The sequence below is a fragment of the Helicoverpa zea genome, chromosome 6 (assembly GCF_022581195.2).
Source record: "Helicoverpa zea isolate HzStark_Cry1AcR chromosome 6, ilHelZeax1.1, whole genome shotgun sequence".
Taxonomy (NCBI): domain Eukaryota; kingdom Metazoa; phylum Arthropoda; class Insecta; order Lepidoptera; family Noctuidae; genus Helicoverpa; species Helicoverpa zea.
In genome coordinates this window covers 7322301-7458513 of record NC_061457.1, presented here as the reverse complement: position 1 = coordinate 7458513, position 136213 = coordinate 7322301, and the positions used below count along the sequence as shown (strand labels likewise).

General features: G+C 37.1%; 9 protein-coding genes across 14 annotated transcripts; 4 read left to right on the top strand and 5 right to left on the bottom strand.

Annotated features, from left to right (window-relative positions):
- The first annotated feature begins 15625 nt into the window (after positions 1 to 15625).
- On the top strand, positions 15626 to 16582 carry LOC124631316 (eukaryotic translation initiation factor 1A, X-chromosomal). Its single transcript, XM_047165650.1, has one exon. It carries the CDS (start codon positions 15755 to 15757, stop codon positions 16199 to 16201), a length of 447 nt encoding a protein of 148 aa, XP_047021606.1. The 5' UTR covers positions 15626 to 15754; the 3' UTR covers positions 16202 to 16582.
- Positions 16583 to 22066: 5484 nt separating this feature from the next.
- LOC124631032 (A-kinase anchor protein 1, mitochondrial) lies at positions 22067 to 30272 on the top strand. The gene is made up of 8 exons (XM_047165131.1): positions 22067 to 22240; positions 23450 to 24309; positions 24642 to 24882; positions 24961 to 25100; positions 25668 to 25839; positions 26358 to 26576; positions 26814 to 26947; positions 27887 to 30272. The coding sequence occupies exons 2-8, from the start codon at positions 23476 to 23478 to the stop codon at positions 27956 to 27958; spliced, it is 1812 nt and encodes a 603-aa protein (XP_047021087.1). The 5' UTR covers positions 22067 to 22240; positions 23450 to 23475; the 3' UTR covers positions 27959 to 30272.
- A 4867-nt stretch (positions 30273 to 35139) lies between these two features.
- Positions 35140 to 49552, bottom strand: LOC124630883 (NADPH--cytochrome P450 reductase). Of its 2 annotated transcripts, XM_047164920.1 has the most exons (12): positions 49077 to 49552; positions 41222 to 41408; positions 40971 to 41120; positions 39126 to 39250; positions 38591 to 38785; positions 38374 to 38501; positions 38055 to 38296; positions 37741 to 37938; positions 37351 to 37514; positions 36978 to 37152; positions 36685 to 36842; positions 35140 to 36577 (listed from the first exon to the last, which is right to left on the bottom strand). In XM_047164920.1, exons 1-12 carry the CDS (start codon positions 49271 to 49273, stop codon positions 36433 to 36435), a joined length of 2064 nt encoding a protein of 687 aa, XP_047020876.1. In that variant the 5' UTR covers positions 49274 to 49552; the 3' UTR covers positions 35140 to 36432. The 2 variants fall into 2 exon arrangements, with proteins under 2 accessions (XP_047020876.1, XP_047020878.1); XM_047164922.1 differs by lacking the exons at positions 40971 to 41120; positions 41222 to 41408; positions 49077 to 49552 and adding an exon at positions 39331 to 39641.
- A 19326-nt stretch (positions 49553 to 68878) lies between these two features.
- LOC124631303 (60S ribosomal protein L23a) lies at positions 68879 to 71226 on the bottom strand. The gene is made up of 5 exons (XM_047165625.1): positions 71068 to 71226; positions 70249 to 70721; positions 69494 to 69621; positions 69198 to 69374; positions 68879 to 69010 (listed from the first exon to the last, which is right to left on the bottom strand). The coding sequence occupies exons 1-5, from the start codon at positions 71096 to 71098 to the stop codon at positions 68926 to 68928; spliced, it is 894 nt and encodes a 297-aa protein (XP_047021581.1). The 5' UTR covers positions 71099 to 71226; the 3' UTR covers positions 68879 to 68925.
- Positions 71227 to 74669: 3443 nt separating this feature from the next.
- LOC124631301 (serine/threonine-protein kinase PLK4) lies at positions 74670 to 78924 on the bottom strand. Its single transcript, XM_047165623.1, has 3 exons — positions 78625 to 78924; positions 77415 to 77507; positions 74670 to 77161 (listed from the first exon to the last, which is right to left on the bottom strand). The coding sequence occupies exon 3, from the start codon at positions 77061 to 77063 to the stop codon at positions 75084 to 75086; it is 1980 nt and encodes a 659-aa protein (XP_047021579.1). The 5' UTR covers positions 77064 to 77161; positions 77415 to 77507; positions 78625 to 78924; the 3' UTR covers positions 74670 to 75083.
- Positions 78925 to 79486: 562 nt separating this feature from the next.
- On the top strand, positions 79487 to 94807 carry LOC124631096 (protein phosphatase Slingshot). Its single transcript, XM_047165267.1, is given in 9 exon segments — positions 79487 to 79805; positions 80143 to 80204; positions 90383 to 90554; positions 90841 to 91004; positions 91380 to 91445; positions 91546 to 91740; positions 92187 to 92456; positions 92541 to 94512; positions 94514 to 94807. Coding segments are annotated over 9 exon segments (2991 nt in total). The 5' UTR covers positions 79487 to 79751; the 3' UTR covers positions 94550 to 94807.
- Positions 94808 to 94915: 108 nt separating this feature from the next.
- On the bottom strand, positions 94916 to 97498 carry LOC124631097 (WD repeat-containing protein tag-125-like). Of its 2 annotated transcripts, none has more exons than XM_047165268.1 (6): positions 97217 to 97498; positions 96612 to 96835; positions 96126 to 96315; positions 95738 to 95939; positions 95398 to 95595; positions 94916 to 95257 (listed from the first exon to the last, which is right to left on the bottom strand). In XM_047165268.1, exons 1-6 carry the CDS (start codon positions 97426 to 97428, stop codon positions 95084 to 95086), a joined length of 1200 nt encoding a protein of 399 aa, XP_047021224.1. In that variant the 5' UTR covers positions 97429 to 97498; the 3' UTR covers positions 94916 to 95083. The 2 variants fall into 2 exon arrangements, with proteins under 2 accessions (XP_047021224.1, XP_047021225.1); XM_047165269.1 differs by having other exon boundaries at positions 97237 to 97322.
- A 5237-nt stretch (positions 97499 to 102735) lies between these two features.
- Positions 102736 to 107966, bottom strand: LOC124631329 (TAR DNA-binding protein 43-like). Its single transcript, XM_047165674.1, has one exon. It carries the CDS (start codon positions 107708 to 107710, stop codon positions 106475 to 106477), a length of 1236 nt encoding a protein of 411 aa, XP_047021630.1. The 5' UTR covers positions 107711 to 107966; the 3' UTR covers positions 102736 to 106474.
- Positions 107967 to 108108: 142 nt separating this feature from the next.
- On the top strand, positions 108109 to 134615 carry LOC124631327 (telomerase-binding protein EST1A). Of its 4 annotated transcripts, XM_047165673.1 has the most exons (26): positions 108109 to 108739; positions 108974 to 109975; positions 111108 to 111247; positions 111674 to 111834; positions 111922 to 112197; positions 112461 to 112587; positions 112661 to 112823; positions 113128 to 113344; positions 113429 to 113542; positions 113623 to 113732; positions 114604 to 114796; positions 114998 to 115487; positions 116472 to 116582; positions 116671 to 116853; positions 117376 to 117437; positions 118212 to 118363; positions 122556 to 122713; positions 123326 to 123399; positions 123479 to 123576; positions 124414 to 124576; positions 125131 to 125248; positions 125558 to 125731; positions 125969 to 126122; positions 126508 to 126747; positions 132798 to 132970; positions 133176 to 134615. In XM_047165673.1, the coding sequence occupies exons 2-26, from the start codon at positions 109018 to 109020 to the stop codon at positions 133221 to 133223; spliced, it is 4857 nt and encodes a 1618-aa protein (XP_047021629.1). In that variant the 5' UTR covers positions 108109 to 108739; positions 108974 to 109017; the 3' UTR covers positions 133224 to 134615. The 4 variants fall into 4 exon arrangements, with proteins under 4 accessions (XP_047021629.1, XP_047021627.1, XP_047021628.1 ...); XM_047165671.1 differs by lacking the exon at positions 108109 to 108739 and having other exon boundaries at positions 108764 to 109975; positions 112664 to 112823; XM_047165672.1 differs by lacking the exon at positions 108109 to 108739 and having other exon boundaries at positions 108764 to 109975; positions 114619 to 114796.
- The last annotated feature ends 1598 nt before the right edge of the window (positions 134616 to 136213 follow it).

Sequence of the window (136213 nt, the reverse complement as noted above, 5' to 3'; positions counted from 1 at the left end):
ATGGCTAATCTTTGTGTTAATATTATATTAATATTGTAACTAATTATTAAAATAGCAACAAATATTTTGAGATTGTGTCGAAAACATTGCAACTGCTTTTTGATCGCTGTTGATCAAGTTAACTGTAAGCTTTCTCTTAATTGGCTTAACATTAGAATCCTCTTATAGAGTAAATTTTTAAATAACAATTTATTTTCGCTTAGTATGTAATTGTGTCCATTTATTTATAAGAAGCTGCTTGCTTGTCAATTACATTTATTAATTAAGTAATGGGTAGATCCCTGAAAATTACTGACTTTCACAAGCAGCGATACCTAATAGTACTTTGCAGCTTCGGAAATGCTGCTACCCATCTCTGAGCAAAGCATTTCATATCCCACTTGGTGCAGTATGCGGTCGCCAGAGCCGCAGGAGGGTTCTAGATTGTTCTTCACAAATTATTTCATAAATGTAACTGTAACAAAAAATAACTTTAAAAGTTTACTTAACTTTACTTTGACAAAGTAGTAGACAAAAAGATTGCAATCCATTAATTTTTTATTTTGTTATCGTTCAATAACTGTGAATCGTATCCTAGTACAGGAATTTCAGCTATACCAAAAACACAGTACCTAAATGAAAATGCTAATACAAAAGTTGGTGGAATTCTAGGTTTTCCAGTTTCATTCCATACTAAACTTGCTTTGTCTAGTGACTACGATCTACAGCAATTACGTGACCTGACGATATCAACCTTGAACTTTGTAAGCACTGCCAAGGTTATCGGGACGGTTAAAAACAACAAAGGTTTAATTGTCACGCAGTTGTAATTGTAATCCATTGATGTAAACTACTATAGTAGGTGTCACTGACAAGCTATTCGCTAAATGTATTATCAGAAACTTTGTATTAAATTAATATAGTACGAATTCCAAAACTAAGCTTTGATAGCAGTATTTTATAATTGGAATTAAAGTTTAACCATAATTCTATAGCAAAGATTAATTTCAAATGTATGAGCATTGTTTACATAGGGCAACATTTCACATGTTGAACTCTGCAAACTTTTAATTTCTCAAACATGCTTTATATGTATATTATATAAAGCATGTCACATGTATGTTATTTTTCGTTATTCCCGTGCATATAAACAAAGAAAAAGAGATGACAAACAGAAAGAGTTAATTACTGTTTTCAAAAAAAAAACAGACAACCATCAATAAAATAGATTTAATCTTTAAAATGTAGTGGTAAGTAATACTTATTGCAAACACATTTCGTAAAGAAAATAAGATAAACAGTATCTATAATATAATTTGTATGTAAAATAAGAAAGAATGTGTCAGCGATCGGCCTCTATTCTTTGGCTGCAAAGCTTGCAACGTGATTTAACATTTCAGGCCGCAAGGTCATTCCTTTAATTAAACGTGCATACTTAACTTATGATCGATAATTCGATAGTATTTGAACGATTTTAAGGTCAGCTTACAACCTAACGTTTGTAATTCTCACCCCGACCATGAAGTTTGTAGATACAATAAAAAATCCACCCTAGGTGTCCCTCTTGTCCCGAAGGAACTACTTTTCACAATATTATAAAAAGTAGCCTGTATGTAATAAAAGGGGCTTCCTTACACTGATAAACAAAAACCTCAGCTTTATAATACCTGTATTAAGAATTTTGTGAAGAAAGAAAATTATCCTGAAATCCTTTGCCTAAAATTCTACTGAAAATCTTCTTAAAGTATGATTTGAGATAACAAAAGCTAAGTTCGATAAGAATATTAAGAGCTTAACATGTATATTCTGCATTGAATATTGAAGATCCCTGGAATAGTCCTTGACAGAGCGTGCTCGAGATATCAAACTTATCAATGCGATTGTTGGTGGGACTGCTTAGAAATGCTAATGTCAACAGTCAACAATGATGTCAAATTCAGTAGAATTGAAGTTAGTTCCCTGTTTCACCATTTGGCAAGATACTTTACAGAGGCGGGTAGGGGGAACGCGCGGAGGCTGCGCGGCGCGTGTCAAGGCCGCGTCCTCGACCGTGACCGCCCCCCGCCGCCCGCGCGCTTCACGCCCGCGCGAACCAATAAACTTGCTGCCGCACAAGAATTTCTAAACAATTAAATAAATATTTATTGATCCCGTATTCATAGATTGTACGCGAACTTTCCTTCTGAAATTGTACAAAATTCTTGAGGTAGGAGGCATTAGAGCTTTTAAATTACAACAGGATTGCAAGGTTCATTTGACATTTGGTACCAAAATTCAGGATTTTTATTTTTTTAATAATTGGTCTATGGGTTGACGCGGATACGTCTTCTGAAACTAAGCAAAATTTTTCAATTGGTGTCCAAGTACTCATAAGCAGACAAGTACTCATGTGTAGACAACCAACAAATTGTGTAAAGTATAAATATGTATCTATATTCAAACTGTGGTATAACCACTATTACGTAGAGGTACTCCCAAGACATATCTCAATATTTCACCCAAAGAAAAATATGTGCGTATTTATCTGACAGCCGGGTTTTATGTTACCCACACGCGAAAATAAGGTAACCTCAATGGGTGTTATGAAATTTTCAGATTTCCTTCTTAGCAAATAAAATATTACAAAAAAATATATCAACAAATTACGTAAGATATCAATAGACATAAGAACATAAAAATATAGGAGTCACATCAATCAATATCACAAGTTCTTTTATCAATAGAAAACTAGGTACATTATCTTGGGACCGCAGGAAGTAGCTTATCATCCTTATTAAATGAGAGCAACCGACAGATAAAAATCGCTTGAAACAGTTCCTACACACAAACATTTTATTACACAGCTCAAATCCTATCATAAATACAACACAAAGAACATTGTAACTGAAATTTCTTTAATTTCAGTGACGATTCAGTCAAATCACACGTGAGCCAACGTGCCCGATTACATTTGATAGTATTTAGCTAATCTTATTATCAATCAACGTTACTTATATTATGAATATATGTGTATAGGTTTGTCCATGTCCTTTAATTACGATGTCTGATAACCCGACGCGTGATTATAACAATGTATTAACACGTAATCTGTATGAGAACGTGAATTTGCGTCGTAAGTAGTATCAAAGCCAACCTTGCTTTTTTGTAGGGTAGGTATTTATTAAACGCTATCGTTATTATTTTCGAATAGAAGATTATTTTTTTTCCCTGAAAAAGGGAAAAGCAAAGAAGAGGATACCTTCAGGGTGCCTTACCCAAATGGAACATGTGACCCTATTAATCAGACTTTGCTATCCGTCTGTCTCCAGACCGTATCTCATGAACCGCGAGAGTTAGACATATCTTCTATTGAAAACTAGAATACAGTTTTAGGGTGATTTTGGCTCGGTTTCGTACCACTATTATAGATGAAAGGCATGTAAGAGCTTACGAAGCTTTTGCCATAGTTCGACTCGGACTTGGTCTATTTTTTACGATTGCCAACGCAGCTGAGGGAACCATATGATATTGTAACAACTTTCTCCTGTATTACCTTGCTATAGTTCGGCCATTCAGAGAATGCGTTCCTGACACGTCGCGATTGAACTGACGACGTAATAACATTCATTGATTATTGATATAATAATGTTGTTTTAATGCTCCTCAATTGTTAAAACGGTAAACAACCAGCAAAAATATTTTTATCGTAACTGCAACGCCATTGCAAAGTTACGTCGTCAGTTCAATCGCGACGTGTCAGGAACGCATTCTCTGAATGGCCGAACTATAGTAACAACAAAGCCATCAAATATTACGAATATATGTACATGTATACCTTCTTGTTTATTTAAAAGCTAATTAAATAGTTAATAAATGCACCATTAATGAGAAGAAAAATTGTAGTTGTAAATATGAACTTATTTTTTGTAACAGAACTTCAGCAATTTCAGCGGACGTAAGTCTGATAGTAAGTATTTACATTCCCATAGTGGCCAACTTTGGGGTAGATCAAAGTAAATCCAACAAATGGTTAGTACATTATCGAATAGTCATCGGTACACAGGCCTATAGAGTAAACGCCTACGCAAGGCAATACACGTGCCGCGCTAGGGTCATATCGCGGTGAAGGTCGCGGGTCCCGGACCAGGCCTCTGAAAATAAGCGCCTCGGCCGACGACCCCGAGGAAATCTTCCAGGGCACCTGACCTTGACCTTTACACGCGCACGCGCTGTCACCGTCACATAGTGCCCTGACCCTGTTACGCAGATCTTCTTATATACGCCCCAGCTATTTATTGTGCGTATATAATGTACTTACTGGGGTGCAAAGACACCCGGCCTTTGTTCAATACTTCCTGTTTACCACGACATTGCCATTGGTCTAATGATGTTGGTCACTTACTGGTTTACTGGTTATATCACACGTAAGCTACTTTGTATACCACTGTGACATAGGTATCTGCTTTCATTTCGATATAAGATCATTTACAGTAACTTGATGACACGTGTAATGAAATGTAAAAATAGTTTAGCTTTTAATGATTACTGTTTCAGCTGTCTACACGAAACCATTCATTGTTTTTGTTGTGGCACGCTAAGTTGAAAGTTGTCATTTCATCTGCCTTGAACTATTATAAACCATTTGGTGCCACTGAGCTCTAGATTGACCTCGTTTCGCTAAACGGCATAATTATTTACTTTATCATCTTCTTCTTTATCGTTTTATTTTTGATAGGGACTTCATGTGCTTTTCCAGTTTTTTTTTCAGTTTGCTGCTTCAGTAATGATTAAAGTTGATCTGAAACGAAGCCCAAACACATTTGTGATAATATGAGCTTCCACCAGCGGTTAAAAAGTAGCCTCTATCCTTCCTCGATAAATGTAACCAACATTGAAAGTTTTTTATTAATCGGTCCCTTCATCATCATTTCCCGAGCCTTTTCCCAACTATGTTGAGGTCGGCTTCCAGTCTAAGCAAATGCAGCTGAGTACCAGTGTTTTACAAGAAGCAACTGCTTTAAATCGGTTCCGTAGCTCCAGCTCCAAGCAAACATTCAAACAAACAAACTCTTCAGATTTATTATTAGCATAGATAAATAATTCTGTGTTGATGCCGAAAGTAAGGGCTCTACTATTGAATGAAGTAAATAAAGTTATTATTAGGTACTTAAATATACATTTTATTTATTGTAGCACTAAGTGAATGATTCTACCTAAAAAGCTTTGAGTCATCTTGAAAAGTTCATCGAACTTTTTGAACTGTTTAGACAAGGGCCATAAATAGGAGACGGTTTGGAACATAGCCCGAAACATCAGCTGATGCCTCTCTTTAGAACAATTGTTTGCTTGGGCATTCGGGCTAAATGACACCAACTCGTATAAGCCTAGAAATCATTTTAGTCATTCAATATTTTACGTAAGGTACGACGTAAAGTGCGGACAGAGGCAGATCTATTTTGAAACTAGCTGTTCCCCACGATTCCACCTGCGTCCCGAGGGAAGAGAAGTCTATGTCCTTTCTTAAACTTTAGACTATCTGTACTCTGTACTTATATAACTTTTTATACAAACCGATTTAGCAGTTTTTTTGTGAAAGAATTGCAGATGGACAAACTGGTAATTTCTTATTCCTTGCAAATTTTTATCAAATACACATACATAAATTACTAGATCCTCTCGCATCCGGATAAAATAAATACAAATCGGTTCAGTAGTATCGGAAGAAATTCAATACAAACAAAAATATTTGTGTCTTTATAATTCTGGTTAGTTTCTTGTAAAGTTTCAAAAAATGTAAGTTGAAGTAGAACTTAAAACGAAAATGTAAGAAAACACTTAATATTCGTAACTTTTTTAAACTAAAATATGTAGTTTAATTCAATATTAATATTTTATAAAACCGTTTTTTTTTAATATATTCGCAAAATCTTCGACAAAACCAAGCCACTAACTTCACATTCAATAGACGCTATGTTTTTTTTTTACCCGATTGCTTTAAAAAGTTGAAAAGATTGTATATTACACGCTAATCTCAGGAACCACTAGCCTCATTATTATTTCTGCCATGTAAAACTCTGTAAAAGCAGAAAAACGGAAATACTCTGAATATGAATGTGTATATGAAAATATAATAGTAGGTAGCGACATCTCTTTACTGTTGCTCAATATTTGTCGATATCTTCAGAACTCTTACTAATGGCCCTATTGGATTTAGTTCATAGATGGCGCTCGTGTCACGAACTGCTAATTGGCGTGGTGTAAAGTTTGCAATAAATACTGAATCCAAAAAGGGTATTTTTTGTTTTTTAAACGGTTTTATTTAGCTCACCCTGTTTGTTTTTTTTTATTATTATTTATTATTTATTCTTGGGTCAAATTTAGTAATTCAAATTTAAGTACATACCTGTTGTCAGATTGATCTGAAATTTGGTACACACCTTCAATTCCGATGACAATACAATATAGTAATATCAATAAAATTGTAAATCCAATATGGCCGCCGGTACAAAATGGAGGATTACATATTTTTTCCACAACCCCTACAATATCAAATGAAAGGGCTACTCAAGTAGAATACTGTCAGCAACCCCAGGGAGGCCCAACAGGGCCAAGGCCTGCCTGGGCTGCGGGATTGTTCGAAAGAGTTACCGTGGTCCTGGTACATAAAAGGCCTACGACGAATCACAATTAACGGTTTTTAGTCAGTAAGAGTCTGGCACTCCCTCACCGCTGCTGACCCATATATGTATAGAATGAGGAAAATTCGGTTGGCATTGGCATTTTCATTAAATACTAAAAACTAGAAAATAAAAAATCGGTAAAAAAACTTTTAAGTTAAACGGTTTTATGTTATGTGCACTGAAAACTAGAAAATAAAAAAAAACTGTTAATTACCTATAAACCTACGTAGGTGGTCCCGGTCATATTAGACTAAAATAAAAACGTGGGGCCCTCTGAAATCCTACCTATGGCAAAGCATATCTTTATACTTTGGTAGATCGTGAGCTCGGCGTTCGCTGGTGCAGCCGCTATTGATTATTGATTGTCCAAATCTCCAGTTACGATTATAGTAAGTCGATGCAATCCACACCTATTTTACCTATAGAAGAAAGTATTATAATAATAATAATAAGCCCCGCAGGGCATCTGAGGCGGATGACGGGAGTAGCGACCCCGCGGGGCTATATATCCGAGTGCTCCAGGGAGAGTATACTGTCCCCCATCTCCGGCTTACCGGAGTGAAGCATGAAGGGAGATAGGTCTCCCGCCTCTTGGCTTGCCTTCATCGGCCGGTCAGAGTGGAGTCGCTAGAGCAGGGTTAGCAGCCCGCTCGGAGGGTAAGTGCCTCGTGGTAAGTGGCGAGTGGGCCGGTGATGCTGGACCCACAGGGAGCGCGTGATCTGCGTTTAAAGTCCGCCGAGGTATCCTCACCCTTCAGCCGCTCATGTACCTGTTGCCCCCTTGTTGCGATTTAGCGACTGATTCCCGGGGGCCCAGTAAGTGATTTGGCGAGTCTCCACCTGCCATTTTTACGTGTATTTATTACATTGTTATCGGCAGGTGCCATAGTTCCCGTAGTTTCCCCATTCCTAGTCCATTAGCATCCCATCACAATAGCCCAAGTAGTTTTCCTCCATAGTTAGCAATAGTTTAGCACAGAATCGGGGATTGTCCTTGGGTACATTTCTATAGTGTATACAGGGATAATCGTCGGTTTTGTGTCACCATTTCATTAAAGTTGTCTCAAAAGGGCTTCCGCGTGTTGGCTTCGGCCCCACGTTCGCCTCCCAAAAATCCGGGACTCTATAGTCCCGAGGTCTGGAAGAGACATACATTTATAATAATAATAAAGTTTTATTGATCCACAGTTACATTAATGAGTCACTTTTTAAAAAAATAAAGTAAATTATTACAAATGTTCGCTGTAACTTCTCTATGGGAGACATTTTCATGGGTTCTGTGGTCCCCAAACTAGGCGCTGCCTGTATCTTGGGGACCTACGTTGTGATGACATGAGGGTTTAAATACATTGAGTTTTTCTCTAGATCCGGTAATGTTTACTTTGTAATGTAAGAAGTGGACAATTAGAAGCTTATAAAACTATATTAACGAATATAAAGTGAGATCAAAAACTTAAACATAAAAATAGTTGTCTTTCTCTGAACAATTAAAATTAAATTAAATGAGATCAAAAACTAAAAACATAAATTGCTTTTTCGTGCAAACAAATTGTGTCTCTCTGGACAATTAAGTACAGGATAGATAGATTACAGCAATAGTTAGGTAATGGGCCCCACGTTTTTATTTTAGTCTAATATGACCGGGACCACCTACGTAGGTTTATAGGTAAGTAACATTTTTTTTTTTTTCTAGTTTTCAGTGCACATAAGATAAAACCGTTTAACTTAAAAGTTTTTTTACCGATTTTTTATTTTTCTTTGTCATTTTTTACTGTCATAAACCTAACCAAACCTTCATACCATCTGCCTTTTATTCCCTACTCAGTAGAAAAACCATTAATTCACAATATCGACACAAGTTAACACTGAACGATAAAATAAACAGACAAAAATGAAAATACGAGGCGACTAAACACTAAGATTACCTACTATTCATATTATCAGAGTGAAAAGGCTCACCATAAATTCATCATATCATACACATCATGGTTTTCAGCGCTGTGGTTTCGCATGGCAATGCGAACCTGAAATCTAAGAGATGGGTAACTACACTGATAGAAGCAAAACTCATTAGGCACCTACAGGGATTCTGGAGATGCTCTGTTAAGCTACATTCGCGTGGTTAAACGCAGCATGAAAAATGTAGTTAACCCTGAAGTTCCAAGTGGTTTGAAAAGGTACATATATTTCAAATATATTAACCATTTTCAAGTACTGGTACCTACCGCGGTTCCATCCGCATCCCGAGTTAACAGCTATTACTGTCTTTTTTCAGGCTATAGTTTTTACTATCTGAAACATATACGGTTAAGTAGTTTTGGCTTAAAAGATCGATAGACAGACGGATAGGGACAAGCAGGGAGGTTAACTCTCACATATAACTTAGGTAAGGCCTAAATTCAAACGTGCAATTAATTTTTTTATTACTTACATCAACGTCTGCTAAGTTGCCAGTTCAGTATACCTACGTCATTGTTATTTTTCTAGTAAAGCCAGTACTATGTGCATAGTTAGGTATCACTGGCACAGACCGTGGGCGGCGAACGCAGCCGGTGCTGCAGGGGAAGCGAACGTTAACCCTTTCTGCAGTTCATTCGCCGTCTGGCCTCACCCCTACAGTCCGCCCACCCTCCCTAGCCGCCGACCCGACTGCACGCTTGCCATACTGCAAGCCAACAGTTTTTACCTACTACCTATCGCTAAATGTATGAAAATTAAACCTGGTCCCGATATTATAATACTGCGCAATATTATTCGCAACGGAGTGAGCCGCACTAAGCACATCGAATTGCCTAAAAAATTACAGCATCTTTGCTTACCTACTGTTTTTTTATTATTCACGAACAATTACACTATTTAGGGACTCACGGCTAAAAAGATAACAGGCGCTTGGCGCGATCGGTCCGTGAAAGGGTGACCACCTTCTTATGTTGAGTTTTTCCTTGTTCCGGAAGGCATTTTAAATTGGATGAATGATAGAAACAAACAAGGACTCCAGAAGGTCGGAAGCCAGAAATTCTAACAACTAGCCTTACAAAGGGGTATTAGTGGTTATATAGTTACTAATTAACTAGGTTGAGGAGGACAGATAGGTACGCTTTCACTTCATGCACAACATTGGTAGGTACTGAGTTGCATCTCATTGGACTGGAAACTGACCCCAACATAGGGAAAAGATAAATTGCATAATAGGTATGTACCTACTTATACCTTAAGTGAAAGCACCTCATAACAGCAAAAAACACATTAGAAGTTAGACCCAGATAACATAATATTTTAAATTAATGGTAGTACATATAAGCATAAGTGCATTTAAAAGTAAATATTTTGTATGTTAAAGGATTACATATAAGCGAATACATAGGAGTCGTACATAATTATGTAGGTACCTAGCGAGCCACGAAAATTTCACTTAAGGATAAAGTTAAAGATGCAAAAAGGACTGACTGATTCAAGAATGCACTAAAGATGCAAAAACGGGGGTTGATGAAAGGCATTTCATTTTACAATTTCAGATCAGAAAGAATCAGTCAGGAACGACATCACATGTTTCCAAGAATACCAAAAAGAAGCCAAATAGCTTTTCAAAATAAAAACATAGCTGTAACCGATGAGAAATAGGTTACACCTAACTTTGGCCACGCACGGGTGTGCGGCTGCACTTTAGTTGAAGCCGCTATGGAGAAGGTTGCACATACTTCTTAACGAAGATACAACTATCCATGCAGGCAAGTTTTTTTTAAGAATATTTAACCGACTTCAAAAACAGGACGTTCTCAGTTTTACCCGTGTACCTATATAATTTATTCATGAATGTTTTGCGCTATTAACTCACGTTTGGCTCAACCGATTTTGATGCAAATCAATTATGGTTCCAGCTTTCATCATATAATCTAAGCTTGAATAAATATATAGCTATAGACTATAGAACTACCGAGCCCGCCATACTCTTGGAAAAAATAGAAACTAAAGTTAAAGATCTAGGGCCTTTATCACACTCGAGGTTTGGGGTTGCAAGGTGGAGCGAGCGCGTAGCAGAAGGGTCGCCAACACGCCGCGCCGCCGTTGTACAGTGAAAACGTTGTGGGCGCGTGGTAGTTAAACTCGCAACATATACGCCGCGTCTTTGTAGCAAGTTTAATGACTAGTGACGTACAATACACTCGGAAACAAAATGGATTTCGAATTTCGACGAAACTCTGCTGTGGGCTTCGCTACTTTGAAGTCTCTCCAGACGAAAACGTAAGCATTGACCAATTTGGGAAGTTGCCCTTGCCAATCAATGGAATGGAACAAACTACTTTTTACTTTTATTTTGCAAACGAGTAAAAAATACACATGTACCGGTATAAAATACAGCCTATGTTATTCGGGATGAGTGAAAAGCTACACTTCGACACCAAGAACCGACAGAAGAAATTGTCCAAATTGATTCAGTAGTTTTGGAGCCTTTAAGGCAGTGGGTCTTAACCGGTAGTCCGCGGACCACTGGTGGTCCCTGGAGGCATTCCAAATGGTCCGCGAAGCCTTGCTTCGCGACGTTGCTATCCGTCTTACGTATATATCCATCTTACAGTTATCGGCACGGATATCGGGCCATGACCTTCACCTGCGCAGAAGCGATTTACTGCCTTATTGCCTTATGCGTACGGGTGCGCAAAGCGATCCCCACTCTTCCGCCGAGAGCCCAATATCCGTGCCGGTATCTGTACTTGTCCAACAGAAAAAAATTATGTTTGGGCTACATTTTACGTAATTTTGGTATTGAGTCTTTAAAAATAATTAAAATTTCCCGCTCATAGACAGATCAGAAACTATTTGCCCTCGTTTTTATTTGTGAACAAACAAAAAGAGTACGTTTGGGTTTTTAACCCCCGACGCAAAAACGACGGGGTGTTATAAGTTTGACGTGTCTGTGTGTGTGTGTGTGTGTGTGTGTGTGTATGTGGCATCGTAGCTCCCAAACGGATGATCCGATTGTAATGCGGTTTTTTTTGTTTAAAAGGTATGTCAGTCGGGAGTGTTCTTAGCTATGTTTGGTGGAAATCGGTTCAGGTCTTCAAGGTCATCAGCTCGTTTGCTAGATGTGATAGGAATGTTACACGCTCAGTTTACTTGCAAGTATATGTGGGATCTGAAATTTGAAACACTAATGTCTTTTGGAACCACTGAGCTGGTCTGCTGTTAGGGCACGAAGGTAGGAGACGTAACCCTGAACTGCCTTTTAGTAAACCCATCGAGTTTGGGCTCGTTGAATTTGTCTTGACGAGTTCTCTTCATGTTTCTGATTGACGAGAACCTGATGCTGGAAATGGGATGTGGCGGATGAAACCCTGAAATGCCGGAATGAAACGGATAAACCGATTTATATTTTTGCTGAAAATCTAGAATGTCCAAAGGTTAATCTTTATTGTTTCTCAATCTGTGCAATTCTCCCAGAGCCAGTTTGTCATGAGGATAGTTAAACAGCTTCCTTTGGCCGAGATCGCATATAGCGACCCCATCTTAAGATAAAATAAATTAAAGGAAAAATTAAGGAGCTCCTTTAAAAAGCATGAAATAAAATTAAATTATAAATTTAAAAAAACCCCCGACCCAAAAAAAGTACGCAATAATTATGACAAAAGGTTAAAAACGCTAAAACCTATAAAAAGCAAAAAATAACTTTTAACACTACGTAAACTAAATTTTGACGTGTCGGGGGACCGCTTTTTACCTTCATAAATACTTACATAAATCAAATGATACCTACCTAATTACAACATTCGTTTAAAAAAAAAACACGTATCTAAAGTAATGAATTAGAGCGGTCCCCCGACACGACAAAATTTAGTTTACGTAGGTAGTGTTAAAAGTTATTTTTTGCTTTTTATAGGTTTTAGCGTTTTTAACCTTTTGTCATAATTATTGCGTACTTTTTTTGGGTCGGGGGTTTTTATAAAGTTTGCTTGTATTCTTTATCAAAGAACCCTCAATTTAGGCAAACCAATCTGGTGGTCCCCGGCAAGACAAACTTTTGGTAAAATGGTCCCTTATGACTAAAAGGTTAAGAACCACTGCTTTAAGGTATCTATAGATAAACAAACAAACAAAATAATTATGTTTCCTCTTTATGTTATTTGTAAATATTACAATTTAAAACAGGCCAAGAGCATGTTGAGCCGCGGCCAGCCCTAGGATTCCATAGTATCCCGCCTGGTTTAAAAAATTAAAAAATTAAACCAACAATTTACAATCTACTCATAACATAATGAGGGTTTTCGATACTTTTTCTGCCGCCAGGCGGCGCTTCGTATGCGTCAGGTCCAAACAGCTGTCAAATAGTATGGAATTGTAGGGTCCGAACTTATTGTTTATTGAAATTCTGTTATATTGGAAGTGTTATTGATTTTATTATGGACTACGGTCAGAATAAGGTTTCCGAACTAAAAATTGAGCTAAGAGAGAGGGTGCAAAAGTCACTGGTACTAAGGAAAAGCTTGTTGAAAAATTTGTTAACACTCAACCTCAATAGTAAAACAATAATGCAGTGCTTTAATTATAAAATAAAAAAAAACACTAAAATCGTTCACTATTCATAGTAAAGATAAGCACTTTGACAGTTACCTGGACCTGACGACTCGGTGCTGCCACCTGGTGGACGCCATTTTAGAAAACCCTCATTGCCTAACCTTTTCCCCGCCATGTTGGGGTCGACTTCCATTCTAACCAAATGTAGCTGAACACCAGTGTTTTACATGGAGCGATTTCCTATTTGACATCTGCCCTCCTAAACGCAATTTCCCGGGCAACTCGATACCCCTTGGCAAGACTGCTTGTCAGACTTTCTTTCCTCTAACTACTCCCGCCATGTGTTACTCTTATCGAGCGATCCTCGTGGTTTTGACTTAGCTACGAGCTATTCTAAATTTCTTTGATAATAACTCCCAATTGACTGTCGTGACGTATTATGTTGGGCCTTAATAAAAAAATGGCATTATTAAACTAAATAGTAAATAGCGCACAACCGTGATCGTGTATTACCCATAGACACAATACAGTAAACAGGACTGCGCACCTAAACCCAAAAAACGAGCCGAGTGAAACAGTTAGTACGGAGGCCGTCTGTCCCTTTCTAATAGGGTGACCATAAGATTAAGCTATGTAAGACAAATCCGAATTTGCTTAGATTATTTAACACAGATGGGTATTAAAGTTTTAACATACGCGGTTTGTTACCTTAAGATACTAATAAAGACTTAATAATCAGCGGGAATTAGCAGTATAAAAGCAGGAAGATTCGAAATGAAGACTGTTTTTTTTTGTATTTTTACTTCACATATACACTGCTGAGCCATTTATGTCGCCTTTCTTCATTTTTGGGAAGCTATAACAATAGTACAACAGTTTAGATTCCATCACCCATATTTTGACTCATTACAAGAATTCATGGGCACCCTAGTTGTTTGAATTACGAAAATGTTATTTTTAGCTCATCTGTGGAACAATGTATTGCAACCACCATAGGATTCACTTTTACAAGTATAAACGCAACACTTTTTCACCATTTTAATAGTTTAAATTGATTTAATACGAAAAATATAAACAAAATTTTAAATGCTGAATACGCGCCAAGAATGTTCAGGGTTACCGCTAGAAAATAAAAAAAGCAAAGTAAAAATTGATGTTGTTTCCGCCTTACCACAAAAACCTTTAAACGTCAGTTTATGCCTTGTCTAAAAAAATGTCAAATTATGACGTTGACATATGGTTCATTTTGCAGCCAAAATTTTATTAGACAAGTGTAAAACAGGGTTTAAAGTTTTTGTAGTAAGGCCATTTATGTTTTAAGTTGATCACAACATTTTTTTATGCTGGCAAGGTGTTAGAAAGGGACAAACGGCCTCCGTTCTAACTATCCCTCTCGGCTCGGATTTGCCTCTATGTATTATGCAACCAATTTAGTACCTTATTGCGTTGGAATAGAGTTCATTTTCGTAAATATATATTTTGAACGTGCGCAATCTTGTTTAGTATATTACATCTATGGTCTATGGAGAGTGCGCAATCTTGTTTATATAGTATGTTACATCTGTGGTATAGTGCAGTACACCCAGTACCTACTAGTTATATGTCAATGAGTACAACACGCAGTACAGGTTAAAAACCGGCCAATATGAGGCCGCCTTTATTTTCCAAAATATATATCTTTCTGCGCCATGACCCAAGTCCGACATAAAATTGTAAAACTACTTGTAATAGCACAGACACCAGCACCACATCTTTAATAGTACTTGAGCAAAAAAAATATTACAAACACTTGAGCAAAGAAATTATATCGAAAACCCCTGAAATGCCCTAAAGAAGATGGATCAAAATTGGCCCACGTCCTATAACAATGTGACGTATCTCAAAAAAAAAGATAAAAATGTTTAAAAAAATATGGCATACTCTTTAATTCATTTTTTTTACACCTTCATACGAAAAAAATGCTTTAAAAATTGTTCAGGCGCTGTTATGAAAACATCGTTCATAGGACTATTTATGGACTATTTTATTAAATTATTTTTCTTTTTTGATAGGGTCAGGTTTCTCAGGGTTTCCAACATCAGATCCTGACCTGATGATTATGGGACCACCTGTGAGGTATACCCTATCAAAACAAAAAATAATTCAATAAAATAGTCCATAAATAGTCCTATGAACGATGTTTTCATAACAGCGCCTGAACAATTTTTAAAGCATTTTTTTCGTATGAAGGTGTAAAAAAAATGAATTAGAGAGTATGCCATATTTTTTTAAACATTTTTATCTTTTTTTGAGATACGTCACATTGTTATAGGACGTGGGGCAATTTTGTATGAATTGTGATCCGTCTTCTTTAATATTATACTTTTGGACTTGAATCGTTCGGACTCTATGGTTCGGTTCGACTAACTATAGTATCATCCGCATAGGGCCAAGTCTTTTAGTCCAGGACCAAAAATCGTTTTATTTTATCTGTGCTTTGCAACGCCAGCAGTCAGCGCGGAATGAAACAGGTTAAAAAATAATCTGTCAAACGAACCTGTCTAGAGCAAATTTATGAGATTTTCGTAGTCTTACTGTATATGTTTGTACTCAAAATTATATAAATTATGCCGAAGAATAAAGGAAAAGGAGGTAAAAACAGGAGGAGAGGAAAGAATGAGAACGAAACTGAAAAACGTGAGCTGGTCTTCAAAGAAGATGGACAGGAGTACGCCCAAGTCACAAAGATGCTCGGTAATGGCCGCTTGGAGGCCATGTGCTTTGATGGCATAAAACGTCTTTGTCATATTCGAGGGAAACTACGAAAAAAAGTTTGGATAAACCAAGGTGACATTATATTAATAGGATTGCGAGATTACCAAGATGCGAAGGCTGATGTTATCTTGAAATATACTCCCGACGAGGCCAGGAATCTGAAGACGTATGGAGAATTCCCAGAGACAGTACGAATCAATGAGACAGTGGTCTATTCTGTGGATGGTCTGGATGAAGATATCGAATTCGGAGATGAAGTTAGTTCAGAAGATGAAGCTGATGCAGTAGATGCTATATAAATTTAGCACTAATTATGTCTACAGTAAGTCTATGTAAATTTGTTTTGCTGTTATGAATAAACATGACTTTGTGATTTTATACATTTAGTTATCAAAATTATTTCATAAATAAGCCTATTTATACCATGTAAGAATATGTCTACATTTGATAGACATGCAGTATTTCTCCATAATTTCAATTGTCAGATAATAACACTAGCATTAAACATGAGTCCATTTCAATAATTCAGTTTTTCTAGTTACAGTAACCAACAGTTATATAAAATTATAGTTAAATTATTGTGCAACATTCCTTGAATTAATCCCATTTGTCTCAGGAGAGAAATGATAAAAATAAGGAATGTACATATTACTACCTATTAAATAATTATATCAACAAGATTGAACTTCTATTATTTTTCCATTCTCCTAGTCAGGTTAAGCATCAGTGACATCATCGCTACTGTAACAGTACAGTGTACTAATACTGCTAATACATATGTCATAATTTGACTTTAGACACTTTATATGTACATCTATAAGAATAAACATCTATAGTTCGGCCATTCAGAGAATGCGTTCCTGACACGTCGCGATTGAACTGACGACGTAACTTTGCAATGGCGTTGCAGTTACGATAAAAATATTTTTGCTGGTTGTTTACCGTTTTAACAATTGAGGAGCATTAAAACAACATTATTATATCAATAATCAATGAATGTAGTTACGTCGTCAGTTCAATCGCGACGTGTCAGGAACGCATTCTCTGAATGGCCGAACTATAACATTTTGGCACAGAATACATGCCACATCACTGGTATGGATAGACAAATAAAATAGAATGTCGTCCTTAAAACAGTCACCTATATAAAAATATAGAGCAATGCTTTGTAATAACATCATAACATTAGGTTTAATATTTCGTCTTTTCAATAATATCCATGCTTAAAACCTTAGTTCATTAATAAGTACCTAATTATACATTTCTATTTGTTAATAATTTACTTATACTTTTAATTGACATGTACAGTCTAATTCATGCCTGGCTAAAAAACAACACATGTAAAACTTTGAAACATGGTGAAATTGTCTTATCATCTAAAAACTTTCAATCAGTACTTTGCAATCAATAAACTTTATGTTACTATCTTTAATATTTCTCATTTATTCAGATTATAAGGAATAGAAAAGAAAAATTACAAACAAATACTTGTGTATATAATAATAAAATTCTATTTATACAACATTTGGATTCGAGAGTCACACTATCCAGAAGTGTGTAGGACAAATCTCCAAACACGTGCCGCCTGACCCAGTGTCATAGCCATGGACAATCCCAGGTAAGGTAAAGATGCAAAGCTTTTTTAAGCTGTTCAGATCTAAAAATCAAAGTTAGAGCCCGAAGCCAGTACCTAGTGAAAATCTAGGTACATCTATTGCAGTAGCACATTCACCTGTTGGTCCTGCACAGGGCTGCCATTTCGAATTTCGAAAAACCCGGACAAACATTAAAAAAAACCCAGACATTTGCTGTAAATCGCATTTTTTCCCCGGACGAGTCCGATTTTTTTTAAACAAAACAAGACCTAATTTTCAATATTACCATATACTTAAATTCAATGAGGTGCTTCCTTACATGAAAAGTCAGGGCCGTCTCTAGCTCATGTAGTACCTAGTATTAAAAGATTGTGACTTAATGTATTTCGAAGGTCATAAATAAGAAAGCTCATATGGAAACTGGGAGTTACCTTCTTGTTAGTAATAGGACTTTAAAACGGCGCTACATTTTTGATAGGCTAGACAAAAAAAATGTTGAAAAATAGAAATAACTGCAAAGTGAAGTTGCCGCGCGCGTAGCGAGCGCGAAAATTTTTGAGGTTTGGGTCACTAAATATAATAAAAAAAATCCGCAAAGTGAAGAAGCCGCAAGCGAAGCGAGCGCAAAATTTTTTGAGTTTTGGGTCACTAAATATAATAAAAAAAATCCGCGAAGTGAAGAAGCCGCAAGCGAAGCGAGCACAAAATTTTTTGAATCTTAAAAAAAAATTGTGCCAAGAAAAGAAAATTTTTGAGTTTTAGGACACTTCGACTTCTGCAGCAAATGCTTGTCTATTTGTAATTTTACAAGGTTAAACTTCCATACAAGGCAAGCAATCTCATGTATATTATGTTTTCCACTCGTAGTTAATGAAGGCGGGGCAGGCTAGGAATTGGCTTGGTTGGTGGATTTAACGATTGTTATTGAAAAACCTGTACCTATGACTTCTTATCCTCTCAAATCGAGTGACCGTCCTCTGAAATCTGCTAGCTCTAGGCCTGTATGGCGTTGGCGTGGGCGCTCTGCGGCGCCCGGGTTATTCGCCTACCCTGCACCATAGATAGGTTAAGACGACCCTGTGAAAAATGTCCGGGTTTTCCCCGGACACTTCTTGAAACCCCGCCCGGACGGCCTCCAAACGAGGACAAATCCGGGGAACCCGGACGGATGGCAGCCCTAGTCCTGCATAGATTTGAATTATTGAACAGATAACAGGTAATTATCTAGGTAACCTGCGATTTTTTATTAATGAGAAGTTGGATAATGCCTAACTGAATTCTGAAAATCTGGGTCTCCTAGTGTTATGTAGGAGGCAATAAGGGCTACATTACCTGTGCATATCATTATAATAACGTGTTATATCTAGACATTCGACTTTTAGCGTATATTGGGTTACTTTTTGGTATTCAACCTGCCCATTGTAGGTGTTGTTAAGGCCAATCAAATGAACATGAACTTTCTCCATCCTTAAATCACTACCTAGCGCTTTTTCCCAACTATGTTGTAGTTGGCATCCAGTCTACCCGGATGCAGCTTGGTAGGTAAGTACCAGAGTTTTACAAGGAGCAACTGCCTATTTGAATCTCTACCACTCACGTATAGTGCTAAATTCTATGCTAATACAAGGTGTTGATTTGCATTTGTGCCATACGTCAGGAGGAGGACATGAAATACGTAAATAATCGATTGGAATTACAGTAGACGGGAAATAGCTAATACGCACGGCTTTTTTTGTCATTGTAATGTCGTAGCATTTCAGAAGTATTCCAATTTTATGAATGAAATTTATGAATGATCGTTACGTATGCTTTCTGTTTGTGTTTGTGTGAGGGCGCAGCACGGTTTTAAGGCCAGTAACACACGCGCCAAGTTTAAATACGGCTAGATAACATTGACGGATTTCCGAAAAAAAATAAAATCAAAAATTTTCCTGCCGATTTTTTTGTTGATTTGGGTTGAGAATCATTAGTATAATTAAGTCCTTGACTATGGCACGGATGCAAATCAACAGCTTGTATTATAAAGAGGAATTTATTTGTTTGTTTTAATGGACGAACTCAAAAACTACTGAACCGATTTTAAAAATTCTTGCGCTATTGGAAAGCTAAAGTCTTTTCGAGGAAGGAACAAAGGCTATATTTTGTCCTGGTACGGGCAGTGGTTCCCACAGGATGCGGGTAAAACCGCGAGAAAACGGCTGGTTCAAAAAAATAGATGCGGTTTTATATTATTAACTATTAAATTATGGTAAAGAAAATCATGTTTCAGTAAAATATAGTCATTGCATTATTTTGCCCTGCCTTAAAAATTCGATCGTAATTAGCCACTTCTAAATACTGTTGGTCTAAACCAGAAGCAGCGGCTCAATTCTGCCAATTTAATAATGTGTCAATTAGATATCAATTGAATCTCAATAGCAGTTTCAACCTTTGCGGGCATTTTGCTACTAGTATAGATAAGATTCCATTGGTTTGCCATTAGTCTTCTATTGGGTAGTCGGTTCTACAATCGTAAATCAGTTAGGTACAGACTCTATGATTAATTATTGAATCACACAATAAATTAAACGTTTATTTATAATTGGATTCCGTCAGAGTGTACTACTACTTCCCGATTCAAATCCATTTTATGATATATGTTTTAAGCTACGGTAATTCGATCTTCCCTATAGATATTTGATTAGGCCTGTTAGTTAGAAAAAACTCTACTGTGGATATAAAATGGTATAGAACTTGAGTAAGAAAACTTGCATATAAATTAAAGTGGGTTTAATTAGGGGAAAGTAGTATCAGTTTTTTACATAGAGGTACCGCCTACCTGACCTATTCAGCCCAGTTAGTCAGGCAACACTAAAGGTGTAAGAATAAGCCTGTGACAGACTTTCTGGATCTTCTTTCTCACTACTCGTAACGACTGCCAATGATGTTCAAATGAGAACCGGGACTCAAGTTTATCGTGCCTTCCGCATGCTAACACATAAGATCCGGAGCTTGGTTCTGCTTATTTTACTTTATCAACATACGATTGATATCCAACCGAGGTTCAATTACTTACGACTCAATTACAATTGAAGCATATGGGGCATTCCGGAAATATGAATTGTTATAAATAAACGTTTTTATCCTTTTCTATAATTTCTGTCAGCATTAGCATTCCGCTATTTTTTCTTTGAAATAAACGTTTTTATCCTTTTCTGTCATTCAATAATGAATCATTTTGTCTGCAAATGATTGACGATTGCAAAATGATTGTACAGCAAACTACCGTATAGACCAAAGTTACCAAAATAGCAGACCAATCGAACACCAATCAAAGGTCAATCGAATACGAATGGTCTTTTATTAGTAGCAGAATGCCGATATGGTTAAAACTGCTATTGCGATCATATTGCGATTCGATTTCTATTCGATTTTGACATTATTAACTTAGGAGAATTGTGCCCCAGGCAGTCTAAACGATAAATATTCACTTCTTCAAGCACGTAGACTTTGTCAAGTTGACTTGATCGTCTCCGGGACCCATTACGTATTTGCAAAGTTGACTATATAGAGTTAAAGATTTGGGTGAGTATAGACTACAACATTTACTTGTAACAGAACAACGAGCCGCTCTATGAGATGTTCTATAATAGTGTATCATCCTTTTACGAACTAAACGTCGAGCACGCTCGCTTGTTTGTTACAAACCGACGAGCATATTGGTGTAACATTTCGTCGAGCGTATTGGTGTAACATTTCGTCGAGCCAAGTACGGGCGATGCGCGGTTGCGGGGTGACGCGGAAGGAGAGGGACGAAAGACTCGCTCGCTGTGAGAATTTACCCGTAACATAACGCCGAGCATTCGCACGAACGTTACATTACATGGAAATGCTTTGGAGACTGAGCTTTTGCCTGTATTGTACCATTCGCTAGAATGTTACATTACACAGAAATTCTCGAGAAAATGTTGTAGTCTATACTCACCCTAATGATTCTTAGCGACAAAAAAATATTGCACTAAGTATATTTAAATTTTGAGATTGCACAATTTTATTGTAGGTTTGGAGGTCGCCTAGGAAGATCGGGACTATAATTATTTCAAACGCTTTTTTTCTCACCCCTAGTCATGATGTGTACTAAAGGACTACTAATGTACTAACTGATTATACCTAAAGGATGATTACCGCTAACCTACGCACGGTGGACGAGTCCCGACCGGGGCACGGTTCGGTTGCGACACAGTGTAGGTAGCGTGAATCATCCTTTAGACAGCCACAACCTTCATATTTTTCAGAATTGTAAAAATTAAGCTTGATCTTTAAGAATGATACTGACATGCGTTCGGGATTGAGAGTCCGGAAAAAAATCAGAACGCTCTTGTTGCCTATATTTCTAGTCATCACACACACCAGATTTTCTCAGTTGACCTGTGCTGTGTGTTAAAAAATATGGAGATATTGGTATTAGGAGAAATAGTCTGTTTGTTCTCTACTCTATGCTTGATACTACCTATCTGTATGTTCTATGTACTTCCATAGAGTATAGCATATCCAATCACAACCCAAACCATAGAGATTTTTTATGTTGCCTATCTACACTTCATCAGCCATATTGAATTTTGTTGTGCTTCGAAAACATTGTGAGCACGTGGATTGTTGGATAAAATTTAGTGAAATTCGGTAGTAATATCAGTAAACTTATCTTTTAGGCCTGTTTTCATTATATCATTGAAAAAGTGGGGACATTCTTTCTTGAATATTCAAGTAAGTAACTTTTAACTCTTGTAGCCGGCGGCGGCATGATTCCACATTTGGATCACGGGGATTGTACATATGCAAGCTCATAGGTTGAGATAAAACATACAGATCCTTGCTGATTAAAATCGGTTCAATAAACATAAGAATAGTTATCAGCGTTTTAGTATTTTTTAACGTGTTGACACGATTATAATTGCGTAACCTTTCATTTACGGTTCTACATTTGCTTACGTGTTGCTTGTGAAGGTTTCTACATATTGCTCGTGACCCTCACCGAACAACATTTATAACTTGTGTTTCGAAAAAGATCAGTGGCACATGTGTGTACGAGTATAATTAGCATTGCCCTGAGATAGTCAAAACTGAATTTTCGTAGGTAGCGGTGTTATCGTGATCTCTTGTATGTACAGAAGTAAATTCACCATGCTTTTCACCAATTCATAAATCGGTCGGTCTTATTTATTTAGTTAGAAATTGTGGTATTTCAACAGTTGTGTTATTTATACATTGTATTCGAGGGTAATTGCGCTATTAATAGTAACGGCATCCACTCTAGATAATAAATAAACACGCGGGACAATAACCTATTTACCGAAACTAAAAAAATGTTTATCAGTTTTATAAGATAACAAGTATCAATGATTAAAATATTTAGAATTATTATGTAGGTCCATTGAATAAAAACATATTTTTAAAAGAAGGTATGTCATGCATGCAGGACATGACTATGTATCTTAAACAAAGCCCCATCAGTGTTAGTGTGTTCTAAATACCGAATTGATTATATATTCGGATTTTCTAGGTCACAACTTTTGCAATATCATAAATTATAAAAAAAAAAAACGTAAATTAAAATTTCTATTTATGTTTACACATATGACTAACAAGGTTTATTATGTAAATAAAAATGTCATACAAAAACATAAATGAAATAAATCAGAACTTCAAAGTTTAGTTAGAGTTAGTAAAGATTAACTAAATTAATATTATTGAATAAATCTTGTTACATTACATTTACATGAAGGCTATTGACCCACTTTTATTGAATGTTGTTTTTTAATTTCAAAGTCCAAGGAAATGTTCTGATTGCTGATATATTTGAGCTAATTATATGTTAAAGTTATACTGTAAAATATGTGTATTAATTATGTGCATGCTTTAACTACTTTTCATTATTAATTGGATTCTTATCAGTAACAACTCTCTTTGTTTTAGATTGTTTATAAAAGTGGCTCTTTACAATGGCCCCTTGTCGTCAATTACTTATGTGGTCAGTCCCATCCATAGCTGTTTTATTGGGAATATTTTGGTTCAGAAAAAAGAGGGAATATGCAAAATCTGACCCGGGTGGAAGAGAAAGGATAAAAAGTTTGAAAGAAGAGCTTGCAGAGGCATTGAATGCTCAGGCTGAAGCTCAACGAACATCTCCTTTGGGCAAAGCAGAGCGTTCCATTATTAAGTCGGCTCCCATTGACATTATTCCAAATGGAAGTAATTCCCAAAGGTCTTCCCCATTAGAATTGACAGATGAAGAAGTTGATATAGAAATAGAAAAAATTATTAGGAAAAAATCTATTGAAAAGGAAAAACAAATGTCAGCTGGTTTTGACAAGTTTAACTCTGTGAGCCTATGCTCTAAAGAACCATCATTCAAAGTTAAACAGAAGTCATCTAACATGTGCTCTACACTCCCATCTGTAGTCACTTGCTGTAAAAATAATATTGATCATTCCCCAGTAATAATTAGGGCAGGCGATACAAATATTGTACATTCACAGGAAATGCCTGGAAAATCAGAAGATATATTTCTACAGCAAGATAGTACAAAATTGGAAACAATTGCATCCGAAGTTAATACAACTGAAGATAGCACTGTGGGTGACACTGAAGATACAAATATTAATAATAATATAAATGTAGTTGATGAACCTAGTAATAGTAATAATGGCAGTGATAACAGATTTTCCACAGCACAAAATAGACACATCTCAGAAAGAGATTCTGCTAATCATAGTCCTGTGGACCCAATGCTAGCTAGTCCATCAATGTGTCACTTCTCTGACAATCACAGCGAGGTAAGAACTATATCATCTTAGCTTAAGGACTGCACAGCACAATATCTTTTATGCCTTTCTAAATAATAATTATCCTTTCCCATCTTCATACATCTTTTGCCTCATAATACCAATTTTAGTTTCTGGATCACAATGCATCTTATATCTATAAAGCCCATCCCTGTTGCTACTGTAGTGTAATTAAAAGCGAAGCAGTAAAGCTTTTTAATTGTTTATACTTTTTATAACCTGGTGGTTTTTATAAATTTGGTTTTGTCATTTTGCAACTAAAATTAGAAGTGTGCAGTGTTTGGAATATTTTGTTTCAATAACAATTTTATGCACTTTTTCAGGGTTCAAGTGACAGTGGTAAGGGCTGTTCTGAAGCAGCCAGCCCTCCTCCTGCTAATTTAAATATGGTCCCTTCTGAAACTGCACTTAGAATACATCAATTTGTTATACCTCAGAGCCTAGTTGGGCTCCTAATAGGAAAACATGGTTCATTTGTAACCCAAATTAAAGCTAAAACAGGTGCAAGTGTGTATGTAAGAAGACATCCTGATTCTGTTAAACAGAAAATATGTGCTGTTGAAGGTAATTAAACAATCATGGATCTTATAGATTAAACTTTATTGTATCTGGAAGTTATATTTATTTATGAACTTTTTTTAGGAACACAGAGTGAAATAGAAGCAGCTATAGAAATGATCAAGGAAAAGTTTCCTGAAAAGAAATTCCCGAACTTTTCCTTACAAGAAATTAGTGCAGAACTCTATCAAAGATTGGTGCCACTTGTACCTGAGTTTCTGCAAGTAAGTATTGTTGAAAGGCTTAACAAAACATTTTATTATATTCAACAAGCATTCTTAATCTTTTGAAAGAAAGTCAAGTTAGTTACATTATTTGTACTCAATGAGGGTGACTGAATCGATTTGGGTGAACACTGGTAAGGAGGTGGTTGTAGCTTAGACCCACGACACGGACATACGATAATACCCTGTCCTGGTACGAGAAGATCCCTCGTTACGCGTTCGAAACAGCGGAGGCTAGTAAAATGAAAGTATCTTTATGACATCTCTTGGGGAGAACTCATAGCTGTTGGCGAAAGCTGCCCTGCGGCGGGTTACTGTTTAGCGGACAGATAGAATACAAGCCCCATACTAGTAATGTCAAATTCCTACCTCTGTAACCAAATCAACAGACAGAAAGATAGATATTGGGAACAGCCATTAGTCAGTCAGTCACAGGGCGGATAGTGCTTACTAAACAAAAAGCCGACAGCCATTAGCCATCACAGGATACATTGAACATAAAGCAACTTAATTAGGGATAAAATCAGCAGCAGGATCTCTATATTGGATGCAATTATTTTTTTTCAGCTTGTGGAGTCTGTGAACAATGACACCATAATGACGTGTCTGGTGAGTGCAGGACACTTCTTCCTACAACAACCTCTTCATCCAACTTTCCCGTCTTTGCACGCACTACATCGTCTCATGGCAGCAACATATCAGAACCCAGAGGTTCCATCTTTACCTCGTCCTGTCAAAGGTAAGCATTATTTGTGTTGTGTAGATAAGTTGACATGATTTTGATTTTTCTTTCATCAATCAGGTACATTTAATAAAATGCAAGTCAACGTTCAAGACGGCATCTCCACTACCGAATTCTATAACCAATCTGTGATTTATTACGACAAATTGGTTATAGAAATCCGCCATTAAAGTCTTTGTAGCCATATCGTCTTTCACATACTCCATCAATTGTTTCATGTAGCTCTCTTCCGCTATTTACCTAGTACCCCTTGGTTAGACTGGTGTCAGACTTCCTGGCTTCTGACAACCCGTAACAACTGTCATTCCCTCGTTTTGTGGTCTAATAATCGGATCTTTACAGGGTAGCAGGTCTGACTAAGGTCTTATAGAACTTCCTCTTAAATCAACATAACAGCTATATAAAAAAATACTTACATAATCCACCTACTTGAAATTTACCCATTTTTTGCTAACTTTCCAAAAAGGAGGAAGTTCTTAATTCAGATGTTTATATACATTTTTATTTTATTTTAGAGGGTTCAATATGCGCTGCACCAACAGAAAATAACTGGTATCGTGCACAAGTTATTTCAACATCAGAGGAGAATGACACATCAGTTGTGAAACTGGTGGACTTTGGCGGTTACCTGACAGTGGACAATGATCAGCTCAAACAGATTCGATCAGATTTTATGACATTACCTTTCCAGGCAACAGAAGCCATTCTTGCTTTTGTGAAACCAGCTAACAATGGTGAGTCTTTTTGTTTATATCTGAACTTTTGTTTTAAATCAGGGAATGAAAAATCTTCACGGGGAATTAAAGAATTTTACTACTACTACTTTAAGTTATTTAATTACTGTTATAGATCATTCGCCATAATATTAATTTGCAGTCATATTTTTAAGTCTGCCAGGGTGCTAATTTTAAACACACAACTCACATAGGATACATAAAACTATTAAAGTTTCTAAAAAAATATTTTATTAGAACCTGAGTGGAGTGGCGAGGCTCTCCGCATCATGGCCGGTCTGACAGCGGGACAGCTGTTACATGCCCAAGTAGCCGGCTACGACGAAGCCGGCCTCCCACTTGTACATCTCTACCTCACTCTACACCCACAGGTGACTTATCATTTTCATACATCAAGTCATGAAGTAACAGCGCTTTCAAACTAGCCTTACCGCGCAACACTAGCGAGCCACAATAACCAATAAGTACTCGTTCAAACTCGAACAAAGGAGATTGGGCAAGAATGTATGAAGTTTGGTCCAAATGTCCACCTCGAACGAGACCATTAAATAGTCCACTTAATTTTGAGTAACTTTTACTAAGAAAGTAAAAAAAAAAAAACAATGCCAAAAAAAAGTTGTAGCTAAAAATGTATTCTTAATTTTCGGTAGTTTTTGTATGTTATCATTATTATTTTTTATTTTATTCCACTTCCATTTCCGCACTTTATCTAAAACTAAGATGAGTAAGACACATTTGCATATAAACAGCCCGATTTTTTTGCCCGATGGATGTACGAATCACTAACCAATTAAGGCGCCAGAAGTGCTTGAACAAACTCAGCAGTGACTGGATCTAAGAAAGTTCGATGAAACTGGTGGTGTCTTCTCTCTAATAATTAACAATTCTATTTTGTCAGAAGTTACAGAAAGTACGAAAATCGAACATCACGAAAAGTAATAGAAAAAATGAAATTGAAAAAATCTATAAAATGTTTTATTTGATTTTGCTATAACTTTTTTCTGGCATTATATTTTTTTTTACTTTCATAACAAAAATGTTCTATATTTAACAGGCTATCTAGCCATATAGATCTCGTTCGTGGTGGACATTTGGACCGGAATCACCCATTGTCCTTTACTTACTGGCGCGCGTTATACGCGAGTGTGCACGACATATTTTTGCTTGAGATTTATCGCGCGTAGGCTAAACTGACCGACAAGGCTCAAAAAAAATCGCTTGTGTGAAAGCGCTGTTAGAACTGATGGAATATTACGTGTTTACTATAGAAAATTTGGCTTGTGTTCAACATGTATATTTTTTATTTCCAGCAAGTAATATTTTTGAATAGAGAGTTGGTGGACCGCGGTCTAGCGGAATGGGACGTTCCCCCGGACTCGTGAGCGCGGCCGGCAGTGCTCGCCGCGCCAGCCGGCTTCACTACTTACGTGTTAAATACTGTAATGACGCTGATTAGTTTTATGGTATTGCATTTTGTTTGACACAATGTACATATTTTTTACATTAGAGACTCAATAACCTTGCTGGCTACTTTAGAGAAGGAAGCTAGGTCTCTCATTGTGAGTTGTTTACTTTAGTCTCACATATTATTTATATGACTTGTGACGCGTAGCTTATAAATTAATAAATGTTTCCCTTTTACTACTTATTTCAGTTGTTAGTTTTGTATAAGTTTTAATACTACAAGCGATATTGACGCCTGCAAGTTAATTTCGTATTTAAACTCCATTTGTCTTTACTTCCATGTCAAGAATTTTAAACATACAATAATACGCTTATAAAAAAAACTATAAATCGTAGACTATATGCTACAAATGTTACGTAGATGTAGACACGTAAGAACATTCTTATTGGAATATAAATAAACCTTTAGGAGGATAAAACTGATCCTGTTTTTAAATATATAATAGCAAACTTGTCAATGAAAAGTTCAGGATGCTCATTATAACTGAAGATCTATTACTGTACTTTGTTCAGTAATCAATAGCAGCAGCAAGCTTGATATAAACTAAATCAATGATGATTCGGCTACATGCCAAATAAGATGTGCCTTTGGAAATTACACTTTTGCAGCTAAATCACCTAACATGTGATGTATGTACTTACATGAAATATTATTTGTCACAAGTATATTGATTCAATGATTCAGTTTATACATTTAAGTAGAAATTGGTTGTGACAAAATAGTATTTTATGGATAATTCATTAAATGGTGAATCCAACTCCCAATTGTTTACTATTTGCGGAAGACTGAAAATGTATAGTTATGTACAGTTAATGCTATGTATAAAATATGTGTAAAAAAGTACAATATTGTGTGCCCGAATACTGGTATGATGGATTTGAGTTTACATGTTTTTTGTTATATTATTTGACAAGATGACTAGAATTGTGCAGTGGAAATACAAAAGGTAGCCTAACTTACCTTGCTGACTGATAGATAATACTTTCAGTTGCAGAATTAAAACTGCACTTTTCTAAACAACTTGTTGATAAGAAGCATTTTTTTGCAGTCAGTATGTGTATTTCTTTTCTTTCAGATGGCACTAAGAATCGGCATTAGCATTCATGTTAAACCGAGGACTATACCTAATGAAGCTTTGTGGTAATTCTATAAAATTGTTGACTTATAATGAGCACGTTGATCATCCTGACAAAAACATATAGATTTATTAGTGTACATAATAGATTTAGTGTGATAAAAGCGATTTGATATTTCATTGTTGTAGTAAATCCAGTATTTTAATACATATTATGTTGAAAAATAGTGTTGGTTTTAGTGGTAATGTGTCTTGTATGAGTATGCTAATTATTGTGTAGTAAAATTATATATAGAGCCCGACTAAAACAAGTCGAAACTTCATAGCTTATCTCTATAATGACTCGACATACATTAATGACCATTTCTAATACAATCTCCATTCAACCAAAATGTTCCAGTTTATCATAATATACTCGTATATTTTCACATGCTTAGCTAGTGGCTAAGTCAGAGCCGCGTGGGTCGATCAATCGTAAGGCTAAGCAACGCTTGGCACACTCGTGGATGAGCGCCAATCTTGTCATCACGAGTTATTCCATGTTTCGGAAGGCACGATAAATTGGTAGGTCCCGGCAATCATTTGAACATCTTTGGCATTCTTATGCTGGACTGCCCAGTGAGAAAGTATGACAGCCAGTTTTAGCGAGGGATACCAGGTTGCCCGGCTTTAGGAGATCATATAGGCAATTGCTCCATGTAAAACAGTAGTACTAAACTGTATCCGGTTGCACTGGAAGCAGACTCCAACATAATTGGGAAAAGGCACATGATTTTAGGAGCTTGAAAATTTAATAGTGGTCGTTTATCAAACTTCTTGTCGAGTTGCTTATTTCTGATGAAGGTAAACAGCATACCAATAGACTTTCGTCAGGCTCTATTTAATTTTAAGTTTTTTTTTTCTGGGAAGTTTTAGTATGTTAATTCTGTCTCCATTTTACAGCTGCAAGTCTGCTGATTTTAGATTTATTTATGGGACACCAAGCCGATTGCGGTAACTGGATACATCTTGTTCTTCCATCTATACCTTAGTTTTGATGATATTAATCAGTTGGTGTACTTACTGATTATACAAACGGATGGTTTGCATTTTGTTTACTTCACTGTGTATATAACTAATATAATGCAGTTAATTTAATACATTGTTTTAAAAATAATACTTTGTTTTTGTTATTTCCTGTTTCCTATGGCCAGAGATGTGCATTTTACCACTGACATTGTCTAGATAATTTTGAGGGGTAAGGCGCAATACACGGACCACTTGAAGCAGTCAGAGGCGACAGCTTCAAACTGTCGGCCGTCCGAATTAATTGCAACTGGGGCCCGATTCTGCTAATAATGTCAAAATTTAATAGAAATCGAATCGCAATAGCAGTTTTAACCTTAGCGGGTGAATTTTCATCGTGCGGTCAAGCAGTCGCCAGCCATACACTGACTGCTCGAGCGCAGTCTCTGCCCCGAACGATGACACGTCGAATTATAAGTAACCTGCTGAAGTATAAATTAACGTGTAGGAAGAAATATAAATGGGTTTGGTATTTACATCGATATATTTACATAATATTTACAAGATAAATTGAGACAATAAAAATATACATTTTCTTCCTACCAAAGAGAAAAAACCGACTGCCGACTGGTTTGACAAGTCTTCATTTTTACGAACGTAGCTGCCAAACCAGCCGGCCAGTACCAATAAGTGGCGAAAGAGGTAGGTCACCACATCACCCCCCCCCAGAGACCTTCAAGGGCGATAATAAGCTGGGAAGTGGACGCGACGTCCTGACCGCGTCGTTCTGATGACGCCATCGTCAGCCGAAGGTAAGCCTCGGTTATCCGCGTCAGGTGAGTAGTGATGAGTGTTATTGTCGAGTGGTGACTGTGGTGAGTTATGTGCGATAGTGTTGTGTGGTGAGTGTGCTGTGGTGTCAGGGTCACGCAGTATGAAGGCCGGCTTGATGCGGTCTATCGATACTGTGACCTGTTTACCGTTCACCAGTAGTTTGAACACCTTGTCACCTCGTTCGAGCACCTTGTGAGGTCCAGAGTATGCCGGTTTCAGACCACCACCAGCAGTGCAGTCCCTAAGGAACACGTGCGTGGCTGTAGCCAGCTCCTTGAAGACAAATGTCTTGAAGCGGCTGTTGTGTCTGACTGCTGGTGCTGGCTGCAAACTCCGGACAATACTCCGAAGCCTAGAAAGGTAATCGGTCATGTCGACCGTTTCCTCGACCCGCGGGTCGAAGAACTCGCCTGGAAGGCGCAGTGGCTGGCCGAACACTAACTCGGCAGCGGAAGCCTGTACGTCTTCCTTGAAGGCACTGCGCACTCCTAACAGCACAAGTGGAAGAGATTCCACCCAACTGCTGCCTGCGTGGCAGGTGATTGCAGCCTTCAGTTGACGGTGGAATCGCTCCACCAGTCCGTTGCAGGCTGGATGGTAGGCAGTGGTCCTACGATGCTGAAAGCCAGCAATGCCGGATAGGCACTTAAAGAGGGCCGATTCGAACTGCCTACCTCTATCGGTAACGATATCCGATGGGCAGCCGAATCGGGCAATCCATCCACCCAGTAAGGCCTTTGCCACGGTTTCTGCAGTGATGTCTGCCAGGGGTATTGCCTCAGGCCATCGCGTAAAGCGATCGACGGCGGTGAGACAATACCGGAAACCTTGACACAGCGGCAAAGGTCCTATGAGGTCAATGTGGATGAAGGCAAATCTCGCCTGGGGCAACTTAAAGGTCTGCAGTGGTGCAGAGACGTGCCGTGTGGTTTTAGAGCGCTGGCAAGCCAGACAACTCTGAGCCCAGTTACGACAGTCCTTCCTAACCCCAGGCCACACATAGCGGGCTGCAATCAGCCTGGCAGACGCCTTAGTACCAGGGTGACTCAAGGAGTGCAGGCTGAGAAAAATTGACCTGCGCAGCTCCTTGGGTACAAAAGGTCTAGGCGTGCCGCTGCTGAGGTCGCAGTACAGCTGCTGTTGTGAACCTGGGACGCTAACCAACTGCAGACGCAGTGAGTTGTCCCCGGCGAGCAGCTGCTGCAGCTCCTGGTCATCTTCTTGTGCTGCAGCGATCCTCTCGACGGGCACAGGTTGAGTAATCTCCTCAACCCGCGAAAGGGTATCCGCCACGACATTATCCTTCCCGGAGATGTGCCTGATGTCAGTAGTGAACTGAGCAATCAGGTCCAGGTGACGGAACTGTCGTGGGGAACAGTTTTCTTTACGAGAGGTGAAGGCGAATGTGAGAGGTTTGTGGTCCGTGTAGATCACGAAGTCACGAGCCTCCAGCATATGCCTGAAGTACTTCACGCTCTCGTAAATAGCGAGCAGTTCACGGTCGTAAGGAGAGTACTTAACCTGCGCGTCGCTCAGCTTCCTGGAAAAGAATGCCAGAGGCTCCCATGCTCCTCCGGTACGCTGCTGTAGAACTGCACCTATAGCCTTGTCAGACGCATCCGTGACCAGCGCCATCTTGGCGGTGCAGTCAGGATGCGCCAACAGTGCTGCTCGACACAGACTGTCCTTGCAGCCCTGGAACGCCTCACGTTGGTCCGCTGTGAAATTGACAGGGTGCGAACCCTTCACGGAGTCGGAGAGCAGGCTGTTGAGAGGTGCTTGACAGGCTGCGGCATTCGGGATGAACCTGCGGTAGAAATTTAGCATCCCGAGGAATCTGCGCAGCTCCCTGACCGTTTTTGGCTCAGGAAAATTCTGGACAGCCTCAACTTTGGCAGGCAACGGTCTCGTCCCTTTGGAAGAGATGTGATACCCTAAAAAATTAACCTCCGACGCACCAAAGACGCACTTAGCACTGTTGATGACCATACCATACTCTCGCAGTCTGGTGAACAGCTGACGCAGGTGCAGCTCGTGCGTCTTTTGGTCTTTCGAGAACACCAAAAAATCGTCAAGATATGCGTATGTAAAGTCCAAACCCCTGAGCATCTCATCCACGAAGCGCTGAAACGTCTGTGCGGCATTTCGAAGCCCGAACGTCATGAACGGAAATTCGAAAAGCCCGAACGGAGTCGTGATCGCAGTCTTCGGGATGTCATCCGGATGCACTGGAATCTGGTTATAAGCCTTAACTAGGTCAATCTGCGAGAAGATGGTACAGCCAGACAAGCTGTGCGCGAAGTCCTGGATGTGCCGGATAGGGTATTGATCCGGGACAGTGCGTGCGTTCAGCATCCTGTAGTCGCCACAAGGGCGCCATCTATTGCCCTTTTTAGGAACGAGGTGAAGAGGCGACGACCACGGTGACTCGGATAAACGGCAGATACCGGACCGCAACATGTCATCAAACTCAGCCTTCGCAATTTTTAATTTGTCCGGTGCTAATCTGCGTGGGGATGAAGATACTGGTGGCCCTGGCGTAGTACGAATGTGGTGTACTGTATTGTGTTTGGATGTGTCGTGTATGCCGCGAGGTCGAGTGATGTCGGGATATTCCCGCAGTATGTGTGTAAACGCGGAATCACCGAGACTCACCCTCACCGAAGACACATCATCAGAGCGGCGGACAGGCGACGCCGGGGTGGAGAGCGTAGTATGGTTGTCGATGAGGCGTTGGTTCCTGCAATCGACAACCAAATTATAATAAGACAAAAAATCCACACCTATTATCGCCCTTGTAACGTCTGCAACAATAAATCGCCAGGCGAAGTCGCGGCGCAACCCTAGGTTTAATGTTAAGCTCACAAAACCGTAAGTGTTTATCACAGTGCCGTTTGCTGCACGCAGTTCATACTCTGTTTTTCCTAATCGTCGCGGAATCGCCGACCGGGGGTATACACTGAGGTCGCTGCCGGTGTCAACCAAAAACTGTATCTTCAACCTTTGGTCGGTGACGAAGAGGCGACCAGCGCTCGGACAATCATCGGCCGCCATCACAGATTGCCCCGCGCATTTCCCGACGTTGTGTAGTCGCACGGTTTAATACACTTCTTAGCGTTATCACCGAACCGCTGGTGGTACCAGCACTGCGATCTTCTGGAGCTGGACCGGTGACGTGAGCGACTACGGGAACGGCTTCTGTTGCGGGATAACCTCTCGAGCTTGAGCGCCATCTTCTGCATCTGCCGGTTTAGCGCGGCGATCTCGGCGTGCAGACCGCTGGTGGACGACGACGGTGCAGTGGCGACGGCAGCTGTTGATGCCACCTGCGCGGGACCGGTGATGACGTGGATACGGTCCGCTAACTCGGCCAGCTCGGCCAAGTCCAGCTTGGATTGCGACGCCACTATGGTCTGCGTACCTGCTGGCAGACGGCTCGTCCACATCGTCCGCAGAAACTCCTCGGGAACACCTGGACCGGCGAGGTTGAGGAGGTGCCGGTAAAACTGCGACGGCTTCCGGTCGCCGAGCTCCTCGTGCATGAGAAGCTGCTTCACCTTCTCCTCGCGTGAAGCTGACTGCCTCTTGATGAGCTCGGCCTTGAGCTTTTCATACTTATCGCTGGCGGGCGGGTTGGCGATTATGTCTTCGACGACGTCGGCGTATTTCGGGTCGAGGTGACCCGTGACGTAGAAGTATTTCGTCTCGTCGGTTTTGATGTTCGCCAGCGCGAATTGCGCGTCCATCTGCGCGAACCAAAGCGCCGGCTTCTCAGGGTAAAACGGTGGAACTCGCACGCCCACGCGGCATGCCTCCGCAGCGTCGATGCCGACTTTGCTAGTCTCAGCACCGTCAACGTCGGCTTTGCTGATCGACATTGTTGTCGTGCTCAGACGGGGTCACCAAATGTAGGAAGAAATATAAATGGGTTTGGTATTTACATCGATATATTTACATAATATTTACAAGATAAATTGAGACAATAAAAATATACATTTTCTTCCTACCAAAGAGAAAAAACCGACTGCCGACTGGTTTGACAAGTCTTCATTTTTACGAACGTAGCTGCCAAACCAGCCGGCCAGTACCAATAAGTGGCGAAAGAGGTAGGTCACCACAAACGTATCTATACAAAAAAAAACAATAGGAAGGAATTTCAGTGACACTGAGTAATAAACAATTCGTATAAAACTGCGATTTATTACAAGATGTAATATAAAAATTAATTTATTTACTTATATCTATTTGCCCATTCCACATATTATATAAACTTCAACAATTCATTTATCAGAAAATACACAACAGCTGACATAAATGATAACATTACAGTACATTAGTTGTTATAAAACAGAATGCATATCCCAATTTAAAAGCTATGATAACACGATTATTAAATATTTTAAATAATAATACGTAGGTACCTAGTAATATGTATAATTTTTGCCATGCCTGATTATAACAAAAGAAAACACTGTCCGCGATAATCAAGAGAAATCAATATTATAACAACAAAAAAAAAATGATCAATCAATGAAATTATGTACTGTTACTATTAGGTGTTACAGCATAGACGGTAAATCGTAAATGAGGTTTTTGAGTACACGTCTAAATTTAACTGTTTTTAGAACTGAGATATCAACATAGAAAAATATTATAAAATCTCTTAAAAGTTGGGAACCTACTATATCCCCGAGTGTCATAGGCCATATTTGGTCCAAGAAAGGGAAGAGCTTCCCACGGGACGAGGATGAAACCGCGGAAAACGGCTAGTTCAATACAGAAAACAGCGTTAATCAATACATACATATGGATAGATGTCTAAAACGAGAGAAGAGAGGTCTAGGCATCACTAGGCACTAGGGTAGCTTTAGTTACAAATAAATAGAATAAATATGTTTGTTTCAAAAGAAAAATGCTAACCTACTAAATAATTTGACATCTTGGTTAGAAACATAACACTAGAAACATACGTGGTCAACGATGTTTAAAACCAAAAATGAATATTAGATTCTAGGGTACCTACCTGATGACATGTACATAGTTTGTACTACTTATCATTATTATATCATATTACTATGGTTCTATATCTGATAGTATAAATTCTCTCTTTATTTCTTTAACCATTTCTTTTATTTTCCCTGTACTAAAAGAGAAGACTTAGTTTAGGAATAAAATGAAAGAAGAATCTTTAAACTTGAAATGAAAAACTAAAAAGAGAAAACTTAGCATTTAAAATTGTCTCTCACTAAACACGGATCATGTCAAGGCAGAAGTAGACACCAAACCATCTCAATGTCGCGCTATATAATATTCTTCTCATACTGCAATCTTAATTAATAATAACAACCTGCCAAACGGCAATTGATTCAACTTATCATTTGTGTCATTTATTACGTAACATAATATAATCACCTTTACACATAACTGAAAATTGTCTACAGTTCCACAAATTCGCCTATAATGATTTATTATATCTTTTAACTCCATACATCTGCTGAATATTTCTTCATAGACTCCAGCTTCTTAATAAATTGCACTGCCTCAGACTCTGTGCGCCCGCCCTTTTCTTGGATAGCTTTTAGAACTATGTTCCTTACGTCAACAGCCATATTCTTCGCATCACTGAAAATAAACCACGTGTCCAAATTAATTTCATTTAGGATTAAAAAAATTAAATTATTATTCGAAAGGGATTTTCACAAGAACAATCGGTAGTATATAATAATTACCCGCAGATGTAGAAGTGACCGTTGCGATTACCAATGACGTCCCATAAAAGGTCCATATCCTTTTCCAACAAATGTGTCACGTAAACTTTCTCTTTTTGGTCACGAGAGAATGCAAGGTTTAATTTAACATCACCATTTTGCTCATACTTTTCAAGTTCCTGAAATAATTAAAACGTTTTAATATTTGTATACCAATCTTGCAATAAGTTATATTTAATATAAAAATTTCACACTTTAAAAAATAATTTTATGTGCATTCAATGAATGATAAAAGAAAAATAGGTAATACACACATCTTGGTAAATGTAGTCCTGATCACGATGCCTGCATCCAAAGTAAAGAACACTTTCTCCAACTTCCTTCCCATTAGCACGAGCGAATGCACGTTCTTGTAAGAAACCACGGAAAGGTGCCAGACCAGTACCTGGGCCGACCATTATTATCGGAGTTTGGGTCTGCAATGGTAACCTAAAAAAGGTAGGAACATTTCATTTAACAAAATTTCATTAAAATTATGAAGTTTATTGTAAATCTGGATTTTGGAATGACTGCACATATTAACTTTAAGTTGACACACATTGGAGCCACTTTGCGTAATTTATTTAGTTAAAACGTTATTGAAATTGGAATATTATAGTTCATTTAGGTCAATATTATCTAATTTACCTGAACTGCGATTTCCTGATGTACACGGGTACACGAGGGAGTGGTTTTCCAGGTTCCGGTTTGTTTTCGGCCAGCCATGTGGTAGTTACGCCCTTGTTAACGCGACCAGTTGGTGTCTTATACTTAACAATCACAGCAGTAATATGCACAGTCTCTGGATACATCTAAAATAATAAAATACATTTAATAGGGGTGCCAGGTCGCCCAGATATCTGGGTTGAGGAGGCAGGCAGTTGCACCATTAAAAACCATGTTAAAAACGCCAACTCTAACATAACAATTTTGGAAAATTTGATTGTTGGAAATTGTTGGAAAAAAGCTGGGCTAATGGTGACTTCAAGATATTTTTTGTACCTTCAGGTGAACAAAAAAGCTACGAATTTTGGTTACCTTAGGACTGGATGAAATTGAATAATATCTTGGTTGCAGACGCGGCAGCAGTTCACAAAGATGATCCAGGGGTGGCTTACATGATGGTATGTCTTCTAAAATGTGTACAATATTTCTACAAGCATCCACAATGAATGACTGATACAGAGCCTTGCCCTCTTGAGAGTTAGTTGCCATCAACATCAACTTCTTTTTATCCTGAAATAAAAAATATATATTTGTAAAAAAAAAATTGATTTGAGTAAGTATATTATTATTTAGTATTTTTTATATGTATTGGATAAAACCACAGTTTTATAAAAGAGTCTGCTTACCTCCTCATCAGAGCAATATTCAACAAGCTCACGTAATATGTGAGTACGGGGTAATGCAGTGATTTCCACGTAGTGGGATAGAGCAGTGCGATAGGATGTTGGACAGGGGAAGGGATGTTTCTTGCTGCTTTCTTGATCAGTATTGATGAGCGAGAAAATTTCGTCAAGATTTGCTCCTGTTAACTGACCCAGTCGTTCAACAAGATTGGTATCATTTATTGGGTATACAGCCACATGGTCACCTGTTAAGTGTAAGTGTAGTTTAATGATTTAACTTATTTTTCAAATATAGATAATATTCCATTGAAGTTTGACTTACCTGCTTCATATCGCATCTTTGAGTCTGAAATATCAAGTTCCACATGAATGCAGGACCTGTCGCCGCCTTTGTGTAGCTCTCTGTTTACTGTAATTTGGGCTAAGAAAGGATTCTTAGCATCATAGGGCCTGAAAATTTAAACAATTTTGGTAAATCCTATGAAATTATGATGTTTTTTTTTTTAAATATGATCTGATATATAGTGAATGTCACTTACGGTCTTTGAACTTGTAGGGAGTGCAGCCTGGCAATTTCACCAGTGAACACATTGTTTGGTTGGATATCCCCTGGGGCGTGTGTCACAAGTCTGAATTGACGAATCAATTCTTCTTCACCAGTGCTCTCAATATTGAATTTCTCACAAACTGCTGGCCAAAATTTGTCTTTCCATGTAATGAAGTCATCTTCAATGCTGAAATTAATTATATTATTTACTAAAATTGTAAACAAAGTTTTTATTTTATATTATTTAAAAAAATTACTCTTTTTTAATTTACGAAAATGATTATTTATGAAAAGAATTTACTAGAGTTACTCACGTATGTCTTACCCAATTTGCAAACCCACATCAGTCTTATTTTAACTTTGTTATTAAAATAATGAAAATGACAATCCATGAACAAATTGACAAAAATTCATACAAATGGTGCAGAATTAAGATTGTCTATGCTTAATTGAATGTGTATATTCAAAAGAGTAACCAACATTTTTGAGAATTTTTTACATTAGAAGCATTTAAAAAATATACATACTTTGCATCATCATCCCCAAGACCAAGTTCATACACTCGAGTAGCGCCAAGTTCTTCAAGACGCTTGTCTAGATAAATAGCAACAGCATTGTAATGTTCATATGTTTTGTTGCCAAGGCCAAACACCTGAAAATTTATTAATACTTTACATCGTGATATATTATGTCGTACATACCGCACATTGTATCGTATCGTATATAGCATACCACGCATCGTAACTTCCGTATTGTTGAACCTAATAACCTTCTACGTCCGAAAAACCGCGGTAAATGTATAAAGACATTCATATTTTGTTAATATTTTAAACTCAACATGGATTTTATTTGTACTATTTAACCATCACAGTATGAGCAAATTGATAAATTAATAATATCAATAACAAAGTTGGTTTTAATTCAATGGAAACATTTTCACTTATATGAGTTATAAGTTATCATTTACATATAACATCTTTATAAGTTTGCATAGTTGTATGGTTTTGCATAATATAAGACTGCGCTTGTATTCCATTTTATGTAACAAATTAAACAGCAATTAATAACATTGCTTTATAGGTTATCTTTTACGTATAATACAGATTTTTCGAAAACCTCTAACCACAGAAGTTAAACGAACAAAGTAACAAAAGTAAAATTTCCTTTTTACAACTGTATCGTCTAAAATCATTTATATTATAAACAACTATGCTAGTGGGATCTAAAGTACACTGTACGGCACAGATGATCTTATCTTTTGACTTTGACAAGTGACAGACAAACAAGCAATGTTATCAACTCTCAAAAATATTTACCCCTAAAATTACCAATTTGTTGAAAATCCCCATAAAAATGTTAAACTATTTGAGAAGTTATATTGTTATTTCTATGTTAATTTAAGCTCTCTTTCCATAGGAACAAAGTCTGAAAACCATTATAAAGAAGCGGTTGAGGAGGGCAGACAGGCAATTGCTCAATGTAAAACACTAGTACTGGGCTGTGGCCAGTTAGACTGGAAGCCTATTCCTTCATTGTCGGGATTAGGCTAGGCGGATGATTACATATTTACTCCCTATTGGGACAAAAAATTCAAAGTTGGTAACACTGATGGTATATGAATATGTCAAACTGACAATTGACAGTCAACTGACATTCACATGTCATACAAATGTCGTGATTGAATCCGGGTATGTATCTTTTGGGCTAATGAGTTGCTGCAGTACAAAAAATAATTATGGTTTTGTATGAAATAATCTCTATTGATATTATACCTGGTATTTATACTTATACTGGTATAGATAGATGCATTACGACAATTATGTTCTGTTATTGTCTCACGATTATCATGAATTTTGCAGAGCGCAAGTAATAACACAAAAATTGTCTATACTTATATAGGTACTGATATAATAAAGATGATCAATTTTTGTGTGTAGGTATATTAAAGACTCCGAAACTACTGAACTGTTTTGAAAAATTCATTCACTGGTGGGAAGCTAGGCTATCCCCTTCGGATACGGAAAAAAGTTCAATCTGGACGCGGATGAAACCTCGGGAAAACAGCTACTTAGTTTTTAACTATTTGAAAGACACTTGGGTAGGACCTACTTATTAGATGATGTTTTCAATAAGCTGTGCCACATATGTGTGTGCGGTCTACTTATTTTTAAAGTAATAAGCGGATACAGTGGGGTCAAATTACCAACGCGGAAATATCAGTATTACGATGCAATAGGTAGCTGTACGTACTGGATGTAAAGACTATTTTTATGAAGTTGATTAGTAAATTACCTATTATTTGATCTTCGAGATGTAACTATTTAATTTTGCAATAACTAAAATATAAAGAGTAGGTAACAGTAGGTACTCACGGCATAATTCAAACCAGTCAAATCGGGTTCGCCGTTCTTCAACCATTCATAAAACTCCATGGAGTTATCTGTGGGATCTCCCTCGCCATATGTTGCCATACAGAACACAGCTAAAGAATTCGGAATGTCTTGGAGTTTCATGAGTTCTTCCTAAAATCAACAATAAACATATTAAATACAATGAAATAAGGGATAGATTATTTTTTTGCGGACAACTATCCACTTGAAAAGGTGTCCTAATTTCAACATACCATATCACATTCTTCAGGATCAGCAACCATGCCTTTCATCTTGTATCGTATGCCTTCTTTGGCAAGACGACCGGCAAACTCCTCACCAGTACCAGTTTGGGATCCATAGAATACAACTAAACTTCTTCCGGACGACTTTAATTTGTTTATGAAAGAATTTTCTGTAACTTGGATGGATCCCGCAGCCCTACGGAGATAAAAAAGGTCGATAAGACAATAAGTAAAGATGATAAACTGTAGAGGATAATTTGTTTAAAACAATTGTACCTAACGTACTTTGAAAACTCTCGGTTAAAGACAAGTTCTTTTTGTAAATTTTACCATCCTAGCTTAAAACAGCTATATCCTATAGCTTAATATAGCTTAGGTAGTACTTCAAAATTAATGTAGGAATTAAATGATACAGGGAGGAACTCTAAGAATATTATTGTACATGGTATACTTAGGTACATATCTACCGTCTGTTTTTGATAGCAAGTACGACGCATTTAGGTTACAGTCTTATCATAATGATCCGGTTATAGTTACATAAGTAGTATGACGAATTATCATTTGGTTAATTATCTAAATGATTATAATAATATCAGCTTTGTATCAATGCGATTAGATACTCAATTACTTAGTATGATGACATTGAGATAGATAAGAATGTATCCATTTGTATAAGTATCTAAATAAAAATAAAAATGTCCATTCTAAATACAGAATGAAGATCTAAAGATGGCAGTAGTATCCCGGATGTTGATGGTTTGACCATCAAACTTTAATGTCTAGAAACGATAAATTCGTAATTTAACTACCTACGTAATTTAAATAATGATTTAGTACTTATGTGTACTCGTTTCGTTTATAAGTGAGACCTGAATTATGTTTTAACTACTTTCAGGGTCATTATTTTCAATATCTGGTATCTAGACTATATTTGGTATTTAGCTGGGAAAAGTACAACATTATTTTACAAACGACATCCGATGACTGATTTATGCAGTACCTACCTAAGTAATTACTTGAAGAAGGTATCCGAATTTTGTTTGCGACAGCCACCTTTAGACAGAGGTACTGTTTGTTGTTGGCCATAGGCCGTCTTAAGTAGGAACTTTACCATAATAAAAAAAACGGAATATAAAAATAAGATTATTACTTTGACAATGATGTAGGACCTGGGCAACAATGTCGATAAGAATCACATTTTGTTAGGGTCAAGCACTGATAACCAGACAATCACTCAAAACGGATGTACCTAAGTACATACGTAGGTACGAATGGTGAAGAAAGTAATAAAACAATGTTCGTTGATAAAAAGACTCAGAACACGCACAAATAAGTATAGTAATTATCTACTAAGGACAAATATTTATTTTTGACATTGAACTACGTCATTTATAAGGAAATGCTTGCCATTGGTTGAATTATAAAATATACGGAAGAAGCAAATCAAGTTAGATAAAAAAGAAATTGTATACGCAGCATTAAAAATTCTAATTATGATAAGATGATTATGGAACTAATAGAGGAACTCGTGGCTAAAAGTAACAGTCAAGATGGCGCCACCATCAATCATAGGAATAGCTGTCTAGCTGACCAATAACCATCTTGTCATGACGAATATATCCAGAAGGTACTTAAAATTGGTGGTTTCCGACTGTTATTTCATCACCTTTAGCAGTTATTTATATAGTTTGATTGTATGTACAAAAGGCGCAATTATGAACTCGCATGATTTTAAAGTCGCCACACTTTTTTATAAATGAATGGACTTGAGTACTTGACTAGAATGGTTACAACAAAGACTTTAGTTCTAGAATGTGCATGAACGTTTGCTTTGTAATTTCTTAATTAATTAATCGTTTTTTTTTTAATCTGTTGGACATCAGACCCATTTTCCTGTAAATACGAGTAAATACACTTGGCTGATAAGATATCGTTCAACTCTTTGTGATAATGCCAAAGACTACATACTTTATGCATAATACCAAAAGAATGTGTCTGAATAGTAGAAGCACTCGGCGGCAAACAAATCAGATATTTTTGTTGCCTTTTCTGCCTAGGTTGAACAAAGCTTAGGTAAAACGATACCTTGGTTTTAGTAAGGAACCGGGCATTAAACATAAGTAGTATTTACCCTAGTAGTATTTACTTATTCTTAATAACTTTCCCTGTCGGAGTTTTAACTATTGTTATTTGAAGTATTGTAAAACATTTTCAGTAAGGCTAAGTTATCAAATAAAATACAGTTTAAATTGTTTACCAATTTACTATTTCTTTGTGCTATGTCATTCTACGTGACAATTTTTGTGAGATTAGCGAATATCATTAAACTACGTAACTTACACTCATTATTACATATTCTTTTGTATGCAAACCAAATTAAAAAATAATTCATTCATTCAACCTTTACATAAACACCGGTATTTCGTAAATGCTTGGTAGGTATTATGTAGGTACATAGTGGGTATGTTTATTTATCATTTACATTATCATCATGTATCTATGAGTGCCTACGTGCTATGGATCAAACATTATATTTTCCTTCTGTACTGCTGCTACTTAATGTATGATTTGATTCTGGAATCTCTTTCCTGAAGCTTAATACATAAGGTCTTATTTTTATAATGTCATTAAGTACTAGGTCTGTGCGTGAACACCTAACACTAGTAGGCATTATGGCAATATCGAATTTTATCGCATGATGTACCGATTAAGCCGGTTTTCATAAAAACTACAGAGACTTTGAACTATTACATCACCATTCGTTTTTTATTGTGGGTTCTATTTTGCAATGTGCTCATCGGCCCGTGTAGAATCATAGCCATCTCTTTTAGAAACTGTTTTGGGTCCATTCCGTAGGTCGAGGTCCATACAGAAATTCTTAGATGTTTCTTATCGTGACTATGCAATTTACCCATTTGTTTTTTTATAGTGTGACTAATTCTATCCCGGGTAAATTACAAGAATTTTCCTTAATATTTTGTTTGAATAAATATGGCTCTAGCCAATTCTTCTTCTTCTTCTTTCGACTTTCAAATCACACAGATAATAACTGCCTATTCCCTTTCGTATTATATGCTTGTGTGGTCGTAAGGATAACGTGGGTCTTATTGTCAGGTTATTCCAGCTCACATTTTACAAATGGCACCTCGAGTGTATGAATTGAAAAGACTCCTATTCAAATAACTTAAAACATAGCTTTTAAATAATTTTTGAACATAAGATTTACAATATAACCGAGGATAAGAACATACGAAAACACTCACTAAATCGGTGTAGGTTCCTACCTATGAGGTGTGTTCAGAGAAGAGAAAATAACAAGTAGGTACCTATTTTCTAAAAAAGAATTGAAAAAATTGTAATTTGTGTTACCAACGAGTGAGTAAAGTGGTTGTTGTTGTTGCGAGTGAAAAATTGCAGAAACCCTCGACTTGCTCAGAATTCTTCTTTAGAATCATTCGCTACGCTCGTGATTCAATCAGAATCCTTCGGCTGCTCGGAATTTAAAGCACGAGATGCAAGATGCATAAAGCTTTTCATTTCAGTAGGTAGCTCAAATATGAAGGCTTTGCTGCTTAAAACAGTGAGTAAAATCGACCTTTACTTACGAACAAAAATGTATATCTAATTTTACAGTTGAGGTATTATCCCACTTAGGAATCATCTTAAGTACCTACCATTTATTTTGTGATTTCATCATCGTTACATTGTCTAAAAAAAAAACACAAAACATCAGAACTTCATTGTGAATTTCGTAATAAACTATGAAAATTATACAACCAAGATATTAATGTCATGAAAAAAAAAACGAAATTACTAAAACCCTATTTTGTTCTGAGTAGTTAATTTGGACTCTGTAACTCAGTATTAAATGACACTGGAATTATTATTAGGTATAAGTTATGCTCATAGCTTACAAAACACTCGATATTAAAACATTTGTATAGAAGTTAAACCAATAACAATACACATAGGTTAAAGTACCTATGTTTGAGAATTTATCAGTTGGTTTGACTCATAATTGACTTCATTACGAAGATAATTATTACCTACCTATACCTACATTATATATTCTACAGATAATGAAAATGCTCCTTAGTTACATTTGTTCTAAGATAAGGACGTCTATTTATAACCTTCAGAATAGTGTTTTTGCAGCTACAATTGTTTCCTTAAATGGGAAGGTTCTACTATTGTTACGTTAACTGTCAATCAACTATTTTAAATCTGAAGTTTTAATAATTATTACGTATCATATGTTGCTAAAAGCAGCATGACTAAATTGATGTCGATGCCTAACCTGTGATTGATTTAGATAGCAATGTTGATATTGTTGTTGTTGAATACCTATAACTTTAATGGACACACTCAGAGACATTTAATAGTTACTTAAGCCATTCCTTAGTGCAGAATTTCTATGAGAATCTGACACTAAGGAGTAATCATTAAATGTCTCTGAGTGCGGGGGTAAGCAATGTAACGCAGGACTTAACTAACGTCCAGTGAAATTATTAAGTAGGTAGTCGTTTTGCAATTCTGGACTAGACTACACTTTTTTTGTTTGTGATAAACAAAACTGATTTGGGTCTGGGGGTATATACTTAGGTAAGTAATTAATTTCCCTTACACTTTCATATTTTAAAGAAAGTTCGCGCTCTTATCGCTCGCGCGTGTTATAAGTACCTAGTATTCAGCAACAGACTCAACAAGACCAAAACAGTTAGGCTATCTAGGACGAAGAGCCGATAAATAATACCCTAATGTCGGTACACCCCTTAAACCTGTGCCCTAAACAATTTCGAAAAGGTGTTTTACAGATAACAATAGTCAGTCAACACCGTCGTATCGTTAGAAATTGGACGCAGGTACCTACCTACTGATTTAATGACACTGACTGACCCTGACCGCTAGATAGCCGAATCGACTTGGAATTTTAATCAATTTAATAGTGCTCAGTTAAAGACTCTATATATGACAGGCCGCACACATTGCTAAATCATGAATAATTATGTTTGGCCTGAAAGGTGAAAAGACATAAAAATAACAATCACTATGTCGTACGTGCGTAAGGTCAATTGTTACAGTTGCCATGATCGACGATCGTGCTTTAAATTTTGTGCAGGAACCAACGAATAGATGCTTGCAACAATCTATTATTGTATTTTGGTTCTTAAATTGATTACCGACTCTCAGAACTCACAGTGTTTCTAATATCAGCTCGTGGACTAACGCAAGCCACTATCTTGAAATTACATTTTCCCTTCTACTGAAGGGAACATTTTCCCTTCTACTGAAGGGAACATTTTCCCTTCTACTGAAGGGAAAATGTAATTTGTGCTACTGCTCAAAGATGTAGGTTCTGCTGCTTAAAATCCGAGTTTTACTCACTAGTGAGACAAAATGTGGCTGTACTGATTAATCTCATGTCCATCCTGATTAATCAGCATGGCCTTTTACATTTTCCCTTCTACTGAAGGGAAAATGTAATTTGAGCTACTGCTCAAAGATGTAGGTTCTGCTGCTTAAAATCCGAGTTTTACTCACTAGTGAGACAAAATGTGGCTATACTGATTAATCTCATGTCCATCCTGATTAATCAGCATGGCCTTGGCTAGCTTTATCTTAGTGTGTCAGCAGAAAGACGTCCACTGTTGGACAAAGGCCTGACTCATCGCCACGGCAAGATCGTACGTCCATCTAATAGGAGGCCTGCTCAAGCTGCGTCTTTCGGGTCGTGGTCGCCACTCGAGAACTTTTCTGCCCCATCGATCGAATAAGAAATGAGGGGATCCACAGAAAAACCAATGTCACCGACATAGCCCGAAGGCGTCGTCCTAATTGGCAGCGATCGCGCGATGGTGCGATGCGTTTTTCATCTAAGACGTCGTCCCAATTGACAGCGATCGCACGATGACACGATGCGTTCTCGTCAGAGCGATGAGTTCAAACATACAGATTTCATCAGAGTGTCCTATTTGAACCTCGGAACCTCGCAAGTGAGATCGTGAGATGAAAAACGCATCGCGCCATCGCGCGATCGCTGCCAATTAGGACGACGCCGAAGATTTGCAAAGCTGAAGTGGCAATGAGCAGGGTGCAAAGCTCGCAGAAAGACGTTCCTCGGGCATAAACTTTATTTCTCCTTGCTGAAGTGAACAGTTATGTCACAGGAGCTGTTTTTTGCATCTTATTCCTTTAAATCCCTTGAATCAGTCATAATACTTTTCTAGAATCACTCGCTGTGCTCGTGATTTACCCAAACAGAATCAATCACCTGCTCGGAATTTGAAATCTGCACTCACAACAAGCAACAACTTTGCTCACTTGTAACACAAAAATTTCACTTCAGTAGCTCCAACATGTAGGTTTAAAAGCAGCAAAACATAGCCATACTGATTATTGTACTTAGCTTTGTCTCAATACTAGAACCGAAAAAAAGACGTAGACGTTAATTTGTTACACGAGAGTAAAGTTTTGTAACTCTTGATTCGCTTAGGATTCTTTTCTAGAATCACTCTCTACGCTCGTGATTCAAACAGATTCCTTGGCTTGCTCGGGATTTAAAATCTGCACTCGCACCGAAGAACAACTTATAACACAAATAACTATTCTATTTTGATAGGACGAAAATAATTATGATGACTGGTGGAGGTGAACAAAACTTACGTTGCAGTGGTACTGAGATAATTGTAAGCTAACATATTTTATGATATTGTTGCAGATAATATGCAATCTCATTCCTTTCTTCTTTAATTTTCGACGAGAGATGTACCTATCTAGTTTTCTATCAACGGATTTTTAAAGTGAGTAGGTATATACATACTACATTTAGGTAGGTATATTATAATATGCAGATAAAAGAAATAAGTTTGGATAGGCATTATACCTAATTGGCTTAGCAAGGCAAACGGCGCAATACAAGGGCTATGAGAAAATAAAAAGTTTATTCCATTTGAGGAGGCACTGCAGTTAACTAAAAGCAAACCATCTTGACTTGACTTTTTATTCAAATAAGCGTGTCAAAAATCAATTTAAAAATTACATGTAGCTAAAAATGAATCTAGGCAAGAACTTAAAAATAATAATAACAATTAGATACTTAATCAATGTAACATTAATCTAACCGCTTTTTTTTAATATGTAGGTACCCATGTATACATTTGTGAAAAAGTCCTAAAAGTAAAGATACGCATCTAAAAGTAAACAATCTTTACTTTTAGATACGTATCTTTACTTTTTAGATACGTAGTGTCACTGAAATGGAGTAAGTATGGCATCCATCATTCCCCTTCCTAAAGGACCTATTATCCTGTTAAAAAAATAAAAACTAAACGAGACTTGTCTTTTCCAATGGCGTGCATGACGTCAATAAACATGGCTGGTCTGGCTGGCTATATCACATCGCGAATTCATACCTAACGAAGGAAGATACTGGTTTTATTTTAACTCCACAAATTATTTGTACCAAGCTTAATTGTGGGGGCATTAAGTATTTACTAGTCCACTTTGTAGGTAACATAAATATATTTTCAATTGAGTAGGTACCTGCCTAAATTATATCAGTGGCACTCGTTTATTTATATGCTTTGTATTAAATTAAATAATATAAGTACCTGACTACTAAGGAACGTTCCTACTTACCTATACTTGCATATGTTCATTTGCAGACAATGATAATGGAAATAGCAAGCAAGGGTAATTGCAATACAAATTAATTGCCGTTGTTATGAAGTAGGTGCCTACATACCTGCTAAGTTACCTAACGCACGGTCATTATTTAAGTCCTATAACTATCTTGGTTGAAATAGATTATATTGATATAAGTAATTAAGTATGACATAAACACGTTTACAAACAAAACACTTACTGAATTGAATATTTACTAAGAAGGATTTCATCTTTTTTATTTTCCTTTTTAGAGTTATACAGCCACCAAATGGTGCCGCCCAATAAGATGACCAGCACAATGATATCAAACGTGCTGAAAAGCGATCCCCCAGCGGCAGCAGCAGCTGCAGCGCCGGTCGCCGCATCCTTTAGAACGTCCTGTGCGCTGTCTGACATTTTTAGGTTATGTATCTTTGCGCAATAAATTACGTAGTAACAGTCACTTAGTTGAATACGTTACAAGGTCACTTGTCAGACTTATTTTTTGAAAGGACTTTTTGATCAGCACATTCGGCGACAGCACACCTCACGACACTATGTACACTGCACTGACACTAAAGTGACGTGATGGTAAGTTTCTAGTTGTTAATGTGACGGAACTTCAAGAGTGAACGAGAACACCAGTTATACGATACAACTGGCGACACGACAGCTGAAACGAATATAGCCGAATGATAGCCGAAGGTTGCGTCGGTCGTCGCGTCGTACGTGAGCTCCGATACCGGCTAATGGCGATATGCTTAATAAGTGAGCGAGCGAGACTAGTTGAGTCCGGACCCGCTTCGCTTCACATTCACATGCGTCTCGTCTGTGTTTACTTTGCTCACGGTTCTGTACCAACTTATACGCCGTAATCTATGAACAAGCAACAAGTTAACAACGTACGTAAAGAAGAAACGTATATAGTCGGCAATACTATAATTACAAACTAGGTAGTATCACTAGTATCACAAGGTAGGTATGTAATCTGTTAGGATGACGTGGACACAAGTAATACCTCGTGTACTACAAATCGACACGACGATACATCTATACCTATAGATATTATTTATACCTACTTACCTACTTATTAACTATATTCTTCCGACGACACTAAAGTGTGGAACGACCGAGTTAGCGGTTTTCCTTGTTTAGCTATTCAAATTAACTCAATGTTATCCCCAAAAAAAGCAGGTAATGATGCTTATTTGTTTGTTCTATGGGATTGTGATTCTATGATACATGGAAGAAAGTCATTCAGCCTTATGAACGCTGTTGTATTGCAACAACGTAAAGGTAAAGCTTGAAGTGGTAGGTTTGTACAATAGGTATAGGTAGGTAAATGAATTCATCAGGATTGTGTAACCAAAGGCAACTTAAGATACCTACTGATTGTAATTGGTTTACTTGAAGGCAAATCAGTACCATTAGTAAATTGCGAGTCTTATCCGCATTTTATATCCATAGATGTCATTTGAGATTAAGTACTGTGGCTGTATGCAGAATTGTTACTCCCTCTGTCATCTATTGCATTTTCTTGTGAGCTGAGTAGTTTTCACGACACAGTGAAGAGTGTCTTGACGATGTCTCCATCACCCAAATGCTCGAATAGTCTTAAATAAATGAATAACCAAAACTGTACTTTGACCTCTTAACCCATCTCGATGTGAAATTCTCGTCAATTCGAATAAGCTTAAACACGAGGTAGCTGAAACCGGATAGGAGTAGAGAGAGGATAACAACTAGGTAGGTTCTTAAAATTTAATTTATTTAAGTCATATGTCCGAGGGCAAAACGAAGCATGGACCAGGGGTGGGGTGGTGTTGTTCTTCAAAAAAGGTGACAACAGCCTATTGAAGAACTACAGACCCATCACACTTCTAAGCCATGTTTATAAGCTCTTTTCAAGGGTTGTCACGAACCGTCTCGAACACAGGCTTCATGACTTCCAGCCTCCCGAACAAGCCGGTTTCCGAAGATGCTATAGTACCATAGACCACATCCATACGCTGCGACATTATACAGAAGACCGAGGAGTATAACTTGCCATTATGCTTAGCGTTTATGGACTAGGTATATGAGAAAGCCTTCGATTCGGTGGAAACATGGGCGTTACTGAGTCACTCCAACGATGCCATATTGACTATCGGTACATCGAGGTGTTGAAGTGTTAGTATAATAACGCGATGCCGTTCCGACTACAGGAGCATAGCACGAAGCCGATTCCATTGAGAAAAGGCGTAAGACAAGGGGACGTATCTCCCCGAAACTGTTTACCGCCGCAATAGAAGACGCCTTCAAGCTCCTGGAATGGAAAAGGATTTGGCATCGACATCAACGGCGAATACATCACTCAACTTCGGTTTGCCGATGACATCGTAGTCATGCCAAAGTCGATGGAGGAACTCAGTATGATGCTCGATAGCCTCGACCGAGTTTCACAACGGGTGGGCCTGAAAATGAACATGGACAAGACGAAAATTATGTCAAATGCCCATGTTGAGCCCACCCCAGTCTCTGTTGGAAGCTCGGTACTCGAAGTTGTTGACTCATATATCTACCTAGGACAATTAATCCAATAAGGCAGGTCCAACTTCGAGAAAGGGGTCAACCGCCGAATCCAACTCGGCTGGGCAGCGTTCGGGAAACTACGCAATATATTTTCGTCCGACATGCCTCAGTAGACAAAAGTCTTCAACCAATGTGTGTTACCAGTGATGACTTACGGCACCGAAACGTGGTCTCTCACTATCGGCCTCATCTCAAAGCTCAAAGTCGCTCAACGAGCTATGGAGAGGGCTATGCTCGGTGTTTCTATACGTGATCGAATGCGAAACGAGGAGATCCGGAGACGAACAAAAGTCACCAATATAGCCCACCGGATTAGCAAGTTGAAGTGGCAATCGGTAGGCCATATTGCTCGCAGAGCAGACGGCCGCTGGGGCCGAAAAGTGCTGGAGTGGAGACCACGGACTAGCAAGCGCAGCGTAGGACGTCCACCAACAAGGTGGACAGACGACCTTATAAAGGTCGCCGGAAGACGCTGGATGCAGGTCGCCTCCAACAGGTATCTGTGGAGATCTAAGGGGGAGGCCTACGTTCAGCAGTGGACGTCCTATGGCTGAGATGATGATGAAGTCATATGGAGGACTATCAGCTAAAAAACAAGACAGGGAACACTAAGTTAATCTGAGAGCCAATAACAAGTCCTCACTTATAGTGTACATTACAATATTAAATTATATGGACACTTAAGTACAGAGAAAGGAATACTTGCTAAATACCTTAATAAAGGAGTTCCCTTTAATCCCTGTCGTCTGCATTATTGGATTAAAGCACAAAGCGCCATGCTTAGATAGTTTCTGAAGTTCTTTGAAATGTATTATCTTGTAGTAGTGCCATATGAATAATCAATAGAATAATAGATAGATTGGCAATGGAGTGATTCTTTAAAATATCGCGGGTTTTATTATAAGCATTTTCACTTGTCACATACAGGGCATTGATGATACATACAGGGCCCCTGCTAATCTATCAAACGGTTATTTGATCTGAAATCGATTTGTAGTGTTTTGACAGTGCAATGATATTTCGTAGGAAGGTAGAGGTCAAAATCTCTTAAAAATAGATAAATCTTTACGTAAAATAAATTATACAGTTGCCGGACAAACCTTCAGATGCCTATGACAATACTACCTGCATTTAAGGTCATGATTTTTAAGGCATAAAAAATACTTTTTGAAATTCTTACATTACCTCAACTTTTTATACATTTACATTATTTACGCTTTTTCCATGGTTTTTTTGCAGTATACGTACATATATTCTTATATAATATAATCGTCCTAGATATGTGGCTGGGTAATTTTATGATAGCGCTCGTGAGAATGCATTGTTAGCGTGGGTTTCACAATTTGTTATATTTGACAAATTCATTATTCATAATTAAATTATGATATAATAAAAGACTTTGAATGCCATATGTCACCAAGTATTGTTTATCGGAGACTTGCCGTCCATGCTGACGAGACCCCAGGCCAGTCTTGGTGGACCTTATACCACAGATTACTTATACTAATTAATATGGACTATTCACGTGACTCAGAAATGTTTAATTTTAATCATGATCTTTATTACTCAAGAAACATAGGTGAATATAAGACTTTTTTAAATTAGAGTAAAAGTAAAGTCACCTAAAGGCGACTTTTTTATAATTCGCTGGCATCACTACGCAACGCTATTAACACTAGAAAGACCGAAATTTTGAACTACCTACAAAGACCAAGTGGGGTCAAATGACTCATTCATGGCTTGTAATGTTTTATTCGTGTATTATGGTTTTATTTTTTATTGATTAACGTCTAATAAGAACTTAATAGTAATTAAACATCCATTACGTGATATAAAAATAAAAAAATTAGGCACATTTTTGATGTTTTAGCTCCTTGTTTACATTACAAGAACCACACAAAGGCTTTTTACAATTAATACAAGATTTGTTGGTTTTGCATGCATTTTTGCACGTAACAATGACGTGAAACCGTTTTCTCTTTTCGCTACGTTTTTCTTCAGGGTCTGGGGTATGCTATTATCGGGCTGTGAAGTACCTGGACGGCGTCATCAGGGAGTGGGTATCTCGGGCGATAAACTCCCTTGCCAAGTCAAGAATGGCCTTTTTTCTCTGATTTTTGTATAAAATCCAAGAATTGATTGCTGCCAAATTCATAATATCATGAAACACTTGTAAGGGCCAACGAGCAGAAGGTGCTTTGACACTATATTTCTTGGTCATTTTATCAATAACGTCCAGGTACTCCAAATTTCGTAGCATTGTAAAACTTCACCGCGTTCGGCTTCTTTTTTGCTTCTTCTGGATCAACAAATACATAAGAGTGAAGTGAACTAAGAATCTTAACTGATTTTATAGCTTTTCCTTGATAAACTGTAAGTGCGCAGGTTTCAGAGTTGTGAATATGTATTTCATATAAAATGAGGGTTGCATTTTTTTATAGTAGCTAGAATATCTCTTCGTGTTTTGTTTACCGTACCAAATATTGATGTATGTTTTTCAAAATATCAGTTGTTATATTTCGACCACTATTCAAGTATGAGTCCATTAGTCGCAATACAACGCACTCGCCTAAACTTTGATTTTGTGGATGACCTTCATCTCTTCCTAACCACCACTAATATGTTTCCTAATATGGGAAACCATTACACAAGCACTTTGAATCAACATCAATACAAATATTTTAATTTAACTACCCACAATACAAGTATATTCAACGAATATACAAAGCACGCACGTAGTGGTGTCAACCCAGGCAGCACACAAGTCAGATAACTGGCCAAGAATTTAACTCTATGCAGGGTTAAGCTTTATTATATATGAATATAAGCTGAGTGTATTACCAAATTATGTATTAAAGTTATTTCTTGCTATAATAATGCTATCAGCTGAATTAGTTTAGTAATTTGCGGATTTTATTTCTTCAAACTGAATAATCATCATAAAAAGACCTGCTACTCAAGAGTTCGTGTAATCTTTTGTATAACATTGGTATAAAATTCCATTATCAAGCATGATACTGGATAAGCTGTATTCTGTTTTCTTTTAGTTGTATTACACACTACACCTTGACCGTTATTCAGCTGCTGTATAAAATAGGCGTTGTTTCTGTTATGAAGCATATAGTAACTTAACAGAAATAAAGATAGCTGTTGTAACTACTTTATGACGCTTTGAGTACGAAATTACCGTCATGTGCAGCTACTGTAGTTAAAGCAATATTAACAGATTCTGATGCAGAAGTTTGCTGCGTATTCATGAGAAGTACTTAGACATTTTTAAGCTAGAAGAGCTGTTCTGGAAAGTTAGTCAGAATTTAACCGGCTGACAGTTTTGTAGGGTTACTACGTGAAAATCGCACGTTTGTAGTAGGTATATAGTACCTACTATGCTTATTTATTTGTATCGTACTATTTATGAATTCTGTACTACAATGATTAGTTATAATTAAGTATGTAATTTTTCGTATCGTAATATTTTTTAACCGACTTCTAAAAGAATGAGGTTCTCAATTCATCGGAATCTTCTATAATTATCTGAATTTGATAAGAACTAAAAATAAAAAATAATATAGCTTTCCTATAATGTGGGTTTTTATTATTATATGACTGAATCCTAATTGTTTGATTTACAGTACGAATGTGTGTTATTATAGAACAGTTGTCGAAAAATGTTTAATGCAGTCCACTTTTAACCAGAGCACAACTTAATAAGTGGACACTTATGGTCTGTTATGCATACATTAGACGGTAAGCCACTGTGCAATCAGATTTTATTCAGAATGTGCGTCGCCATTATCGAACAACATAACCTAATTATATTGATGTGGAATTTTATACTCAAATACTCAAGTTTAATAACGAAATAAATATAATATTCTTAAAAAAGCTTTACATGGTTATTTTTGAACCCTTACATTGAAATAAACTAAAAAAATATTTTACACGTAAAAAACATAACTAGAAAAAATGTTGTTTATTTCTTCAAAACCCGGCTTATCAGGAAGCGCGTGAAAAATTTACACGAAATATATATATATATACACGGTAAAGTTGCATGCGCACCTACAATTTCTTTCATCAAGCCTAAATAAGGGTAAAATTTACGATAGGTAAAATATTATACTACGCATATGTATAACTCTGTTCGGATTTGTCAATATTTAATTTGATCAACTACTTGCTAAAATATACCTGAAATAAGCTAAACGCTGTGTATGATCTGAATATCTGAGCTTTGAAGGACTCGGTCAATTATAATATGTTCATTCATCATTCACTCATCATCTGGCTAAAAGAGCTGTAATACTTGTGTTAAAGAACAAAATCTTTTTATGTAGAAGATATTCAGCTTGTCGTACAATTATTCAAAAATTAATCATCTTTTACGTTGCTATTACACAGCTAATAGCAGTATATTTTGTGCCCAAATTGCTTGAATAACGTCTGAGTAAGCGCCATATCAGCTATTTACAGTACTTTTTTTCTGCAATTAGCTTCTATGACTGCTGTTAAACAAAAATTACTCAAAAGGTTTGTGCTGGCTGGGAAATGACCACTGCGGTCTTTCTAGGTAGATGATCATTTTTAATTCGTATTTATCTTGATATCGGTATCGACACATCAGAATAATGTAAAGAATGACGAAATATTAAAAGTCATAAAACCACAGTGATTTCAATTCTTTGGTTTTGAAAATATGATTGATCAAAAACTTCATTGGGGTCATTTGACCACTCTGGTCTTTCTAGTGTTAACGTATCAACAAAAAACTCTTTATCTATAAATATTATTTAAAAATAAAATGGGCCTAAAAATTAGTATAGATTATAAATTATAATTGCCTGCCTACTTTATTTCTTTATATATTTGTGTAAAGTCCTTTCAAAATTGTTTACCCTTTGGTACCTACTTCCTCCATTTGAGTAGGTACATGACTTAAAACAAACAACTTGATAGGCAAATTACAAGTAGGTACTTACGTCTTTTTATTTAAAAAACACTCCTCTAAAATCAATGTTAACACAATAATAACAATTATTTAATCAAATGAATAATAAAACAGCAGTAGTGTATAAATTTGCTTTATAGGTAAGATGTATTTGTGTAAAAAGAGATGTTTATTACCTACAATCTCAAATGGGGTATAGGTACCTAGGTACTCAAATGCAGTAGGTATAATATTTTATGAAGATTATTATTTTTTTGGTCAGGAACTTAATTATCTGAAAAAATCTGATTCATTACCTCACCTTTATTATCCTTTTGGGTCAGAAAAGGGTAATCTTCCTTTACATAATGAAGTTACTTATACCTAGGGACTAGATACTTACATACGGTCAACAAGTATAAAAAAATAATGGAGGTAGGTAGGAACCTGTCTTAAAATTATGAAACCTGTGACGATAATATCAAACCTGTTGAGATGAACCTAATCAACATGTACCTAAGTAAATATGTAGTAGGTGTCACTGGAGTTTTGATACTTACAAATTATTAACGTAAATTCTGCATATCGTAAATACAAGGTCACCTACGACATTGTGTCTAACTAAGCCAAATTATAGGTCGTGTCGTGTACCTACCTGTCTTTGTGTGAAACTGTTTACAGAATTTCAAGCATATTATTTGCACTTCAGTTAGCTTCTTACTTATAGGAGCTAACTATTTACTAGCTAACAAAGCGGTTTCACACTAATTGATCTGTCGTTCGGTTTTTCTGTGCGTAGCAAAACCAATACAACACACTGCGGACATGAGTCCCAGAATGATCCGGGAAGCATCAAAGCTAGACTTCGTGAAGCATGTGCCATATTCATAATTTTATTTATTACATCGTATATTTCATAACCACATATTCTGTTGATGGGTATTTTTGTAGCCGTATCCATACTTTGCGACGTGGAACCGAGAGCATTTGTCGCTTGGAAAAATCAGGCGGAAAATTAGATAGTTGCTACAGGCCAGGATTTGAGGCAAATAGCGTTTTAAGTATTAAATTTTATAAAAGTTTTATACTAGTAATAATGACTAGACAAAATAGGTAGTGATAAACAAAATAATATTGTCATGATGTGTAAGCGTCTATGTCAATAGGTAAACATATTTGTGTTACTTAATTACAGTGGCGATAGGCGGCATAACTGTGACTCTTCGAAATACAATGTTTATCATATCTATACATATAATAAATCTGTAAAAAAACTGTGTCTGTACATTGAATATATTAAAAAAATAATAATTGGGTGGGATTTAGAAACACTAATGGAGCACAAATCCAAAAAAAAAATTCTGTCTGTTTGTTTGTACACGCTAATCTTCCGAACTACTGAACGGATTTCAATGATTTTTTCTTTGTTGTATCAGTCTTAAGCCTGGTCAACATATAGGCTATAATGTATCTTCGAAACTTGAAGATCTGATGCAGAACACCAACAGACCAAAAAAACTATAAGAGATACAAAAATGATACCATGGCAAAAATTGTTTCATGTGATGAGCATTTTCAGCTGAGATAATAAATTTTAATATCTGGAACACCTGATGTGGAACCCCAAGAGCCTAGCTTCTCTGTACCATATACAGGTATGACGTTTTAGCAAAAGTTGTTCAATTTGCTAAGCACTTTTTATTGACTTATACAAATTGAAGATCTAAAACACCTGATGTGGAACTCCAGGGGCCCAGCTAGACTATAGCATATAGAGGTATGACGTTTTAGCAAACGTTATTCAATCTGATAAGCACTCTCTGTTGACTTATAAAAATTGAAGATGTAAAGCACCTGATGTGGAACTCCAGGAGCCCAGCTAGACTAAAGCATATGAAGATATCACGTTTTAGCAAAAGTGGTTCAATCTGATAAGCACTCTCTATTGACGTATAAACATCGAAGATCTGGAACGCCTGATGTGGAACTTCAAGAGCAATACTACACTTGAAATGTATAGAAATGAATGTTATGAAATAGGTATGGTGAATCAAAAAAAGTAATTAGTCCGTCTTTTAGGTAACCCTAAAATAATGGACATGTATTTTTCTTTTCTCTCTCTCACAAACAAATAATAACGAAGATACAACAACGCTTGATTTTCGTGTTAAGTCACTGCTTAGTACAAATTTTACATACCTAGACGCGGCGTCACGAGCCCCCACTCTCCGAGTTTGTTGCGTTATATCTCATTATTATTTTCTATGTCTCTTCCAGACCTCGGGACTACAGAGTTCCGAATTTTTGGGAGGCAAACGTGGGGCCGAAGCCAACACGCTGAAGACCCTTTTGAGACAACTTTAATGAACCACACACACAACCGACGATTATCCCTTTATAAACTATAGAAATGAACCCAAGGACAATCCCTGGTGGACGTCGTTAAAAAAAAGACAACCCCCGGTTCTGTGCTAAACTATTGCTAACTATGGAGGAAAACTACTTGGGCTATTGTGATGGGATGTTAGTGAATGACAATGTATTAGGTACATGTAAAAATGGCAGGTGGAGACTCGCCACCTTACTTACTGGGCCCCCGGGAACCAGTCACTAAATAGCAACAAGAGGGCAACAGGGACATGAGCGGCTGAAGGGTGAGGATACCTCGACGGACTTTAAACGCAGATTACGCGCTCCCTGTGCTTACCATGAGGCACCTACCCTCCGAGCAGGGCTACTAATCCTGCTCTAGCGACTCCACTCTGGACGGCCAAGCCAAGCTAGAGGCGTGAGACCTACCCCCGTCATGGTTCACTCCGACCGGCTGGAGATGGGGGACAGTATACTCTCCCTGGAGAACTCAGTATATATAGCCCCGCGGGGTCGTTACTCCCCGTCATCAGCCTCAGATGTCCTGCGGTGCCTATATCTCATTATTATTGTCGTTATTATCTCAAGAGCCTTTGTCCCAATTATGTTAAGGTCGACTTCCAGTCACGATGCAACTGAGTACCAGTGTTTTACAAGGAGCGACTGCCTATCAGGGGCCCGATTCTCCTAAGTTAATAATGTCAAAATCGAATAGTAATCGAATCGCAATACGATCGTAATAGCAGTTTTAACCATATCGGGCATTCTGCTACTAATAAAAGACCAATCGTATTCGATTGACATTTGATTGGTGTGCGATTGGTATGCTATTTTGGTAATTTTGGTCTATAAGGTAGTTTGCCGTGCAATCATTTTGCAATCGTAAAACATTTGCAGACAAAATGATTCATTATTGAATGACAGAAAAGAATAAAAACGTTTATTTCAAAGAAAAAATAGCGGAATGCCACATACGCTTCAATAGTTATCGAGTCGGGATTGGATCTCAGTCGAATCGAGTCGAACGTCAATCGAAGGTCGCTTAAGTAAAATTAGGAGAATCGGGCCCCTGACCTCCACAACCCGGTTAACCGCTCAACCCCACCCCTTGGTAAGACTTACTGGCTTCTGACTACCCATAACGACTGCCAAGAATGTTCAATGACAGCCGGAACCTACAGTTTAACATCCCCTCCAAATAACGGTCATTGGTATCCAAAACATACGTAGAAAGTACATACGAACTTAGAAAAGTTGCATTGGCAGGCACTTGCCAGACCTGGAATCAAAGACGCACGCTCATACTTGAGAGATTGGTTCTCTACCCGCTAAACCACCACGACTTCCACTAAGTCACCACGACTTTGTCTTCTATTTAATGTTTTTTTTACGTAATAATACGTGTAATATTTTTGCCACGCTCAACTTAAATGCGGACTAATTAGAATCACTACTTTTATCCCTATGGTCACGTCTATTGCGGTTCAGTTCTCAGCGTTTTGTTTAGTCTGCTGTGCTTTTGCCGTTAAAGTACAAAAATTAAATATATGGAACGTTTCTAATGGTTATGCGTATTCCGTTGTTTTCAAGTCAACGGGCCCTTAAAATTCAATATCAGACTATTCAGATCTTTGATTTTGCTGACCCAGTAGTCGCTCGCATAAGGGACAGGATCCGCGCACGAAGTCGCGGGCAGAAGCTAGTTGATAATATGAATGATAAGGTGTAGTGCGATCTTAATTTGTGCTGATTTATATAACAATATATTAACAATCTGACTGGTAATTAAGTAGTGATACGTACCTACTTGAGAACACGTGATGCTACTCATTATTACAAACAACTTTCTCAAAGAAACTTTATTGCTTACTTTAATCACAATAGATAGGTAAATTTAGACTATTGAGGAAAAGTTTATTTGTTTTTTTTTTGAATAATCATGTGTTACTACGCGCTTTAATTATTGTATGCCCAAACGGGCTGATTGTTGTCCTGTAACTATATACCTAACACCTGTAACCAACACAATCAATGCAATAAAGATTACTTTACTTTCAGGGGACCGATTCTCCTAATTTTACTTAAGCAATATACGATTCACGTTCGACTCGATTCGACTGATATCCAATCCCGACTCGATTACGATTGAAACGTATGTGGCATTCCGCTATTTTTTCTTTGAAATAAACGTTTTTATCCTTTTCTGTCATTCAATAATGAATCATTTTGTCTGCAAACGATTTACGATTGCAAAATGATTGTACAGCAAACTACCGTATTGACCAAAATCACCAAAATAGCAAACCAATCGCACACCAATCAAATGTCAATCGAATACGATTGGTCTTTTATTAGTAGCAGAATGCCCGATATGGTTAAAACTGCTATTGCGATCATATTGCGATTCGATTTTGACATTATTAACTTAGGAGAATCGGGCCCCAGGTATGGGTCACTAATTACCAGTTACCCTATCTTTAGTAGGTACGTACTATACATATAATTATAAAGAAGAAAACTTTGTTTGTAATGAATAATAAAAACAATAGACCGATTTTAAAAAATCTGTCACCATTAGAAAATACATTATCTGCGAGTGGCTATATTTTATCCCGGTATACGGGCAGTAATTCCCATGGGACGCGAGTGAAATCGCGGTAAAACGGCTAGTGCATAATATTTCACGGCCTTCAATGGAATGTTGAAGGTATCAATCGCAGTTGGGGCTTCCTAGGTCGCCTCTTAGCTGGAAGTGTTCAATGAAACAGTTCCCTAACTGTGATTGGTCAACTTGTTTCTGCCTCTCAAGATTGTTATTTGAGTTATTTCATGCAGGCGGCTTTTCAGTATTCGTGGGTATGATGCATGCATGAATAAATTATTGTACGAGGTACATACAGGGTTACTGGTAAGTAGACCGCATCCTTTCATGAGGTGATAGTATAGGTCAATATGGACAAATTTGACCATGGGATATACTGGGCAAAAGTTAACCCGTTTCAAGATAATTTAATTTCAAGATCTTTCCTTAACTCTGCGGGTTGTTCGAAAGAGACCGCGGCCCGGTACATAAAAGGCCTATGACGGAACACGACGGTTTTTAGTCAGTAAGAGTCTGACACTCCCTCACCGCTGCTAACCCACAGCGGGAGGGGTCATTTGATGATTTGATTTTTAACGTCGGAAAAAAAAAAAAAGATCTTTCCTTAACAAGTCGTCTAGTCTAGTATAAATTTTTATTATTAGTTAAAAGTCTCGTTTCATTCATTCTGCACAAAAAAATGAAGAGTAGTATTTTTGAGAAAATGGCTACTAAAAAAGTACTTGCTGTTCGCTACAATTTCCTCTGTGATTTGTACAGTTTTATGGTTTGTTATTATGAAGTGATTCATCTTCTATCCAAAAACATACAAAAATCCACAAAAACGAGACTTTTGACTAATAATAAAAATTTATACGTGTACCTAGACGACTGATCTTGAAATTCGATTATCTTGAAACGGGTTAACTTTTGCCCAGTATATCCCATGGTCAAATTTGTCCGTATTGAACTATACTATCACCTCATGAAAGGATGCGGTCTACTTACAAGTAACCCTGTATATAAATTTCCATCATTTTTAACTAAACGCGCGGTAGTATGGCGGTAGTGGTCAAAACCATTGTTCGACTAAAAACGATCATTCCTTGCTTCTAGATTTAAAATACATGATGTTGCGGAAAAAACACGTCGCCCTCCATTTTAATATGTATGATTGTGTGACGCAATAACAGGTCAGAAACTCAAGGTGACGGCCAGTCAGGCTGCCTCGGCGTGCTACCGCTACGCCTGCAATACATAAGAATATAAATAGCATTACGCGTTTAATTTTTTTGACCCTAGCAGGTAGCAGGCAAGGTTTATTGGTCTTTCTCAAGTCAACCTACAAGATTATGATAAGTGTATAACTGTGTTGCACGATATTAACCACGTACCTGCCTAAATATTTGTTGGCCATCTGGGGCGCGATTCTCCTAAGTTAATAATGTCAAAATCGAGTAGAAATCGAGTCGCAATATGATCGCAATAGCAGTTTTAACCATATCGGGCATTCTGCTACTAATAAAAGACCAATCGCATTCGATTGACATTTGATTGGTGTGCGATTGGTCTGCTATTTTGGTGATTTTGGTCTATACGGTAGTTTGCTGTACAATCATTTTGCAATCGTAAATCATTTGCAGACAAAATGATTCATTATTGAATGACAGAAAAGGATAAAAACGTTTATTTCAAAGAAAAAATAGCGGAATGCCACATACGTTTCAATCGTAATCGAGTAGGGATTGGATATCAGTCGAATCGAGTCGAACGTGAATCGTATGTTGCTTAAGTAAAATTAGGAGAATCGGGCCCCTGAACTGAATCACAGATAAAATCTTTATTTCTCCTCTCCCCTTCGATATTCTTGCTCGAAGTTTCTACCCTTTTCAGTGTTTCTTAAAGTGGCTTTAGATTTACCTACCTATCCAAAGGGAAAAACGGGACCCTACTAAGAACCAAGTTCACCGACAACATAAACGTCCGTTTTAAAACAGATATTAACTGTAAATCTTGAACGTAAAAATTCAGTAGGTACCAATTAAGATTGACGTTTATTATCGTTGAGCTTGGTCCTAAGAAAATCGTGAATTTAATCCAAGTTTATAGCCGGAATGATACCGGCTAAATACCTGATCTTTGTAATATACGTTTTCCCATTCATCTTTATACTTATTTATGAGCCTAAACAAACTATCGGCCAACTAAAAGTTGGTTCCTAGTGTGCTCTTAGGATGTTTAGAAAGAAGATGGATCAAAATTGCCCCACGTCCTATAACAATGTGACGTATCTCAAAAAAAAGATAAAAATGTTTAAAAAAATATGGCATCATTTCTAATTTATTTTTTTTACACCTTCATACGAAAAAAATGCTTTAAAAATTGTTCAGGCGCTGTTATGAAAACATCGTTCATAGGACTATTTATGGACTATTTTATTAAATTATTTTTTTGTTTGATAGGGTATACCTCACAGGTGGTCCCATAATCATCAGTTCAGGATCTGATGATGGAAACCCTGAGAAATCCAGGGCAACTTTTGAAAGTTGTAAGCATGCGCAGAATAAAAACTTGATTATAAGGTGTATGTCTTATAACAATATGCAACAGTGAAGATTTGGAGCTGACCTGATGATGGAGACGAAAGAAGGTCGAAGGAACTCGACAATCGAATATGTAAACTATCTCGTGTTTGGGCTTATATTATTTGTATTGAATAGACCTTTGCAACAGTGACATTCTGCAATCAAGCCCCTGATACGTGCTGTTTACCGACGACATTGTTTTCGTTGGTGAAAATGTAACAACGATCCACAGCAGAGACTGGAGTAGGTAGGTGTCTGCTTAAAAATCAGCAGAACCAAGACCGAATATATCTGTCACCGGAAAATACAAGATCCATATCCGTATTTCGTAGGATTCTTAGAGATAATTGTATTATTTAACCCCCGTTTAAATAACGAGATTCGTAATCTCGCTATTTTTCGGTGACATCTATTCTGCGGTCTCTCCATGCCTGAAGCCATAGCGCTTGACAGCGCAGCTCTACAGAATTAACGCAGGGTGGATGGCAGCTAGCGGAAACAACTTGCGACCCTCACATTCCCCATCAATTTAGGGGAATGATTGGTGTGCGTTCGCGCAGCGGAATGTTGTTGAATTTAAAGATTTTAACTATGCAGATAATTAGTGTAAGACGTTCTATAATTGTGTATGGTAAATAAAAATTTGTGTATGCAGCCATTGTGGAGGAATTCACCAAAAACTGATTCCGCTGGGCGAACGTTTTTTTATAGCTATCCGAACTTGGTCTGATTATGTAAGTTTTCGATGCTTCGTCAGTATTATAATTGTCTTTCTTTAATTACTGAATGTAATGACATGAAACTTTGCAAGTGAATAGTTGAATGATTAAACTAATTATTGGCATACATTTTACCATGCAATTCGAAAGATTGACAAGGCTGTGATCCGCAGACATGCTACCCTGTACGGATCATACGGCCTACAAGAGCGACGAATGAAAGAACTGCACGCGGAAGAGATGAGAATGTTCAGATAAATGTGTGCTGTTAAGAGAAATAAAGTGGGGAATGAGTGAATTAGACCTATATCAAAGGAAGTTTGAAAACAGCACCGGTAACAGAAAAGCTGCGTGGAATCCGGCTGTCATGGTATGTGGACGTGGTAGGTTTTGGACCTGGACGATTAAGGATATCATTCATTATCATTAGAAAGAATGTTACTTGTGAAAACTTGCCGCGCCAACCTCAAATAAAATTGGGATAAGGAGGGGATGATGGTGATAATGACCTTTGGTATAACTTTCGCTCCACTTATTAATTTGCGATGATCCACGTTAGTCGAGTATTAGGCTAAGAACTCACGGAGTGATTTTTAACCGTGCCCGCCGCGGTGGCGGAACTGCGTTTTTATTTCCAAACTCACGAGACCGTTTATTTGCGCGGTTACACAGCCGTCGCGGTTGAGATTATCGCCCGCAAACGTGGCGGGCGATGATCGCAAGACGCAAGACGGGCAGTTAACGATCAGTTGAAGTCCAGACCGCCATGGACACACATCAGAAACGAGTTGTTGCGTTATACTTACTTCACAGAAGAATGAAAAATAAACCGGCCAAGTGCGAGTCGGACTCGCGCACTGAGGGTTCCGTACAAATCCTGTATAGATAAAAAGTGAGTCTCGCGCCAACCGTTCAGTTTAGAACAATCATAGTTATGGTAATTACGTGAGAGTCAAAATGGTTAATATTTTTTATTTTATAATATAACTAAAATAGTAGGCCAGTACCTTGTAAAAGTTATTTTATTAAAGTTATTTATATACAACATTTTATAGTCAGAATTATCATTCAGAAATTTGATTGAAAATAACTAATTATGTCTTAAAGGTCATTGGGCATATCTGACCCGCTTTGTAAAAAGTGGCGGACATGAATCAAAGTAGTTTTAAATCGTGGAGAATGGTATGACGTTTCTTTGAATATAATATTTTATTAAAATTCCATGGAGACGAATGTCCAGGATCGTTTGAAAAATATAAAAGACAAGCAGTTTCAGAGGATTGTACAGGTTGCAATGCTAGTTTTTATTGTTAAAGAATTTTCATAAAGAAGGAAGATGCCAATTCGGATGGCCAGGATTTGATGAGGATCTGGAAACCCTTAGAAATCGAGGGCAACTCTTGAATATTGTAGGCACGCATCGAGTCATAACCAGACATGTGAGTGTATTTTTGAGGGTACTGGTAAACAGTGAAGGTTTGGAGCTGATTTGATTATGGAGACTACAGAGAGTCGAGGGAACTCCTGAACGGCTTATTTTATTCGTATTGGCGAAGACTTTCCACATAGATAGGTTTGACTGCCATTGTGGGATCGATAGCAAAGATCAGGGGCCCGATTCTCCTAAGTTAATAATGTCAAAATCGAATAGAAATCGAATCGCAATATGATCGCAATAGCAGTTTTAACCATATCGGGCATTCTGCTACTAATAAAAGACCAATCGTATTCGATTGACATTTGATTGGTGTGCGATTGGTCTGCTATTTTGGTAATTTTGGTCTATACGGTAGTTTGCTGTACAATCATTTTGCAATCGTAAATCATTTGCAGACAAAATGATTCATTATTGAATGACAGAAAAGGATAAAAACGTTTATTTCAAAGAAAAAGTAGCGGAATGCCACATACGCTTCAATCGTAATCGAGTCGGGATCGGATCTCAGTCGAATCGAGTCGAACGTCAATCGAATGTTGCTTATGTAAAATTAGGAGAATCGGGCCCCAGATATAGTTATGGGAACTCCTTTACAATTTATAACGTAACCTTGTGTTGGAGCTTATTTTATTTTAGGTGATGAGAATTCACTACTAATGGGATCTTTTATTTTTGAGGGATTAATCACCTAACGAGCCCCAGTTTCAGGTTTTTTTCGAAACTGCCTGACGACTTGTAACTGTCGAATTGTAACAACGACTGCTAGAGAGTAGGTTTCGGGGCTGCTGGCTTTACGTTTCTAGAGCCTTGACAAAAGTGTAATTCTGCCCCTTTCTTTGTTTTATAAAGTCGGCTTTATTTTATTTTGTAGCATTTTACAAACAAATCTTAAAAAGCAACAAGAAAACAAAAGCAAGAAAGAAATTAAAAAGATGTTAGGTGCATCGGTCTAGAAGTCGGTGTCTAGAGGATGCATCTATATTTATTTAACCACCGAGATCTAGACCGATAAACAGTTTTCTTGTTGTTTTTAGAAGTTGTATTTTATTTGCAAAAAGTTTTTATTTTTAACTTTTGTGAAAAGTTCTCGTCAATACGAATAATATAAGCCCAAACACGACGTAACTAAAACACACCGTTGAGGAGTTCTCTCGACTTTCTCACGTCTCCATCATCAGGTAAGCTCTAAACCTTCAGTTTGATAGTATCACCAGACATACATCTGAGAATCAAGTTTTAATCCTATGTATGCCTACAATTTCTGATAGTTGCCCTCGATTTCTCAGGATTTCCATCATCAGATCCTGACCTGATGACAATGGAAATAAACGGCGAGTATACTCTTTCACTACAAAGAAATGATTTCTCAAGTCCGTCAAACTTGGTCGTTTAAATTCCCCATTGAAATGAGGAAAATATTTGATGTTTACACCTGATTTTCTCTTGATTCCCATGGTTCACATTGATGCGACTAATGCCATAGTAAATCAGAGCCTTTATCATTATACTGCGCTATATTTCGTTCATATCCGCCGTGGGTATGGTTTCCATACTAAGGTGCCCAATGACCTTTGAATGATTTAAAAATTTTCACAGTTTAGAGGCAATTATATTTAAGAAGTGTTTGATATGAATTTCAACTTTAATATCTCTACGCGTTCATGTGAAAAAGGGTAGGTAGTAAGTTTATAATTATTTAAAAAATATTTTATGTCATGTAAGCAAAAATAATATTTTAATATTTTATGTAACTTCAAACTTATTATTTTCGCAATTTTTCCTTTATCTGTACTATATAACGTTGCTTCGTGCCGAATTTCAAGATTCTGAGTTCACGGGAAGTAGGTACCTTGTAGGTTTTGATTCCCTAGCGTGTGACGGAAATTCGTCTAAGGTGTCGGTATAACTGCTGTATCTTTTGATCATGTTAACTTAGAAGTTTGATTGTTTCACTGCCTAAAGGGACAATAGACCTAGGTATTTGGTATAAATTTCAATTTGATACCTTTATTCGTTCGTGAGAAATAAGGTAGTAAGTTTCATTTTATTAAAATATTTTTTTTATAATTTATAACTAAAAAAATGTGGTTTTCGAAATTTTTCCTATATTTGCATTATATGACAATGCTTCGTGCCAAATTTCAAGACTCTGAGTTTACGGGAAGTATCCTGTAGGTTTTGATTCCTTTGAGTGTCGAAAATTTGTTGAAAATATCGACATAATCGGCTGTATCTTTTGATTGGCTTGGCTTAGAAGTTTGATATTTTCCCAGCTTAAAGGGACAATAGACCTGAGTATTTCTTGTGAATTTCAGCTTGATACGTCCACGCGTTTTTGAGATAAAGGGTCTTGACAGACTGACAGACAGACAGACAGACAGACGGACAACAAAGTGATCCTATAAGGGTTCCGTTTTTTCCTTTTGAGGTACGGAACCCTAAAAAAGACCCAAAAGGTTCTGGGTGCATCCACTGATTTCTGTACCCCCGCCCCGTCGCCCGCCGCCTCTGCGCCAATGCGATCGCCGGCCAATCGACCGCAGAGCGCGCGGGCGCAACCCGCCGAGGCTGCGGGTGACCGCGGCCCGCGCGATTCTACTAGTTGCCCGCCGGTGCAGCGGGACCCGCAAACAAACGCGCAGACTGCGGGCGTAAATCGCGTCGTGAAATGTGCTTTAATTTTTTACATGTATATCTGCATTCTACAGAAGCTACGGGCCCGCAGCCGCGGCGGGCACGGTTAAAAATCGCTCCGTGAGTTCTTAGCCTTACTATGGCTCTTCTGCGGCGCCATCTGCTATGATTCGGTTTTAACGGCAATAATTTACACGTTTTTACTTTAAGTTTTTATTCTTATAAAATAAAGTACAGCATTAGTTTATATGATGCCGATTTTGTTGGCAACATCTAATGCGTCATAGTCCCTGGCAAGTCGTACGTACGCCTTCTTCTTGCCATCGGGCCTGCAACAATAGGTATACATTAGTATTTCATACTAAACAATATAAAAGCCATGTTTACTTTACAGTGCATCAGAAGTGTGTATTTTTTTATATCATTCTCTATCAATGAGATTCCCACAAAAATATCATCATTAAAAATCATCAAAATTTATGCATCAGGCTAAGCATGTATTGCTTGTGTATTTACCTGATGAGGGTGTTAACTTTCGCAACATTGATGTCATACAGCTTCTTGACGGCAGCCTTGATGTGGTGCTTGTTGGAGCTAGTGTGAACAATGAATACCAATGTATTGTTGTCCTCAATCTTCTTCATTGCTGCTTCAGATGTCAACGGATACTTTATGATATTGTAAGCATCCATACTGAAAAAAAAAAACAATATTAAATGATTATATTTTAATTAAAAATTGCGAGGGTAATAAAAAATATAAATAAACAAAAGCAGATTTATGTAAATGAATATAGTATATTGCGAACTTACCGATTCCTCTTGGGAAGCGATTTCCTGGGATACTTCGGATTCCTTGGAGGTTCAAAAGTCTTAGGCCTGCGGAAGTGCACAGATGTGCGAATCTTACGTACACGCTTGCCATGTTCACCTTTGACTACCTGAAAATATAATACATTTACACCTCAACAACAAATTTTACACACAGTTGGGTTAAACAGAAGCAAAGTTATTTATAGCTTGTCATGTGGGCGGTGGTAACAGTATCTGGTGCTTTTACTTTGTATAAAATTATTGGTATGGATGAAGTGAGCTGCTGACTGCAACTGCATGGAATTGGTCAGTATCTGAGGTGACTGCACATGCTGCTGCTACTTCAATCCAAAACGATTATATGTAAAAATATACACAACAGCATTGCAATTGCAGCACAAGTAGTTGGCAGTTACTGCGCCTCCAAAGAATACTCTAGCAAATATGCTCATCACAATACTACCAGACCACTAGAAATCGAATTCACGACCTCTATTATACTTATGTACAAATAACAGAAATAATAAAAAAATCTAATAATTGAAAATATCAAGTTACTCGCAATTGATTTGGTAAAATTTTTATTAAATTCAGCAGATACATATCTACATGGCTTCTACTTGATCTCATGTCTAAACGTAGAATATTAAAGAATTACTCTAAGGTTGTGAAATGTTATTGATTCTATCAAAAACTAATAGACCCCAATTCAATAATCATTATACTAATGGATGAAAAGACTAAAATATTTTTACCTTTCTTTGTGCTTTGAGAGCTTTGGCAACTGGTTTAACCACTTGCTTCTTTTGCCCCTTGATGCCGGTCTTCTTAGGCTTGGGTGCAATTTTCAACTTAGCCGCTGCTGGTTTAGGCTTAGGTTTGGAAGCAGCTGCAGCTTTCTTCACTGAAGGTTTAGCACTAGACTTCGCTTTCAGGGCAGCAGCCTTAGCAGAGCCAGGTTTGGCAGTAGGTACCGATGCTGGCTTCTTCTCTGCAGGCTTGGAAGCAGCTGCTGCAGGCTTAGCCGCCGGGGCGGATGCTGGCTTGGCAGCAGCGGGCTTCGCCGCCGGCGCTGCTTTGGGTGCAGCCGCCTTGGGAGCGGGTGCTGGAGTCTTGGCTGTCGCTGGCTTAGGTGCAGCAGCAGAGCTAGTAGATGCAGCCTTGGGTGCGGCTGCTGGAGTTTTGGCCGTAGCAGGCTTCTTCTCAGCTGGTTTGGATCCGGAGGACCCTAAAATTAATTATAACATGAAGTACACATAACCTCTTTATCGTCCCGACAATCTTTTTACATATGGTAATTAGAGCTACAAAATAATTATGCGGTACATAACAATTAAGAGATCTTCCCTACGTAATGTGTAGAATTGAGAAATAACTAACTAAATAACACTTAAGTTCATGCTTCATAACAATTACCGCGTGGCTTATCCAAGGAAATGTCACCAGTTCAATTTGACTATTTAACGTTCTAGCACTGAATTTAAGGATAACAAACAAATTGAACTACGCACATACAATTAATGGACAAATAATTCACAAATCACCGCGTTTTTCAATAAAATAGAAATACATACCGGATTTCTCAGGTTGCTTCTTAGGAGGCATCGTGACAAAAAAGATGGAGGATCACTAGTTTTGTTGCCAGTTAATAAATGGTTTATAATGTTTTTTATGTTAATTTTGCAGACTGGCAATTTTTTATTAGATAATTTGGAAAATCATCCAACACAAAAGCAGAAAAATTAAAGTAATGATCGAATATTTTATGAAGTGAGCAAATCTACGATATATATACATACAAGTCATAAATATAAGTCTATGCCATGACTTTAATCCGTGGCGTAGACGCTGATTTAATAAAAAAATATATTAGAATAAGAACATGAATATAGTCCGGGTATGTTACGAGATTTAACTAAAAAAATCTGATTAATTTGATTGATTGCCCCGAAAATCACCACAGTTAGTTGACGAGCTGTTTCTCGCATTATCACCTGCGTCTGGGGGAATTTAATATATATTTATATATTTAATCAGTTACTAAAAAAATATATACAGTCTATACCACCCGATGGTGATGTTGCTTTTTATAGCAAAGGATTTTAAATTCATTTTGGTAGATTTAAATTGTTCACATTAAGAGACGCAAGCCGGAACCACATGCATGCGTCTATAAACCTGGAACCTCATTATTAAGACGTGTCGACACCCCACGTGCACTGAGTACATTACTAACACGCGTGTTGAAGTTATTTGTCAACTGACTGACGTGCTGACCAATGAAAAGGGCTAAACTGAGACCCTGACCAATGACTCTTGATTATAAGCGATTTATTACTTTGTATTAAATGCATATTATATTTATAAAGCTGGGTACTTTTTTACGAGTCTTATTAGATGTTTATTTGCAATATAGGCCTTATTATTAACTTACATCAAATTATATATATTCACCACAAAAAAGGATCCCGAGGTGTCCCATTACCGCTTCTTCATTGGCAATGGCCAATACGTGATGATACTTAGCTTAGTAACAGGGGCCCGATTCTCCTAATTTTACTTAAGCAACGTACGATTCACGTTCGACTGCGATCCAATCCCGACTCGATTACGATTGAAACAGATTATATCAGTAGCAGAATGCCCGATATGGCTAAGACTGCTATTGCGATCATATTGCGATTCGATTTCTATTCGATTTTGACATTATTAACTTAGGAGAATCGGGCCCCAGGTAGAGCTACCAGCTGTTCCCGCGGTTTCACCTGCGTCCCGAGGAATTTCTTCCCGTACCTGATTAAAATATACCTAGCCTATGTTACTCGGGAATGGTGTAGCTTTCCAACTAGAACTAGTGAAAGAATTTTTCAAATCGGTTCAGTAGTTTCAGACCATTTACAAACAAACAAATGTTTCGCCTTTATTATATAGAACGGTGGTTCTTAACCGGTGGTCCGCGGACCATTGGTGGTCCCTGGGGCCCGATTCTCCTAATTTTACTTAAGCGACCTTCGATTGACGTTCGACTCGATTCGACTGAGATCCAATCCCGACTCGATTACTATTGAAGCGTATGTGGCATTCCGCTATTTTTTCTTTGAAGTAAACGTTTTTATTCTTTTCTGTCATTCAATAATGAATCATTTTGTCTGCAAATGTTTTACGATTGCAAAATGATTGCACGGCAAACTACCGTATAGACCAAAATTACCAAAATAGCATACCAATCGCACACCAATCAAATGTCAATCGAATACGATTGGTCTTTTATTAGTAGCAGAATGCTCGATATGGTTAAAACTGCTATTACGATCGTATTGCGATTCGATTACTATTCGATTTTGACATTATTAACTTAGGAGAATCGGGCCCCTGGAGGCATTCGAAGTGGTCCGCGAAGCTTTGCTTCGCGACGTTGCTATCCATCTTACTTGTCCAACAGAAAAAAATTAAGGTTTGAAATGTAGCCCTTTTACGTAATTTTGGTTCTGAGTCTTAAAAAATAATTAATATTCCCTCGTTTTTGCATTTGTCAACAAACAAAAAGTTAAGTACGTTTGGGCCACATTGTACGTAATTTTGGTTCTGAGTCTTAAAAAATAATTAATATTTCCCGCTCGCTTCGCTCGCGTATTCAGCAACTATATGCCCTCGTTTTTGCATTTGTCAACAAACAAACAGTTAAGTACGTTTGGGATACATTTTACGTCGTAACGAGTCCGAAAAAAATTTCGCGATCGCTTCGCTCGCGCATTTGTAACGACATAGGCATGTTTATGTCTTTCTTTACATTTACTTACTTACCAAAGAACTTGCGTTTTGTTCTTTGCCGGTGGTCCCCGGCAAGACAAACTTTTGGTAAAGTGGTCCCTCATGACAAAAAGGTTAAGAACCACTGATATAGAATATGAATGAAAGGCCCCTCGTATCTCCCACCCTAGCATATCTTCTTAGAAAGAAAGAAAGAAAGAAGAAAGAAAACTTCTTACGCATATTAGTCGCATTTGCGCTACTACGGAGTAGGGAGTTTTTTGAATGGTTTTACATGATGACCGCGCCCGAATCGCGTTAGCATCGCAACTGAATCAGGTCCCGTGGGCGAGAGCACACAGCTAGCGACCGCTTCGTGTCTGATCGAACAACCCGCAGCGAGGGGCCTTAGACGTGATATCTATATGACTCGGAAATCAACTTAATATTAACTGTAATATTTTTATTTAATGCTGTTCTTATAAAAGATAGCCTGCCTCGTATTGTTTGTGATCTCTTAATTTTCTCCTAATTTTACTTAAGCGACATACAATTCACATTCGACTGCGATCCAATCACGACTCAATTACGATTGAAGCGTATGTGGCATTCCGCTATTTTTTTCTTTGAAATAAAAGTTTTTATCCTTTTTTGTCATTCAATAATGAATCATATGAATATGATTGTAGAGCAAACTACCGTTTAGTTAGACCAAAATCACCAAAATAACCAATCGAATGTCGTTGGAATACGATTGGTCTTATATTAGTAGCAGAATGCCCGATACGGTTAAAACTGCTATTGCGATCATATTGCTATTCGATTTCCATTCAATTTTGACATTATTAACTTCGAGAAGAATCTGGCCCCAGATAGTTAACCGGACTATGATACCACACCAATATAAAAAATTTCTTCAGTTTTCCCGCGTCCCGTGAGAACCCGTGCCGGGATAAAATATAGCCTATATGTAGATATATGTTACTCGCAGATAATGTAGCTTTTTTAAATCGGTCCAGTACCTACCTAGTTTATGAGTTTATCCATTAAGTACAAACAAAAATACAAATGTTTCACCGAGATCCACCACGCAGAGTTAAGAAAGTAGTATAAAATAAAACAAGTGATATATACGAAGCTATGTCGCTTTATATGTATTTACATACATAAATATATTTTTTATTAAAATTAAGCACAAAAATGCCATAATACTAACATTATAGGTAGGGCTGCCATCTCGAATTTCGTCAAACCCGGACAAACATTAAAAAAACCCGGACTTTTGGCGTAAATCGCATTTTTTCCCCGAACGAGTACGTTTTTTTTTAAACAAAATAATACCTAATTTGTAATCCATTTACTTTTAACATATACTTAAATTCAATGAGGTGCTTCCTTACATGAAAAGTGTCCGGGTTTTCCCCGGACACTTCTTGAAACCCCGCCCGGACGGCCCCCGGACGGCCTCCAAACGAGGACAAATCCGGGGAAACCCGGACGGATGGCAGCCCTAATTATAGGTAATACAAAGAAAGTGCAAATAATACGAATATAGCTACAAGGTAATAGAATTGGCTCATTCGGCATGCTGAAATGGCACCTACAAGGACTTGACCTAGGTTTCGAATTAACAATACGGTTAGTTATTTCGTAGTTACAGCATGGACTGCCAGCGTAGGGACACCATCATAAGCACTCGATTTTAACCTATTCCTATACTTTTCGCTAGTTTGCTTATTTACTGTAGATAAAATTTTATTTTCATGAATACCTAGCAATCTAGTGGAGTTTGTCAAGTTATATCTATGTGAAATTTACGGAATTCCAAATTCCATGTCTGTTAATTATACTCGCTTGGGGCTTGACTAGAGCTAGCAGCAGTGCGATGAAACGATCCTATGTTCAATAGGGGCGTATTATAATTTGCGACTGAACCTTGAAGAGGCGATTGTAAACTAGTCACAGGTTGAACTGGTCTTTTTCCAATTATTAAAGGGAAGCATTCATCTGATATTCCAGATAGTGCAGTCTGTACACGCTTCATCCTACTGGAACACTCCTCAAAGTGATCTGTTATATATTTCAGTTCAGGTGCTGCTGTCAGATTATAATGTGTTTTTAAATTCTTATCAATTATTTTTAAGCCTTCTGAACTGGTGTACGTAACTTTTTCTCCTGAATAAAAGAATATATCAATATCAGTAGAATTTTCCATTAGTTGACACTTTGCTAAAGATGTGTAAAGTGTTATCTTAGGTGTTTTGGCTTTCACAAGTTCAACAAATCTTGAAGCATATAAATACTTTTTCCAATGTTTCTGTGGTAAATTATGGTACGTAAATACTTCATCAGAATTAGGTTCATGGTCAATGTTCTGAGTTCTAGTTTTATTGTCTACAGTATATATTATGATTTTCATACCATCCTTAGATATTTTACATATTTCTGTTATTTGTTCTTCTCTATCTTTGCCTTTTTTCTTGATAAACTCTACAATGACTCCAGAAGATTCTATTTTCAAAATGGCATTGCGTGTCCTGTGGGAAATTGTGGGCAATCTTTCAGCACATAGAGGGGGTACACTCAGCACATTTGTATTAATGTTGCAATTCTTTGTAATGTTCTCTTTGTTTTCTTCAGAAATTATGTTTATTTGCGCCATTTTCCCATTTATGTCATTTTTTTTCATATTTTCAAACAATGAAAGATTGCTGTTACATGGACTATTGGTTCTTTTAAATGTGTTTGGAAGATTTTTTAGTTCAAGTAATTCTGCTGACCCTTTATCAAGGGCTGTACATAAATTATAATTTCGATTATTAGAATGATGTGCATTTGTGCTCCCCTCTGGAGTAAATAAATTGTATGGCATATGCCTAGCATCTCTTTTTTCAGCACTATATTCTTTGAGAGGAAATTCATGACCAGTTTTATCATCATTTCTAAACTTATTGCTGTGCTGAGTGCTGTGAAGTGTTGTGAGAAAACCGGAATCTCTTGATATATCTTGCTTACAAGTGCTTTGTCCATTGTACAAGAAGGGATGTTCTAAAATACCCTTTAAAGTTATTCTCTTTAGGGGATCCTTACACAACAGTTTTTGCAGTAAATCCTGGGCTTGCAAGGAAAGTTCCATAGGTATTTTATAATCAGCATTTATGACTTTGTTAAGTGTGGTTTTCACATGCTGAGTGTGGAAAGGTGGGCTGCCTACTAATAAAGTGTATAGCATGCATCCCAAACCCCACACATCTGCTGGTAATCCATGAAATTCTCTGGAAGCTACCTCTGGAGATATGTAGTTTGGTGTACCACACATAGTAACATGTTTCTCATCTGGACCATTCAACTGTGTCGCTAAACCAAAATCAGCAATTTTAACATTTAAATCCTTAGTTAGCAATAAGTTGTTTAAAGATAAATCTCTATGAATGATGTTATGTGTATGTAGATAAAGCACTCCACTGAGCACTTGTCTAAATATATCAGCAGCTGCTTTCTCAGAAAGCCCACGAGTCCCTAATTTAAAGTGCTTTGCCAGCTCACCATTGTGTGCTAGTTCCAAAACTAAATAAACATAATGTGCATCTTCAAAAAAGGTATATAATTCTAAAATTGCAGGATGTTTAAGACGTGAATGAATTGTGACTTCTTGCCTAACTCTACCTATCATTCCAGCACTTGCCATAAGTGCTTTGTCTATCATTTTGATAGCAACAAATAGTCCTGTTTGCCGACATCTTGCTCTATAAACATGTGCAAATCCTCCTTTACCAAGGTGTTCCAATATTTCATAATCTTCTATTTTTTCACCAAACATCTTTGATAATCACAATATTCTCGTATCATGAATGAAATTATTTTTTCTGTTTGATACATTAATACATTTCTTCATAGCATCCATTATTTATTAGTGTACTGAAAACAAAAAAAAACATTGCATTTACATTTGAAAACTCATATGGAAATTAAGCTTCCATGAAAACTAAAAGTTATTGAAAAGTATTCCAGTTCATATTTCCAACTGGTAAAAACATCACATCATTATTTTTTCGATCTCAGTGGCGTGCACTTGGAGAGGCCTATGTCCAGCAGTGGACTGCGATAGGCTGATGATGATGATTATTGTTTCATTGAATTAACTAATAAATGAGAATAACAAGCTCTTTACCTTATTCACAATCCATTTGGCATCTTCAAGACTTTTTGAGATTATTTCATTCACTCTTGCTGGGTCCGGTTCAAACTTATGTTGTTTGTAGCTCTTTTGAAAAAAAAAAAAGGTTTGTATATTTACATTTAAGTCTCACAAATTCAAATACTATGTGTAATATTGAATGTAAATAAAATCAGCCATCAGATTGAACAATAAATATGAACAGTTGAATGAATTACAAACAATCAAATATTTTTCTATTTAAGGCGAGGAAGTGGTCAACAATAATTCCATAACCGGCACGCACATCTAAGGCGCCAAAAGGGGTCGGAGCGTCTGAGCGGGGCGAGGATAACAATACGCGCGCTAGCTTATAACTAAAAGTCGTAAGCGACAAAATGGTTTTGTAATTTTAATATTTAGAAATGATAATTTAATAAAAATTCCTACTACCATTTTAAAGAGTATGTATATACTCAACTACTAAAAAAGTTAAGAGGCTTAAATCGGTCCCGTTTGCCCATAATATGTGAATCTCTTTTTAAAAAGAGGTATGTTTGATATATTTTTCTCTGTTATAAAAGTTACCTAATCATGTTTCTACAACTAACAAAATAAGGCTTATATCATGAACTTTCAGGTAACCAAGTTGTATTTTGATCCGTTTTGTATTTACTGAGAAAAATTGACATCCTTGGCGCCAAAAATTCCAATTCGTCCTCTTAAATTCTGCTTCTTCATTATAAGTAGAAACTCATAGTTATGTAAAAGGGGCACAGACAATCCTCAACAGGAAATCCAACTTGATACACGGATGGCTGATAATATATCACTGTGTTGCAAAAGTATTCAAAAATGTATTTAAAAATTATTGAAGGCAAAAACCTCACAACACCAGTGTACTACTTGTACAGTGTAGTACTTAATATATCATAATATCTCTGGTATTACATTATGTTCAATGAACTGACTACTGGAAACTGGGTAAAGGAAATCAAACAGATAGTCGCTCAATGTGAAATGTTGGTCCTCTGCTGCATCCGTAAGACTAGAAGGCCACACCAACAAAATGGACCTCATAATAGGATCAGTGGGTCGTCTTAGGGGTAGGTAGACTTATGACATATAGGTACAGTATACAGTTTTTCTTTGCAGAATTTAACATAATTATCTAAAGTGATATAAAATATATGCATACATTATACATACAAATTACGGAACTAACCTGTTTGACAGCGAATTTATAATGTTTACAGGCGTCGGGAGGAAGTTTTTCGCACTGTCTCAATAAATGTTTATATAATTGCAATGGTGTCATAACAATTTTCGAATCATTAAAGAAACTTCTTCTGATTGTGAACATTAATTATAAAGTTGTACGGATACGTGAAAATGTTCAGCACTTTAAGTTACACGATCAGATAATAAATAGATGAAGTTCCTCGATAGATATAGAAAAATGTAGTCAAACAAGAAGTACCTAGCCAACTTCGGCCAAGCCAAGCCAGGGTTCATTCATTTGAATTTGTCATCAATGTCTTTTCATCATAATTTTGACAATGACACATGCAATGCGTGACAGTCTGACGTCTGAGTCATAGTGATGTGCATGATCAGTGCTACCAATAATAATTTATCGATTCCCCGCGACCCTATTGTTAATTCCCCACTTTTTTAAGCTTCCGTATTTTTCACTTTTTTATTCCCCTTGTGTTTGTTAATTAATACTTTTCATTTAATTTGAAATGTAAGTAAGCATCATTTTGACTTGACAATGCGTGACAATTTTGTTCAATGCGTGGGGTCTAGGTGATCTCAATGTTCATGGTACCCATTACTGTGGATCCGTCATTGTAATAAATAGGATACACGTCTGGTTCTATATAGTCGCTATGATAAAGGCTACTCTTAAGGCTATCCTTAAGGCGCAAATTATTATCCTAAATGATCATTTAAGTTGCGCAATATTATTGTAGGTCTGGAAGCCACCTTATACATTTTGGGTGAGGTCCAGTCATGAATAAAACTTAAAGTTCTGTGGTGCGCTGCACTAAGCTGGCTCATGAAATATTAATCTGTGGCACACACTCACTCACTCATCCATCCATCATCTTTTCTTTGAATGAGAATAGAATTTAATAAAATAAAAAATGGGCGAATTTGTGATAGATTGTACTTGTTGCAACCAACTATGAGTGTATTTAAAGAATCTAGTGATATATGCTTCTAAGTTTTACCTTACATAGATTGAATCATATAAGGATTAGTGTTATGATAAGTCAATAGGTATTCCTCTTTATGTTTGTGATTGTATTACATACCTTGATAATGATTTGTTAACGCTAATGTGGTATGGCACTTGTTACAATTCGACGTTCTCCGAGTGTGCAAACACCTAGGAAAACGGTAAGTACTGGTTTCAGTATATATTTTATGAGTGTTCTGTTGTGTCAGATGTGAGACAAATACTTCGCTACGTTCATTGCCTGAACTTTTCGGGGAGTATTGCGACAACTTATTGCCTACATTCATTTAACACTCGCACCAACCAATTTCATTGATAATAACTCTTTGTCTTGATAGTTCATTGTGATACCATAACAGTTGATGAACCTATCATGTTTCCAAAGCACTCAGTGTAGTGACAAATATGTGCAGCATAAGCTGCTGTTAGTATTAAACTTCTTGAAATATAGGATTTAGAATTTAGTGTACATAGTAAAATTATTATTGTTTGTTTAAGGATGAGACAGAAAAATCAAGTGATAATATTGAAGACGATGTTGGAAACCGTATCAGCAAGAGGTAGGTAATGTTATGTTATCATAATTTTCTTATATGACAACAATAACAATGTGCTCTTAACAATAATAATCATCAAACATTTGAGAAATAGAAAACCTAAACTTTGAATGGAAAATTGTTATATTGACTAACCTATTCCACACTACTAGTATCATGCTTTTTATAAACAAATGATTGTTGGGGACTCTTGCAATTAGGAGTATTTTTTCTATTGGTGAGCATTTGGGAAAAAAGATATTTTGCATATTACTGTATCAGAATGGTATTGTTTAAGCCACTCAATTATTCAGTTTCAAGTTGTCAAACATCATGAGTAACTATCAAAAATAAATGGAATATGCTCAAAATTCTTAAGCAGTACCCACAGTAATAAACAGTATTTTTTTTTGTGTTAGTAAGGATGGTAATCCATATAACATAACTCTTTACAGCTGGCAATGGCATAGATTCTTTACAGCTGGCTTGTATTAATGAGTAATTTTGTGTAAAATGTTTTTGTATTTGACAAAACTTTATAGAACTGATTGCTTAGAGTTTAGGTTTACAGCTTTTATAAATATTTATTTCAAATCATGCAATTTAACAATTTGATAAAATTATAGCTTCCATCCAGCTTATATAAATACTAATACACTATGCCCTCTGGTCCCTAATCATCATCTGCCCGGTGTCAATTATTGACCCTGTGAAATGACAGGAAGGTTGCTGAAACTTGTTTTTTTTAGATATCTCTGTCCCTGTTTCTGGAAAATTGCATGCACTAATTTTGTTATTAGTGACAAGTAATTTCATGTAAATTTCAAGATGCACAGCATAAGGCCCATTTCCATTATGAAAGTTTTCCTTTAAAGTAATAGTCATATTTTCTTAACCAAATATCTTTTTGATCGTATTTCTAAACATAAAAATGTAATATTTCACCGAAAATATAAGCATATTCCTTTTCTTAGATTGTTTTTTTGCACTCTCGTTATGCCAGCAGCTGGTGTTTGTTGCGGTTTTTGTATCGTCCTAGTATGAACAACGTCAAACATCTAACGTAGTATAATATTGAGTATCTAATGTCGTTTTCCGGATGTACTCAGGCCTTGTGTTAGTTAAGAATAACGTATTTTTAGGGTTCCGTAGCCAAAATGGCAAAAACGGAACCCTTATAGTTTCGTCATGTCCGTCTGTCCGTCTGTCCGTCTGTCCGTCTGTCACAGCCGATTTACTCGGAAACTATAAGTACTACAGTGATGAAAGAAGATGGATCAAAATTGCCCCACGTCCTATAACAATGTGACGTATCACAAAAAAAAGATAAAAATGTTTAAAAAAATATGGCATACTCTCTGATTTATTTTTTTTACACCTTCATACGAAAAAAATGTTTTAAACATTGTTCAGGCGCTGTTAAGAAAACATCGTTCATAGGACTATTTATGGACAATTTTATTAAATTATTTTGTTGTTCGATAGGGTATACCTCACAGGTGGTCCCATAATCATCAGGTCAGGATCTGATGATGGAAACCCTGAGAAATCCATGGCAACTTTTGAAAGTTGTAGGTATGCGCAGGATAAAAACTTGACTATAAGGTGTATGTCTTATAACAATATGCAACAGTGAAGGTTTGGAGCTGACCTGATGATGGAGACGAAAGAAGGTCGAGGGAACTCGACAACCGAATATGTAAACTACCTCGTGTTTGGGCTTATATTATTTGTATTGAATTGACCCTTGCAACAGTGAAGATTTGAAGCTGACTTGATGATGGAGACCAGAGAAGGACGAGGGAACTCGACAACTGAATATGTGAACTACCTCGTGTTTGGGCTTATATTATTCGTATTGATGAGAACTTTCCACTTATGCGGATAGTGACAACTGTGCTTGTCACTGAAAATAAAAAAAAAAACAATGAAGTCGGTGGGGAAATAAACTTACTTACAAATAAACTTAACTTAGGTACATCCATTAGACACCGACTGCTGAGGTAGTTTACATATTTTGTTGTCGAGTTCCCTCGACCTTCTCTGGTCTCTATCTTCGGGTCAGCTCCAAACCTTCACTGTTGCAAAAGTCTATTCAATACAAATAATATAAGCCCAAACACGAGGTAGTTTACATATTCAGTTGTCGAGTTCCCTCGACCTTCTTTCGTCTCCATCATCAGGTCAGCTCCAAACCTTCACTGTTGCATATTGTTATAAGACATACACCTTATAGTCAAGCTTTTATCCTGCGCATGCCTACAACTTTCAAAAGTCGCCATGGATTTCTTAGGGTTTCCATCATCAGATCCTGACCTGATGATTATGGGACCACCTGTGAGGTATACCCTATCGAACAAAAAATAATTTAATAAAATAGTCCATAAATAGTCCTATGAACGATGTTTTCTTAACAGCGCCTGAACAATTTTTAAAGCATTTTTTTCGTATGAAGGTGTAAAAAAAATAAATTAAAGAGTATGCCATATTTTTTTAAACATTTTTATCTTTTTTTTGAGATACGTCACATTGTTATAGGACGTAGGGCAATTTTGTATGGATTGTGATCCATCTTCTTTGATGGGAATATGTGTTGTATGAACCGCTACAAAAATATGACACTAAATAGTAAAAAAAAGAATTGGGGGTGGGGCCCCCCATACATGTAACTGAGGGATGAAATTTTTTTTTTCGATGTACATACCCGTGTGGGGTATCAATGGAAAGGTCTTTTAAAATGATATAAAGTTTTCTAAAAAACATTTTTCTTAAAGTGAACGGTTTTTGAGATATCAGCTCTCAAAGTCGTAAAATGTATGTCCCCCCCCCTCTATTTTTATAACTACGGGGTATAAAATTCTAAAAAAAATAGAGGTGATGCATGCTAATTAACTCTTTCAACGATTTTTGGTTTGATCAAAGTATCTCTTATAGTTTTTGAGATAGGTTGATTTAACTGTAATTTACGGAACCCTTCGTGCACGAGTCCGACTCGCACTTGGCCGGTTTTTTTTATATTAAAAATATCTATAATATAATATAAGTTGCGTATTTTTTTTGTCTGCCGAATTGTGAATTCATTCTAGATCGTTTCTGTTTATCGGAGGTTCGTAAAGGTTAGGCATAGGGAGAGAGAAGGGATCCGAGTTGCGATTTTCGAGTACTAGAACTCACCTTTACATAATTAAATATCAAGGACAATAATCTGAAAGCAGATCTGAGTTTGACCTTATTAAAACTGTTGTATATTTGTAACTAAATGTGATTAGTTCTCTGTTGGTTCCTATATTAATGTTGTGGTTGTAACTCGTATTGTGGTTTGCAAAGGGGTAGTATTTAAACGCAAATCAAAAAATATCCTTTTTCTATGCAGTAAAATTCCGAATTCCCATCAAAATTACTGATTGCACAGCAAAATATTTAACTCAAAATATCACTAAACACACTACAATTTATTTTCGCAGCGTACAGCGATTTTTCCTAAAGCAAAAGCTTTTTCATCAATGCACAGCTAACAATCTTAATGCACATTATACATGTTAACTTTTTTCCTTTTAAATATAGCTTCTATTTTTATATTATTTACAGCAGTTTTTCTGAATAAAACAGCATTTTATTAGTCACAGTCATCTTATTATTTATTAATTACCACATAATGAGATCAGCAAAAAAATATAGAATTAAATGCAAAATTGTAATTTATTAAAATCTTAATAAGAGTCCACGCTTCCTTTTTTGCCCAATAGGCTCATTTTTAGCTTCTGCAGTTGGCGCCACGTACTTGAGTCGGATCGCAAGTCCGATGATATGCTTGCACATTCTTAAAAAAAATGGGGCGGGTACATTTTTAGTCATTGTCAGTACTTCCTTTTGGCATACATTTCATATAAGTATATAGTCATTAAAAGGCAGAACTATCATATTTCAGAATGTTTATAGTCAGAATCATATTTTGGCATATTTTTGGAATTTTTATTTTCCTGTAAGAAGCATGCAAACAAGCCTGAAGCATGCAAGCAGGCATGCAGCATGTAAGCAGGCAATGCAACATGGAAGTAAGCATGCAACAAGCATGGCTTCTGTCACGGCTCCGGCGCTTCGTGGCTCCGGCGGTCCCATGCGAGCTTATCGTCGCAGATGGTTTTCACGCTCACCACCGCAGCTTCGGCTTACTGGCCGGCATAGCCGGCCCGCCTCAACCACGTCGGCGAGCGTTAAAACTACCTGCGCCTCAGCTCGCAGGCCGCCTCGCCCCTCCGCGCCTACGCGGTTTTGAATTGCACTCTAGGGGTAGGGCAAATAAGACTACGTGGAGTCGGTTTTGCAGCGATTCGTTTTCGTTGCTAGCTTCAATTTTTAAAACAATGTTTTTTAATTGAAGGTTATAAATGGCAATGTGCTAAATAAATTGAATCTAAATAAAATTCTACCATCTTCATAGTACGCTGCATGAGATTTCAGTTAATTTGTTCTGCTTTTAGAAATAATGCAATGTGACAGGATTTGTTTGTTATAATAATCATTAAAGGACAATGCTCATGAAGTATGAGAATAAAACCCAGGCCCGGCGCAAAAGAAATCTAACTCAAAATATAGGTAAAAATAAGTTATTAAATATTACATAGGGGGCATCATCGAAATCAGTGGCTATATGTGTGAAATTGCTATTCGAATATTAACATATGCGCCACATTGCTACTCGAGATTTTAGAGGTAACATAATGTATTAGTAAAAGAAACAGTAAATAGATACAGTTGTGGTTTAAAAGTGTACATAATGACATGTTTATCGCAACTTCTCCACTATTCTACCTACTTTTACAAGATAATAAGATGATAGAACTAAAACACGTTATGAATGTACTTTTCATTTTAATAATTAGATACGCTTAAAAGTCATCGATTCTCTATTCCTAACACGACATGATCCAAAAATGTTGCGGGATGCGCGAACTGTTCCACATGCTTAGCCTACCCTAAGTTGGGACAAGCTTGAGTCGCATCCCAAAGTCCCGAGCTGTACATCGGTGTTGATTTATCTTTTTGGAGAAGCTTATTACATGCCATATTATTTGTTTGTTGTTTCAGATAGCACTTTAATTAAACTATAAGTCCCAGCTGCTCATGTTACCCCTGTAAAATCAAATAACAATTTCACACATATAGCCATTAATTTCGATGATGCCTACTATGCAGTATATTATTACTTATTATTACCTATAATTTGAGTTACTTTTCTTTTGCGCCGGGCTTGGGTTTTTTTTGAGCATTGTCCTTTGCCAAGCATGGCTTCTTGAAAATTAAGACTAATATGATGAACAGGTTTTGTTGTACTTACTGGTTAATATGCGACTGGGATAGTTATTTTGCTATGAAATATGGAAAATTTGCTGTGCAGTCAGTATTTAATGCTTGTATGTAGTATTTTTGTACAAGAATAAATTTAACTGTATTGCATTATAAGGAAAAAAGTAATGTCATATTGATGTATAATTTCGAATTATCTGCAGTTTGAGTTTTGTTAAACATTTAGTTTATTTGTAGTGGAGTAAGTTATTTGATGTAAAAAAGAATATAAATGATGAGTATTTATTGATAGGCGATTATTTATTTGCTATGCAATTTATAATATCCCTTTGCAAAGTCACTAGCTTTGCCCGCGGCTTCGCTTGCGTAAAATTCGGGGACTCTGTTCACCTTCTCTGCTTTAAAACACAGAGGAGAGCTCGGAACAGAATATTATTTGAATAGGCTTTATTGTAGACGATATACCCTATTTTAGGTGCTGGGGAAAGATTGAAAAAAATATAGCTTTCTATCTTAATTAATAAATCTTAATTACTTTTAATATTAGTATGGATACGATAGATACGAAATACTTCAAGTAAAAGAATAATAAGCTAGAAGCTTATACTGTATGGTCATTTTAGCTTCAAAAATGGGCTGAAATAAATAATTATTATTCGTTACTGTATGCAACCCTATGGCGCGCGTATATCGTTTAAAGCGCTGCGTGTTCCTTGGGCGATCGCGTCGTGTTCCTGATCTGCGTCGTTTCTATATTTAAGCTGTAGTTGTGCTCAGTTCAGAAGGAAGCTATGAGTGTTGTGACGTCGTTTGTCGAGTGGGCTCGCTGCTGCGTCGCGCACGCACTTTATTGTCGTACGGGATGAGTTGTTTAGTGCACCGCGTACTGGGATCCAGGCCATGGTTGGCTAAACTAAATAAAAAAAATTGTATACAAAAGACTATTGAAATGTAGTAAAAATACTAGTGATCATTTGAGTGGTATAAAATTGTGCTTCGAATGTTTGTTTCAATATTTGGATTTCATTATGGTTGCATGCAGGTAACTAGCAAATAACTATCAAATCATACTTTACATGTAAGTGCTGTAAAAATGATCATCTCCTTCGAAAAAATATCCTTAGCAGAAATTAAATCGTGCACGGGGTATCCACAAGTGGACAATGCTCTGCCTAATGATAATGAAGTGCTATTACTGTGCTTAATTTACCTAATTGTAAAATATTAATCACCTTTATCCGTAAACAGGAAAACATCAGTGCACCGTTTATAGTACAACAGTTACAAAGCTGTTTGGACCACGCTATTCTCTGAACGAGGAACAAAATAATAAGCTTTGCTTAATATTATGAGCTAGTTTTTTTTTTATCATTTCACGTTCTAGGTAGGCAGAAGCCATGTCATCTTTCATGGCTAAGTTACCACAACAAGGCTTACATAGGTACATTATTTTCAGATGAATAAGATTATGTTTGGATAATAGCCCCCCAAAAGTGTATAACCGATGAGACTAAAAACTTGTATCGTAATCTTATAATTAGTTTTTTAACATTGGTTATGTGCCTGCCTGCTGGTTGGCGCCACTGGCAAGCTTTTATGTTGTTACTGAGCGCGAATTGTTGTGAATCAACAAAGAACATCAGAGCTGACAACATTATTGATACCACCCCTTTTTATACAACCATCGAGCCAGCTGGGCGGTTGGTCGAAATATAAACTACCTACCTAATGTAAAAATTGGTATGCCTAATAAGAATATATCCACTTTGATATGTATGATCGCTGGGTCTTGATATTCATATCTATGACTTGAGGTAAATCCGCCAACCAAACCTGCTGAATCTTCATAACTTCTCTTCCTAGTTAATCCGATAAAATACAACAAACATCGGTCTACGTTTCTACTAACTAACGTAAGGTACTACGGAACCTGCAAGTAAAAAAGCACATAAACAAAGACAAATGTTGAATGTATCTGTTTTATCTGTCTCAGTAAATTGGTACAATACACACATATCTGTTCGCTAAGATTCGATATCTTTGGGGAGTGAACATAAAAAAAGTGATCAACATTTTAATAAAGAATAGCATTGCATTTCAAAATAATCTATTTATTACATTTTTAGTCCACCTTAAAGACCTAATCAGCAGATAAAACTATGTAGTGTGATTGTAGACATGTAGGTAATATGTATTACATTCACGTGGTTTTATTGCACATTGTATAGCTGCATAGTGTATTCTATTTAGTCTTCTTTGACATGTGAGTTTACTTAGGTAAGTTGTATTTACAACATTTTATGGAAGAGATGGATCATCAACATAAACGCATTAAAAAAAGAATCAGAGAAAAAGAACCTACAGACTTCAAAATGTGTCGAGGGATTATACTTAGGGCTTTATCGAGTCTGTAGAGATTAATTTAGTACCGATAGCCAAACCTTTACTTTCTTTCGGCAGAAGGTGATAACTATGCCTATGTGAACAAGTGACTAAAATCATTACACTCCGTACTTGGTAAAACACAAACTAAGTCATAAGAAGCGCAGTGTTTACGTGTCAAGCTCCATAGTTGTGTTCATGAAGTTCCCAACAAAAGACGCGGCTAGAGCTCGTCGTGCTCCGAATTAGGTGTGGTTGTCGGAGCGCACTGGGCGGCCGCAGCGTTCACGCTCATGTCTACGTATAGTATGGGCGGGCAACGCAACGTTTTGGCAACAGTCCGACATAGCTATTTTTATTGAACCTTGAGAGAAACCGCCCTTGCCGCACAAATGTAAGATGACAACATTCAATTTTGTTACTTATCCATCGTTATTTTCACCCCATTATTGGATTTACAAAATCCACCCCCTCGGTTCCATATTAGCATAGAAATATAGACGTTTCCCTAGCACTATTTTCGGATGACCTCAACATAACATTTTACGCTTGGTGAAACGTTTACCTTTTTCTGAAAGGCACTCGACCCATAAGAAGGTAAATGTCAATGTTGTAATTGCTTACGTTAGACTGCCCAATTGGTGTTGTAGCCGCAAAGCGTGAAAGCTGTGCACAGTCTCGGGTTCAATTCCCTGATCGGGTTGAATCTCTTAGTAAGTAAAATTGTGGATAAATGATAAGACTATTCGATTCGCCTTAATATCCTTATGTAGAATGTCAGAAGTTAACGGTAACACATGTAATTAATTAGTTTTGGTTTGTTTATTACATGTTAATTAACTTATCCTCATTCGCAATTTAAACATCGTGTAATAAATAAATACATTGTGCCGTGTCGGGATGTCATGTCAAACCAGAAGCGCAACAATTCCTCAAAAAGCGAAGCATTGTGTTATTAGAAACTAACTGATTCCCGCGGTTTCACCTTCGGCCCTTCCCGGGCGTCCCTACCTGCTTAGAGACTACATCCACCAGCTTTTATTACTTGTGGTTCAAGTAGTTCCTAATTACGGTATACCTAAATATTTAGATTAAAAACTATACCTAATGTTTGTATGTACTTATTAGGAAACACTCTTATTTTTTTCGTTTAAAGGAGATTGGGCAAGAATGTATAAAGTTTGGTTCAAATGTCCACCACGAACGAGATCTATATAATTAAATAATCCACTTAATTTAGAGTAACTTTTACTATGAAAGTAAATAAAAACAATGCCATAAAAAAGTTATAGCCAAAAATGTATTCTTAATTTTCAGTAGTTTTTGTATGTTATCATTATTATTTTTTATTTTATTCCACTTCCATTTCCGCACTTTATCTAAAACTAAGACGAGTAAGACACATTTGTATATAAACAGCCCATATTTTTTTGCCCGATGGATGTACGAATCACGAACCAATTGAGGTGCCAGAAGTGCTTGAATATACTCAGCGGTTACTATCTAAGAAAGTTCGATGTAACTGGTGGTGTCTTCTCTCTATTAATGAACAATTCTATTTTGTCAGAAGTTACAGAATATATAGATATAGATAGTAAGAAAATCGAACATCACGAAAAATAATTGAAAAAATATATAAAATGTTTTATTTGATTTAGCTACTTATAACTTTTTTCTGGCATTATTTTTTTTTACTTTCATAACAAAAAATGTTCTATATTTAACGGTCTAGCCATATAGGTCTCGTTCGTGGTGGACATTTGGACCGGAATCGCCCATTGTCCTTTACTACACATATTTATACATGTAAATTAACTAATGAATAGATTTGCCAAAATGCGTACTATGAATCAACATGATCATTACGTATATATTCCTATTTATATTACTTTTCGACATTATTTTTGCGTTGATCGTAATTATTTACGTTACGAGATAAGGCTAACTGTTGTGTTAAATGAACAATGAGTAATAAGTAGTGATAGCTCAGGCGTCGAGGCAAGCTCGCCAGACGGCCAGCGTATAGATGGTAGCGCCTGAGACGCGCGGAGCTGCCTGCGCCCGCGCCGGTGAAAGGGAGGTTAAATGCGCGGCCCGCAAAACGAATTGCAACAACTTTACTAAAAATGGCGTCATTGATACATTTCACGGTTGCATTATGTATAAAAAGTAATTATCATCAAGGTACACGGTTTTATTACACGGGAAACTAACGTTTCAATTAATTGAAAACTATGCTAAGTATGCTGATTCATTATCAGTTTAAATTATGTGCTTGGCTTTGCTTGGTAAATCGTCCAAGGACTTGGTTGAAAATTAATAAGATTGACCATTAATGAAGTTTATTACATGTTTATATTCATTTTCCTAAAACACAAGTTAGTTTGGACCACTAAACAAACTTCAATATTAAGTAACTGATCCTTTACTTCTTACGACAGTGGATATCACTGTGCCCATTATGTTGGACGTATGTCAATTTATTGTTACAAGTGTTACTGATGCTGTTTCAGTCTCAATGAGTGCTACTTCGCAAATAAGGGTGCAGCAGTGGTGCTGGGCAGTGCAGAGCGCGGCTGTACGAACCCGTGGCGATCGCCGGCGCGTGCCTTTCCCCAGCCCGACATACAACATCACCTGCAGTCCATGTTCTACTTGCTGCGTCCCGAGGAAACGCTCAAAATGGTACTATATTTTATTTACAGATGATTTGATAAGCTGTCTGTGCCCGTAAGCTCATGTTCAGTCTAGGATCACCAAGTATGTGTAGGTATAGTATAATACATACTGATATTCACTAGATTATACTTTTTATATGAAGTGTACAAAATACTGCTCAATATTACTCTATAAATACTGTGTAATATTCTTCTCAAAGCTAAATATACTTATTTCTAAAAAAAAAACCTTACATCAGGGCGTGCAGTGATGGAATTACCAGTACGATATTGATTTTTGTGTTTGTTGCAAGGCGGTGAAATTGGAGAGCGCTCATGCAGGCCGCACCAGGTACCTGGTAGTGGTGTGTCGCAGCAACGAGGCGGCGTTGCTCGGCATCGACTGCAATGAGCGCACTTCTGTTGGACTCGTCCTGCGGGTTCTCGCTGACACCTCGATCAAGTTGGATGGCGATGGGTAAGTTGCTCCTTTAATATCGCTGAAAATATTCTGCTGAGGAACGTTGTTCCAGCCACATCGCCTACCCTTACCATAAATAACAGTAGTTTGATATCTATCTATTCTAAAAATATTTTTTCCAATTTCTTCCGGAACTATTACTGTAATGAGATACAATACACAATGTCGTGGACGACCAACAAACTGCATATTCATCTTTCTAAAATAAATATAATTATCTTGCGAAATGTGTCAACAATCATAGCGTAGTTTCGACGTTTGTGAGTACCATAATGTAATTTCTTAAACGGATCGATGACACAAAGCAGAGCTCCTCGCTGGATACTTTCACTTACCCCAGAACAATAACTAATTAGGATTCATTGTCCACAGAGGATTCAGTGTATGTGTGTGTAACCAACAACACATATTCAAGCCTGTCTCCGTGCAGGCCATGTGGTGAGTACGGCCTGAGTTACACTTGCTTTTCAGTATCGCACGATTCATAGCATGATGGTGTTTTTTGAACCATTATCGACATTCCATAAAATGTTTGCAGGTCGGCATTACAAACCCTGCACCGAGCGAGTGCTCAAGCGCGGGAGATGAACCACTTCGCGGGCGGCACGTCGCACTCGTGGTGCTCCTACTACGAGAGCCACGTGGACTCGGACCGCTCTTGTCTCAACGAGTGGCATGCCATGGACTGCATCGAGTCCCGCCGCCCGCCCTCGCCCGATTCACTGAGACTCAAGTGATTATCATACTTAACACTTACCCGCCTCAGCTTTATTAATCTCATCTTGCATAGGCCATGTTTAAATGAGGTTTTAATAAACTGAAACCACTACCCAAATAAGTTTTGAGAGTGCGTAACATAATAATAATCATGCGTGTTTTGCCTAGACCTAGTTTCTTGGCCTAGAAAAGGATCGAACGCACGCCAATGCGTTAATTAAAACTCGCTACTAGCATGCAAAGATAAACCGTTATTAGCCTACTAAATAGGTATCTTCCTATTTAATTTTATTTAGAACTTCAAGTTTTATAAACGTGAGTAGTAGAAAAGAAGTAACCATACTATTGATCACCAAAACCCAAGTCGAATTAAATATATAATAATAAAAAAAAGTATTAACTTGTTAAACATGTTCTTTATATTCTCAAAGTTACACTTATAGGAGATGAATATTGTTGCAGGCCTCGAGAGAGGGACGAGACTGAACGCGTTATTCGCTGCACGCTGAAGGAGATCATGATGAGCGTGGATCTGGACGAGGTGACCAGCAAGTTCATCCGCGGCCGCCTCGAGGAAGAGCTCGACATGGACCTGGCCGAGTACAAGTCCTTCATCGACCAAGAAATGCTCACTATACTCGGCCAGATGGACGCACCCACTGAGATTTTCGACCATGTTTATCTCGGCTCCGAATGGAATGCTAGCAATCTTGAAGAATTGCAACGCAATGGGTATGCTCTTAATGATCATGTGTATTCAATTTTGTCAAGTTACAAAAATGGAATAAAGGAGAGTAATCGTTTTCTTGTTTTCAGGGTCAGGCACATATTGAACGTGACGAGAGAGATCGACAATTTCTTTCCTGGTATGTTTGACTACCTTAACATTAGAGTTTATGACGACGAGAAGACTGACTTGTTAAAGCACTGGGATAACACATACAAATATATAAATAAAGCAAGAAACGCAGGGTCGAAAGTTCTCGTTCATTGCAAAATGGGTATTAGTAGATCGGCTTCAGTGGTGATCGCGTATGCCATGAAAGCATTCAACTGGAATTTTGAGAAAGCACTTAAACACGTTAAAGCAAAACGGAGTTGTATTAAACCGAATACGAATTTCTTGAATCAACTCGAAACATACCAAGGTATACTGGATGCAATGAAAAACAAGGAAAAGTTACAACGATCTAAATCAGAAACTAACCTGAAATCACCAAAAAATACATCAAAAACTGAAAATAAAGTAATGGAGCCGACGCCACTGGTGCTGGCGCTGACAGGCTCGTACCCGGGGCGGCCGCGCTCGTGGTCGCCCGACTCGCGCCTGGCGGGCGAGCTGCTGCCGCCGCCCACCTCCGTGTCGCTGGAGAACCTGCCCTTCGAGACGCGCCACATGCTCATGCCCTGCGCCAACGGCTCCTACAGCGTCTCGCCCAACCAGATCATGCGCCTCAAGGAGGAGGGCGCCCCCTCCGTCAAGCACATCGTCAACGAGATCGAGAATGCCGCCTCCACCGATCGGAAAGATTTTACTAAAAGGAATCAAAGGTTAAACTTTGGAAATCAGAACGAATCCCAAAATAGCAAAGCATTGGAGGCGCCGGCTAGTTCGGTCAATCAAGCCTCTCCATCAAGAAATCTAAGTCACAAATGTCCCCAGTCAAATTTTGAAATCGATAAAATACATACCTGGGACCCGGGGGAGCCCTCGTGGCCGAAAAACGACGAGAACAGGACTGTTAGTAATAGTGATAATATAGTGAAAAGTGACAGTGGAATAATAGACGTAAAGACCAATAAAGTGACAACTAGTGACACTCTCGCTAATTCCGTAGAACGTTCGAATTTAGATAGCGACGAAAGAAGAGCAGTGGACGACGACGCGCCGCCGCCGAGCAGACAGAGCTCGTGGAGCTCATTCGACAGCGCGGTCGTGCTCGACCTGTCGCGGCATTCCTCCTGGGGCTCCTACGACACCAGGACACCCAAGACGCAACCGACGCCGCGGGACGAGCCCAAGCGGGCCAAGGATCGCAACGATGAGCGTCTCCGCAAGGAAGATGCTGACAAAACCGTCGAGCCAGGCCTCGCACCGCAGAAACCGACGTCCGACCTCGGCATCATCAGCGAACACACCGAGACGCGCGCGGGGGGCCGCAGGGCCGATAACGAGCGGAAATTTAACGAAACGTGTGCCATACTGGAGCTAGCGGACGCAGCCGCCCGCATGGAGCGCGCGCGGGACCGCGGCGCCTCCACGTGGAGCGGCCGCCTGTCCGCCTCCGCGCCCGACACGTGGCTGCGGGCCGGCCTGCGCCGCCGCCGCGCCGCCTGCGCCTCGCACGGCGACCTGCCGCGCGCCGCGCCCGCCGCCACGCCCTCCGCCGCCGGCCTCGTCAGCAACCTCAAGAAGGAGTTTGAAGCTCGCTCCGAGTCCGACTCGGTCCGGCGCGCGGATTCGCGCCGCTCGGCGCCGAGCGAGGGTCGCGAGCGGCCGCCGGCCTCGCCGCCGTCGGGCGAGGACCTGTCCGTGAAGGTGCTGGTGGACCGGTACGACCGGCCAGGGCGCGCGCGCTGCGAGTCGTCGTGCGAGCCGCGCCGCGGCCGCGACTCGCTGAGCAAGAAGTCCCGGCTGGCGGCGGAGGGCGAGGCTCGCGCACGCAACTCGTTCTGCGGCGCGGTGCGCGGGGCGGGGGAGCGGCCGCCGCCCGCGCCCACGGTTGTGTCTCTGGCTCCCCTTGACTACAGCGAAGTCGTATCAACTGTGATGTCGAAAGCTCAAACTAAAAAACAATTGCAACATGGGAAGACCCATCCGTTGACGAGGCTCAACTTGAATCGGTCGAATAATAGATGTTCAAATCCTGTATATAATACTATGTAGAAGTATTTATGTTTTTTATTTATTATGAATTCTTGCCAAACTCAATATTTTATCTTTCTAGAGTTTTATATACTATATTTACAAAATGAAATCACAGTGTATTTGTCTATCACCTAAAATTGTATAAACGGCTGTTTGTGAGTAGAGAAATGTTAAAAGGGAGAATAAATTCAATACAACTGATGTACAACTTTTACGTAAGCGTTTCATATACAAGACCTTACCCGACTGATAGTCGAAACCAAAGTCTAACTGTAGATAAGTACACAATACTCAGGGCTAGGACAATAAAATTACTTCAACAGACATTTACTATTTTACATATATTTATGCTCAAAAATGATTATATTATTCTTGATCACCAAAGCTTATGTCGAAAAAAATTACACTATATAATGACTGTTTGACTCTTTTCTTTCTTTTCTAGGTTATCTTGAAAACTTTGGGTGCTAGCATATCTGACACTAGCCAATCAACCGAAGTCTACTGTTTGAAGTCTTTTTCCGGTTACAAATGAAACTCTTGGCACATTCGGTATTTCAGAAATCTTTTTGTAAGAGTCTGTTGCTTTTTTTGGTTTCCGTCTTATAGTGCCAAAATCGAATGCATATATGCCGCCTTGATTATTACGTATACTACATTCTGTCTGAAAAAACAATTTAAAACGTTATAATTTGATAATTTTATGGATATGCAAAACAATATCGGACCATGGATGTCTTTTCTACCAATTTAATTTAAGCTAACCGGAAATAGGTGAACTTACTGAATATAAGTTTAACTTACTACTTTCATGTTTGTATCTACGACTCTTAAAATATTTGAGTCTGATCCACCACATACAATCAAGTTAGTATGCGGCACCATTTTCCCGCAATACAGTTTTGACTGAAAGCTGTCCGGGACGATAGTTTCGATTAATTTGCATGATCCATAATCCCATAACTGGATGCTATCTTTCTCTTGCCAAGAACATGTTAGTATCTGAGAAAAACCGAAACACATTGGTGTCAATATAGTATGCTTGGTATGCATAACTCATGGGCTTGGAACATGTTGCGAGTCGTTGGCCAGATACCTATCCTACCTTTTTCTTTCTAATTAGGATAAAATAATCTATCCTTACCTGTCGTCCGGGCTTATCAAAGTCAAGTCCTTCGCCGCACATATGCACACCGACAAAATAACGTGTTGCGTATGGCTGGCGGTCGTCCCAGCACATTACTGTATTGTCCCATCCACCCGATATCATCTCATGTTGTGATCTCGGATTGAAGGCACACGCAAATATTCTTGACGTGTGACCGTCCAATTTATTTTTCTGATTACTGTGAAGTAATATACTTTGACAAGAATTGAATGTCTACAATCACTAGGCATAGTCATTTAACAAGAGATCTAAACAAAAAATATTAATACTTTAAACTATGGCTTATTAAGTTACTTTAGGCGATGGCTGAGATAAGTATCAATTTCTTTTTAATTGAAATAAAAGATAATATTGTTGAACTCACCTGGAATAAAAAGCTCGTTCCTGAGTTTGCGCCTCTTCGTCGTACATGTTCAGCTTAGCATCATCACCGTAAGTAACAAATTTACTGTAACGTGGATGATAATTTAATCCCAAGGTTTGCCGTTTCTCACGAATCGTGTACAAACACTGGTCATATTTATATTTCCAGCATTTGATACACCCGTTTACATCTAAGGATATTTGCATTAGTAGGTATTAATATGCTATTAGTTTTTGATTAATGTTGGGTGGTATGGGAGGAGCTACTATAACGCGCCTCTTGCGAATAATGCGTAAATCATTAAGAATATTCTTGCACCATGTCCCAGTGGTCAGCGACACGCCACGCTACAGACACGTCATTGGAGATTTAATATGGGCAGCGCACACGTAACAGTATCAGCCTCGGCCAAGGAATCCAATTCCAGCCAAAAAGTGGCCTTTTAAATTCATAATACGTAAGTTATCGGGAAAAGTGCATACTAACAAGACGATAACAGCATATTCGTAATAGGATTCGCTTTGCTGACTGGCCGGTGTTTGATAGCAGTAACAGGTCCGGGGTACGCTCGACATTCTTCATCGACCAGGGTGTGGATACAATTACCCGTATTGCAACTAAACACTCTCATTGATCCGTCAGTGAAACCAGCGGCTATCTCGTTGACATCTTCCGTGTATTTACAGCACATTATATCCTTATTCGTATCACTGAAATAATTATAGATAATAATAATGCCCCCGCAGGACACCACCAGGCCTGTGTAGCGATGGAGGGGTCGGGTAGGTGGGGGTTGGCGAAAGGCATCAGCAATTACAATTAGGTACTGAAATGTTTCCACGAGACAATCTTTTTTAATCGGTTTAGGGATCTTAGAATAAGGAAATGGTGCGGCGCGGATACCGATAGCAATGAAATGAGAATATCCTTGTATAGATGCATTTTGGAAAGTCGGTTAACAACAATCTCAAGGCCCTAATCTCTACTGTCTTATCTCACGTAGTTTGTCTTCTTTACTAAGCAGCATCTGATGATCTGACTGATCTCTAAAGTAAACGATCACTGCATAACTAATATAAATTTACTCTTACATAATAGAAAGAATATTTACGTCTCCTTGATAAATCTGATTCTGTTCTAGATGGAAAGCCCGACTTTCTACAGCAGGTGTGCTGGTATGTACACTGACTATTTCCTTCTTATTACTCCTGATATATGTATTTGTGATTGCGAAACTCTTTCGAGCTGTCTTCATACTAGTAGGCGCCATGGGACCAGCTACTGTTTTCCGCTGAGGGTCCATGGTAAGATACAAGGTCAGAAATTATTTGTACTGTAAAACTGAAAATTTAGAATTATAACATATAATTTTGATGTCAATCCAAAGTTTAGAGTAATATCGTTCAATCTGTCATTAGTCTAAAACTTCAGTTCTGACATAATGAAGACAGTCTATATGCCCGTTTTACATTATTCCAGATTCTAGTCCAGGCGATATCGTCTATGAGCTATTTTTCTATCAGCTTGGATTGGTTGTTTGTGCCTGATTCCAGTAACGCTGAAATGGCCTTGCTCGATTCAGGGTAGACCGCTAATCCTGTTCCAGAGAGTTATCTAGGGCTATAGGTATTGTATACCAATAATGTAGACGGGACATTATATTGTTTATGTAGAGTATGCAACGGTTAATTTCTCTCCATTTAACTGGCACTTAAGTAAAGAAAAACCCACCCGACCACGCAAAAATTCTTCAGCTTCAGATAAACCATCTTGTTAGGTCTTTTGTCACAAATTCATATGAAACAAATAAACTACGGCTTAATATAATGATTCAATCGATTAAAGTGATCGTTATAATTGCATTTAAATTGATTTCTAACTCTTAACTGAGCTATTAAGTAAAAAGTCACATCAATAGGTACTGTTTATATTTGGCTCTAGGTACCTAGATAGTCAATATAATTGCGGAATATTACGATAATAATATTGAAGGTACCTACCTACCTACCTAAAATCAAAATTTTGTTCACTAAAAATCGTAGCTCAATCTTCAAATTAATCCTAAACGTGAATTTTGCGTGTAACATTGCGCTATTAAAAATGTCTCGGGAGCGCTATATTTGCCTAGTCATAATAATATGGAACTTCACGTATAGGTGTCTTTGCCTCTCGTTGCATGCTAAGATATACCAGAAATGGATGCAATGTCTGCTACGAAACGATTTGAGGAATTATAGATCCATGTCACGAATTACTTAGTAAAAATCGCTTATAATAAGCTAAGAGCGTGTCGAGCCACGCTCAGCATAGGGTTCCGTAGCTGAGCATTCATCTGGACCTCCTCAGCCCAATTAGGTACCCGGTACTCCTTGACAAGACTAGTTGTCAAGCTCAATCTTCAAATTAATCCTAAACGTGAATTTTGCGTGTAACATTGCGCTATTAAAAATGTCTCGGGAGCGCTATATTTGCCTAGTCATAATAATATGGAACTTCACGTATAGGTGTCTTTGCCTCTCGTTGCATGCTAAGATATACCAGAAATGGATGCAATGTCTGCTACGAAACGATTTGAGGAATTATAGATCCATGTCACGAATTACTTAGTAAAAATCGCTTATAATAAGCTAAGAGCGTGTCGAGCCACGCTCAGCATAGGGTTCCGTAGCTGAGCATTCATCTGGACCTCCTCAGCCCAATTAGGTACCCGGTACTCCTTGACAAGACTAGTTGTCAAACTTTCTGGCTTATTAGGTAGTGGTACGGAACCCAGACGACCCCACTTTTATAGGTAGGTAACAGTAATAAAACAAAATTGCAACGCTAAATAAATTTTTATTTCATGTCAATAGGTTTTTCACACTCAAATTATAATGTACAGCTTATACATAATAACATCAAATCTGTCTAGCATTAATAGAATTTTAATATCACGGAGCAGCAAATAACAAGGATGTGCATCTTCATAAGTAAATTACATGTGCTTCAGTTGTGTCTGATAACAAATTTTCTTAACTGTTCTAGATTTACATTATAAATGATCAGCCCGGTAAATATTATAGCTGAAGCTATTACAAAAATAACATTTTGTAGCCCACATAGCTGTTTTTTACAAGAACGGTATACCTACATATTTGAACTTTGGCCCTAGTGGTTGGTCTATTAATACTCCACACCTATTTACAACTTAGTCGGACAACGCATTTTTTTTAGAAAAGCAAAGCAATCCGGTCAATCCACCAAACTCAGACTGATCTAAAACTTCGCATTTGATTGGGTCCAATAGTCCGTAATGCTCTAGTTATTGGTTACAGCGCTGTCTGCTTTATTTAGCGTTAAGGTTGAATAAAGTTTAATGTTAGATATCTCTCTGAAGGATGTTGACTGATACAAAGTAGTAAGAAATTACCTGTATATTTTTAAAACAAGCTTTTTATGCTCTAGATTAGTTTTTTAACACTAGGACTGAATAGCTCTGAAAAGGATCATATCTATGGTCTTATTCGTCGAGGACGTCTCTGAATGAGAAGACACTCGTGACTGCAGTATTAGGATAGGTAATAAAACCTACTGGCTACTTCTATATAAAGTTGTCATCGGAACTGAATATGGATGCCTAATTTCAGTCCTAACTCTGTGGAAATGGTTAAATTAAAACTTACAAAAGTTCTTACTAACAATCGTAGCAAATAAAAGCTCATAAGTACTAAAAACAAATAAAAAATGTCCAATAGTTATTACTAACCCAAAAGACATTTTTTGGCAACATCGCTATAGCATGTTCGTACATATACCGACAGTTGTTGTTAAATAGTGTTAAGAAAAGGGCCATTATTCTAAGAATATTTGTAGAATCATAGTTCATGATTGCAAAAAGTAGGATAAATATAATAAATATTTTTCATTTATTAACTCATATTTATTACTTAAGAAAATCATGTTTTTGTCTTCATCATGTATATTTATAATATAGCAATAAAGATGAATTCTTTGATAAAGTTTAAGTTATGCTTACTTAGTGCACATCAATCATATTAAGGGCAGGTTAAACCTTGTAAATCACATAGGACGCCAAAGAAACCACGCAAACGACGTCGTCACACAACGATACTATATATTAGTCATTAGATTACTCATAATGTCTTGCACACCAAAACATTCATAATAAATAGACAATTACTCTACAAGAAATGTAGTTGCAATCAATTCGCATACAGGACTTATATCTTAAATCTCGCCCATGAGCCTTTTAAGAGCCATGACGCGAGGCACCTCAAAATATGTACTAAAGGTTAGTATCTTGCAAGCTATTGTTTGTTAAATTACGTTGATTCTAGCGATTTATAGATAGGTATTATTATTTCACGAAATCAGTGCAGGGTTTATAATATGTTGACATGTTAATAAATAGGTACCTATCTATGTATGTATATATTAATATATTTTTCAGGTTTCTCTTTACCTTTTTTACCCAACTGTTTTATATTATTGGTTTTATTTTTATATAGGTAGTAGGCAATTTATAATTTTACAGTTATATAAATTACTTCAATGCTTGAAAACTTTTACGACATGCTTTTAATGACATACAAAACTGAGCTGACTGTTTTAAAATTCATCTTAAACAAATAAAACACGTAATTGAATAAATATAAATTTAAGTACCCAAAAGTATTGCACAGAATGCTTCTAATTTTCAAGACTTCCCAAAAAGGAGTAGGTTCTCACTTTACATAAAGGGTAAGCCTAAACGATTATTTACAGGCCATCTAATTTAATGAAAATCATACCAGCACTGATCTCACTCATTGGATTTTCACGTATAAAGGTAATAAGTCCATCTTTTAAGAAAGACAAGATATGAATCCAGAGACAGAGACCCCGCGGTCATTATAATTTATTAAATGGAGGGCCGCAAAAATTACACTTAAATTTTATTTCATCAAACGAAATATTTAATTTCGATATTTAAAAAAATCGATGTTCATGAGTCATGCATGCATAACAAAGTTCCTATTAAGAAAAAGACGAGAATAATGTACAGCTTGGCAAAAAAGAGTGTGGAATAAATGAGGTCAGCACTATCGCACCTGTGGCAACCCGGAATACTACGACTCACAGATTTTGATATTTGTTATTTTTGGAGATATTCAATCCTAAGTAGGCGATGTCCCTGGGACACTTCAATGTCCAGTATTAACGATGTTAACAAATTTTATTTGATTTTGATTTTTAGTTCTAACTGTCACCGCGTCAGACTCTTTTTTGCCAAGCTGTAACAACGAGCGCGATTTTTTGCAGCAATTTGACTAATGTAGGTACTCAAATCAAGAAAAATATATTTCTGTAAGTTTCGTTATATTATACAATATCAAATTATTATATAACCTAAGATATTGATTATAAATAACTATTGGAAAATATTAGAAACTTGTTCGTGATCTACGCCTGATTTTTTTTTTCAATATTTTTTTGGTAGTAGAAGGATACGATTTATTAACTAGGTACATATTTTACTTTTAAACTCATCAATTTTTATTAAATTATCATTTCTAAATAATAAATACAAAACCATTTTGTCGCTTACGACTTTTAGTTATAAGCCAGCGTGCGTATTGTAATCCTCGCCCCGCTCAGACGCTCCATCCCCTCTTGGCGCCTTAGATGCGCGTGCCGATTATGGAATTATTGTTGACCAATTCGTGGCCTTAATATTCACGTTTTACCATATTATACGCATCACGGTGTCGCGAAAATTGCACTGAGGTTCACGAGTTTTTCTTCATTGCGTAGTAGAAAAGAAAAATCATGTTAAATTTTTTTGCTAACAAAAGACAGACTTATTAATTCTTTGTATGTCTGAAAGTGGAGTGTCATATTGAGCAATCAGGCAATTCTAATGTTTGAATTATTATATTTTCACGTTCAAACAAAGTCAACGGTTGTTTTGAGGATAACGGACGTTTATATTGTAGGTAATTTTGGGCATTATTATATTGAAATAAGATATGTAGTTAAAATGAATTTAAATTTAGTTGCAGTAGGCACAGAAATACAGAGATATTATATTTTTTAATTTTCCTCTCCATACACATTATTTCGTAATAGGTAGGTACTCGTAGGGTTTTCATATTTCTAGTATATTACATTTAGTAGGTAGGTATTGTAATATTAGAATTCTGTTAGAGTTTGTCTAATATTTTTATGCAGGTACCTATTTAACCCGTCTGCTAGATTCCCAGATTGCTAGCAATCTGATTAACATTTTATTTTATGTAAACAGTTTGAATAGAAAATATAGTTTAGCTTACTGATTAGTTCAAGTAATTGACCTTTAGAAAACCGAGCTTTACGTATGCCTATGAAAGATACACCTGTTTGCGTTTTAACCTAAACAATGATTTAAGTAAATTTATGCGCACACAAATCTGAACGTAAGTAGGGTTTACTTTTCTTTTGATTAATATTGGTCAATTGAGACTGCAATAGTACGCAGACACATTATTCCTTATATTGCACGTAAAACTTTATAGAGAAAAAAACAAGCAGTGGTGCAGATTGTGCAAAATGTGAAAATCTGAGACTGAGATGCTGCATTAAAACTATCGAATTGAATATATATGTTCTATTTATAATATTATTAAAACAAATTACACATTAATTATATGTCCTCTTTGTCTTCATTTAAGAAAATAATTAAAATCGTGTTTATATTACATATAACAATGCCACACATATATATAAATTGACTTTTTATGGGATAAATAAGTATGTCGTGTCTCCGAAAAATACCCATTAATTGTGATATTGTTAGATTAGACATAACACACGTTAACAATGCTTATTCTACACCGATAATCGACATGCATTTATATTAAAACCAAACAACAAATGGCCAAACCAAATAAGTTAATAAAATAAACAAAGTCAAGCAAAAACATACACAAGAAAAACAATACCAATACCTATATTTACCTATCGACAATATTTTCGGAATATTATGTACGTAATTAATTATACAATGAATGGATAAGCATAATCATGGCTTGAAAAGATATTGAAATATTCAATGCATCAGTAGAACAGTATTTTGCGATGGTTGTATATCTACTTACATATTGGTTATTGAGAAATATATCATTATAATACTTAGTCGAACGTTTGTTTTACCGTTTCGGTTAGATACGGAGACGATAAGGCATTTGCCACGGGTATTTTTATCGTAGAGCTTTCTTTTAAAGTTTTTATAGTCTCTAAGAACATACAATATACCTACTTAAGTGTAGTTACCATATTGCAACTATTCTTAGCATTGTGTAAAAAAATGTATGCAAAATTATTTAATTTTGTTATAACTAAGTATATTATTGATTTAAATTAAAGAGTCAATCCAATCTGGAGGTCTAGTCTAGGTAGTTATATATAAATGGGGGGTAGTGGTATCATATAGGGGCTCGCTACCCAAATTAAAGGCCTCAGGAAATAAGATTCGCGTACAAAATGAAATGGGACATAATTCACAAATATGCCTTAAGTTTTGATTAGAAAAGTACAAATTCGAAGGCTCACCAGGAATTTAATCATTTTAAGAAGGCAATGGAATCTTATCATAAAGTAGGTATATTATAATCCTTCGTAGAGACACGATTAATCGTTATAGAATGGTGTCTTATTATCATCTCGTTTATGTATGTATATATACAGTCTTGCAATTTGTACAAACATCCTTTCGGTTTCTCCTAAAATTTATTTACAGAAGCTATTGGATCAGTGCTCTACAGCTAAGTCTATATATACCCATTCAGTAAACAATCCCACATTGCTTAGTAACAAAAATATTCTAACTATGTATTTATTTCGTCAAAAATAGACATCTGTCTACAATTTTCATACCCACATCCACCTGAGGAAACATACACAATAAATTTATAATAATCAACATTATTTGTTAAACAATGTAACAATCAATAGATTTCTATTTTTTTACTATACAATGTATGAACTCTCAACAGTCTGCTGTTAAATCATAATCATTACCTATTAATGTACAAAAGCACAGTACACTTATTTCTATTACACACATATTAGCACTGAAGTTGCGTAAGATCCAATCGTAAGGTGGTCCAATTAATTGCGATGTAAGTAATAGTAATTAGTACGCAAAATATAATTTCTCATTCATTTTTAACCACATTCCTGGCAACATTATTTATATACCTCTAGACAGATTAATAAAATTGGATAAAATTTATGTGAATTAAGATTAGAAAAAAAGAATAGCTCTTATTTTGGTAAATATATATACTATGCAAATATATACTAACAGTGATGTTTATATTATCAATTCAATAATTCTTTAAAACATAATGTTTATTAGGTGATTTTATTTAATGCTCTAATCAAGCTTTTGTCAGATGTAAATAAAAATCTTAACCATGACAGCTTGAATTCTTGGTATGTATTGATAAAATGGTAACTTGATTTTCAAAGGCCCTCTCAACAAGGTCCTTTATTGAAATAGATATACATAGAAAACTACAGTAAAAACTTATTAATGCAGTGAAACAGAACTTTTTAACTTTATTATTTTTTTTTTTAATCCAGATTAAGGAACATGTAGGGTTAGTGTAAGCATTTAGATACAATTAGATGTTGCAACAGTAATTTGTGCAGTGTTGCACTATTTTGTTGTATTAATTGAAATATTACTGTTTACTGCTACTGTTGTTGCTCTTCTATAGTATGCTATACTTATTTAATTGCCATTCAATAATTTTTATGGTTCCATACCCAAGGGGTGCACATATTTTCGCAGAATGAAATAAATATTCAAGTTGGATGAATATCAAAAACAAATAAAATAAGAATTCCTTTCATTAATTTTATGATTTTTGACATTTTATCTAGCATTAACGTGTTATTTTTTGCTGTTTATTGCACAAATCATGCAATTATGTTTATAAATGATAAAAAAAAGGGTAATTAATAACACCTTTATAGTCAGAATTTAAAAAAATGAGAGTGAGCCTTTGCCAAATGAAATAAAAAACATTGCACCAAGCCCTTTGAGCCAAGACCCAAGAAATTCAGATTTCTGGACAAATTGTTCTCAAAATATTTGGATAGTAATTTGACTGAGTTCTTTTCTCCTTTTATTCCTTATTTTCATTTTTTTAAATTATTGATGATAAAAACGTTTCGTTATATGACCTGAAAATTATATGACTTTGATATGACGTTAAGTTTCCTGCATGCAAGTACCTAGGTCAGGGCCATCATCATCAGCTAGGAAAAGAATTAAAAAAATAAAAAAAAGATCCCTCATTGCAAAATGTTTAGCAAAACAATAACCGTCTTACCACAAAAACTTTTTAACGTCAGTTTAAGACTTGTCTAAAAAAATGACAAATTATGACGTTGACATATGGTTCATTTTGGAGCCACATTTTTTTTAGACAAGTGTAAAACAGTGGTTAAAGTTTTTGTAGTAAGGCCATAAATAATTAATCTTAGGCTCCCCTAAAAACAATAAATAATTTTAGGTTTACAAAAAATATGTTGATAAAATTATTGGCATGATCTGTACTGAAATTTTTCGACAGATTCAAAATTAACATCATATAACTTTATAGTTGATACTAACCAAATGTGTTTCATAATCTGGATTTTATATATTTTTTATACTATAGAAGCCTGCTGAAAAATCATAACTTGCTGCTACATTGTATGTTGTTACAATTATTTATAATAACTAGGTAAGCTGCACCATTATGATTGTCTTGAATTTGTATGACTATTAATTTTTGACTACACAAATAATTATAACAATGTGTAATAATGAATACATTTAGTTAAGTAATTATAATTATATAGTATACAGACAATGAACTCTTCAGGCTTCTACAGTAATATACATATTCAATTGAAATATGTTTTGCACTTTTTGGGCCAAAACAAATACATGATACCTTTTTCATGCTAAATTGCTGAAAGTTCATGATTTCAATTGACAAATTATTAGGAAGAAGCGCAACAAGACCAATATTTATTTAATATTATATATAAGTATGTAACTAAAATATAATAATTCATCTAGTGTGCAATGTTTGTATGATCCATGATACCGTAATCTAATCCATTTGTAATATAATTATATAAGTTTGAATAAAATCAACATAACACAAGCAACTCCACAATAAATAAATAACATCAGTAGCAAACTATTTATGTAAACCACTCTCTTTACCATAAGAACAATGATTTTTTATTATGTAGATACACATGATAATAATTATCTAATTGTTGCTACAATCACAGAAATTATTGTGAGCTTTCAACCAGATGATAGATCAAACAGAGTGGCCTTGGGACTGGTGACGCTGTCCCCACTGACTAGAAGGTCCCTGAGCAGAATTACCTTGTTGCATCCAGGAGAGAAAGTTGGGTGGAGCTGGTGGTGCAGATGAAGCTGGTCCAGCAAAGGCGCCTTGCTCGGACCCACCGGACGGTATGTTGTTAATAAGGCCCCAACCAGCAGCTTGATTTAGTGCAGCTGCCACTAGAGCCTGGTTTACTGGAAGTCCTCCCATTCCCAGAGGCATGCTGCCACCTTGGGCTTGGCCTCCCCCTCCAGCAACAGCAGTTTGACCATGTTGTCCTGATAAGCTCAAAGCTTGCATGTTAACCATGTCCATGTTGCGGCTGCTCCATGAGTTATTGTTTGAAGCATTGTGTGGGTGGCCATCATCATAATTTCTACCAGGCATATTACGTAGATTGGAACCACTTTTGTTTTGTTTTGGAGAGGCATTAGAAACATTCACTGACACACCTTTAATTATGTGATCCTGACCACAGAGGCTTTGTGCAACCTCAGGATCCAAAAATGTAATAAAGCTAAAAGCTCTAAATGGTTTGGGGATAAACACATCTGTCACTTCCCCAAACTGTGAGAAATATTCTCTCAAATCATTGGCTGTTAATTCTTCTGTACAGCGACCAACAAACACTTTACAGGGCATAGATGCAACTGAACCTTCTTTTGAGTTGGGTATCCGAACATCACACCATCTCCCATCAATCATGTGCCTCTGTGCCAGCACTCTCATCTGAGAGGTATAAGAAGCAAACCTAATGAAGGCAAAACCTTTAGACATACCAGTTTTGGGATCTCTCTTTAATTGCGCCATTAAAACTTCTCCAAATTTCTCGAAATACTCTCGTACAGTTTGCTCTGTGGCTTTCCAAGGCAATCCCAACACTATCAAATCTGAGCATAAGTTATCATTACGCTTATTTTTTGCCGCAGCTGATTCGGAGTTTTCACCCGGTTTGCGTTTAGATTCTTTAGGAAAGCTACATATGTATAAATGATTACCCCAACCTTCTGGGGGTGGGTACAATCTGCCATCTCTTAATCTGATACCCCTGATGTTTTTTGTTTCAGGGTGACGATATTTTAGGCCACAACAGCCTGGAAACTGCGCCGATACGGTAGTTAACATCAACGTACCATCATCTTCGATTGGTAATTCTATGGGTTCTTCATTTTCATCTTCAGCCACGGGCAAGTACTCGAAGGACATTATTTCTTATTCATGAACAATATTCATAAAAATTGATAAAAATAAACACAGATATTATACTTAACACTATACAAATGTACAATTTTTATGTCATATAAATAAATAAAATTAATTAACGTCACCTACGGGTTATGAACCCATTGCAATTTGCAGGTTGAAAACATAGTTCGACATACAAATTTTGATCTATTGTAGAGGTGGAATCAAAGGGAATTTGTAGAGTTACAAGTGTCAAATAATGGTGATCATGCTATAGTAATAGACAACTTTCTAAAATTGACGTTTTACATCACCGGCAATGTTGCTGCTAGAGAAAATTAGAAGACATCGTCATAAACATAAATATATAGAAGGGGTATTTTATAGTCTAGACAAACAATAAATGTTCGTAAAAAAAAGCATATTATTGTGTTGTGTTGTAAATGAAGGCATTAGGAGTTTCACAAGAATGGTGTGACCTAGTAATAGTCTGTAATGACCTTATGCTATTTCACTCATTCGTTGAAAACGAAAGAAAAGGGGCCTCGGTGATGTGGCCTCGTCCACTTTCAGTTTATCCACGCTAAGGTACTATCAATCCGTAAATTGTAGTTTTAAGTTGTGTGCATCCATGATGAGTTGATAGTAATAACGACATTGCTTTCTAGCTGCCGTCATTCATGGAACAAAAAGTTGGTTTGGGGGGCTGCGTTTGTCTCATCAAGCAGTCATTTGAGTTAAGACGCTGCGGACACTTTGAGACTCAATTAATGAGGGCCTTGCATCCGACGTCTGGTACGATAGGGCTGCTGAGTCTCTTAAGTCTTGGACCCGGGTTTTAAAAGAATTCAGTAACACAAAAAATGTTGAGATAAAAACAGATAAATATTTTTTTAGCCTATGGTAGAAAAACCACAGTGTTGACAGTTTGAAAATTGAATTAACAGAAAATACATAGAAGCAGAAATTCGTCAGAAAAATAGTGAATGAATTGATGTGCTCTCTTCATTTATCTTACAAAATTTGGTATTGTTATAAATATAATATAAGGTGAATCTTTTTTTCAGTAATTGAAATACATAGTATTCATTTTATTAACAAAGTGTTAATTCTAACATAACCTAAATGTGTTAACAGCAAATGATTATTTGATATGTTATAATTTAAAATCCTTATTATAATGTTATTATCATAAATGTTTTATGTATTAAAATAAGATTGATATGGATGATGACTCTAAAGAATATAGAAGAAATAAACCGCAGCAAAAGTTTTATAAACCAGGTAGCGGACCATTAAGACGATCAAGTTATGGTTTGGATGGAAAAATGGATACAAATGACTTAGATGGAGGTTCTAAAAGCCGAAACGAAAACTACTATGGATCTCAAAGTTCTATTGCTGACGATTTAAGTGACACTTACAAAGGGATGAGTATGCGCCAAAAGAAGCCTGAACAACAGCTTTACGTGCCTAGATCAGGAGATTCTAGTTCTGATAATGGTAGACAATCTAAAGCACCCATGAGGTGTGATAATTCTAGTCAGTATGTCAATAGAAGAATGTCTGATAATCCAGACAGACAGGGTTCAGGGTCTTATACTAGAGGTGCCTCAAAAAGAGATAAATCTTACCAATCAGCAGATTACCATCATAAAGATGGTACAAACAATGATATTAATTATAATAGACAATATAGGCAAGCATCAGAAACCAGATCCATTTCACCTGCACATATACAGGATCAATCTTCTATAGATAGAAATAGAGATAGTAGAAGTATGGAAACATCAGCAGGAAGACATGTGTCATCTTCTGGTGGTAAGCCACCTTCAGGTCGGCGCAACTCTTCTGGTTATACATCTGATTCCTCAAGACCCAAATACATGGTAAATTTAGATAATATACCTCCAAGATTTAGAAAAAAGTTTTTAGAGCAATCAGGCCATCACAGTTTTGATAGTCCTGATCAAACTCGCAGAGACAAATATTCTTCAAATCATTCTGTCCAGCCAACGTACAACCAGGACACCTATTACAACATTTCAAACTGGTCTCAAACATTACCATCAAGAGGTAGAGGTAGATTAAGAGATAATGAAGGATTTGACAGAGAAAAATTTATAAGTACATACCTGAAAAACTATGAAGTTCAAAATTCTAGAAAATCTACTCCTAGCAGTTCATATTTGAATTTGTATGATACAAATTCATCAGAAAACAAACATGTAAATGAAAAAAATAATACCGGACCAAGCAGTACTGAGAGTCAGGAGTTTCATGATGGTAAGCATAAGCATTATACTGAATAAAAGTAGTTTTAATGTAAATAACAATAATTAAATGTTGGTTGTGTTTTCACTGCATTAGAGATTGTGATTTATAAAGTTCACGAAGGTTTGGAAGGTGTAATGTATGGTTTCCTTATTCCTGATGTACATGAAAATACCGTGCCTCTTGTAAGTATGTCTTACATTCAAGGATTTCCATCAGAGAGGGTATAAGTGAGATAACTTTTTGCATGTCTATGTTATACCATATTAAGTGAATATTGTTGTAATTTAAGTCTAATTAAGGAAATATTCAGAATTTTGATTACAAGTAAAAAAATTGTTGGTCAGCAAAATCTAAAAAAAAAAAACTGAAAAAATGCTTTTTAATTAAAAACTTACTAATATTAGCGTTCATAATATTTTTTTATCTCAACATATGTGTGGATCCAGATGTCCATAAACAATTGCCCATACTATATTTGAACATTACATTTAATGACCTGACAAGTTGTTGTTTAGTCACACAAATAATTTTCAATGCCTGCATGGCTGTTTTTTAAGTTACTGAAATGACTGGATCTATTGATGGGAATTTCACTAGCCAATTGCTGCTGTAACAAGGCTAGTCACTTTACTGTTATCCAGGTGTACATTTTTCATTGAAGGCTTTTTAAATCATTTTGATCTTTTATAGTCTTTGATGTTTAAAGGTACAAGTTGGCAGCCGACCGCAGGCGACAACTGCAGACGACATGTCGTCACTTCATTCAACTACAGAGGGAATTTCATAGAAATACATAGAATCCAGTAGTGTCGATGCGACACGTCGTCTGCAGTTGTCGCCTGCGGTCGGCTGCGAACTCGTACCTTTAAATGTATTTATAGAGTAGGTATAACTTAGAAAAGTTATTAGTTTTCATCCTCAAACAAGGGACAAAAATATGAATACCACATCCATTACGCCACATCTCAGGGTACCCTATGTACTGCTGTTATTCATTTATTTTGTGATTATTCTTTACTATACATAAATATATATTTTTTATTGCAGTAACAGTATAGGTATCGGTAATCTGGCCTGATTTAATCACATTCCAGTACTCATTAGCTTAGTTGTATAATGAATTATAATGATTAATTTTTAGCATCCCAGAATGGTACAAGTAGTATGGCCAACACTATTTCAAGCAGCCAGTTGGAGCAACAGAAACAAGAAACAGACAATGAACATGACAGTGAGACTACATCACAGATCTCTGCAACCTTACTGGATATCTCTAATTTGGTAAATATAATATAAGTTTTAATAATTGTACATATTGTGGTGGGTCTTCTCATTTAAAATCTAAAGATATGTATTGAGTTTTTGTTGATATTAAGTTTTAACTAAAAATCAATATACATAAACAATAATGACTGTTACTTTATCAATTGAATCAGTATTTCAAGCAGTTATTTATTTGTTTATTATGTATTGGAGTAAAAAGTTCTATCAAGATTGTTTACCTTTAGTTAAGTGCCAACTCAAAAGGAGTACAGTGTAATATGTTTGAATAACAAAAAATAAAAGAACTGTTTGAACGTTGTTATTTTCATTTTGTTAACAATAACACTGACAATTTGTTACTGTTTGCGAGACCACAAGAAACACTTGTGTGCTACACAGGGCCACCAGTTCCTGCACATAACTTTTGATCAACAATGTTTTCAGGATTGGACCGAGGAAGTAGAGAGAAATATAAAACTAGATGATATGTGCGATTCATCTACAAGCTTTTCACAACCATTGAAATCATCAGTGCAGGATAATATTAAGCCTGTTGAACCTCGTGAGTCAAAGCGGTCCGGAAGACCTCGACGTAAAGACCGGAGGTAAAACTAACAATATGTCTGACAAAATAATAGAATGTGTAGTTTTTAAAATGATACAGTTATCTAAGTTTTCAATTACAATTACAGAAGTTCGAGTAGAGGTCTTCGAAATTCGGAAAAGAAATCTGAACGAAACAGAAAAGATAGTACAGCAAGCGTTCAGTATGAACCTGCAGAGAGACCTAGAAAGGACAGCAATGTTAGTATACAGCACGAAATTATACACTCGGGACTGAAGCAAAGGGAACGGGAGAGGCGAGACAGTCACAGGAGTAATCGATCTTCTACCATCGGAAACAGCAGAGATGATTTAGATCGCTGGAGGTCATTGCGTTCTTATAGTAGAGAACAGAGCACTGAAGGGTTAGTGTCATTATTTCTTTTATTTGCAGTGTTCATATCATATATGAGAATTTTAAGCTGGTTGGCTATTTCATCCATATACAATCGCAACTTGAAGGATGGAAATCCATTTTTATTTATTTTATATCATTTCATCTTACAAGCTAACAGATGATACATCAAAAAGAGTACATTGACTTGACAACATTCCCAAATTTTTACTGACTGCATTCCTGCCACATTGGTATGCCTACCACAGTAAAATGAAATACTTGTAATTTCAGGAGAATAGTTTCGCAATGTAACAGCCGAGACACGTCAACGAATCGTGCAACTAGTCCGAGAGATACAGATGGTTTTCGAATCCCATCGTCCATGTCCAAATCTGCCGCATGGTTATCAACAAATCAGGTAAAACAGTTGTCATTTGATAGTTATTTGTTTATTTATTGCGAGACAAAGTATACTATGGTGTTTATTCTAGAAGAAAAACAACGGGTCATGGGCGAACGGTCGCACGTCGAGTGTCGAACGCGGGCGAGTGTCCCCCGCGCCCAGCCACGCCAGCCTCAGCACCGCGCCCGCCGAGGGCGGCTCGGCCCGGCGTCCGCGCAAGCGGGCCGGCCGCCGCACTACTGAGAATAGAGGTCAGTTCATTAACATCAATTTATTGTAACTAAATACTCATGGCAAAGAGGCAGGGAGAGAGCCTCATGGCGGGCTCCACTAAAAGGTATAAACATTAATGGAGAACTAACTACTAGTCTACGATAATTCAACTTGTCTTACGACAAAGGCCTCCTCTAGAGTTTTCCATTCTGTTCTATTTTTAGCTGTTCGTCTCCAGAAGAATAGCGGGCCCTACCCGCTATTCTTCTGAGGTCATCTTCCCATCTTTTAGTCTGTCTACCTCTTAAAATGAAATGTAATTTGTTTTAATTATTTTCACAGAGCGTCGCCGTGGCCGAAACGCCGAAGTGCAACAAGCGCAACAAACGCAGCCTTCACAAAATCAGCACCAGCAACATTCTCAGCATCAGCAACACGCGCAAGGCTCGCAGCAGGCGGCGGCGGCGCCCGCGGCCTCGCACTCGCACGCGCCTGCCTCCGGACTCCTCAACTGGAGAGAAGAAATTCTCGAGTCCAAGAAGTTCAACACTCACGATAAGTAAGCGATTTTACGACCTACATAATGTGAAATTCGTTTCGTGGTGCATTCGACGTTTATTCATGTACTGTCTTTCTGTTTTAGACATAGCGAGAATTCTAGCTCGCGCAACAAGCCGGCTTCAGATTCGTGTGGGCAACAGCCTGGGCTAATTATGTTGCCACAGTCTTCGATAACACACATGCAGAAAGATTCGGGGTAAGTTTTGCTACTTATTGAAACTGGACTACTAGATTGTGGGGGAGAGAACGATATTTAACATTTGGGATTGTTTTCAGACGAGGAGGTTCAGTGGAAACTCAGAAAACCTTATTTGATCATCATAATCCATCCAAACCAATAATTGTACAAACTAGTCCAAGTAAAATAGACATTAGAATGGAAAGAGGTAAGCATATTATTCACATTATTCAATAACCCACATTTAAGGCACAAGTAGTTGAAGATATCATTCACTACCAGAATTCCCCCGCTATTGTGACCTGCAATATAAATGATTATTTTGGTTCTAAATACCTTCAGCTCTAACAGGAAGCGAGTCTTTTTCTAAGAGCGAAATAAATTACAAGCTGCCAATCATTAATCCGGAAAGATTTCGGGTCAAAACTGCCGTATAGATAATAGCAAGCCGTATGAATTGCGCAGTATGGCAGACAATACATAAACAAAAGGGCTATGTTTATCGGTTATCTTTGATTCTTGGTAAAGTGGTAAACCGATGACTAGATTGCTTTGAATGATCGAATGTGAATCAGTATAAACAAATATAAATCATAAACAAATATGATATTTGAGTAAATAAATAAATTCATTAAGAAATCAGAATGCCCCAGTCAACCTATAATAAAGCTAAGGATATTTATGAAATACCGGGGATCTTTTTTGAACACCGTCCACAAAGGTCTCTGCACACAGTGGGCGCGGCGCGACGGGGCGCGGCGTGGCGGGGCGGCGACGCGGCGCTGGCGCGACGGGATCGGTCCCACTGCGGGCGCGATCACGTCCCGCCCCTCCTGTATTCGTGTGCGTTGTATACGTGACTTGTATTCCCGCTCGGCGCGGTGGCGGCGTGGCGCGACAGTTACCGTCGCGTCGAGCGGGACGGCTCTGTGTGATGTCGTCCGTAATATCTAGTACATTACAACTGCTCAGTGTCACGTCGCCGTCCCGTCCCGCCGCGCCGCGCCCGCTGTGTGCAGAGACCTTAAAGGCTTATCATTGAACTTGTTAACTTAGATCTTACTTTTTTGGTACATAAGAAGTACATTCGGCAGGCATGAAGGAGAGTTCGTCGCGCGGGAACGTGGGGTACGAGGCTAACGACGCGGCTCGCGCGGCCCGACATCGCTCGCTGCTGCAGGAGGTGGACCGCGCTGACGTCATATTACAGACGCACATACTGCGCGGCCCCCTCGGCCTCGCGGAACACTGGCCTGATGTTACTGACACTAGGTAACTTGTCTTATCTGTGGTAGCTATGTAACCTCCTTTTGAGATCCAAAGACTCATGTGTATTTTTATAAAATTTGTTGTTGGGTTGTCAGCAGGTTTAAAAGATATAACTTTGCTGTAAAGAATATCTTGAATATGAATAAAAATTCCAATTAACAAAATGCATGATGAGTATATAACAGTTTCATAAATTGTTTTCAGGGCTTTTTTACAAAACGCACTACAGAGGCTCCTCATGTCAGATCTAAAGTACTGTCAAGCTGATAATATTGAGCATCATTTTTGGAAAATTTTGTACTACAACTTCATAGAACCTTTAAGAAAAAGTTTTTCTCAGATGACGCCAGAAGATAAACCGAAAATAGTGAAATTGATAAATGTTATTATTGAAGAGGGAAATGCATTTTTTGAGAATCTAGTGCAAATGTTGGAGAAGACTTATAAGTTTAATGTTGACGATTACATAAATGATAATCACGTGTTGCCTCCAAAAGGTCTAGGATATGTGGGGTTGGCTTTAATATCAGTACAGAAGATATTTGTCTTTTTGGGAGATTTAGCAAGATATAAGGAACAAGTGAACGAGACAAATAATTATGCTAAGAGTAAATTTTGGTACACTAAAGCTCAACAAATCAATCCAAAAAATGGCAGACCTTACAACCAGCTTGCTATACTAGCGATATATGCAGTAAGTAATATGCAAAGGATTTTGTTCCTATGCTTTGTTGCAATAGTACCTAGTCGTGTGTAATTGCTAGTGACATAACCATATCTCGACGGCTCCTAAGTATACTGAGTCAACTAACAAATTTTGCGAATTGCACTTTTTTGTGTATTTACAATATTGTTATTGTTATTTGTGTTAATACACAAAAAAGTGCAATTCGCAAAAGGACAATGGGCAGATTGGTATACCCCACCAATAGCAATGTCATATATATCATTGGATAGGCCTTTTTATGTAGAACAATATTTACTATGACAGCTTTGCTGAAATGTTTGTCCGTTCTGAGATATAGATCAAAAACTGTGCAAAAGTTAGAACTAAGTAATCTATTGATAACTCAAGTTTTTAAAGGAAAATCTAAGAACTACTAAGTGTAAGTCTTGTATGAAAGAAAATCAGATTACAGTATTGATTAGCATCAGTTTTAAGATTGTTTGTAATCTATATCTCAGAACGGACAAACAATAGAACAAAGCTGTCATAGTAAATGTTGTTCCAGTTAAAAAGACCTATCCAATGATATGTATGACTTTCCTATTGGTGCGGTTTCTCACTACGCCCAACATCCAGTTGGTACAATAAAAGGTTGAAATGCTACATAATAGTAACAATTATGGATCCTAACGGGCACAGTAGTACTTACAAGACTTAAAGTTATTAGTACTTAGATTTTCCTTTAAAAACTTGAGGTATCAATAGATTACTTAGTTCTAACTTTAGCACAGTTTTTGATCTATATCTCAGAACGGACAAACATTTCAGCAAAGCTGTTATAGTAAATCTTGTCCTACATAAAAAGGCCTATCCAATGATATATATGACATTCCTATTGGTGGGGTATACCAGGTCCCATATATTTGTGCCCATTGTCCTTTGTTAGTTGACTCAGTATACTTAGGAGCCGTCGATCTGTGCTGTTTCTTAACGATTATTTTTTATTTTCAGAGAAGAAAATTAGATGCAGTCTACTATTACATGAGAAGTTTAATGTCGTCCAATCCATTTCATTCAGCACGAGAAAGTTTACTATCACTATTCGACGAAAATAGGAAAAAGGTTTGATTATTAAATTACCTTTTATATATTTTTTAATAGTACTGCATTGTCGATGGTTATTATTATTACAATGTTTTTTGATATTTAGTACGAGGCAGCGGAACGTAAGCGTCGGGCTGCTCTAGAAAGTTCGAAGACTGAAGGCACTACCACTACTGAGAATACGGCGGGCATGAAGAGAGAAGTGTGGGTGCGGCCGAGCGGACACAGGACTACCACCTTCCGGCCCGCTTCCAGGGACGAACAACTAGCTTCCATGACGTCGGTTGAGGTACACTCGCGATATACCGTTAATGACTTAAACGGCCGCCGAGGTCTTGTATATCCTGTAACCTTATGAGCCAGCGTCGAATAAAATAATAGCTTCCAGTACGGAAACAAAGATGAAATTTCATATTTTTTTATCTGAAGTTCATAACTGCGACTGTTTGGTTTGCAACATTCAAGTTACCGTTTTTTCTGCTTTTAAGCCAACAATAATTATCACCGGCTTTAACAAAAATTAGTATATTATCATCATCAGCGTTTTATCGTTCAGGCCTCTTCAAACACAAATAATGTTTGAGCGTTAATCACCACGTTTGCTCAATGTGGGTTGGTGATTTCAGACTTTATAGTCCAGGTTTATTCGAGATGTCTCCTTAGTCTTTTAATCAGTCGTTGGTGTCAAAGATATACTTAGAATGATCATACAAACATGGACAATTTAGACATTCAATTTCAGAACATGCCTCTTGAAAACACATACTGGATTTATGTATTTTAATGAAAATCTGTGTTCTGTTTGTTTCAGTTGAATAAAAATTTCATTACAAGTTATCTACATGTACATGGGAAGCTCATCACCAAAATAGGGTAAGCAGTACAGTATCATTATGTCAATTATATTGTGCTATTTAATATTTATGTATTATAAACGTTATGAATAACTATTTACTATTATTATAAACGTTATAAAATAATATGTGTATTAACATTATAAAAATACTACTCTAATTGATTCGACGCTCATGTCCTAATAGCGATAACCTTTCGGCTCGTAAATGGTCTGGAAAATTTAAGTAAGTATATTATATTGATATATCCTAATAACAACATAAAATGTGAATGCCCTAAAGATGTAAATATTTTAAAATGTATGTCCTGTCCTTTACAATAATCCGAAACCCCTATTTAAATCAATTAAGACTGTCAATTAAAAAGTAATGACCCCAAACTCTAATTAAATGAGCAAATAAAAATCTTTTAACTTCAGATGGATTAAGTTTATAGCTATTGATGATTTTATGATATTTTGCTTTCGCAACTTTATTTACAACAATAATATAATATGTATCATGATTGTATTTGATCCTAATTCACCAAACACCTTGTTCACGGTCACATTTTGGACACTTTCGATGACTAGTATTAATAAGTTTATTCTAGAAGATTAGTTAATAATATTGGCTAAATGCTGTGCGTCATAAAAAACTTGAAGCGAGTGAAGAGAAGCAGTGCTGACTATGATTATGATCCTGATGTATTATATTTTAGATATTAGCTATACTATTAATCAGAATATTATTTCAAGTTTAAGGTTTACAGCTATAAAATAGTATGTGTCTTCATATTATCGTTCGTCTACAGAATGGAGACGTTTTACGAGAGTGCCAGTTTGATGTTGCGGCAGTTTCGCGCGCTTCTGCATCGCCAGCCACTGCCGACCCCTGCCGCAAGGCTTTTACAACTCACTGCGCTTAACATGTTCGCCGTTGAGACGACTGCCGCCTCATTGAAAGGTAATACTCATTTTTCTAATACTCACTTTAAAATATTCATATATTTTTTGACTGTTTGTATTCTAGATTCATACTACTTATAGCTAGCGTGACCACCAAATGCAGGTGTTCAGTGGACGAAGAATGTTAGTGGCTACGCCCTCATTTTCCTTCTTTGGAACCCGCCCATTTTTTGTAAAACTAAGAATATTCGACAGATATGTCAAATAATTCGAACACCTACTACTAGGTGGCGACTTCCTCGTATTAGAGTTTGGTACCAGTCTTTAGAATTCTATGAATCTGCATTTTTTTACAAAGCTTAGTGCTTTGCTGATACAATATTCGTATAAACGTTGAGTAATTAATATTACGTGGAAACGAAACCGTGAATTTTTTAGTTTACATTTGATGCTATATAAAGCTACTAGCCGTTTTCCCGTGGTTTCACCCGCGTCCCGTGGGAGCTATTGCCCGTACCGGGATGAAATATAGCCTATGTTACTCGCAGATAATGTAGCTTTCTAATGGTGAAAGAATATTTAAAATTGTTCCAGTCGTTTTTGAGTTTATCCATTACAACCAAACAAACAAAGTTTTCCTCTTTATAATATTAGTATAGATTAGTATAGACAAAAATGATTTACATATATGTTTATGTATATTTTCGAATAGACACGCAGAAGTCAATTTGCCTGGGATTGAGATTTGTGCCTGGGAGTCCGCCCTGAGTAATCCGCTTCCTGCCGGTTTAATTGGTATTTTACTAGATCGTTGCTCCGCTAAGATAGATCTGAGCGATGAATACCTAGGCTTCGCGAGTTTTATCTATCGTGTTACGTACAAAACGAATGCAAAACATTATTATAAATACAAAATGTAAACCAAAGTAAAGTCATATTAAAGTACTTATTAAAGCGAACAGAAAAAACATAACAAGTTTACACAAACAAACATGGAAATGAAATGTATAAAAAATTAATAAAAAAAACTTACTTTCGATTTTTTTCGCATTCGTTTTGAGATTATGTGAAGAAAGCAAGCGTACCTAAATAAAAGTTTTTGTATTAACTACTAAATCTTGATCTCCTTTCTTTCTTTGATTTGTTTCAAAATTATCGTATATCAATTTGATCCTCTTCTATTATCATATTTGGGGAATGAGATATACAATTGGGTCCCTGCCCTTTTTGTCACGGAAACTTGACTCATTATTTTTTGAGAACATATTTTTTGTTTCAGTTTTTGATACTGCAGTGTCAATTAATACCTAATCCATACCGAATGATTCATGCCAAATATCGGATGAGGCAAATAATATAGCGTAATAAGTTATTTTAATAATTCTTATTAAAAGGAGTACTTCATCAACTAAAAATTCTATGTTTTCTTTAATATAACTAGTAGGACTAATCAGTTCAAGTAATATCTGCGCTAAATAAGAGTAAAACGCGATATAACGGCATCTAACACGATGGCGTCGTTAATTGCTCTGAATAGGAGTAAAAGTCACGCGTCCGATAAGAAATGGATACAGGTATTTTATGCGGTCAAAACATTTTAGTATTCGCTTGAGTGACATGTTTACTATCCATGGTACTGATACTGAGGCATGGATGTTTCACGTTTGTCTCATCGTCGTAAAACAAGCATTCCGTATAATAAAGTATCTGCTTTACTGTGTTTACATGCCCCATTCCCTCTAAAGAAACGGCTCCAAAAATATTGGCAAAATCTAAAAAATATGAACATTATAAAGATGTACTAGAACGATTAAAAAACGAAGTCGGTGTTATATAGCCCCTTTATTGTTGGAGGGTATATGCTTCTTTCTTTTTATTCGGGTGCGCGGTGTAGTTCTACGGGACGCGGGTGAATTCGCTGTTGGAAGCTAGTGTATGTCAAAGGCTTCTCGCTATCACTATAGATCCCTTTACATACCAAAAGGACATTAAATTGAATCGTTGCACGATAGTTACTGTTAAATAAAATAGACATTAATTTTATTTCATTCTGATACAAGCATGCCCATAAAATTGCTTAATTTACAGAAGGGACTGCAATAAAAAGTTCTAGATAAATGGTTATTCAAAGAAAATAAGAATATAAAGTGCTATAAAAGATAATTGAGGACTCGGTTCGCTCCGGACGTCGGTTTTGTTTTCTAATAAAAAAGAAAATGTTATATGGTGAAGTTAATTGAACAAAACATTCAGACTATATGCAATGACAGATCAGATGAATTTGAATAGAAAAAAACTATTCATGTTGAAGCTGTTTTCTTAGGAGTTTTTATTTTTCATTTATAATGTTCATATGCGACATGTCTCTTTCATCTACCTATAATATAAGTAACTTAGAAAATATGAAAATTGGACAAGTTGCCTTCATATTTTTTTTAGTAATAAAATTAACACATACTACTACCACTACACCGCTTTTGACTAAGTGCAGCGTGTGAATGTAGTGTCTGAAGCTTAACCGATTTTAGTGGGACTTTTACAGGCAAATAGTTGACGTAACAAAGAGTTAAGTTAAAGAGCTTAAGCTACTGTTATCTGGGTGTAGAAGTAGTTTTGGACGTGAGTAAAATCGTGGGGAACAGCTAGTACATAATAAAAACGCGATGGTATACACGTATTCGATTTTCGAAATTAATATATAACGTGAGCTGTAAACGTGGCTATTTCCTGCGGCTCCGTCCGGGCGCAGTAAAGGTTTGTAATTACAAATTACAAGTTATTGGAGGTTGATGCACTGCACTCCGTCGCCGCCGCTCCGCCTGCGCCCGCGCACCGCACAAATGCACACATTTGATGGCGACAGGTTCAACAAACTGACTCGGCGTCGGCACGGTGACGACCACTCTTTTACGCCATTACTCGTAATGATGTTTTGAATTATTATAGAAAAATTATGGCGTTCGAGACCCTTAATTACGACGTTCGGCAAGGCGATGCCCTTTGGCAGCGCTTGTGACGAAAAAAGTTCCTGGAAAGATGTATGAGATAACGTTTTTTACATTCAAAAACACATAAATCAGTTGGAACATAGATTTTTGATAATGAATAATATAATATCGTATAAATATCGATAGTTGTGAATGCTTAATCCGCTTATGTGGCCAGGTACGCGTTAGAATATTTATAAACTCTATTGTGAAAATGTGGGATGTATTAAAATAGTTTGATATACAGAAAAGCTACTTTTATCTGCACCCTTGTGCTATATGTATATTGTTACGCATTTTATTATGACCCACGTAACAAATGTTGCTTGCGAGATATTTCTGTGCGCCTGTTTATCCAGGTATTTGTTAAGCAGTATAGTAGGTGTTTTGCGTTTGCAGGTGCAATCCGTGCTGTGTATTTTTAGACGACTATTTATATCGGACCGGCTCGACTCGACCGATGAGCTGTCGGTGGATGATCCAATGACGACATGTTTCTGTCACTATGCATGCACGTCTCGCTATGTTCGTACATCACTATAATATGAAAAAAAAAATTGTGTGCACTTGGCTATTCATAAAGGGGATCTATAAAATCCATCCGGTTTCAAGTCTTAACACATTTTCAATTATCGTGGATTAATCGTGGATCCCACTATAATAGGTGTTGTGGTTAAGTAATCTAATTGATGTTCAATTCGTGGATATATGCTTTACTGATTCTGAGGAAAAATATAATTAAGTAAAAAAAATGTTGGGTCACGTTCGTTTTATTTCGACGTACATCAATATTGTTTACGGAGAATCCGATGATTCAACAAGTAGCTGGTTCCGTTTGGGTCCTGATCGTTTACTGATTAATGCAAACTGCTTTGCGTGAGGTGGATGAGAGGCACGATTGTATGCACATACGTAATAACACGTATTTACAACTAGGTGCGTATAGACAGCGCTACCGATTATTCTGAGCAAATATTGATATGTATATGGGTCTGGATGGAATTGTGTACGGTTTTACTTACCTATGCCAATAGGAAACACTTTTTTTACTGAATCGCAGGATATCATTATTAAGGAGCTGGGATTCCTTTGGTGTTTGTAAAACTAAATTAAAACCTGTAATACGTCTTTTACTATTAAATGACGATCTTTTTATTCATGGGAAGATATTTTATATTACGCAAGTTTCTCTATTGTTAAATCTAACCTATATGATACTTTTTATTAGAGTTAGAACACTAATATTTTTCAATGTTGGTCAAGAGGGCAACAGTGGAGAACGTTCGGCGTGGCTGGAGTGCGCACTGGGCGTGTCTCTGCTAATGTTCGGCGCGATGCTGGAGCGATGCTGCGCGTTGCTGCCCGAGGCGCCGCAGTCGCAGCATCACACCGACGCACTGCTCTTACTGCCTGCCATCAAGGTACTCACACACACACACACAAGCTCTATGCACCACTATCCGTCGTACCACAAAAACATTTAAACACTTGTTAAAAAAATGACAGATAATGATGTTAAAATAAGGTCCGTTTTGCAGCCACACTTTTTTAGACAAGTGTTAGACAGATGTTTAAAAGTTTTAGTGGTACTACGGTATGAGTCTCCACCAGAATTTGACACATTAAATTCCAATTCCAATACTATAAACAAACTAAGTTACTACTGCAGCCCAGCTAATATAGTATCATCTAACTTGTTTTAGAACAGTATTCACGAGGTATATCGATTTCACCCGTTTATTCGTAGTAAGAAAACAATACCACTGGTTGGCCTTAGCCATACGAAAGCGATATCGTCTAAATTATATTGTGAAGATATCCCGTAGCTATTTATACCGTCCATGTTTTGATTTGTGGGTTACTGTAATTCCAAGGGTCAGATCTTGTTTTTATAAACGTTTAAAGATGTACAGTTATTAAAACACCAATTACTTGGGAACTCTGGTGTAACGTGTAATTAAGAAAATAGCGGTGTTAATTTGATAATAATTTATTAAGTATGATCGTTTCATAATGGTTATTTATGTTTTAAGGTGTGGTCCGACTGGATGTTATGCCATAGTAGCGTATGGAATCCACCACCATCGTTCGACAGTTTTGATATTGGGTAAGATTATATTATTTACCGTTGATACACGCTCTTCTGATAAATATGGTGCTATAGTAAATTATGGTTTTGTGTTTAGAGCTGATAACGACCCGTGGGATTGGCTTGCAAAGCTTATGAACATATTGGAAGCTCTTGATGACAAGTCAATAGAATTCGAAAACGAAATGAAAGAAGGTGAGTTTGTAATTATTATTTTAAACCCTATCAAGTCCCTTTAATATTCTCCTTCCCTTTAATAAAGCAGCCGTTGATCTGATAAATCCTGATTATCGCGTGGACGCGTTTGTTTCTCTTTCAACTTATTTTTTTTATAATTTGAAAATACCCGACGGGAGAAGAGCATACTGCACATTTTTCTGACAGTGAAATTTACCTTTGAAATTACTGTAACAATCTTGCTATCTATGGATATCTTTATACTGAAGTAAACATAAAACCCTGTAGGAATTCTATAATTAGGTCCACTAACGTTTTAACATTAGCTACATTGTTGTCGAGATAAAAGTAAATTGACATTATAGCGATACATCATCCCGTCGCATTAACAGCTTCGCCGGTATCGATGTATCTGGTGTTGCGGTCGGCGCGGGTTCCCCAGATCCCATAAGGATAATGAGAACGATAGTGTTTATAACTACTATATCGCCTTTCAGACGACCGCCATTCTAAGAAATTAAATAAACTGTCTTACTTAACAAAGTCCTAAAAGTAAACTTAATTATGTTAAAGTTTTAAGCACCACACTAAATACTCACTTTTAAAACCAACTGTTGCGGTTTGAGAGATCAGAATTTTGTTCTCTAGTATCAAAATTATTTTTGATGTGTGCAAAAACTAAGATTATTTTGCTAGGCAACTTTTTGTGTCACTTTTCCAGCAAAGAGTAAGGGTGTTTTACCCGCGCAGTTCAAAGATGACGATTTTCAGCCTAGTACAAAAAAAATATATATTTTCGGTGATAGGTTTTTTGTTTATTCCTGTATGCAAGACTAATATATCCTTGATTTAAAGGCTATGTTTGCGTCCGCTTGCCGGAGGACGCGTCTCTGGGCGGGTTCACGCCGCTCATGTACATGGAGCCGGCGGTCGCGTGGGTAAGGCCGGAGCAACTTGGCCAGCACCACGCTGCCGAACACGCGCTTAGAGTTAGCAAGCTGCTGTTTTTCGGCACTGAGTGAGTTCGCATGTTTATTATTTGTCTTCCCTATTTGATACCCAATTTTATCTGCCTCAGTTTTTTTTACTAATAATTAGGGTCGGCTTCTATTCTTGCCGGTTGTTGTCGAGTAGCTAGGAGTGACTGGTTATCTGATCTTCTCGACCCCCACCCAAGTTATCCGGATAGCACGATACCCCTCGGTGATCTTGGTAATTTGGTAATCGGTTACATTGCACGGGTGAATCAATCACCAACTACCAGACTACGGGCGGCTTTGTGAAACTTTTAGAAAACGCACTAAGCAATTTCGGCCCGACCCGGGAATCGAACCCGCGACCTCTGGCACAGCAGCCGCGGTTGCGACCACTAGACCAACGAGGCAGTCAACGTATGTATGTACCTCTATGTATCGTGGTTACCAAGTCTTACCAAGGGGTATTGGGTTGCCGTTAGACAGGCAGTCGCTCCTTGTAAAGCACTGGTATTCAGCTACATCCGGTTAGACTGGAAGCCGACCCCAACATAGTTTGGGAAAAAGACTCGGGAGATGATGATGTGTCGTGGTTCAGGTACTTGGTTGGTGTGGAGCCGCCGGTACTGCGGTTGGAGTACCCGGCGGACGCTGCGCCACGCTACGTCAGCGCCGTACAACGCGTACAGCCGCTACTTACGCCCCTGCAGCAATTGGTAATCTTATCTATTCATATAGTTTTGCATACATATGTATTTTAGAAAGATGAAGTACAAAGGCGAGCTTCACCATCAACAATCACGTTGCTAACATTTTATAAAGATTTTTGTTTTCTATGGAGAAAAGAAAATTTTGCAATGGTGTGTTTTGAGCAGCTTTTTCCAAATATTTTTGTTTTTCATTGTTGACTAAATATGGATGATGATTTGATTGTCTTTTCAGCATAAAATTCACTTTCAGTCACTTAGTTATTTTAATTGTATATTAACTTCTTCTCAAATAATTCTAAACTTTTTTACTTGTAGTCTGAAAATTCTGAGGATGAAAGTACCGAAAGCGGCGTTGCTAGCGAGGCTCAGAGCCACAGCGAAGGAGTTGAGGCCGAGGGCACAGACGAAGCGACGCGCAAGCTATTGCGCCGCAAGGTACAGCTCGAGAGCAGGAAGGCCACGCTTGACAAACATCGTCAACGTATGCAGGTATGTACGAGGCAGAAATATAATACTCTTTGTCTTTTAGATAATGCCTGGTGATAGTAGCAATATAGCTTGTAAGTGAAGGCTCTATAGAGTAAAACTGGATGACATAAATTATGAAAAAAAAAAATGCTTGCGAAATCAAAATTTTCAAAGGCTGCATTGTACTCAATGCTTATATATAAATTCGAGTATATAATTATACTATTCGAATGCTATATTTATGTATTTTTGTTTCAGGAAATATTACGTGGCGGCTCCGTGGCCGCGGAGGTTGAGGTTCGTCCTCGTCTGTTGGTTCCCGACACTAACTGCTTCATCGATCATCTAGAACTGCTCCAAGCTATCGTGGCAGAACCCTCGCAACCTTATACGCTTGCCGTGCCTGTAGTTGGTAAGTAGTGGTTACAATGGAATATACAGTATAACTGCAGTTATTGTGTCAGTATTTTATGTGTAATAGTCGAAGGAATGGTTAAGCTTTTAAAAAAATCGCAATGCATATGAAAGACGACTATTACTCTAAAAGTATATTACGTATATTGGTTTCTATTAAGTGTTTAAAAAACAGTGTTTGATATTTTTCACCATCATCTTCCGAGCCTTTTCCCAACTATGTTGGAGTCGGCTTCCAGTCTAACCGGATGAAGCTGTGTATCAGTGTTTTTGACTGCCCTACTATGTTTACCGGTCCAAAACAAGGAGTTTTCTGGTCTAAAAGAAGGACCAATGTTTTTGTGTCAATGATCCTATACGGTAACGCTCATGTCTGGTGGCAGTGATGACGGAGCTGGAGGGGCTGCGGCTGAGCGCGCGGGTGGGCGGCGCGGCGCGGGCGGCGCTGGCGTGGGTGGGCGGCGCGGGCGCGCTGCGCCTGGCCACGTCGCGCGGCACGCTGCTGGCGTCGCGCGCCTGCACGCAGGAGGCCGCCGGCGCCAGCGCCGCCACCAACGACGACCGCGTGCTCGCCACCGCGCTCGGCCTGCACCGACACCAGTCCAACGTCGCGCTCGACAGCGGTAACGCAACCACCACCTACACGCTAGATCGTCAAATTAGTTGTTAAGTGCATACTCAAATGTAGTCTAAGAGTCGAATTGGATTCAGGATTAAGTAAGTTCACCAACAACATCATCATCTGGTTAGTCTTTTCCCAATTTGTTGGACCAAACCGCATTGAGCAAAGAATCAATGTTTTACATGGAGCGACTGCCTTTCTGACCTCGTTACTTGGCAACCTGATACCCTTGGTAAGAATAGTTGCCATACTTTCTGACTTCTGTCTACCTGTATGGACTGGTACTGCCAAAGATGTTCAAATGACAGCCGGGACCCACCAGTTAAACTTGCCTTCCAAAACTTGCCCATTGGGAAATGTCCGCAGCAGTGAACAGCCTCCTAAGCCGAACTCTGCTAGATGCAATTAATAAAACTCAAAACAAAGTCCAAGTTCACCGACAACATATTGCTCGTAAAACAACCGTTTACTTGATTATGTTTTCGATGAAATTGGGTCAAAGAATTTTATTATAATACGAACCTCGTATTAGTTCCGATTTCTTTCAATAAATAGTATATATGTATTTCAATAGCTGTTGTGACGATAAATAGGCATGATGACAATAATCAAAAATCATTAAAATAATATATTTATTAAATTAAACTTGAAGCTTGGAATATAAAACGCGCATTGTTTTCTTTATTAATAATGTGATTAATATGTATTTTTATAAAATAAAATTACGAAATAAGGCAATCCGCCATGATATCTTGAACACCAATCAGAGCTCGTGACGTCATTTCTCAAAACAACTCGCGCGAAAGCGCGCGAACGTCACATTTATTGTGTTATTATGAACGTTATTGTGAACTTCCACTGCGATCTTTGTTTTTAATTAATTAATTGTGTATAACACGAGTTATGGAGCCCGGATTTATCAAGGCAAACAGCGCTAATTTGCCTAGAATTGATATCATAATGCTGGGAGAGTTTTTGGCATCAAATAAAGATTTTTGTTCAGCTGAATTTAGAAATGTTAAAACTTCCATGTAAGTATACTAGTTTAATTAAAAAAAACTTCCATGTAAGTGTATTAGTTTATAGTTCAGCCATTCAGAGAATGCGTTCCTGACACGTCGCGATTGAACTGACGACGTAACTTTGCAATGGCGTTGCAGTTACGATAAAAATATTTTTGCTGGTTGTTTACCGTTTTAACAATTGAGGAGCATTAAAACAACATTATTATATCAATAATCAATGAATGTTATAATTTTGTGCCAAACTGAGTGTCAAATAACTTGGTAAACAATATTTTTCTAAATCTATACTGCGCTATTACAAGGTTATGTCAGCGGTTTATATTTTGTAGTGCTGTGCTAAAAATAACAGGCAAGTATCGTAATCTGTTCTTATACAGTTATAATATAAAATAATACGTTTTGATTTTCTTTTTAAGAATTGGAAAATAATGGACTATAAGACTTATAGTTCGGCCATTCAGAGAATGCGTTCCTGACACGTCGCGATTGAACTGACGACGTAACTTTGCAATGGCGTTGCAGTTACGATAAAAATATTTTTGCTGGTTGTTTACCGTTTTAACAATTGAGGAGCATTAAAACAACATTATTATATCAATAATCAATGAATGTAGTTACGTCGTCAGTTCAATCGCGACGTGTCAGGAACGCATTCTCTGAATGGCCGAACTATAATTATAACTTTTATGAAATATAAAAATAAAACTATGACCAAACCGCATTTTTATACTTAGATTAAAAATGGTAACCCCAAATGGCGTTATGGGCCGCCATTTTGTGACGCTAAAACAGTCGTCCGTTGTCGTTTCGTGCGCATAGACCACGTTTTTCAAGTGTTTTCGATCTGTTTTTATTTGATTACCCGGCTTTTGTTAGACCGAGATATCAGGATTGATTCTGTTATTGATAATAATATAATTATACATGTAGGCGAAGATGATGATGAAGACACCACCTCCTCAAGCAAATCGGAGTCTGATTAATATTCTGTTCGCACATTCAATTCAATGTACTTGTAACAAAGAATAAATAAAACAATTTTATTATATGAATATTACCTTTTTTTGGTTTCCACTTAAATAACTAAAATATAAAACAAATGATTCCGCCAATTTAAAACGAAAATAATCTTAAAATAATGCGGCGGTTCATTTTGAAGGAACGGTAACGAACTCAGTGTTATGTTGTGCCCATCACTAGTCGTGACTAACTGATAGGTGTCAGGAACGCATTCTCTGAACGGCCGAAGTATAATTAAAAAAACTTCTATGTTAGAATCTAGAGAACTATGTAATAACTTACATCAAAGTGATCTTCACAAAAATAAAGTTTTACCCTGGGCAATATTGCTTTTGAATCTCGCCTTGCAAGTTTAAGCCACTTGTTTCGTATTTTTTTATTGTGAGGAACGTACACAAATAACTTATCAGGAGTTGTTTTGGATGTGTTCTTACACTGGGGGACCCCACAACACCTATGCACTTTCGAATTCATATTTGATAACACAAAAAACTTAATTATTGCACGAGCGTTGTTTACTTGCGTCTTGTAATTTCAGTCGTGACGTCACAAGTGACGACATGACACTGACAAGCGTTTTCGCGCCGGATTCAAAGTGGACAGAGAAAAATGCAATTATTTGATAAAAAAACTTCGCATTTTCTTAAAATTAATAATTTTTCATATAAAATAGACGTATACCTACATCATACAAAGGAATTTAAAAATTTGTCATCATGCCTATTATAAATTGCCAATTATAACGTCTTTAATTTCTTATTATGGTGAAAGACAAGTCATATTATTCATAAGGGATGTCCAGCACCAGTCCAGCACTCATCACGGATATTTACCTTACTTTTTTATACTGTATATATAACGGTTATAGTACATTGGATCTCGAGAAAAGAAACTTTCGTTTCATTCGTTTTTACGTAACCGTGTCTGTAATCCCGTCTGTTAACACGGATATAGGGATCTTTGTAAAAGGATATTGTAATTTCAAACCTACTTGATTGCTATATGAACATAATCGTTGTTACTCCTTTATCACGGGAGGTATAATTTCCCCAATGAAATACAAAACGATGATTATGTAGTTTGGGTTTATTTAATTTTGTATATGGGTTTTTTAATTATATTCTTTTAATTATTTGGTAATTTCAAGGGTTCGGTTAGTGTTGTCCAGTAGCGTGAACATGCGTGTCGGGCGGCGCGTGCTCCGGACCGGTAGTAGCGCCGCACAGTGGATCCAAATTGAAAAATAGTGGACATAGGCAACAAAGTTCCAGTATCGATTCCATATTTTTTTATGTGATTCTTCATGATATTCCAGACAACTTTTACTCTTGTGAAATTTCTTCTAAAGTTGATCGTTTGTCTGAAAAAAAATAAATTAGATTTTTTTGTATGGAGCAAATCACGTTTATTTTTTTTTCTTCAATTGTACGAATATGTTAGGTCTGTGGCGTGAGTATATGATACCTAGGGTCATTCTCTATCCAAAAAAAAATATATCAGCGCCGGCCATCTGCAGCCGCGCGAGTAATCATTCGGTAAAAAAATAATATTTTCTATGACATTTTTTGCCTTTTAAGATCAATTCAAAGTATATTTTCTGTCTCACTTGGCTGTTTTCACCTTATTTTTGGTTAAATATATAGTTTTAATGGCACATAGGTACTCACAACTAGTAATTCTAGCAGAGGTTTTGTTATTATTGCATGTTATCGGTGGCACCTGCATTGTGATTGATGACTCATTTTTGTTTTGCGCTCGTCTAAGCGCACAACTAATTAGTCATCGAAAAATGCTCGTCTCTGATTGGCTGTAATTTTTTTTACTACCTGCTACCTGTAAAATAAATATTATTTGTCAAATATTGGTAGTAGTGGTGGTAGGTCAAATAGTTTGATTTTTTATGGGCAAGACGTTGATAATCATTATTTACACAATCAAGCGTATGTAAGGTATAGTATAAGTTATCGTACGTATGATCGAAAGAACATTGTGAAATTATTAAAGCCCTGAAAGGGGCTGTTTGTCATACCAGCCCTGATGGGCTTTTGTGGGAACAGTCCAGAGCCGGATCACTTTATTTCTTATTCCAGAAGTGGGTCCAGCAAATTTTCGGACTCTGCTATGAGGCATTCTTCTTCCTCCATAATCTCGCTATCACAGGGAGGCTCGGTAGTCTGTAACAACTGAATTGCTTCAGGCAACAACTCACCATGAACCTGTTTCGTTATTTTAGGCCTTATGTAGGATATGTGGGGATCAGAGCTTATTAGAAGTCCATGGGAGGATGTCTTCGTTTGTTGCTGTTCTGTCCGTTTTCCGAGTTTGTCTCTCTCTGACGTTTCTGAAGTCTTAAGTAAGTACTTCTATCTCGAGAGCGCAAGTGAGGTATAAAGAGCTAAGCACTTATCTTCAGAGACGGTACTTAGGTTCTGCTTTTTGAATAGTCGCTCGTGTACTTGGGATAGCGTTTCCGGATTACTGGAAAGGTATTCGACTACTTTTGCCAGATTCGTTTTGCCGTTGTCTTTCAATTTTGTTAAGTACCAGTCCTACAACTCTTCCTCTGAATTTTCTTCTACTATGGAAGTAGAACGTCTTTTTTTTGCTTATTACATAAGTCTTCGAACGGTTTTCTGTAGAGTGTAGATGTTACCGCTTCCGTAGTACATACTGCAAGATTAGGAACATGGGAATTCACATCCACTGGCTCAGATAAGTCTGCGTCCGAAAAGCCCAACTCACTTCTCAGGTCAACACTGTCAAAAACAGGCCAGTTGATATTTTTTTCCAACCAATTGCGATTATTTATACGATTCATAAAAGTTTTTTGACTTCTACTTGACTCTGTCCACTTTTTATTTAGACTTACACAAAAAAGCCGACAGAACTCCTTGATTAGGTTTTTGTCTTCTTCAGAAACTGTGGATTCAAAACAGAAATTATACTTTCATATAGAAACATATAATTTTTCAGATCACCACCACTTCTTAATTTCACAAAAAGATCTAGGTTGGTACAAAATCCAACCATAGTTCTAACGTAAATATTAAAATAAAAGTATTTCACCGTGTTCACAAATAAGCGACAAGAGCGAAACTAGAGGGACATAATAAATGTCTTTGTATTTATAGTCAGTGTTAATTACTCAAGTAGTGAACATATTAACATGACTAGCAGGTAGTAAAAAAAAATACAGCCAATCAGAGACGAGCATTTTTCGATGACTAATTAGTTGTGCGCTTAGACGAGCGCATAACAAAAATGAGTCATCAATCACAATGCAGGTGCCACCGATAACATGCAATAATAACAAAACCTCTGCTAGAATTACTAGTTATGAGTACCTATGTGCCATTAAAACTATATATTTAACCAAAAATAAGGTGAAAACAGCCAAGTGAGACAAAAAATATACTTTGAATTGATCTTAAAAGGCAAAAAATGTCATAGAAAATATTATTTTTTTACCGAATGATTACTCGCGCGGCTGCAGATGGCCGGCGCTGATATATTTTTTCTTGGATGGAGAATGACCCTAGGTATCATATACTCACGCCACAGACCTAACATATTCGTACAATTGAAGAAAAAAAAATAAACGTGATTCGCTCCATACAAAAAAATCTAATTTATTTTTTTTCAGACAAACGATCGACTTTAGAAGAAATTTCACAAGAGTAAAAGTTGTCTGGAATATCATGTAGAATCACATAAAAAAATATCGAATCGATATTGGAACTTTGTTGCCTATGTCCACTAATTTTCAATTTGGATCCACTGTGCGCCGACCCAGTCCGCCGAGCTAGACGGAGGCAGCCTGTTACTACATATCTTAGTTCGCGTGAACGCTGATTTTATCTCCGCTGGCGCCGCCGATTATTTGTTTTAATGACGCTTCCTTACAACATTCCAGTACGCGACAAAATATATAAGCGGGGATATCGGCTAGCTATCGTGTCGTGATATCGTGCTATTTGAGCCTAATTTAATTTTCATAATGTTGCAGATACACGCGGGGACGATGGCAGAGAGGCGCCGAAAGTAGTTCGCCGAGTGCGCGAGGTGGTGTTGCTCACTGACGACAGGAACTTGCGCGTGAAGGCGCTGGCTGCGGAGCTTCCCACTCGCGACCTGCCTTCCTTCGTCAAGTGGGCTGGAATCAGCCGCGATCATGCCACGGTACATTTCCTCTAACATTGCTCATTATAGCAATAACAAGTAGTTAATGTGTAGGACACTGCTACTGGTTGGCACAGTAATGAGCACATACGGTACATATTTCGCTCTCTCTCTTTCCATTTAAACGTTTATTGCTAGTTAGACAGGACACTCGTATTTGTTGAGTGCAATAGCAGAGATGATCAAGCGTAACGTTATGTTGCAGAGCACCCCGGCGCCGGCCGGCGAGGACGCGAGCGCGGGCCGCAACTGACGCGCTTGCCGCCAGCACAAGCGACAACACTTAGCTCATATTCTGATTTACTTTATGATTAACTTGAAAGCGAGGAGACTTAATGTTGCAAAGATAATAGTGCTTAATAAAGATAATAGCAGTCTGTCCCAGGTGCATGCGTGCTGTATGGATCTGAGGTACGTGATTGCGCCTCATTATAGTATAGGAATTGAATAGATTAAGTAAAATTAAATACACCAATAGATGGTTAAAATATAAATAGATTTTGTTAAGGGCTTTAGGATTCCACCTCCGTGTTCCTGGGCTACATTTACTTTGTTATTTTTTTACGTATTTTCCGTTTTATTTGTAAGGTATTAGATAAATCGGAAATTCAGTGTTGCTGAGCTATTTTTATTTACTTTTTTTGTAATATAGCAACTATATTTTTTATTATTTTCTAGTTAGGTGATAGAAACAAACTGTATTGTATTATCTATCTCTAACATCAAGTACAGGAGACCTAGTATGTAATATGGTTTGTATACAATGTTATCAACTGATCCAATTATGATAATTAATGAATCGACTGCACGTTTGCATATTTTGATTTTTAGAAATTATGATTTTAATTGAATTTAAGTACATACATTATTTACATACCTTTAATATGTTTTTGCATGATTTCATTGAGATGGCACGTGCCATTCATTGCTCTAACTTACTAAGCGGCTCAAGGTGCGTTGCCTTTGCCTACTATACAAAACCACAACAGCCAATATTGATGTATGAAAAGTATTTTGAATAAATGCTGGATTAGCTAACAAATTTACTTACGGATTCACATTTTTATAATACAAGTGAGCAACCGCATCATGATAATTTTATAATAAAATGTAGTACAAAATGTTTGACATTACAAGGACACTTGGTGTTTTTACTCAGGTTTGTATAGAACTAGCATAGATAACACAGACGCAAATATTTCATCACTTTTATAATCAGCATCGAAATGTCTATCTTTTAATGCAATTATACACTCGAATAGTTTCAATAATTTTACTATATAGATAAGTTTTATATTCCGAATAGAGGTTTTCATGCTTTACCTGCCTACATGTTCACCGGTGCGTTATTGCAGAATCAGCAGATGTAGGAGCCTGTTTATTGATTTATTTACTTTATTGAAAAAAATAAAAAAAAAACATTGTGGCTTTGGTGCACATTTGTAACCAATTGATCGGCACCCTCACATTTAAAACTGATTATAATTTCACATGTAGATAGAATTATTATGTATAAACAGATTTATAATGATAAACTATAATATGGTTAACAACTATTGTAACAAAGTTTTTCATTTTTGAAATATTTGATGCTGTTACTTTTGTCTTGATCATGACGTTTTAATTAAACATTGAATTACTTCAACAGTGTTTTGTATTTACCTCCCTTGTGCTGGTTACGTATTTGTATACGAAATTTTGCATTGACAATAAACACGATTGAATTCTTTGTATAAGACAACCATACATCGAGTTGGTGATCTTGGTTAATTTTTATATTTACATCAATGTAAATAAATACAGACGATAACTTTGCGAAGGTCGTGCACGTACACTTTTAAGAAAAGAAATCTTATGATAATTGTGTGATGGATTAGTGAATATCGTTACCTCAATAAAACACCAAAATATGATTATGTTAACCTTCATAAGCACTAAAGGCCTTTTGTCGAATTTTGCAAATGTCGAAACATTGGTTATTATTATCTGAAATGCGTAATGTGATAAACACCGTAACCCCGTCCCGACGTTTAGCTAAAATTAAATGCGTAAAGCATATTTGAGTAGACAATTAAAGATAAACAAACTTGACTTTATTTAAGAACTCAGTTTAAAAATAAAATGCGGCAAAAAATCTGTGTAATTACAACAATAAAAATTACGTAGTTAATTGTAGTTCTCAAATGGAGTATAGAAAACTGACTATCGGGGTTGTGTTAATTTCGTAGCAAATAGTCATTGCTTAGTGCAGTCTTGTCCCCAACTATGCTGGGGTTGGTTGTCAGTCTTAACCGGATGCAGCTGAGTACCAGTGTTTCACATGGAGCGACTACCTGTCTGATCTCCTGGGAAACCCCCGAGACCCCCTGCTAAGACTGGCTGTCCGTCCTTCTGACTTCTGACCACCCGTAACGACAGCCAAAGAAGTTCAAATGACAGCCGGGATCTTCCAAGTAACCTTCCGTCATTTAATTTAGCCCCAATCTTCTTCTATGTATGTAGTGGTAAACAGTGGTAAACCAATATTTCATACAAACACGCTGCCACATTAGAGATGAACTTGTGATGTTTTACATATTTATAAGAGTCCAATATAGGTCATCATTTTGATCATCACATTCAGTAAGAGTAGTAGGTTTAATCAGATTTTTAAGGAAAATACGCTGAAAGTACTGAAAAAGTATAGTAGTAAAAATGAAGCAAAACTAAACATGTACTTAGGTACCTAATTATCATCATAAAACACGACTGGTTATGGACTGCCTAGGATTACGTACATAAGGTTCTGAAAACTACGTAGGTACGTATTTTAATTATGAAATAATCTGCAGAGTTTCAAAGTCATATTATTCATATATAATGTAATAAACAGTAAATCTATTCATGTTTTACTGGTGAGAAATTCCAATGTTAAGACTTGAGCAATGGGAATTGGCAATGTTCCGAGGCGCGGCGCGCACGGTGCGGAGGTTGTAAAAGCACCGTTATACTTATTTACCGTGCGCATCTTGCTTTAGGCGCTACTTTAGCTTACTTAAAACATACGAGATGGATGCACATCATGGGTCTTCGTACATCACGTCTATGTTTCAATTCATTCAATATACGAAGACCTATTTGAGCCAGTATATACGGTTCGACTTTAAGTTAAGAAATCATCTCATGTAACGGGTTTGGAGCTGTGAGAGTCGTGTCAATGTAAAGAGTGTCCTATAAGACTCCTCCGACGAAACTCCAAAAAGA

Bases quoted from the DNA above. Each gene is read 5' to 3' on its own strand.
- LOC124631329 (XM_047165674.1), bottom strand. From the start codon at position 107,710: ATGTCCTTCGAGTACTTGCCCGTGGCTGAAGATGAAAATGAAGAACCC.
- LOC124631097 (XM_047165268.1), bottom strand. From the start codon at position 97,428: ATGGACCCTCAGCGGAAAACAGTAGCTGGTCCCATGGCGCCTACTAGT. The intron at 95,940-96,125 runs GTGAGTTCAACA...ATTACTTCACAG, and splicing joins GAACGAGCTTTTTATTCCAG to TAATCAGAAAAATAAATTGG. The intron at 95,258-95,397 runs GTAAGTTAAACT...TTGTTTTTTCAG, and splicing joins TAGATACAAACATGAAAGTA to ACAGAATGTAGTATACGTAA.
- LOC124631316 (XM_047165650.1), top strand. From the start codon at position 15,755: ATGCCGAAGAATAAAGGAAAAGGAGGTAAAAACAGGAGGAGAGGAAAG.
- LOC124631301 (XM_047165623.1), bottom strand. From the start codon at position 77,063: ATGTTTGGTGAAAAAATAGAAGATTATGAAATATTGGAACACCTTGGT.
- LOC124631032 (XM_047165131.1), top strand. From the start codon at position 23,476: ATGGCCCCTTGTCGTCAATTACTTATGTGGTCAGTCCCATCCATAGCT. The intron at 24,883-24,960 runs GTAATTAAACAA...AACTTTTTTTAG, and splicing joins GAAAATATGTGCTGTTGAAG to GAACACAGAGTGAAATAGAA. The intron at 25,840-26,357 runs GTAAGCATTATT...ATTTTATTTTAG, and splicing joins TTTACCTCGTCCTGTCAAAG to AGGGTTCAATATGCGCTGCA.
- LOC124631327 (XM_047165670.1), top strand. From the start codon at position 108,913: ATGGATGATGACTCTAAAGAATATAGAAGAAATAAACCGCAGCAAAAG. The intron at 112,588-112,660 runs GTAAAACAGTTG...TGTTTATTCTAG, and splicing joins CATGGTTATCAACAAATCAG to AAGAAAAACAACGGGTCATG. The intron at 116,854-117,375 runs GTACACTCGCGA...TGTTTGTTTCAG, and splicing joins CTTCCATGACGTCGGTTGAG to TTGAATAAAAATTTCATTAC.
- LOC124631303 (XM_047165625.1), bottom strand. From the start codon at position 71,098: ATGCCTCCTAAGAAGCAACCTGAGAAATCCG. The intron at 69,622-70,248 runs GTAAAAATATTT...TTATATTTTCAG, and splicing joins CTCTCAAAGCACAAAGAAAG to GTAGTCAAAGGTGAACATGG. The intron at 69,011-69,197 runs GTAAATACACAA...CTATTGTTGCAG, and splicing joins AAAGTTAACACCCTCATCAG to GCCCGATGGCAAGAAGAAGG.
- LOC124630883 (XM_047164920.1), bottom strand. From the start codon at position 49,273: ATGTCAGACAGCGCACAGGACGTTCTAAAGGATGCGGCGACCGGCGCT. The intron at 41,409-49,076 runs GTAAGTGTTTTG...TTATCTCCGTAG, and splicing joins CTTAGTAAATATTCAATTCA to GGCTGCGGGATCCATCCAAG. The intron at 38,297-38,373 runs GTAAGTCAAACT...TACACTTAACAG, and splicing joins AAAGATGCGATATGAAGCAG to GTGACCATGTGGCTGTATAC.